Consider the following 144,179-nt stretch of genomic DNA (forward strand, 5'->3'; position numbering starts at 1 on the left):
CCTGACCTTTTGGTGACTAGAAGCTCCTTCCAGAGCTTCACATTTACAACCTTATCTCCTCCTCTGTCTTCTCTCCTTCCTTAAAGAGGTTTGCATATAGATCAGTATCTTAGTTCTTGACAGTTTCCATAACCTACTCTTCTCCAAAGATCTCATTTTCCATTCTGTTCAGTAATCCATTCACTGACCTGAAGCCAATTCTTGGCAAAATCTAGCCTTGGATAATTTCAATGCTCCATTATTTTTTCCCATTTTATTGAGATATAATTGACATACAACTTTGTATTAATTTAAGCGGTACAACATAATGACTTGATAAATGTCTATATTGCAAAATCATCACTACAATAACCTTAGTTAAAATCCATCACCCACATTGTTACACATTTCTCTTTTGTCATGAGAACTTTTAAGATCTACTCTCTTAGCAATGTTCAACTTTTGAATATGCATTACAGTGTTGTTAACTATAGTCATCCTGCTGTATATTACATCCCTAGAACTTATTTATCTTCTAGCTGGAAGCTTGTACCTTATGATTATCTTCACACATTTTCTCCATCCCTTCCCTCCCCTGCCTCTACTTCTGGCAACCATCAGTTTGTTCTCTGTTTCTTAGAGTTTGGTTTCTTTAGATTCCACACATAAGTGAGATCATACAATATTTGTCTTTTTCTCTCTGGCTTATTTCACTTAGCATAATGCCCTCAAGTTTCATTCATGTTATTGTAAATGACAGGATTTCCTTCCTTCTTTTTATGGATGAATAATATCATACGGCGTGTGTGTGTGTGTATATATATATATGTATGTATGTACACATATACGTATATAGTATATGTACATATACATATATGTGTGTAAATAAATATATGTGTATATTTACATATATGTGTATACACACACATATATACATGCACCACATGTCTTTATCCACTCATCTGTCGATGGACACTTAGGTTGTTTCCATGTCTCGGTTATTGTAAATAATGCTGCAGCTAATATGGGGATGCAGATATCTCTTTGAAATACCGGTTTAATTTCCCTTGAAGATATGCCCAAAAGTGGAAATCCTGGATCATATGGTAGCTCTATTTTTAATTTTTTGAGGAAACTCTGTACTGTATTCCATAGTGGCTGTTCCATTTATATTCCCACCAACAGTGTGTAAGAGTTCCCTCTTCTCCCCATCCTTGATAACACTTGTTATCAGTTGTCTTTTTTTAGTTTATTTATTTATTTTAAGAAAGAGAGAGAGCAGGGGTGGGGCAGAGAGAGAAGGAGAGAGAGAAGATCCCAAGTAGGTTCTGTACTGTCAACATGGAGACCCATATGGGGCAAACTGGCGAACTGTTAGATCATGACCTGACCTGAACCAAAATCAAGAGTGGGATGCTTAACCAACTGAGCCACTGAGGTGTGCATATTATCTTTTGGTGACAGCTATTCTAGCAGGTGTGAGGTGGCATCTCATTATGGTCTTGAGTTGTGTTTCCCTGATGATCAGTGATATTGAGCACATTTTCGTGTACCTGTTGGCCATTTGTATATCTCCTTTGGAAAAATGTCTATTCAGTTACTCTGCCCATTTTTAAATTGTATTTTTTTTTGCTATTGAGTTATATGAATTATTTATCTATTTTGGATATTAACCACTTATCAGGCATACAATTTGCAAATATTTTCTCTCATACCATAGGTTGTCTTTTCATTTTGTTGATGGTTTCTTTCTCTGTGCAAAAGCTTTTTAGTTTCACGTAGTCACACTAGTTTATTTTACTTCTGATGTCTTTGCTTTTGGTTTCAAATCCAAAAATCATTCCTAAGACAAATGTTAAGGAGTTTATCACCTATGTTTTTATCTAGAAGTTTTATGGTTTCAAGTCTTATGTTCAAATCTTTATTTTTGTGTATGATGTAAGATAGGGTTCCAGTTTCATTCTTTTTCATGTGTCTCTCCAGTTTTCCCAACATCATTTATTGAAGAGACTATCCTTTCCTCATTGCATATCCTTAGCTAGTTTGTTATAAATTGATTGACCATATATGCATGGGTTTACTTCTGTGCCATTTGTTCCATTAATCAACACATCTGTTTTTACGCCTATACTATGTTGTTTTAATTATGATAGTTTTGTAATATAGTTTGAAATCAGGAAGTGTGATGCTCTCAGTTTTGTTCTTCTTTCTCAAGATTATTTTTTTTTGGTTATTCAGGTCTTTTGTGGCTCCATACAAATTGTCGGATTGTTTTTTCTGGCTTTATTTTAAATGTATAATCACTCCTTTTAAGAGCACTTTAAGTGTGACACAGGAATCAAACTAAATTTCTGTAGTTCAATAGTTTCTGAAATTTTGTTTCAAGACCCTCTTCTCCAAAAATTTATATAATCAAGAGCTTCTACTTATGTGGGTTGTATCTACCAATATTTGTTATATTAGAAATTAAAGTAGAGAACATTTAAAACATTTCTTATATTTAAGAATAAAATAAATCCTTTACACGTTAACATAAATATGTTATGAATAATAATTCTACCTTGCAACAACAAAAAAAGTTGATGAAAAGAGTATTATTTTATACTTTGCAAATCTCTGCAGTGTCTGGCTTAAGAGAAGACAGCTAGATTCCCCTGTCTGCATCTGCACTGAATCTCTTGCACTACCATATGTCATGCTATCTTTTTTTAATGTTTATTTATTTTTGAAACAGAAAGAGACAGAGTGTGAGTGGGGAAGGGGCAGAGAGAGAGAGGGAGACACAGAATCCGAAGCAGGCTCCAGGCTCTGAGCTGTCAGCAGAGCCCAATGTGGGCTCTCATGAGCCATGAGATCATGACCTGAGTGGAAGTCAGACGCCCAACCGACTGAGCCATCCAGGCGCCCCATATGTTATGCTGTCTTTGAAAAATTCCAGTGTATACTGACAAGAGAATGAGAGTGGAAAAGCAAATAATAATATTATTTTTTTAATTCTTTTTAAAATTTATTTTGAGAGAGAGAGAGAGCAGAGGAGGGGCAGAGAGAGAGGGAGTGAGAACCCAAGCAGGCTCCACCTTGTCACTGCAGAGCCTGACGTGGGGCTTGAACTCACAAACCATGAGATCATGACCTGGGCTGAAACCAGGAGTCAGACACTTAACCAACTGAGCCACCCAGGCGCCCCAATGATATTATAGTGAAAATAGTTTTGACCTTCCAGACCCATGTAAAGGCCCTTGTGGGTCTGTAGGAGCCCCCCAGCGACAATTTTAAAACTGCTTCTTTAATCACTCATTTCCTCCCTCAGCTAGATAAGTAAACTATTTTCCACTGTATTCTTTTCTCCTCAAACCTTCAACACCTACTTTCCTCTCTTTGCTCATAATTGACATAAATACAACATAAATACTTGAAAAGTAGAAGCATTGGAAGAGAAGTTCCATACATTCTCACCACTTGCTACCAGCCCACCTTCATCTGTACCTATATACTATACCCAACCCCTATGCCCTACCTTGACTCTGAAGGAGATGCTTCCTCTTTTTTTTTTTTTCTTCAGTGTTTCTCTCTTTTTGCCTCCTCAAGAATATTGCTTCAGCTTCTGCATCATTTTTTACTTCTTTCTTGGGTCATGTCCACCACCATTTTAATTTGTTTCAGAAGATTACATCATAAATGTTGCCCCTTAATTCCACTCCCCATCTCCAGCTATAGTGCCATTTTCCCCCTTTGAAGGCAAACCTTTTGACATAGCTGTCTATGCACCCTATCTCAAGTTCCTCTACTTGCATTCACTCTTGAATGTATTGCTTTCTGACCTTTCTCCCACCATTCCCTATCACTTGTGACAGGACTTGTGAAGAACTCTAGTGGCTTCCATGTTGCTAAATCCTTGGACATTTCTTCGTTTTCACCTTATGCAATGGAGCTGCATTTGACACATTTGATCATAGTTTCATTCTTAAACAATCTTTCTTCACGTAGCTTCTGGGTCAGTATTCTTTCCTAATTTTCTAGTGCTTTACTAGAGGCCCTTCTTAGTCTCCTTGTTGATTCTTTTCATGCCCCTAACCATTAATCATGGAAATGATTCAGGGCTCATTCCTTGGATGTCTTCTCTCTCTGTGCTCTTTTCTTATGTAATCTCGTTCAGGCTCATCATTTTTAAAACCATCCAAGTGTACACGTACTCCCAAATTTACATCTCCACTTGGACCTTTTCACTGAGCTCCATACAGTTATGGCCCACATAATATCTCCATTTAGATATCTAATATGCCTTTTGAACCTTAAGACTGAACTCCTGATTCACTGTTCCTATCTACCCAAACTTATCTCTCCACAATCTTCCCTAACTTTGTAAGTTGTAACTAATCCCTCAAGTTGATCTGGCCAAATAAAATCTTGGAGACTTGCAAACATAAGTCAGATTTTACCACTTCTCAAGCTGCTTCACTGTTTTATCTCCCTCATGAAAAACCTATGTCCTTCCATTAACCTATAAAATCCTACACAAACTGTTCTTGTGCTGACTTTGTGGCCTTTTCTTCTGCCCTTCTTTCTCTGATTCACCCATCTCTGGCCACAATGGACTTCTTTCTGGTGCTTGAATGCCATACTTTAAGCTGAGAGGTCTGGACATATTTCATCAGTAATGGGAAGACACTGCAAAATTTATGCTACAAAACATTTCTTCAAAGAGATCAGTCCCTGTTCTTTTGTTGGAATCTGATCAACCCTGGGAAACTGAGGCAACATCTAAAGCTTGACACAGCGGTTCTGATGACCTAAAACTTCCAATTCCCTTTCAAGAACACTTTTATCTTTCACTGGATTTCAATACCAATTAAATCTGATCTGAGTATTGGGTGGTCACAGTTACACTGACAGAATTGGATTGCAAAGAGTAAAAATACATAAGTGTTTGATGAGTGGTACAGAGAATGAAGGCTGTGGAAATTCATAAAATAAGGATAAATAGGGCTGCCTGAGTGGCTTAGTTGGTTAAGTGTCTGACTTCTGCTCAGGTCATGATCTCATGGTTTGTGAGTTCAAGCCCCACATTGGGCTCTCTGCTGTCAGCATGGAACCCACTTTGGAATCTGTCTTCCTCTCTCTGCACCTCACCTGCTTGCACTTGCGTGCATATGCACTCTCTCCCAAAATTAAATAAATGTTAAAATAAAATTTTAAAAAAAGGATAAATAAATATGGGGTCAGAGAAGTTTTTATGGGGAAGATAGCTCTTTAACTCTATTTTGAATAGTGAGTACTATGTGGATAAGTTAAAATCATCACAGGGATAGGAAGAAGAGGCAGAATTTTTTGAACAGGGCAAGGAGGCAAGATTTAAGAGTAGGGCATCATGAAGGAGCAAATCGACTGAAAAAATGAGCTTACATTAGAAGGTAAAGTGCGTGAGATGTTTATACTCAGCTCCTCTAAATTTAATGAGCTTAGTCCTTCCACATTCTGAAGGGTCTATAAATTCAAATCCACATAATTTCTTTCCACGATAAGATTATGGCGATTTGTGTGTATTTACAGCATCTTGGCCTGATTCTATTTTTTAGAGTAGAACATATTTATTTTCAAAATATTCAAACTTTGAGTTTCAATAGTCATTTTTTTTCTTTTTAAGTGGAGTAGTATTCTTAGTCCCATTAAGTTTAAAGATCAGGAAAATGTTCAGGTAGTACTTTTTCTACAGTGTATCTGATTTGATTTTGAAGCAGAAATCAAATCATATCTGATTACCATTCAACTTGTGGGCAGCACCACTGTTAAGATAAAAAGCCACTGGGGCACATGGCTGGCTTAGTAGGTAGAGCATGTAACTCTTGATCTTGGGGGTTGTAAGTCTGAGCCTTACATTGGATATGGAGACTACTTAAAAATAAAATCTTAAAAAAAAAAAGCCATCAGAGAAATATGTACAAACTCTCAGTCTCTTCCCTAATGCTCTCAGAAATGCACTTTCCAATTCATTGTATCAGACTAAAAAAAATAAATAAGCATTCATGCTCGGAAACAATATGTCAATGACTCAGTATCAGTATCCTTCTCCACCATCCATCAATTTTTGTTCTATGTCAAGTGCCATTTCCATAATCAATCTTTGGCTGTTTGTGTTTGGGACTAAGCACCTTTTGTGCTTTCAAGGTATTGCAAGTAAGTGCAAACCAAAGAGAAAATAGATCGTTCAAGCACCAGCTTTATTTATGCTCTGACACCAATACCCTTGCCTTCATCTTTTTCCATGCACTGGCTGATTTCCCAATATCCACGCAAAAGATAAAAATCTTACTATCACAATAAATGTTGTGCACAATATTGTGCTTTTGATAGCACAATAAAAATTGGTTTCAGGAAGTGAATTTGGCCCATTCTTTGCTACATTATTGCATTTTAAGACACATTTACTAAAAAGGAGAGAAAATTTTCACTTCAGAGTTATTCAGAATGTGTAGCTTTTTCTTTTTTCTTTTCTCTTTTTAAGCACAAAAATGGAACTTCAGATTTGGAGACAATAGTTTTCTTTCTTTTATTTATTCCTTTGAGACAAAACTTTCACACTCTGGACAAGGACAATGTCAATGAACAGAAAAAGTTTAGAAAATTCCATGCAACAGAGAATAGTTTTAATTACTTACCAATGTAATTTCCAAGCTCCTATTACCAGTCATGGTTGTGTTCTTTTCCAACTCTACTAAACACCTACAAAATGAACATTTAAAGATAATTGGTTATTTTGGTATATTGCATTATATTTGAAAGAATGTATACAGATATCCAAAATTCAATAACCCAGAACATTGGCTAACCATTTTATGCTTACATTTTGAAGAAATAAGTTTTTTTTTTTTTTTTTTTTTTTTGTTTTGTTTTGGTTTGGTTTGGTTTTGGGGGGGGGGGGGTTTGGCTAATTTTTTCCCTTTCAACATCCATGTTCACATGCTCAGTTATAGGACTTTCTATTGAAGGATACCTGATAGAGAAAGTCAGGAGGCAGGGTTACTTTTCCCATCCAAGCTAATGTAGCAAGAAGGGACTCAGCTGAACATTAGGAAGAAATTAGCTTAGGGGTCTACCATCACTCTCCTCCATCACTCAGAGCATATTTACACTAATTGTTTGCATAAGAATTTGGGGAGAAACCTATCTTGTTTGGAGGGTTTTTAGTAATGAGAACACTGGACTCTCCATGATTGCTACTATTGTTGCTACAGAGAGAGAGAGGTGATTTGGGATACAGATATCTGAGAGAGATGCGAAACCAATAGGGTCTTAACACCTGAAATGGCGAAAAACAACATTGGAGCATGTGGCAACTTTGTAGCAAGAAAACAGTCCTTTAATAAACGTACCAGTAGAACTGGCAGCACTGACAAAGGGCTCTGATCAAAGGGTTTGTGGGATTATCCTTTGATGAGATGGCCAGAATAGAAAAATATTTCTTGTTTTTGCTAGTTCAACACCCACTCCCCTTTCTTCTGGTAACAGCACCTTGAATTTCCTTTGTAACCACTCCACTGTCAGCTCATGCTGGGACTTCCCTCCTCCCACAGGAGTAGGGATTTAACCCAGGCCCGACAAAACAGAGCACTGTAAAATTTTTTGAATATTGGGGCGCCTGGGTGGCGCAGTCGGTTAAGCGTCCGACTTCAGCCAGGTCACGATCTCGCCGTCCGTGAGTTCGAGCCCCGCGTCGGGCTCTGGGCTGATGGCTCAGAGCCTGGAGCCTGTTTCCGACTCTGTGACTCCCTCTCTCTCCGCCCCTCCCCCGTTCATGCTCTGTCTCTCTCTGTCCCAAAAATAAATAAACGTTGAAAAAAAAAAAATTAAAAAAAAAAAAAAAAAAAAAGAAATTGAGACATACATTCCACAGAATTCATTCTTTTAAAGGCTATAGTTCTTTGATCTTCAGCATATTTACCGAGCTGTGCAACCATCACTAATATCTAGTTCCAGAAGAATTTTATCATCCCCTCACCCCAAAAATACCTCGTACCTATTAGCAGTTGTTCCTCATTCCCATCCACCATCAGCCCTTGACAACCACTAATCTACTTTCTGTCTCCATAGATTTTCCTGTATGGATGTTTCATACAAATGGAATCATATAATATATAATATTTTATATCTATCTTCTTTCACTTAACAGAATATTTTCAAGGCTTATCCATGTTGTAGTATCAATATCTCATTCCTTTTTATGGCTGAATCATATTCCACTATATGGTAATAGTACATTTTGTTCATTCATTTATCAGTTGATGGGCACTCCACTTTTTAAGAAATTATTTATTTTTGAGGGAGGGAGGGAGGGAGGGACAGGGAGAGAGAGAGAGAGAGAGAGAGAGAGAGAGAACATAGCAGGGGAGGGCCAGAGAAGGTGGGGGGCAGGGAGGCACAGAATTCAAAGCAGGCTCCAACCTCTGAGCTGTAAGCCCAGAGTCCAACATGAGGCTCAGACCCTTGAACTGTGACATCATGACCTGAACCAAAGTCAGATGCTTAACCAACTGAGCCACCCAGGCATTCCAATGGGCATTTCACTTTTTAGCTATAAGACTGATGCTATCATGAACATTCATGTACGAGTTTTTATGGGAATATAGCATGTAAATTATGTTGGCTCTATGATTTGAGTTGAATCATTGGCTCATACAATAAAGCCATATTTATGTGCAATAGGGAAAATAATAGCAATTCTCTGAGCAGACTGTAAGAAGCTTCAATCTTATTCTTTTCCTTCCAGTGGTTCCAGACTGCTATTTGCCCACATGATTGTGGTATGTTAGTTTTTGATGTTGGTGTGGAGCTTAGAAGAGAAGGATGGGAATAGGAGAGGTTAAAATACTATAAATCTTACTGTTCTTCCCCTATCGAGAACTTTTTCTTGAATGAATGCTCCCCAGGTGGCTGAAAACTTTTAGCTAATATCCAGAGTTCTGAAAACATTGATTGTGATGATTTCTGCCAGTGTTCTTATTGCTTTTATGAATGATAGGATTTTTGGAAGTCCTTACTCTGCTATTTATAGCTGATATCACTAAGCCTGTAGTTTGTGCAGTGATTGATTCTGTCAAGGCATGAAACTTGATCCGGTCCTAAGAAAAATGACTTGACTTTTGTAAATGCTGAGGGTTTGAGGTCTGAGTATGGTAGTTTTTTGAGGGGCACTGCCCATATCCCCAGGGCCTTGTGGCTTCACTGCAAGTCTGCCAGCTCCTACTAGTGGATATTTACATTTGGTTCCTGCCTAAGGGCTTTATCTAAAGCCATTTAAGTCTGTTCCAGCAGCCTCATGTACCTCAGCCTGGACATTCTTCTCATAAACAACAACCAATACTAGCTGGTGTACAAGGGTCCAATCTTCCTGGTCCTTTAGGTGGTATAACTGTGACATGTATTTTTACATTGTTGCCCTTCAGGGTAGGACTTCAGTTGCCCAAGGTGGCAGTTGATTTATAATGCACTCCCTATTTGTTCCTTTACCTTCCATGTCCTGCTTCCCCAGTTCCTACTGATGTCTCCTGTACCTCTCAGATAAATTACTTGGACTGGAAACTGTTTTTCAAAGTCTGTTTTGTGAAAAATTCAACTTAGAGAGATTGTAGGCTAGGAGTCAACTGCAAACAACCTATTCTATAATAAGAAAGCTGACCTGGGAAGAAGCCATCCAGGCGTAAAGTCTGACAGAGCAGAGTTGAGTTCTGGTGACAATTTTTAAAAAATATTTATTTATTTTTGAGATAGAGAACTAGTGGGGGAGGAGCAGAGAGCGAGGAAGACAGGGGATCTGAAGAAGGCTCTGCACTGACAGAAGAGAACCCAATTCAAGGCTTGAACCCATGTGAAAGCATGACCTGAGCTCTAGTCAGACAACTAACCGACTGAGCCACCCAGGTGCCCACTGGTGACAATGTTTAAATGTCCCTTTAAGTCCTGATTCTGTGGACCTTTAGTTATGTGGGCCAAAATATTCCCTTTTTTGTTTCAAATGAATTTCAGTTAGGTTTCTTTCTTTCTTCGTCTTCTTCTTCTTTTTTTTTTTTTTTTTTTTTTTTTTTTTGCCTTTTTTGCCTCTGGAATAATTCTGCATAACATAGTATTTTATTATTGACTATGGGCTTAAGGAAAAACCCCACAATAATGGATTGAAATAAGCAAAGTTAAGTTTATGAAACCAGTTAACAGCACCTTGACAGAGCCTTAGTAATTTCTTACAGTCAAAGATACTTATAAGGTTTAGGATTTAAGCTCTAGTCATTTAAATCAGGCCTTTAATGGTAAGTAACTGTGACTGGGACAGAAACCTGACATAATTGCTTAAGATTGGTGACACAGCATGGCAAGCATCTTGAAGCAAGCCTTGATAAGTAAACTGCTTGCTTGAAAATCAAGCTATTTGCCTAGTTGAGCAATCCATCATCCTATGAGAACTGTTTGCCCAGATGAGCAAACTGTTTGTTCAGATAAATGGACAGGGAAGAATATCCTGAAGCAAACAGTGAAGTTATTTATCAGCTTAAAATCTTCCAGTAATAAACAGTTAAGTCTTACTGACACAGGTGTTCTCGATACTTAAGCAATGTGATACAGGTGGTATGAGTTCTTATAAAGAGTAGGATTTGTCGCCATGGGGACAGTCAGTGACATTGAAGGAATTCTAGGCAAGGGAGAAAAAACAACATAAAGGTACTAAAGAATGGACAAAATATTAACAATGCTGGAGTGAAGTAACTAGGAAATTAGCTACAAAAGGGTATTTAGGTGAGATGTATAGAACCAGGAACCAGAACTTTGTCCTCTTAGAAATGGGGAGCCTTTGAAAGTTATGAAACACCTTACTACTGAAAAGTGTTTCTGTTTGGATTTTTTGTTTGTTTTGTTTTGTTTTACTAGGAAATCTTGGTTTTTAAGTGGTCACACAATATAATGTACCATCAACTGAGGAATTTGTAATTTCAAACTTCTGCTGGCTATTTAAATCTTTTTCATATTTTAATACCAAGCCCTATGCCTTGAATGTTGATTGGAACATGAGAGCTAAATTATTATCTGTAAAGAATGATAGCAGGGAGTGAGACCATAAGCATCTTGGCTTCCATCTTTGCATATTGTGGAGCCAGAGGAAGGGCATTATTTATTCATTGTGCAGGTGAGGAAGAGACAGTCCAAAGTTTCACTTAACATTTGTCAAACAGCACTGCTTATGATTTATGGCGAAAGCTCTTATAGTCACTAATAACCTCTTATTCAGATTCTGAGAAAACCTAGCATGAACATAATAGCAGCTAATATTCTTAGACTAATCACAAGCGTCACATTTAGACCAATATGGATTCTTATCCTGACTCTGACACTTAATGGAAAGATGACTGTGGGCAAGTTAGCATCCTTGTCCCTCTGTTACCTTATGCAACTCGTAGGGAAAGATAATACTACCTACCACATGAATGTGATTTGAAAATCAAATGAAGGCAAAAAAATAGACTGAAAGAGTTTGGCATAACGTTGGAAAGCATTAAAGATTGGTTTTGTTTCTGCCTTTTTCCTTGAGTAGGCTTCTCTGAAAATATGCACAAGGAAAGGGAAATAAAAGTCCAGGCCAATTCGTAATGGAGAAAATGGCCGACTTCCAAGCCTTCTATGCTCTGGCTTCCCACACCCATGTATTTGTTTCAACTGTAAATCTGCTTTCAGAATCTTCATATGAGCACCACAAATAAAGTTCAGAAATTAGGATTTCTTCTCCCGGGGAGAGCTGCCCCTTAAGGAAAGCTTTTACCTCAAAGGGAATGACTATAATTCAACATTTGAGCATTAGTCAGAGGAAGCCCTCTAGGAACTCATTCCATGGTTGTAACTCTTGCAATATGGGTAGGTCTGAGGAATTCGGGGGCTAAAATGGAGAGAACAGTCAGTGAACTAGAAATTAGGAGATACAAGCTCTGCTACTTTCTACAGACACGTAACTATGTGTCACAACTTCTTGCAATCTCAATTTCTTCATCCATGAATGGGAGACTTTGCAAGTTCATCTAAGGATTACAAGACACAAGGCTGAAGGAAGCACTTTTAAAATTCTAAAAAATATATATTAATATGAATTTCAATAATTCTTCATATTATTTCCCTCAAGATACTTGAAGAAATACCAAATAAAAGCAATCAAAATATGAGGCAGCAGCAGTCAGGCTGGTAGGTGATCTCAGAGACGGTTATTACAGATTCATTTTACCACAGACAGTATGAAATTAACTAGAGACTATAATGGTGGCAGAGAAAATCTTGGAAATTTCTAAGTGTGCAGTGCAGGAGACTACACCAATGGAGAGCACCAGGCAAGAAGGAAGACCTCTTGATTTTTTTTTCATATATTCTGTACAATGTGGAAGGGCAAAATTGAAACTTTACTCTCAATCTTGGTTCCTTAGGAAAGATGTTGTATTCTATCATTAAGCAAGCCTTTACTGAGCACCTGATGTATGCAAAGATGTTAGTTGTCCTTTATGGAAAGACATCTATATGCCAGAGATCCTATAATGCTCTTAATATCTTCAAATAATTGTCTGAGTCAATCCTTATAACAGTGTATATGGTTAGGATTAATATACCTATTTTTTAAAAAGTTTATTTGTTTTGAGAGAGAGAGAGAGAGAGAGAGAGAGAATGACAACAGGAGAGGAGCAGAGAGAGAGAGAGAGAGAGAGAGAATCTCAAGCAGGCTCAGCACTGGCAGCTCAATGCTGAACATCGAACTCGAACCCACGAACCGTGAGATCATGACCTGAATTGAAACCAAGAGGTGGACATTTAACCAACTGAGCCAACCAGGCACCCCTATTAATATACCCTTTTAAACATATTCAGGAAGCTGAGATTCAGAGAGATAAAGTAACTTAACAAAGACAGATCCTTGGTAGTTTTTGGCAGAAATCAGGTTCAAATCTCGGTCTGCACCATTCTAGAGGCTATGCCCTCAAACAGAATGCTCTGCTGATACTCAGTTTTCTTTGAGAGTCTTTACTCTTCTTCATGGTTTAATTAAACTCTATAAACTTCTCTAAAATAAACAAAGGGAGAAATTTATTTCACTTCAATTTTTGAAATAAACTTGCTTCATCCAGCATTTTATGGACCACAATGGGAATGAAAATGGGACAAAAAGACAATTGAAAATTCCCACCTGGAAAGTTCAAAGGCATTTTTATTTTACATTAACTCATGAACAATAGAAATTTAAACATTCTGCTTTACATTAAAAAATAATAGAGTCAGATAATAGATGTTCAGAATGTTTTCTTTGTGCTTTAGTGAGAGAATCTTTGATGTTTCTTTCAGTCAGGCATATTCCACTGAAGTATTACGAAATATATCTATCACTTAGCTTTGAAAAAAAAAAGCTGAAAAAAAGGTGTCACTTCTGTGATTCCAAGTTTACATGGGAAGAAATGCATGAAAATGCCAGAGAGTTGTTGGCTATGTGAGACAGGGAAAAAGTCATAAACATCAGTAAATGGGAGACAGAAAGTGGGTCTTTTTGTTCAAAACTCTATCATCAATTGCACTTAGATACTCAGATGTTGAACTGGAAAACCTATAAAACTAAAACTCTTCAAGTCTAGAAATTACTACTTGCAATGTCATCAAAAAACTTTATCGTGTGTGCAGTTACACATAGAAAGAAAACTTACAAGTCCCTTAAAATTCTGGATAACCGTAGATCTTAAAGTTGGTTCCTTAAAATTCTTATTCAAAATGAATATTATGAAGGAAAGGACTTCGTATCTTGGACAAAGATAGTTGTAGAGGCCTATACATATTTCCCATAATGTCAACATGTTACACAGGCAGGTAGCATACCTCTTTACCTGGCCTTCTATTTATTTGACAACGTTTTCATCACAGCAGAGGATCTCCAATGGTACAGAAGTGTTTGTATCCCAGCAGCAGGCAAAAGCCAGGGGCTGTGTGCCAAAGCTGTAAATGCATGTATTCTGTGGTGTAGCTGAGAGATAGCTGCCTCTAGGAGTATGTCATGAGGAATTCTAAGGATGATGAGGCCAGCCTCTACCCTGCATGGATCCACAGCAGGTAAGCACTACAATGAATGCGGCTGGCTGCCATCCCTAAGAGATATTTGCAGTTAAAGCTGAGTTTTTTAATATTGTTGCAGTGGAAGGAGTTTATGTATCATATCCATAGCAGGAGAGGAGCAGAAGTCCGTAAGTCTCATTGGGATGGCTGGCTTTCACTCACATGTGACTAAAAACACAAGAACCATTTTTAATCTGTCAAATTAGCTAGGTTGTAGAATTTTCAGGAAAAAAGGTGACAACAATTCTAGAGGATAATTTTAGCAAAACATATCAAAAGCCTTAAAATGTTCGTATGTTTTCTCAGGAAAATTTTAATCCTAGGAATTAATTTTAAGGAGGCTGTGTTCAAACATGGTCTAAAGAGGGTGCCTGAAGGGTCAGTCAGTTGAGCATCTGACTTCAGCTCAGGTCATGATCTCACGGTTCATGGGTTCAAGCCGTGCTTTGCTGCTGTCAGCACAGAGCCTGCTTCGGATTCTCTGTTCCCCATTCTCTCTCTGCACCTCCCCTGCTCATGCTCTCTCTCAAAAATAAATAAACATTTATTTTTAAAAAATGGTCTAAAGAATGGCTGTTCATGCCATCATTTGTCATAAGAATAAAATCAGAACCAATATACTTCCTATATAAATAATTGGTTACCATATGTCAATAAAAGGCAAAAGGGAATACTATTTAGTTATTTTTGTACATTATATGTACATTGTACATTATAATATTAAACATTTGAGGGTCACAAACCATTTTTTAGAGTCAGATGAATACCATAGGCCCTTTCCTGTTCTAAAACGTAAATGAATTGACCTAAATTTATACCCAGAGTTTGGCATAAAATGCCAGAAAGTTCATAGATCTCCCACAGTACATGTAGGGATACAAAGTTAAAAATCCAACATGAATTGCCACTGGATTATAAAATATTCATAATTCATTAAGTTTAAGAAATCATAATATGTAATATATATGCAGCATGATTCCTTTGTAATTTAAATATATAAATATATATATATATATATATATATATATATATATATACATACACACAAGAATGTTATATTATTATGATCCCTAAAATATCCTATTCAACAGCATAGGCCTCCTCCTGCCCACCATTAAGGGACAGAAATCACATCTTAACATTTGATTTATTTCCTCAGAAGTTCAATTTTTCCTTTTTATTGGTTTGTTAAAACCAATAAAAATGCTCAATTACCTATGAATTAAATCAAAAAGAAAAAAAAAGAGCTTTATGGAGCATGTGGGTGGCTCAGTCAGTTAAGCATCTGACTTTGGCTCAGGTCACGATCTTGTGGTTCATGAGAGCCCCGTGTTGGGCTCTGTGCTGACAGCTCAGAGCCTGGAGGCTGCTTTGGATTCTGTGTCTCCCTCTCTCTCTGCCCCTCCCCCACTCATGTTGTCTGTCTCTCTCTCTCTCTCAAAAATAAATAAACATTAAAAACAGAGAGCTTTATTACTTTTCACTAAAGAGCATATATTCCAACAGAAATATATAAAGTATATAAATATATAGGTAGTATATAAATACATAAAGTAATGATTCAGTTTGGCCATTTTTTGTGTTTCTATGTGTGTGTGTGTGTGTGTGTGTGTGTGTGTGTGTGTACACGGGTGTGTGCGATTTAAACTTCTTAAATGCAATCAGTAAAAACCAACTCTAGCTAATTTATGCAGAAGAGGCAAATTATTACATGAAATGAGCTAGACAATAGCCTCTGGAATGACGACAGTATAAAGAATATGAAACCACTTTGCAGCAAAACAAAAAACAAAACAAAACAAAACAAAAAACCACATCAACCAAAAAACTATAACTTATAAAAAATTATAAAAATAACAGTAATATTAATAACTATTTAATACTTAAAATTTTTCCCGATTATGCAGCAAATGAATACACGTTTATTAAAAAAATCTATATAGTCTTATAAAAATAGTAAGAGTCTCTGACTCTTGAGCCATGATTCACTTTCCCACTGCAATTCAGCATGATGAAAGTTCCACTCGAGGTAGGTCAGGCCAAGAAAATGGGGCTCTCACTTCCCAAAGTTTCCACTCAAGGACTGTGGGAACTCCTTCAGAGAGACAAGTTACCATCTTTTCATATTTCCCCAAGCTCCATGTTGCAAAGGCCAAATTCCAGGTTTATGCAACTGAGAAGTCAGGAACTCCTTTCCCCACATGGCCCTCATTTATAGGGCAGAGGCTTTGTGCCAAGTATGACAGGCTGAGAATACTGTGTTGCCATTGAACCCACTGTATGGCACTTGTAGGGTTGGGGTAGGAAAAGGCAATATAAGAAGACCAGACTTTAAAAATTGATACTAGTGACTATGAAGGGCATTTTATAGTAATAAAAAGGGTCAATTTATTAGGAAGTTACAGTTTTTGGAAACATAAATACATCTAATAACAGAGCTCCAAAATATATGAAGCAATATCTGACAGAACTAAAGGGAGAAATGGATAATGTAATAATGGTTGGAGACTTCAATAATCTAATTTTAATAATTGTTATAATAAGTATGTGGAAGACCAAAACGAAATAGATGATTTGAACATTATAAACTCACTAGATTAACACACATATATAGAACATTCTAGTCAAGAAGCATAATACAAATTCTTCTCAAGTACACATGAAACATTCTCTAGAATACATCATTTGCTAGGCCATAAAACAGGCTTAGTAAAATTAAAAAGGTTGAAATCATACAAAGTACTGTCTCCAATCACAATGGAATGAAATCAGAAATAATGGAAATACCTCTAGGAAGTACACAAATGTGCAAATTAAGCAACATACTTCTAAATAATCAATGGATCAGATAAGAAATCATAAACTAAATTTAAAAACACTCCAAAATGCAGGTGATTGGAGGGCTCAGTTAGTTGAGCATCTGACTCTTGATTTTGGCTCAGGTCATAATATAGGGTTGTGGGATTGAGCCCTGTGTTGAGCTCTGCACTGAATGTGCAGCCTGCTTAGGATTCTCTCTCTCTCTCTCTCTGTCTCTGTCTCTCTCTCCCTTCCTCCCTCCCTTCCAGTCACCTACATGCTCTCTCTCTCAAATAAATAAATAAATAAATAAATAAATAAATAAATAAATAAAAATGAATGAAAGTTAAGATACAACATATTAAAACTTATGGGGTACAGTGAAAAGGGTATACTGAGTAAAATATAAGATCTCAAATCAAAAACATATATTCATTAAGAATTCTTTAAAAAGTTCAGAAGATTGTAATACCAAAGTCTTATCAGCTGAGGCATTATTTTTCCCCCTCTTTTACTAATCAGTATATTGTAAATATTTTAAACAATGAAATAGCTTTTTTAATAGGAAACTATTTTAATGATTTTTAAATGATTACTGGGGTGCCTGGGTGGCTTAGTCAGTTAAGTGTCTGACTCTTGGTTTCAGTTCAGGTTGTATGATGTCACAGTTTTGTGAGTTTGAGCCCCACATCGGGCTCTGTGCTGATAGTGCAGAGCCTGCTTGGGATTCTCTGTCTCTGTCTGTCTGTCTGTCTCTCTTTCTCTGCCCCTCCCCCATGCATGCTATCTCTATCTCTCTGAAAATAAATAAATTTTAAAAATTTAATGATCACCACAGTCATCTTTAATCATTGCTTTGTATTTTTATAACGTTTAATTCTTCCATCTGGTTGGTAGGAATATCCTACTTGGACACAATAGACACTCCTCCAATAGCTTTTTTGTTGTTGTTGTTAATTAAATTTCCAATATCATTTCATGGCATTTTGGAAATGATTGTCTTTTCACCTATGCATCTATGACAGTCTCACACATAACCGTATCTGTCATTCCCAGTTCAATCACATACTTGTAAATCTTCCACGGACAGTGTGGTCTATTTCTAATGAAAGCCTCTAGCTTAGAATAAGAAGCATCCAACTGAGGCACTTTCAAAGCTTTCTTTCATTGAAATTGCTGAGGAAGCTTTAAGCACCCTGCTGCCCAAATGACTTAGTGAAATTAATGATCCAAAATGAAAGTTAAAACCTCTATCGTCCTTTCTGGAAACAAAATCAGCACACAAAGAGCTGAGGGAAAGCATGCCAGGGAGGTCTCACTATCAAGTCAGGGGTACCAGTGCTTTTCTAAGGAGCCAATAAATCAACATAATTTCAGATCCCCAGGGTTCATTGAAAAGAGCAATTATGTTAGTCAAAATAATAAGGTGGAGGCTGGGATCCGAATCATATGCCAAGTGTTATGAGAATGTATGTGTTGAGGAACCAGGACAGCAGTATAATTTTTTCCAAATGAGATGTGATTTTGTGGTAAGGTTAAAAGCCCAGGCAGGGCAGTTTAACAAATGTGGGTTCATATCTGAACACTTAAGAGTTGTATGACCTTGGAAACTGTTATACTGAAACCATTTATATGAAAACAGGATAAAACAATTAGACGATTTTCTGCCCAAACCAGGAAGATAAATGTCTTGTATATGTCTATAATTTTCCTCCACAGGAAAATGGAACAATGAACTCACATAATTTAATAAATATAATTAACTTTCAAGAGGCTCCTTTCTGTGAGTTATTCATGTATTAATTATTTAACAAATATTTACCAAGCACCTACCACGTGCCTGGTACTCCAAAGGTTTGCATGCATGTGATAGCAGAATGAGGAGACGTGGGGAGGAGAATGTGCATGAAGATGCCTGCTTTCAAATTGCTCATATTATTGGGGAAAAGGGAAAATGAAGAATCGCTCTAAAAATGCACATGACAATATCATATCCATATATATTACTTATGTTCTACCATTCTAATTTAAGAGTTTGGGGAGGCTACAAGAGTGTCTGATTTAGTCTCTGAATTGATTTAACACATTAAGACTTCTAGTAAATATTTCAGCCATATGATCATTGAGGTCTTGCCTAATCCAAAGATTTTAAAATAATATGACTTAATATATCAGTCATATCAATAAAAGTGAATAGGCTTAAGTTATCTAGTAAAAGAAAAATTTTCAACTTGAAGGAAACAAAGATCCAAATATAATCTGCATACTTGAGAAACACCTAAAAAATAATTCAGAAAGGGTAAAAAATAAAAGCCTGGGCAAAGGTATACTAGGCAAATGGAAACAATAAGACAGCATTCCTCCACTGATTTCAAAATCGAATTTACATTAAGAAGTATCAAATTTAACAAAGGACACTTATGAATGCTAAAAACCACAATCCAGAATGAGTATATAATGGTTATGAATATCTGTACCAAAAAAAAAATGATAGGAACTCTATAATGCAAAGTCTGTAGGACATAGGAGAATACATAGATAAAAATATGCTAATAATAGAATAGTTTTAAGATGCCATTCTGTACAAAACAGATCAAGTGCCCACAAATTAAACAAGAATATGGAAGATCTAAACAATATGGTGAATAAAGGCAATCTTATGGCTGTATATGGAACTGGGAATCCCGATAATAGAGAATACACTTCAAAAACACTTGGAACAAAAATTAGTCATATGGGGGCGCATGGGTGGCTCAGTTGTTTAAGCATCCGACTTTGACTCAGGTCATCATCTCACGTTCGTGGGTACGAGTCCTGTGTCAGGCTCTGCACTGACAGTGTGGAGCCTGCTTAGGATTCTCTCCCTGCCCCTCTCTGCCCTTCCCCCACTTGTGCGCACTCCCTCTCAAATAAATAAACTTAAAAAAATTAGTCATATGAAGGGCACAAAATACATTAGTAAGTTCTATAAAGTAGAAATACTACACATTGGTCACAATGTAATAAGACTAGAAACTCATAGCACTATAAAAACAAAAGAAAATGCTTCAACCTAAAAATTAAAAAGGCATGTAATAAATCTTGGCTGGAAGGGAAAATAAGAAACAAAATTATAGAATTTTTGAAACCGAATAATGACAAGAATCAATGGGACATGTTTTAAATGATCAAAGAAAAAATTAAAAAAACAAATTCAATAACCAGTGAATTAAGTGAAAATAGTGAAGTTGGCCCCAACTAAAATACTAGGGAAAAAAGAGAATAATGCAGCCCCCCCCCACCAAAAAAAATAGAAATAAGCATGTGATTAAATTAAAAGCAAAAATTAAGGTGGAACATAGAAAAATCAATAGACGTAATTTAATAAATCAAAATCTTGTTTTTTGATGAACAAAGAAGACAAACTACTAGTCAATCCAAGGAAAAAGCAAGCTCAACATACAAACTAAGAAGTGACAAGGAGAAAAGAAAGATTGAAACAGAAGGAATATGTAAAATCATGAGACTATATAGATCATTGAGATCACAGCAGAGATGGAAGAGCTTAACCACATCAATTCCCATTGAAGAAACAGTGTTTTAAGAACAACAAATAGAGATCCAAAGCATAGGAGACTGTTAAAAACTGAGAACAAACTGAGGGTTGATGGGGGGTGGGAGGGAGGGGAGGGTGGGTGATGGGTATTGAGGAGGGCACCTTTTGGGATGAGCACTGGGTGTTGTATGGAAACCAATTTGACAATAAATTTCATATATTGAAAAAAAAAAAAAAAGAACAACAAATAAACTCAGGCCTGGATAGTATCACAGTTGGATTCTACCAATCTCCAAACACTGCATAGTCCCAATGATACATAAATTGCTCCAGAACTTTAGAAAACAAAGGATGCTTTCAAATTCCTTTTTTAAACCTTAATTCCTAAACTTGATAAAAATTGCAGAAAGAAGGAAAATTATACACTGATATCACATATAAAAACAAGGGGTGCCTGCATGGCTCACTTGGTTAAGCGTCCAACTCTTGATTTCTGCTCAGGTCATGATCTCACCATTTGTGAGATCCAGCCCTGTATTGGGCACCAAGATGAGAACAGGGAGCTTGCTTGGGATTCTCTCTTTCTCTGTCTCTCTCTCTCTCTGCCCCTCCCCCACTCTCTGTCTCTCAAAGTAAATAAACTTAAAAAATAAAGAAAACACTTTTAATAGAACCCAACATGACAAGAATAATATAATACCCCATGATCAAGTAAGATTTATTAGAAGAATGTGTTATTTGTTCAGTATTTTGAAACCTATTATGATATATATTAATCATATATTAATAGATCTAAGTAGAAAATGGATATGATTATGTCCATATATATTAAAAGTCTTTTTTATTTATTTTTATTTTTTTAGAGAGAGTGCAAGCGGCAGGGGACAGAGGGAGAGAGAGGATCCCAAGCAGGCTCCGCACCCACCGTGAGGTGGGGCTAAATCCCAGGAGCCCAGGATCATGACTTGAGCTGAAATCAAGAGTCGAACTCTCAACTGACTGAGTCACTCAGGCATCCTGAAAATCTTTTGAAAAACACAACTTCATTTGTAATTTTACAACCCCCAGGATATCAGAATTGGCTATTTCAAGGACATTGGGAGTTATTCTGAACATAATGGGAAACCAATGGAGAATACTTAAACAAGGCAATAACATGATCTGATTTATGCTTCAAAGATACCACTCTGGCTTCAGTACACGAAATAGAACATAGGAGGGGCAAGAGTAGAAGGAAGGCCAGTAGCTGCTTCAGTCAATTCCTGAAGTCTTGACCAGAACCGTAAAAGGAATCAACATTCCAGGGAAGGAGAAGAAACAGGTGACTCTTCCAGAAACAGCCTTAAGAAAAGTCCCAACCTATTTTTTAGGCCCCAGGTTGCAAAGAAAGGCCACCACAAATCCTAGAGAGGTTAGTTAAACATTGTGAGATATTTTACAAAAAGTTTCTTTTATATAAAGGTACAGTTAACCCTTGAACAAAACAGGTTTGAACTGTGTGGCTCCATTTGTACACTGATTTTTTTCTTAAATAAATACAGTACAGTACCATAAATATATTTTCTCTTCCTTGTGGTTTTCTTTTCTCTAGTTTATTTTATTGTAAGAGTACTATATGTAATACATATACAAATATGTATAAACTATTTATGTTGTTGATAAGGCCTTTGGTCTTAGGCTCTTAGTGAAGTTTGGGGGGAGTCAAAGTTGTGTGTGTATTTTCAACTGCACAGGGGTTGACGCCCCTAATCTCTGCATTGTACAAGGGTCAATGGTAGTTATTGCATGAGTCTTGCATCAGACAGTTCAAATCAGCATATAAATTATATAGATTTTCTAGGAGAGAACCCTCACAATTGTGTTAAATGTAAACACAAAAAATGGTTCTTTTCATTCAGTTGCTATTTAACCGTTTGTAAGTGTTAGTGTGGCTAGCCACAATGGCATTTTATTGATTTACATTTAAAATTTTTTTTTTTAATTTTTTAATGTTTATTTATTTTTGAGAGAGAGACAGAGACAGGGCATGAGCGGGGAGGAGCAGAGAGGGAGGGAGACACAGAATCCGAAACAGGCCCCAGGCTCTGAGCTGTCAGCACAAAGCCTGATGCAGGGATTGAACTCACAAACCATGAGATCATGACCTGAGCTGAAGCTGGATTCTCAACTGACGGAGCCACCCAGGCGCCCTTGATTTACATTTGAATTACACATTGCATGGCTGAAAGTTAATGTGATGATGATTATCCATTGAGTAAATATTGGGAAATAATTGGAAGTTGAGTCTCTTGGGTAGTGGCAGTCAGGGAAAAGGGATCATTCTTTCCAGTTTAAATGGTAAAGTCGCCATACAGTATGAAAATTGTGTGAGAATTTGTTAGTAACCACATACATCAGGGCTTATTCATGTTTCCAACAGAAGTCCTAAGCTGCAGGCTAGAACTTGACATGCAAGCGCATCTGAAAGAAAAGATTTGACTAAGTGGTCATGAAGACTGAGGTGTTTTAGGGTAAACCTTGAAAACTATGGTTTTTGGTGCAAATGTAAATGGGATCGATTCCTTGATTTCTCTTTCTGTTGCTTCATGTTGGTGTATAGGAATGCAGATGACTTCTGGGCATTGATTTTATATACTGCCACTTTACTAAGAATAAATCTAATCAAAGAGGTGAAAAATCTATCCACTGAAAACTACAGAAAGCTTATGAAAGACATTGAAGAAGATACACAAAAAATGGAAAGATATTCCATGTTCCTGGATAGGAAAAACAAATATTGTTAAAATGTCAATACTCCCAAAGCAATCTACATATTCAGTGCAATCCCTATCAAAATAACACCAGCATTCTTCACAGAGCTAGAACAAACAATCCTAAAATTTGTATGGAATCAGAAAAGACCCCGAAGAGCCAAAGCAATCTTGAAAAAGAAAAATGAAACTGGGAGGCATCACAATCCCGGACTTTAAGCTGTATTACAAAGGTGTAATCATCAAGACAGCAGGGTACTGGCACAAGAACAGACACTCAGATCAATGGAATGGAACAGAGAACCCAGAAATGGACCCACAAACATATGGCCAACCAATCTTTGACAAAGCAGGAAAGAATATCCAATAGAATAAAGACAGTCTCTTCAGCAAGTGGCGCTGGGAAAACTGGACAGCGACATGCAGAAGAATGAACCTGGACTACTTTCTTATACCACACACAAAAATAAACTCAAAATGGATGAAACACCAAAATGTAAGACAGGAAGCCTTCAAAATCCTCAAGGAGAAAGCAGGCAAAACCTCTTTGACTTTGGCTGCAGCAATTTATTACTCAACACGTCTCTGGAGGCAAGGGAAACAAAAGCAAATAAAAATAAAAAGCTTCTGCACAGTGAAGGAAACAATCAGCAAAACTAAAAGGCAACTGACAGAATGGGAGAAGATATTTGCAAATGACATATCAGATAAAGGGTTAGTATCCAAAATCTATAAAGAACTTCTCAAACTTAACACCCAAAAAACAAATAATCCAGTGAAGAAACAGGCAAAAGACATGCATAGACACTTCTCCAAAGAAGACATCCAGATGGCCAACCGATGCATGAAAAAATGCTCAATATCACTCATCATCAGGGAAATACAAATCAAAACCACAATGAGATACTACCTTACACCTGTCAGAATGGCTAACATGAACAACTCAGGCAACAACAGATGTTGGCGAGGATGAGGAGAAAGAGGATCTCTTTTGCATTGTTGGTGGCAATGCAAGCTGGTGCAGCCACTCTGGAAAACAGTATGGAGGTTCCTTAAAAAATTAAAAATAGAACTACCCGAAGACCCAGCAGTTGCACTACTAGGTATTTATCCAAGGGATACAAGGATGCTGTTTCAAAGGGGGCACATGCACTGCAATGTTTCTAGCAGCATTATCAACAATAGCCAAAGTATGGAAAGAGCGAAAATGTTCATCGATGGATGAATGGATAAAGAAGATGTGCTATACACACATACACACACACACACACACACACACACACTCACACACACAGTGGAGTATTACTTGGCAATAAAAAAGACTGAAATCTTGTCATTTGCAACTACGTGGATGGAACTAGAGGGTATTATGCTAAGTGAAGTAAGTCAGAGAAAGACAAATATCATATGAGTTCACTCATATGAGGACTTTAAGATACAAAGCAGATGAACATAAGGGAAAGGAAGCAAAAATAATATAAAAACAGGGAGGGGGACAAAAACATAAGAGACTCTTAAATATGGAGAACAAACAGAAGGTTTCTGGAGGGGTTGTGGGAGGGGGGATGGGCTAAATGGTTAAGGGGCATTAAGGAATCTACTCCTGAAATCATCGTGCGCTATATGCTAACTTAACTCAAAAGAAATAAGTAAACTTAAAAATTAAAAAAAAAAGAAAAGCCTTTGTAATTAGAGATGTCATGTCCCTCACCTTTTTTACTGATAGTTTTATGTCACTTGGACTTTGTATGTGGCTCATATTGTTAAGCTCATTGTATGTATGTTTATTTAAAAAATCTGTACAAATGGCCCTCAACCCTGCTTCAAAGGGACATTTTCCCTTTTGACTGAAATTCTGCTCCCCTCCCCTCAGAAGAGGCTGAGAAAGACCCATTCTCTTCTTCTTTCAGCTGTTGCACAAACCCAACATTGTTTTTATCTTAAGATGGAATCATGATGCTCGTTCACTTAAAATCCTGCAAAATTACTCAGCTATTACAGAATAAAGTTCATGCTTTTCAGCATTGTTTGCAAAATCCCAAACCTCATAGTACCTTACCTCCCTGAAATTTTCCCTCTGCCCTTCCCCAGCTCTGTATTTTGGGTCCCCTTTCCCCTTCTTACCTAGAAGAGCATTCTCTTATTTCCCTGTTTGGTGACCTTCTATTCATCCATCAAAACTCAACTCAACTGTTTTTGCCTTTGCCCCAAATTCTCTGGCATAGACATTACTTGTATCAGTAGCCCTTGGTCCCATCTTTTCATTACAGAGTTTATAATATTATTTATTTGTTGTTTGTATGTTTGTTTTTACCCAATATAGGGAGATGCTGGTGATAGGAATTAAGTTTTCATTTTCCAGGGTTTGTGTGTGTGTGTGTGTGTGTGTGTGTGTGTGTGTGTGTGTGTGTTTAATCAAGAAATATTTATTGCATGTCTGTAGCAAAGCAATCCATGAAGTGATAGTGACATAGATGGGAAAAAGCAATGTTAAAGCAGAGATGATCCCTCTGACAAGATGGTTCTTGAAACAAGATCTGAAGGATGAGAAGGAGCCAGCCAGTGAGGCTCTGTGAGAGGACAGAGAAGGGGACATGGTCTGATACAGAAGGAAAGTTGGCAGGTTTGAAAACAGGAGGCCAATGAGACCGGGGCAGAGCAATGCACAGGGAAAATGGCAGCATGAACCAAATTCATGTCTGTTTCCATAGACTTTATACTGAAACTGACAGAATTCATCAAAAGTAATTTTCTGAATAAATATTGTATTGAAAATTAAATTTAAAAAAACTTTAATGTGTATTCAGTTTTGAGACAGAGAGGAAGAGAGAGAGCATGAGTGGGGGAGGGGCAGAGAGAGAGGGGGACACAGAATCCAAACCAGGCTCTATACTCTGAGCTGTCAGTATAAAGCCCCACGCAGGGCTCAAACCCACAAACTGTGAGGTCATGACCTGAGCCAAAGTGGGATGCTTAACTGACTGAGCCACCCAGGTGCCCCTGAATATCAAATTTTAGTTAACCGAGTTGTTTAGAATAAAATCATTTAAGAAATGATGGGGTGCTTACCACTATCAGATCATACCTTTCATCACAAAGGGGGAAAAAAATCAGGCCTGGCCAGACCTGGAGTCTTAAATTCTAAGAGAAATATCCCATGAAATCTTTCTGAGAAACTAAGCAAGAAAGTGGACAATGTTTCAACGTAGTTCTGCTAAAGATAAATGCTTATCATGGTTGCTTCTTATGCTGATCCTTAATTAAAACTCAAGGCATATTAAATCACTGGTCAGTGATGTATTAGAAATCAATTTAATAAAGCCCAGATATATAGCTTTCTATTTATCTGACTTGATCTAAGGACAAGTCTTAGAAAATCTAGAAGTGTGGTTTTCAAATCAGGCAAGACCTAATATTCTGGGAAGGTACCCAGGGGGTCCCAAAGCACTGTGGGCCCAGCTGATGGCCAGTGGCACAACCCTGAATTTTGCTTCTACCTGAGTAAGATCAATTCTCCTTTTATCCATCTGTATATGAGCTTTCTGCAAAAGAGTCATTTGAAGAAAGGGCTTCACTACCAACAAAAGTTAGAAAACTATTGGTCTAGAGAAATATTTAGTTACTGCCTGAACTATATTATCTCTTCAAGCCATGTTAACACCTACCACATGCTTCTCCTGAACCCACTATGAAAGGCCAGTACAAACACAAACCTTAAAAGCCTTATTTCTGAACCTTGTTCCTTCACTTTTCATTATGTGTAATTCCAACCTGTTAGTGACTTTTGTGATACAGCCAGAACATTTAATGTCTCATTTCTGTCTTGTCTTGCCCTTTGGACTCTGTATTTTTCACTGGCTATAACCTTTGACCTTGACTCTTCTCCATAGCTATTTGCTTTTCTCCAAATTATACTGCTTTGGATTACCTCTTCTAAATGCTTTCATCCTTTCAGTTTAGCGGTGCAACCTGTCTAACCCTGGCATAACCCACAGAGAGGGTGTTTCCACTAAGCCCAGCCCAAGCCTCCACTGAGAATGGCCAAAAAGAGTCACTCCGAATGAGATAGGATGTGCTGAAATGCCAATTTTCTACTTGACCCTCACTAGAATTTACTCTTTCCTTGATCCCTTCCTTTCCCCTTTTCGCTTTTTTGTCATTGTTCACTACGAGGTCATGTGTGCCCAGTTACTGCACACCCCCATCAGTAAAAGAAGGCACAAGCTCCATCTGTGAGATACTGAACAATCACCAGATACAACACATCCATCATCTCTGTATCATCCCTATTTTGTTTTTGAATGAATGACATGGCATGATGTTTGTGAAAACAACGTAGAAAGCAACAAATTGCCACACAAATGTGAGATATAACCATGTTTTTAGCTATCGACTTAAATTCCAAATGATTTTCCTTTTTTAAATTTTATTAATTTTATTATTATTATTTTATTATTATTATTATTATTATTATTATTATTATTATTATGGAGAGAGAGACACAGTGAGAGTGGGGGAGGGGCAGAGAGAGCCAGAGACAGAATCTGAAGCAGGCTCCAGGCTCTGAACTGTCAGCGCAGAGCCCGACATGGTGCTTGAACTCACAGACTGCGAGATCACGACCTGAGCCCAAGTTGGATGCCCAACCAACTGAGCCACCCAGGCGCCCCCAAATGATTTTCCTTTATAGGTGCATTTTATAGCTGTTTTCAGCCCCTTTTCCCTCTGAAGACACAGATAATATTTCTAAGCCCATATTTCTTTTGAAGTTTGGAGCAAACTCCCTGAGTCTCCCACTCTTTAATCACCACCTTTATGCATCCTACTGCACAAATAGATTGTTCACTACACCAATTTCTGCATTTGTGTGAACAGGCCAAGTATGTTAACAGTATTAATGAGATCAGTTCAGTCAACATGCTTATGCCCAGGGTACAGCTAGCACTGCCTAAGAGAAGCCATGTTAGGAAAAAATATTGGAGGGAAGAACCGTAATCCCTTATTAGAGTCAAGTTATCTCGAACACTTTCTTTTATCTAGAAGTCTGACTCATTCAGGAAATTATTCTAATTTTACCTTTATTTGCTAATCTTGTTTTTTGAATGTTTACTTGGCTAACCTCCTTCAACTATAAGTGAAAACCTTTATTTAAAAGTCTACCACTTATTAGAATAATAATGACAATAGTAATAGTGAAAAAACAAGGACAGTTACATTTATTTGGGGCTTGCTATATGATATAAGCAATTGGATGCCAATTTTACAAATAAGGGAATTGATATTTAAAGAAGTTAAGCCACAGCAAAATTTAGAGAGCTGCTTGGTGTTTAACTGTATAGGAAAACAAAAGAAAGCAAATGCTCCATGTCAATACAAAATATATAGTCATAAAATAGCACAGCATTATTAGAGAGTGGTTATGACCTTCTATAAAATGTGTTCTTTGGGATAACAAAGTGGAACATTTAGGGGTAAGTTCAGATTTAGAGAAGTCTAAATAAAGCTTATAAGATTTAGAGTCCCTAAGAAAAATAATATAAAAGTATAAAGAAAAAATTAAATATGGAAGCAAATACTTATTTAGAAAAATAAAAAAGAAATTAATTTTGTAAAAATATGACAAATATGAAAAAGATCACAGAAACATAAATATAACATTTTGTTTTATTTAGCAATTTTTATTATCTCATATATGAGTTTGTTCATTTATTATTTGATTATTTATATACTCACTGATTACCTCTTGACAAAACAGTGGTTTTATTTTTTAAAGTTTTATTTATTTTATTTTTGAGAGAGAGAGAGAGAAAGAGAGAGAGAGAGCGTGCACGCATAGGAGAAGGAGGGGCAGAGAGAGATGGAGAAAGAATACCAAGCAGGCTCTGCACTGTCAGCCCAGAGTCCGATGTGGGGCTCAAACTCATGAACCATCAGATCATGACTTGAGCTGAAATCAAGAGTTGGACACTTAACTGACTGAGCCACCCAGGTGCCCCAAGATAACAATGGTTTTATAATATCATTTTCTACAGACAGTAGTAAGTAGAATATTGCTAAAAAAAGTTTGGCCTTAAGCATGATTGAGCAGAAAAAAAATAATAATTTAAAAACATTTATTTCAGCTTTATGATTTGTTTTTAGTTGTGTTGTATAAGTGTTTGCAAATTTTGGTCAAATTGGGGAACTGTTGGTCAAGTATCTTTCATACATGAGCTGACATATTTCAAAGCATATCAAGTCTTCTTTACTTAAAGTGACAGATCTTAAATATTCTTTTAGTTGTTGACCCTCATTAGAAGGTTTGTTGTCAAGAGGAGCCTGCGTGGCTCAGACTGTTGAGTGTCCGACTTTGGCTCAGGTCATCATCTCAGTTTGTGAGTTTGAGCCCCGCATTGGGCTCTGTGCTGACAGCTTAGAGCCTGCTTGGGATTCTGTGTCTCCCTCCTCTCTGCTCCTCCCCCTCTCATTCTCTGCCTCTCTCTCTCCTTCAAAAATAAATAACAAAAACATTTTAAAAAATTAAAAAAAAAACAGAAGGTTTGTTGTCGAAGTCCTTATGTCATATTCCTGTGTGAGCTAGCAGAGTGAGTGGTAAGAATGCACCTGGAAGCTATTGTTTTCCTGGGATGATGTGGAATAACTATGCCAGATGACTATAAGCCATGTACATATATCACACCAAGTCCCAAATAAATGGACCCTCAATTCAACTTCCACTTTACTGTTTCTAAACATGCTCATAGATCTTTCCATCCCATCCAGTATAAGAAAGGGGAAGTTGGGGTGAAAAGAGACAACAGTCTTAACCTATTGCATTGAAATATTGTATTTTAAAATTTTTTATGGAAGTATATAACCCTATGGGCATATCACAAAGGTCTCTAGGGTCTTGGAAGGGGCAAGTGGGAGACCCTGATGTTTTACTTCTTTAGCTTCATAACTCCACTGCTGGGGAGAAGAATGAAAGCCAAAGAAGATATGAAATAGTGCGTATCTTTGAACTTTGAGACAAGAACTGCTTACCCATATTCTAATTGACTGTTGCTCTAATTTCATCACATCCAGCCTCATTATACTTAAAAAATTTTCACGATGAACAACTGTGTATTTGAATGACAGCCAAATGAGAAGAAACCTTACCCTTTAGCAAATCTAGCTGCCCAATTTCATAGGCTGAGAAGATGCAAAAATGTCAGTCTATGATCTATATCCCATTTTCTTATGATTATCTCTAGAGCTTGTAAAAATCTCTGTACTTTTTACAGTTTAATACTATCTAGGTTCCATTACACATTGATTTATTTGAACAAAATCTATTACAAAATAATGCTTGGTGATTACTGCTTTTATAAGCCTAATTTTAACCTATTTTATTTGGTTCAGTACCTTCCCAAATGTACTGAATGGAATGAATTAAATTTTCTCTTCTTACTTTCACCTTGCCCCAAGTTAAAGTAAATAATAAGATAGTATTGAAAAAGTACTTGACCCTGTGGTACCCAAAATTCTAAAATGACTCTCAAGATGTCTGCCCCTCTGTGTCCATGCAATATATAACCCTCTCTGCTTGAATGTAGGCAGAACCTGTGAATATGAGCAGATATCACTCCCCTGATTAGGCTGTGTTATGTGGTAAAGGTGAAGTGATTTTGTAGATGCATTTAAGGCCCCTAATTTATTAATAGTAAATTAATCAAAAGAGTTTATAATGGGTGGGCCTATCCTAATTAGGTGAGTCCATTAAAGAATGGTTCAGAGGTCAGAGATGGAAGTCAAAATGATAAGAACCATCACAGATTCTCTCCTGCCAGCCTTGAAGAAGCAATATTCCATGTTGTGGAGAAAATAACATTTCAGGAAATGGTGGGCAGGCCTAGGAGCCAAAGACCTCATTTCTACAACCACTATGAACTAAATTCTGCCAACAACCAGTGAATTTATAAGGGAATACCAAATTTCCTATGAAGAATACCACAGCCTCAGACAACACCATGATTTGAGCCTAGTGAGACCCTGAGCAGAAGTCTGTGCCCTGACTTCTGACCCACAGAAAACTGTGAAAGAATAATTCATTATGGATATTCATTATTCACTGCCATAATTCATCATGCAGCAATAGAAAACTGATACAATCTAATTTAACCTAAAAGGTAACAAGGTAAGCCAATATACTAGTAGATTAAACTCCCTAAAAGTAATTAATATTTATTACCCTTGATTTATGAATAAAGTATCTCTTGGGGGTTCAGTATCTTCCCATCTGTGGAATGCGAATGCAAGGAAGAATCTTATGCTTCAGCAATGGCTGCTAGACTTTTGGCTTTTATGGACCCATAAAAATTTCAGAAAATTATTTTGAAGAACCAATTATAATTTTTAAATTCCTATTTTACTAAGTATACAACTATTAAACTGATGTGAAAAATAAAGACTATTGTAATACAAATGGTAATGATGACTTTTATGTCTCCACTTCAGTAGGCAACAGTCTGCATTTATTCAATCAAGCTGCTGCAGTAGAAGTTTTTGTAGGCATGATTAAGGTCCACAATCAGTTAACTTTAAGTAAGAAAGATTATCCTACATAATCTGGGTGGTCTTGATTCAATCAGTGGAAAGGCCTTGCCTCATGAGCACATTTCCTGAGCAAGAAGAAATTCCATCATGAATAGCAACTTCAGCTCATCCCAGAGTTCTAGCCTGCCCTTCCTGACAGCCTGCCCTAGAGATTTCAGACTTGCCTTGACAGTCTCCACAGTCCCTTAAATGAGTATCTTGCAAAATATCTTTTAATACGTACTCCTACTGATTCTGTCTGTCTGATAGAATCCTGACTGGTATGCAAATATAAAGTAATAAAATAATAAAATAATAATAAATGTAAAGTTAGTATGACCTCTTACACCACAGATATTTTTATTCATTTCTTCATGACTTGCCATTGAGATGGGGTTAGCCTCAGCATTCAATGGTTTCATAAACTGCTTTGAACTTTGAACTTCATTTCAAGGACCCATAATCATCAGAATAAAAAAATGAAACCATGAAATATCTTTTACTTTGTCTAGCTGGCAAATAAGTAAGCTGAATCGGAAAGTTATATGAGTACCCAAGGTTCTATATTGTAGAAAAGAGAAGGAAGAAGGACAAAGGTGGGAAGAAAAGGAAGGAAAGCATTATCCAGCTGCCTGATGACTCCATCTTCTGAATTAATCTTGAGAGGCTGCATCAAGTATTTATTTCATTCTGTGAGTCACAGTTATATCAAGCTCTACTCCTGGTTTAAACAGAGAAGAACAAGATTCACAATGATGAGAATAACAATATTCTATAGTGAGGTTCTGCAGCTATTAGAATTGCAATAAGCAATACCCTTCTCCACTTTCAGGAAGTGTCTGTTCTGCTGTTTGCTTAAATTACACACATTACTTTCAAAAGCTGGGGTTGACTTTTGAAGAATCTGCATTACAAAAATACTATTCAGAGGAAGTACTGTGCTTTCTTAACAATTACATTAGTCCTCTATAAGTACTTTACGGAGTACATGAGAGAGGAATATCTTGTTTAGAAGCATAACATTTTATTGACACCTCTATATTCTTAGAACACTTTAGTTGAAGAGTTGGTAAGCTAGATTTCCTGGTCAGTACCTTGTCAATGGTTTTAGAGCTATATAGAGGTTCTTAAACTGCACTGAAATCCTTTAGGCCATGAATGCTTGGTTCTGCTCAAGTAATGTTTATTGGACATCTTACAATCCACACAGGCAACTTGAAAACAAATAATTGCAATAAAGTTGATGGGGGCAGTAATATGGGACCTAGAAGTTGTGAATTCCTGAGGATCATAGGGTAACAACAATAACAACACAAACAAATGTCCAAGTCAGTATCTATCCATTGAAACTTAGACACTGTTTTTATACATCTGAAGTCAAAAGAAAACAAAAGAGACTTTAGCAAGCTCTTTTCAAAATTGTTCTTCTTGACTGAGTTTAATGTAGATCACAGAAATCCTGTTTCACCACTGTCCAGAAAGACGGAGGTGTTTTAATGTTTTTACTTTCCAGAATCATATTCTTATTATATTTGTGGGAAATAGCACCCTTAGACATTTATCACCATCTCGATTTTCTGGATCCCAAAACAAGATCTCACTTTTGTGGATCTGAATTTATTGGACTACTAAAATTTTAAATGTAAAATCAGTTATTGAAAATTTTCAATAAGATATAGATTCCTAATTGGTGCAGCCGCTCTGGAAAGCAGTGTGGAGGTTCCTCAGAAAATTAAAAATAGACCTACCCTATGACCCAGCAATAGCACTGCTAGGAATTTATCCAAGGGATACAGGAGTACTGATGCATAGGAGCACTTACTTGTACCCCAATGTTCATAGCAGCACTCTCAACAATAGCCAAATTATGGAAAGAGCCTAAATGTCCATCAACTGATGAATGGATAAAGAAATTGTGGTATATATACACAATGGAATACTACGTGGCAATGAGAAAAAATGAAATATGGCCTTTTGTAGCAACGTGGATGGAACTGGAGAGTGTAATGCTAAGTGAAATAAGCCATACAGAGAAAGACAGATACCATATGGTTTCACTCTTATGTGGATCCCGAGAAACTTAACAGGAACCCATGGGGGAGGGGAAGGAAAAAAAAAAAAAAAGAGGTTAGAGTGGGAGAGAGCCAAAGCATAAGAGACTGTTAAAAACTGAGAACAAACTGAGGGTTGATGGGGGGTGGGAGGGAGGGGAGGGTGGGTGATGGGTATTGAGGAGGGCACCTTTTGGGATGAGCACTGGGTGTTGTATGGAAACCAATTTGTCAATAAATTTCATATAAAAAAAAATCTCAAAAAAAAAAAAAGATATAGATTCCTGTCCAGCCCATAAGAAACTATAACGAAGAAGGTCAAAGAAAACCAGCTAGAGTTCTTTGAAACAATTAGACGAATGATAAATACAAAAGTAAAGTCTCTAAGTAGATATCCTTCCATCAGAAACAACTAAAAAAAAAGTGGGAAAAATATATGAAGCTACATTTTAAAGTATTGGACCACAGGAGCACCTGGGTGGCTCAGCTGGTTAAGTGCTCAACTCTTGGTTTCTGCTCAGGTCACAATCTTGTGGTTCATGAGTTTGAGCCCCACATTGCGCTCTGCGGTAACAGCACAGGATTTTCTGTCTCTCCTCCTCTGCTCTCACTCTTTTTCTCAAAAATAAATAAATAATATTTTTAAAAATCATTAAAAAAATAAAAAAATAATAAAATATTGGACAACATCACAGGGATGCTTGGGAGAAGGAAATCACACAGAGTTAGATCTACTTCCAAAATGCTGAAGAGGGCAGTGAGTCCAAACAGAGAGCACAGTAGTCTCATTAAACTGTATAAACAAATATATGCAGATTTTACAAGATTAGGTAACATAGAAGAGAATTTTTGTGCATAAAATAAGTTCTATAAACTTGTATGGCAGTGACTTTGAGGTTTTGGCCAAATATTAAGCTGAGTGTTGATACAGTGAAACTCTGCACGGTATGGCAGAGAACAGCTACTGGGAGGTATGAACTGAATAGAGCCAATGGAGGTGACACAGCACTGGAATCAGCCAGAGTGGAGAGAGTGGAAAGACCTAATTTGAGACTCCAGACATTATTTTGTTGATACCCTAGCAAGGCCACACCTTAGAAGTAATGCAATGCTAGCATTAGAATAAGGGCTCTTCTGGATCAGTCCTACAAAGATTCAAACCAGGGTTCAGTGGTATTAAGCTGATTCTCCAACATATTAGTGGGTTGCCAGAGCAAAACTCAGCATTCTCTAAGGCGAAAAAAAAATTCGCCTCTTTCAACACTGTAATACTCATTATGGCCATTACAAAGTTAAAATTTACCAGACATGCTCAGAAACGGGAAAATGTGACCCACACCAGGAGAACAAACAATCAACAGTAACATGCAGCAATAGCACAGTCATTGGAATTAACAAGAAGAGGACCTGAAAGAATCTATTTCATTCATACACATACATACATACACACATACATACACTTAAGTACTTACATAAACTCCCAATGAAAAAAGAAATGGGAAAATCTCATCTAAGAAATAGAAACTACAGAAAAGAGACAAATGGAATTTCCAGAACTGAAAAATAGAATAGAATGAAAAAAAAAAAATCCACCAAAAGAGCTTTTTAGCAGATTAGACACTGCAAAGCAAAAGATGAGTGAATATGGACACGTGTTAAAAGAAACCATCCAAACTATCATACAGAGAGTAGCAAATGTTTTAGCTAAGCTGCTGCTGTAAATATCTCATGCTATACACCTCATATGTGGGGACCAATGGATAGGTTGGCACAGAGGTAAGAAGGGCCCCAATTCACTGCTGTGGACCCATGGCTGCCCTCCATGGCTGGAGCAGCTCCCACCCCATCCCTGTGACTACAGATTTATCTGTACTGACTTATCCTGTAATCACAGATTTTCCTGAACTTAAGTGAACCGGTTGGTGTGGTAGCTGGAGCAGGAGTTGGCTGCAGGCTGGGCTGTCTCTGTGGCAGATGCTGGCTGTAGGACTATCAGCATGTCTTTGGCTTCTCAAATGTCCACATTAGCACCTCAACAGTCCCGGTTGCCACTACAAACACCTTGTCAATGCCCTCCCCTCTCATCAGACTGCAGTCAGCATGGATGATGTTGAGAGATTTCAGTAGAATAGTCATTAGAGTTTGAGTCCTAGGCAGGGGCCAAAGTGAGGGGGAAAAGAATCAAAGAACTAATAATAAGTAGAACTGGAGGAGGGGGGGGAACCTCATGATGTTGAAAACTTTAATTCCAGCAGATAATGTCTTGGCTTAAAGGAGCCACTTTTAAGGTATTAGACATGTTGTCCTCCAGATCTGTCTTGAAATTAGAAAATATGGGCTTGCCTTTGATATCAGTAAGTCAAGATAAACTAAATGCAAAGCCAGGGGCTTGGCCAGAGAGTGGAGTAAGTAACAATCAAGACAGAGGCTCTGAAAATTGAGAAAATAGACCCTATGTCACATGAAGTCCTGAGAAGAAAGCCAGAGTTTGAATGTATTTTCTTAGAATAACACACAAGATGGGGGCAAATGAGATTCAGAGTTTGGGTAGTAAAGCTGAGGTGAGTTTTCTGAACTTAAAGGGAAGTACGAACTCCAGCATAAGAATCAGCCATGTAGTGACCAGAGATCCAGGCCACAGAGAGCTGAAAAACCCAAATGTATGGACAAGGACCTAGATTGAGGCTGCACTGAGATACAAGCAGGAACAAAGAAAAGAGTTTGGAATAGAGCAGTGGATTCTCAACATTCGTTTTTTAAAACAATAAAACCTTTTTATGTAGGATGAAATAGTATAAGAAAGAGATGAAGGTTCTAGTTGAAGTTGAAGGCCCGTGTTCCAGGAGACACATAACTCTGCCCTTCAGCTTCCATTATACTTTTTCTAGGAAATTTTAATCATTTCCACAGAAATGTAGTATTTCAAGGAATGCAATTTTGAAATCCACTGGACCAAGAAAGTGATGGTACCATTTTAGAATCTGGAACTTGAGGAGAGATAAAGTCATCAACTTCAGTGTGGAAGAAAGGGCAAGGGTTTTGGAGTCTGATAGACGAAGTTTTGTTTTATTCTATTCTATTCTATTCTAGAATATTCTATTCTAGAATATTCTATTCTAGAATATTCTATTCTAGAATATTCTATTCTAGAATATTCTATTTTATATAATTTTATTTTAATGTCTATTTATTTTTGAGGGAGAGACAGAGGGCGAGCAGGGGAAGGACAGAGAGAGAGAGAGGAGACAGAGAATCTGAAGCAGGCTCCAGGCTCTGAGCTGTCAGCACCGAGCCAGATGCAGGGCTCGTACCCATGAACCATGAGATCATGACCTGAGCTGAAGTCGGATGCTTAACCAACCGAGCCACCTAGGTGCCCCATAGACAAAGTTTTAAAATCAAGTTCTTGAGGTGCCCAGGTGGCTCAGCTGGTTAAGTGTCCAACTCTTGATTTCAGCTCACAGTTGTGAGATGGAGCCCTAAGTTGGCTCTGCACAGAGCGTGGAGCTGGAGCCTGCTTGGGATTTTCTCTCCTCTCTCTCTTCCCCTTCCCTACCCATTCTCTCTCTCTCTCTCTCTCTCTCTCTCTCTCTCTCTCTCTCTCTTTCTCAAAACAAATACAAAATAAATAAATAAATAAATAAATAAATAAATAAATAAATAAATTCTCTCTCTTTCTCTCTCTCTCAAAATAAATAAATAAATAATAAATAAATAAATAAATAAAATCAAGTTCTAAAGCTGAGCAACCTTGGGAAAGAGGCTGCTCCCTGGCTGGGCTGCAGGTTTCTGCACTTTGGCTCCTGGTAAAGGGTCCAGAAGCACTCTTAAGTGCTCTTCTAGACACAAAATGAGGACTTCATTATATTTCTCCCAGGAGCACCTTGGTGGGTCAGTTGGTTAAGCATCTGACTTTGCTCAAGTCACGATCTCACAGTTCACAAGTTGGAGTCCTGTGTCGGGCTCTGTGCTGATGGCTCAGAGCCTGAAGCCTGCTTTAGATGCTCTCTCTCTCTCTGCCCTTCCCCTGCTTGCTCTCTCTCTCTCTCTCTCTCTCTCTCTCTCAAATATAAGTAAACATTAAACAAAAATCATTTCTCCCAACTGCTTTTTCCAATTTTATCCCTTCTGCTTCCTATTACTTGGAGCTAATCAGTTAATACAACCTAGCAGACAGTCTCTGTTGTTAAAGTTGGCGCTCATACTGATTGGATGTCCTGTGTCATAGTGATTTTAAATATTTTGAATATTGTTCCAGCCAACAGTGGATTAATGACTGCCATATGCTGAGTACATATGCTATGTCAGGCATTGTGCTAACGTGATACACATGTAAACTCAGATCATCCTCATATTCACCTTCATAAGAAAGAATGGATATTATCACCATTTTATAGATGAGGAAACTTTAGTTGGATCCTTCCCCAGAGTCTTATAGCTAAGAAGTGACAGTACTAGAATTTAATCCCAAATCTTTCATATTTCAAATTCTTTGGTCTCTTCATTAAACCATATTCACTCACTTAGCATAGACATTGCATACTGAAGAAGCCCTAAAACAAATTAAAATAAAATAAAGTGGCCTATTTTCTAGTATTCTATTTCTAGTATACTATTTCTAGTATTCAGGAAAAAAGCTGGCTGCCAAATATATAGTGACTATCCAAGAAAATTGGAAAGAGATAAGCAAAAACTGTACAAGTATGGCAAGATTTTTTTTTCACTAATTCAAATAGGCTTAAAATACAAACAGTGTCAAACTCTTAACTAGAGCAGTTAGAAAAGGTCTTGGTAATTTGTTGATTTAACTAGCTTTTGCAACATTAAGTTGGATGAAGATACAGACCCTATCTAAAATCACAAGGGAGTCCAAGAGAGATCTATAGTTTTAGATATTGGCTTAGTGACTAGGGTATAATTATTTTTTGTGTCTGTGGGTTCATAGAGCATTGGTTTTATGGCTAGTAGCTTATCTGCCTTTGAGCTACAGAGACTTTATTTTTTTAATTGTGTGTCCAAATACATTTTATGGTGAAATGATCTCCTATCAAAATGTCTGCAAGTTATTTTCTTTCTCTTGATGGCTAAGGATAAGGATGAGCATAATCGAGAGCAAAAAGGAACATTAACCATTACAGATTTTCTGCTTAGCTGAAGGAGAAGATGATCTTTACTTTTGTTTATTTGTTTGTTATTGAAAGAAGTATAACCGTCTTTCTATAGCTGAACTTTATAGAAAAGACTCCATCCCTGGATAGCACCTGTTATTCTTTCACACTTAAATGGGCATCTTAAAGGACTCAAATATTTGTGTTGGGGATATGAAATAAGCTGCTTTCATTAACTTGAACCCCTGATTTCTTTGGTCCAGGCCAGAGAAGCCTAGCATCATTTTATAAAGGCTATAGGATCAGTGTATTTGGTCAAATGCACTGAGTTTGGTAAACTGGATTAACGTTCTTTATAATTGACAAAGGTCCTGTTACATCAGCACATCACAAATATTACTAGATTCCCCTTTTTTGAATTAGTATCTACCCACACCCAGACTGGCAGAATTCTGCAACAGTTTTCCTCTCAACTGAAATCTTACTTCCGAATCAACAAAGGAAACTCCTCTGGATTTTGGAGGTCTCAAAGATGGCAGCAGATGTAATCCTTTTAGCTCACACATGGGCCTAATTCCTCTTGCTTATCCAGTTTATTTTGTGTCCCACCTCCAAATTCTTTTTTGTGCTCTTGCAGCATTCAGAAGGAAAAAGAAAAAGACAGAAAATCCTCTTTGGAAAAATATATGAGTTCCTGTATTTACGACAGGGATAAATACTTGTTAGATTATCACATAAAGTAGCAAGACATCCTAGGGAAACCAGAGTTCAAAGAAACTTCTCACTCCACCCACTGAGCTATTCAAAGGAATCCTGCTAAGTTATTTGTAAGAGAAAGAACATCCTCATGACTTAGCATGTTTCAACATAGACTCAGGAAAAAATCTGCAAGCCATATGTTGCTGTTTATCCAAGATGACAAGAATGGCTTTCCCGTTTATTTCTGTCTTTAGTTCTTAAATCCTTTGCTCAGCTCTTTCAGTTCAGGCAATACAGGGAAATGCTAACACACTTAGCTTCCCAAACTAGAGTGTTCTAGTGGTGACCTTTATTTTTGTACTGATTGATTTTTATGTGTATAATTTCAAAAAGCTGGAATGCTCTTGATGAATCCATATTCCTAAACAAATTAAAATTGGCATTCCCATAATAAGAGGTCTTTATTAGTGAAATTCTGCTTGTCACAGAAATAACTGATGTTCATAATGATGACTTAGGGCTTTCAAAGATTTCCAAGTGTCATCTGAATCATCAAAAAATTAAATTATGTTCCAGAGAGATGCACCTAACTGTTCCACTATTAAACTTTTAATCTGTTATCTCTCTACACCATACGATTATACTTAATTACATTTTAAATTTAATTTACTAGGGAATTCCCTTCCATGATCATCCCATACAACAGTAAGTGTACTGAATTGAATTTAAGCTATGTTTGACATAGTCTAGGTGGTAAAGAGGGACTAATACTTCTTAAAAACCTACTATATTTGTAAACCTGGTGTTTTAAAAATACATATTATAATTTAGAATAGTTTTAAATTTATACAAAAGTTGTGAGTATAGTACACAGAGCTCCCATATGCCCTACATCCAGGTTCCCTTATTATTAACATTTTATTTTAGTATGGGTCATTGGTCACAGTTAATGAATCAATATTGATACGTTATTATTAGTAGAGTCCATGGTTTACATTAGGGTTCACCTGTTGTACAGTTCTATGGGTTTTGATAAGTGTATAATGTCAAGCACTCATCATTATAGAATAATGCAGAATACTTTCATTGTTGTAAATCTCCCTTATGCTTCCCTTGCTTGGTATTCTATGAACTTCCTGGATCTGTAATTTGTTTCTGTAATTAATTTTCTAAAGCTCTCATCCAGTATTACTTCAAATATTTCTTCTCCTCATTTTTTCTGGTATTCCAATTATGCTTATGCTACACCTTTTGATAGTGTCCACATTTCTTACTGCTCTGTTGTTTTTATTTTTATTTTTTCTCTTTACACTCCAATCTGGGAAGTTTCTGTTAACCTATCTTTGAGCTGAAGGATTCCTTCCTAGGCTGTATCCAGTCTACTGAAGAGCCCATCAAAGGCATTCTTCATTTCTGCTATATTGCTTTTTATTTCTAGTATTACCTATTGATTCTTTGGGTTTTCACCTCTCTGCTTACATTATTCTCATCTATTCTTACATATTGCTTGCTTTTTTTCATTAGCGCTCTTACCAGATTAATCATAATTGTCTAAAATTTCCTGTCTGATAATTCCAACATCTGGATCATATGTAACTTTGGTTCTAATGATTGCTTTGTCTCTTCAAACGTTGTCGTCATCGTTGTCATCATCTCCTTCTTCTTCTTCTTCTTCTTTTTCTTCTTCTTCTTCTTCTTCTTCTTCTTCTTCTTCTTCTTCTTCTTTCCTCTTCCTCTTTCTCCTCTTCTTTCTCTTCCTCTTCTTCCCTCCCTCCTTGCTTCCTCTACCCCACTTCTTCTTTTTTTCCTTCCCCTTCTTCTTCTTCCCATTTGATATGTCTTATAATTTTTTGTGAAAAGCCAAACTATTGTACTGGGTAATAGAAATTGAGGTAAATACATTTTCAGTGTGAGGATTTAGTTAATCTGCCTAGGGGTTAGGCTGTGTTTAATGTATTCTGCAGCCATAGGTGCCAATGGCTTCAAAGTCCTCTTGTATTCATTCATCATTCATTCATTCATTCATTTTTTCATTCATCTTCCTTCCTGACTTTCAGTTTCCCTAAGTATTCCCTCTCAGAGACATTCCATGAAATGCATCTTCTCAGCTAAAGTCCACTATTGCTTTACTGGAGATTTCTTGGCATGGTGCTAAAGTATAGGGCAGAAGGAACTTTCTATAGTCTCGCAATTAAATCTCAGTCTTTTGGTGGCTCTGTATTTTGTTACTGTGATTTCACAAATATTCCTTCAGCAACACAGCCTTTTACCTTCTGCTTCCTACTCCTTCCCTGGCTGCAGTATTGCCAAACTCCTTCTATGAAGTCCTGACCATTGTTGAAAATGTATTTTTCCCTCTCTCGGATGGACCAGGGAGGCTGGAGGGGACTGGAGTGAGAGGAATTACATTTCCTCAGCTGAGATAAGGCTCTGGCAAAATCCTTTCTGCTAGAGAGTAGGTATTTGCTATGGAAAAAACTCTGGATGTATTTACAATAATTACTCTTCTTTTCCCTCTGACAGAGCCACTTGGGGGTCTCTCTTGTTTTCTCAGATCATCACCCTGGGAACCTAATGGGGTTCTTGGAGGTAATGCCTATGAATGTGTAGGAGCTTCCCTAAGGCTTCAGCCACCCAGAGATTCTCACCCACAGACTAGTCTACAATTCATCAAAATTCAAATTTCAGTTTTCCTATCCACTTATAGCCTCAGTGGTTTTGTTTTGGGTAAGAAAATCTCAGCTGTGTCTCTCTGGGTGTACCTATCTCTCCAGAGTTTGTAATGAAACTTTTGTCCAGCAGCCTCAGTTCTCTGATGGGTACAAGAAAAGTCACTGATTTTCAGTGTATCCAACTTTTTCTCATTGTAAAGATTTGGAGTGATGGCTTTCAAGAGCGTTTCATGTTGGAACTAAAACTAGACAACAGTATTTAAACAATATATTACTATAGTTAAACTTCACATCAGTACTAAGACATAGGGAACTAATGTTTTTTAAATTTTAATTCAGTATAGGGAAGTAATTTGACAGATACTATCTATAAGACAGAAGAGGAGTCAGGAGTAAATTCAAATCCAAAACCTTCTGTCATCCCATTACCACATGCTGCTTTGGCACATTTCACGTACTGCTCCTTATGATTCACAATAACAGCAATGGGAACATGAAGCATTGATGTGAATTCAGAAGGCAGTAGCTTAGGTGGGCATCTCAGATCTGCAATTATTTTCAAGCTGAAAAATAATTTGATCCAGTAACTATTATTCAAGGAAAGGTCAAATCATTTTCTACCATACTCAGTGATGGATATTATAGCTCAATAGCTCTCACACGGCAAGTTTGTAATGTGGTCATTGACCTTGTACATTGGCACCTGCATTATAAAAGAGTAAATTTACTCAATAACTGAAAACTCGCAAACACTGCAATAGGTCAACACCATATATCTCATAGCCATTCAAAGGCCAATAAAAGCAAATGCTATGGCATTTGAGGGCTTGGGGCGGAGAGCAAAATAGCTATCAAAATGAAATACTGATTCTCCAGGTAAATTTTAAAAACATTCCATTAGTTCCCATATACACAAAAACACACACTACTATTATTATTTATAGTCACCAATTTTAGGGATTTTTTGTCTGTATTATTTATAAATTTCACAAAACATGCAAAACTAGAGATTTTCAAATACTCTTTGGAAATAAGAAAAGCAGAGAGGTAAAGTATGCCTGAGTCATAAATTTTAAGTATCAGAGCCAAATTGAGCCCAGATTCATTATTAGCAAAGCCCATCTTCCTTCTACCAAACTAAGCTGTGAAGAAATTGATTGTCATGTGTTTTATGTGGGAGGACTGCACAAGCAGAGTTTACAGAAAGGGAAGACTGACTAATCTTCCCAAAATGATGATCTACATACATTCTAACTCCTTTCACTGGCACTCTTCAGCTAGATTTTCTCTGAGGAATGTCGTGTAGACAATGACAATAGTCAGCTCCTGACTTTGGTGAGAACAAATGCACAGGTAGCCTGCAACAAAGACGAGTTCACCACCCTGGAAATGCCAGGGAGTATTCAGGAATTCCCTGGGAGTGCATTTTTGTCATTTGTGGCAATGAATATTCTATTTTCTCATGCATATGTGGGCTTGCAGAACAAAGTGTGGTCCTTAGTCACTTCGGAAATTCTTTTTATTCACACAATAAACCAGGACCTCTTTTTGTTCAGTTCTTTGTATGTTCAAGGCTGAGTCAATAATGGTTTCAAATGTCTAATTATATATATTTTAGTTTATATTAAGCTGTTCTCCCATACAAATCATGACCAATTGATCATAAAAAAAGTTTTACTGGTCCTACATATATGTATGATTCCCTTAGTTTAAATTCAACTTTAAATAAATACTTTATTATTGTTGTTTTATTAATATAATTATTATTTATTATGTTTCATTTAACATTTTTATTTAAAATTGTTTCTTATTTATCTAGTAATACTAATTATTATGATTACATAATCTCCACTAAGTTGTGAAATTTCTAGCCCACTGTACATGCTTAAAGAAGATTCAAAGCAAGAAGATTTGTGAGTAGAGGGAACTGATGTCTGCCTGCACAATCTCATGTTTAATGTCACTGTCATTAGGAAGTTACCTATCTAAAAATGTGTCTTACAAGCCTGGTTCATTATGGGTTTTCTAACATTAGAGGTTTGGTACTTTGGTTCATTAAGAATTTACAGTCTGAAGATTTAAGAATACTTTTGTATTTAGTAGGCTCTTAATATTTAAAGTATTTCAATTAGTGCAAAGGAGTGGAGATTATAATGAACATATAGTTAAGACATGAAAATGAATGTATTATAAGGTAGCAGGTGATTTATACCTTTTTAATCTCTGTTTTTTTTTTTTAAATCACTTGGATATCTCTATGATATCATTTCAGGTTTAGGAGACATTAACAAAGTGGGGCACCTGGGTGGCTCAGTCAGTTAAGCGGCTGACTTCGGCTCAGGTCATGATCTAACGATCCGTGAGTTCAAGCCCTGCGTCAGGTCCTGTGCTGACAGCTCAGAGCCTGGAGCCTGTTTCAGATTCCGTGTCTCCCTCTCTCTCTGCCCCTCCCCCGTTCATGCTCTGTCTCTCTCTGTCTCAAAAATAAATAAACATTAAAAAAAAAAGTATATTAAGGAGACATTAACAATGTAGTTTGTAAATTCACTTTCCATCTAAGAGGACTGCCTTGTAGTAATTGGAATAGGATACTAAAATATATGTCATGATATAGATATGATCTAAGGGCCACTTACCCATAAGGAAAAATAAAGTAATTATATTTGGGAAGACTAGAACTGAGTGATGTGTGAAGGAAATTAGATTTCATTTGGGCTTTGATGAGAAGATAGTGGGAAGCATAGTAAATACCGTGTGTAAGTGGAATAGAATGCACTGGCTTTCGTTTAATCCTTCCCCACTTGGGTGCATCACTTTACTTTTCTAAGGCTTAATTTTCTATTTATATAAAGGGAGAATTAGGGAAAATTGGTACCAAAAATAGGTTCACGGTTGCTACCACTGTTCCTTCTGTTTCCCTGACAGTTAGTACTAATTAAGTATACCACTCTTCACAGATAAGCATAGATAAAGCCTCAAAATCCTATCCAAAATAGCAAGTGAATATAGATAATCTTATGGAATCTACAAAAAAAATGCTAGAAATAACAAGAAAATTTAGCAAAGCTGTAGGATATAAAAATCAATATACAAAAATCAATTGTATTTCCATATTCTAGCAATGAAACACTGGAATGTGAAATTAAAGATACAGTAGGCTATCTCAGAATAACTCTACATGCTTTACATCCTAACCTGTGCGTAGTATGGCCGGACTTTAGTTTTAACCATTTTACAAATATATAGCTGTATATTGTTGTGATTTTAACTCGTATTTCTCTAATGAATAATGACATTTATCATCTTTTTATGTATGCATCCATATATCTTGTTTGATGAAGTCTCTGTTGAGACCTCTTGCCCATTTTTATTAGGTCTTTATATTATTGAGTTTTGAGAATTCTTTGTATATTCTGGATACAAGTTTTTTTTATCATATATATGATTTGCAAATATTTTCTTCTAAGATGTGGCTTACATTTTCATTTCCTTAAGACTTATTTTGAAATCAGATGTTATTATATTTTGGAGTCAAAGTTATCATTTTTTTTTAAATTTTTTTTTTCAACGTTTATTTATTTTTGGGACAGAGAGAGACAGAGCATGAACGGGGGAGGGGCAGAGAGAGAGGGAGACACAGAATCAGAAACAGGCTCCAGGCTCCGAGCCATCAGCCCAGAGCCTGACGCGGGGCTCGAACTCACGGACCGCGAGATCGTGACCTGGCTGAAGTCGGACGCTTAACCGACTGCGCCACCCAGGCGCCCCTCAACTTATTTAATATATTTTATAGACGATGCTTTTGATGTCAAAAGAAAGACAATTTTGCCTAACCCAATATCACAAAATGTTCTCCCATCTTTTCTTCTAGAAGTGTTAATTTTAGGTTTATGATTTGGTGTTTTTTGCTAACTTTTGAATATGGCCTGAGGTATAAAATGCCATTTTTTTTCCATATGAATGTCCACATTTTCCAGTACCACTTGTTGAAAACGTTATCTTTTCCCACAGAATGAATGACCTTTACAACTTTACCAAAACCCAATTGACCATATATTTATGGGTCTGCTTCTGAATTATATCCTGTTCCACTGACCAAAGTAACTTTTTAAAACATTTTTTAAGTTTATTTATTTATTTTGAGAGAGACAGAGACAGCATGAGTGGGGGAGGGGCAGAGAATGAGGGAGAGAGAGTATCCCAAGCAGGTTCTGCACTGCCAGCATAGAACCCAATGCAGGGCTCAAACTCATGAACTGGCCAGATCATGACCTGATCTGAAACCAAGAGTCAGATGTTTAACCCGCTGATCTACCCAGATACCCCCACCACTGATCAAAGTGTCTTAATGCCAGTTGCCTACTACCTTGATTACTCTAACTTCTTTACACATGTCCTAATCAATGCTTAATTGAATAGCCAAGGAAGACCGTGTAAAGATCTCTGGAATTCTCTTCTCTCTGGCACTATGTTCTATGACTTCTTACTACCTTGGCTTCCACATACTCTTAATTCCATCCTCTTAGCTCACTGAGCACAGTGGACTCTGCTTAAGCTCCCCTCTCTGCACTATGACCTGTAAACTATGTCCAGGCGTGAGTTATGGAAAATTTCCCTCAGTTGTTTCCTGTATCTCAGGGACTACTGTCCTTTATTGCCTGATGTCAAGGAACCCGAGAGACAACTTTTCATATCTTTTTTCAGTTTTTAGGTTATTTCAAGGAGGAGGGTAAATCTAGTATCTATTACTCCGTGTTGGCCAGAAGTGGAAGTTTTTCGTATTATTGAACATTCCTACATTAAATGACTGCCGAATATGAAAATTCTTAGTGAGAGAAAGTAGAGACTTGAAAAATTAAAGGAAGAAAGAATCTTCCAGAAAGGGAAGATCCTGAGCTAGAAATAAGCTTCTGCATTTAGAAATCTGGTGTTGCTGAAACGGAATCAACGAGGGGAGACTAGTAAGGGATACTTTTATAGAAGTGAGAAAGGTAAAGGTGATTTGGACACTCTAAGAACTTTGGATAGTTTTCTAATCATCTTGCCATATTATGGTCCTGATCAGAGGAATGGTCCGATTGTACATACATTTTTAAAAGATCATCTTAAGTGTTGCTTAGGGAATTTTAACTCTAGGAGGCAAGAGTAGGAATAAGCAAGAGATTCAGGAAATACAATAATCCAAGTGAGAGAAGACAGTGGATTTGATTAGTGTGTTAGCAGTGGAAGCGATAAGTAGTGGTCAGATTCATAACATAGTTTACAGATAAATGCTACAAGAATTTTTAATGGTTTGGAAGGTAGGAATGAGGAAAATAAATAAAGCAAAGCAATTCCTGGGTTTTGAGATGTAGCAACAGTGCCATTTATTCAAATTAAGTTTAGGGGAGAAGCCACTTTAGTGGCAGAGTAAATAATGAGTTTAATTTTGGACTTGCTCAATTAGACAGAAAGGATAGTCTTCCTAAAATTAATGTTACATTGTAGCAATGAAAACTCACCTCATTTAACAAGCTGTTTCTGATGGCCTCCTCTCTCTATTATTACCTTACATCCATAGGAGTTGACGCTGAGATTTAGTCTCCTGAAGCACGACACACCATAATCCTCCACCATATTCTTTTTTACTATTCATTATGTAGTTCTTGGTACTTTCACCCTGTAAGACAAGTCCCATATTACCTCCTTGAGAAAAGAAGCTCTTTGAAGGAATGGTAGTCAGCATTATTCTTGTCAGATAATAAAACTGTACAATCACTTCCACCAAAGCCCCAGTGTGTGAAATTAGGCTTTGTTATAAGTAAGAAAACCTGATTTCCTTAAAGAAATCCATTGGAATCCCAGAAACAAAGACAGAAATAACCAGCATCTCCTGTGTGCAAGGTTTCAGCATGCATTTGGCCCTTATTCTAATGCAACTCTGAAACTGAGTATAAATTGTACTCATCTTGATGAAACTGGACAATTCAAGGGTAGACTTCTTCTTTATTACCTTTTTCTCCTATACTAGATACTTAATAAGCTGGAAATAAGAGCTTAGTAATTAAAGGATATAAGAGAAGATTCTGGAAAATAGTAAGAAGAATTTGTTACTGCCCAGCACTGATGACAGATTTGATAGTCAAATATTAATAATAGCAATAATAATTATAACATTCTACATTGTGGTATTTTGTGCATTTCTATCACATTTACACCAGTCATCATATTCTATCATTCCAGAACAGATGGTCTTGTTTGCTGGATATTTTCACCTTAAATTCTCTTAAATAAATTTCTCTTAACTTTTGTTAAGAATAAAAATGTCCTAAAATGACAATGACTACTGAAGACCACTCAATGACTTTAAACTGAGGAAAAAATGAAATATCACTTAAATTAGTGCAACTTTAGGATTCTGAAGTAGAATATAGACCAGATATGGTAATTCCAGGCTAGATCTCAATAAGCTGTTAAGGAGTTAAAGTTACTTGTCATAAGATGAATTTGTTTGAGGGGCGCCTGGGTGGCGCAGTCAGTTAAGCGTCCGACTTCAGCCAGGTCACGATCTCGCGGTCCGTGAGTTCGAGCCCCGCGTCGGGCTCTGGGCTGATGGCTCAGAGCCTGGAGCCTGTTTCAATTCTGTGTCTCCCTCTCTCTCTGCCCCTCCCCCGTTCATGCTCTGTCTCTCTCTGTCCCAAAAATAAATAAACGTTGAAAAAAAATATTTAAAAAAAAAAAAAAAGATGAATTTGTTTGACATGATTTAGTGATGTGATGCAGGCATCCAGATGGCTCAGGAAAATATTTTCTTTATTTATGTGTCCAGCATCATGGAGCATAGAGTTAGTTTGTTATCTGAAGTGTCAGCCCTCCTAACTCGGACGTTATTTTTCCTGCTTATATTCCTCCACATCTGTATCCACTAATCACCATCATTATTAATCTCATGGTTTCCAATTCAATGCTTGAATAGAGAGTATGGATGGCTTCAGTACTGTTTCCCATTGTGTATTTGTGGTGGGTGGTGTTGGTAGACTAATTATGAAATTGCTTTGCCTATCAGTATCAAAAGGAGCTTATGTCTATATTAGTCTGACTAAAGACATTTTTCTTGTTGTACAGTTGAATTGAGAATACTTTGTTTTGTCTAAATGAGTAGGACTTTACACAAAAAGCACAGAGTTAAGATCAAAGAAAAAGAAACTTTAATATTGCTTCTCATTCTCCATAGATTTAATGATTTGAAAGGTATGAATTTCTCACCCAAATTAAAGGATTAACAGCTTCTCACATTCTAGGATATTAAAATGGCTTTAAGGATGAGAGGCCAAGATAGCAGAATAATATGGAAGATTTTTTTGCAACATTCATCCCTGAAATGCAGCCAAATCAACACTAAACCATCCTGCACACCTAGAAAACTGATTTGAGGATTAACACAACAATCTGCACAACTTGAACCACAGAATTCAGTAGGTACACATCGTACAGAGGTGAACTGGGGAAGAGAGAAGCCACGGAGGGTACGGAGCTGTTTTTGCTTATGGAGAATGTATGGAGATGGGGGGAGAGTATGGGAAACCCTGCCCCCTGCCCAAGAGCAGTTGGAGAGAAAGTGGAAAAGTGGAAACAGCCACAGGGACTGAACTAAAAAGAGAAAAAGAAGAAAGGAGAGGGTTTAAATTCCATTAAGACTCTATAAACAGGTGGAGCGCAGGTCTGAAAATCCACAGCTCAACACTTGGTGGTGCTCTGGTGAGAAGGGCGAATCCCCAGGAGCAGAGTGAGGTCCAGGGATCCTTGGGCCACATGGGGAGAGGCAGATTCCCTGGTGGGAGGACATTTGGTAGAGGCTGTGCAGCACCCCCACAGGCAAAGGTGCCAGTAGACCCAGGAGAGCAACTACATTTGCTGGTGCTAGAACAAAAATGTTAAGGGGGGAGCCTGGAGACAGATGTGTGTTGTTATTTTCCATAATCCCTGAAATGCTGCTGCTACATGATCGTGTGAACTTCTTCTGGGGTGGGGTGGCACCTAGCTGCAGTCTCTGGGCATTGTCAGCAGCATAGCCCTGCGAACATTCCTGGGTACGGGTGGGCACTCAGCCATTTCTCAGTGAGACCCTCCCCCAGAAGGTCTGAGTGGGTCAAAGTGCATTCCCTCAGAAGTGAGAGGTTGGGAAACACAACTGCATCTGAAATAAAACTCAGGATGGAGATGCTGCCTGGCATCCTGACGGCTTGGTCATGGACAGTGTAAAGGCAGGGAGTGGATGAAAGCCAGGGACAAAGGACAGGTGCAGGATTGCTGATAGGGGAGTTCCAATACTACAGACTGGGTAGCTGGGTGACACCACTTTCACTCCTCCCATGCATGTGCATACACACCTACAGGGGCCACAATAATCCACCCCAGTAAGCTAAGCAGCACCATCTAGTGGAGAATGGAGCCGGACCTAACATATATTCAGAACACTTCATCCTAAAGCAGCAGAATACACATTCTTCTCCAGTGCACATGGAACATTCTCCAGAATAGATCACATACTGGGACACACATCAGCCCTCAACAGGTACAAAAAGATCAAGATCATACCGTGCATATTTTCAGACCACAATGCTATGAAACTTGGAATCAACCATAAGAAAAAAATGTGGAAAGGTAACAAATACTTGGAGACTAAAGAACATCCTACTAAAGAATGAATGGGCTAATGAAGAAGCTAAAGAGGAGATTAAAAAGTAAATGGAAGCCAATAAAAATGATAACATCACAGCCCAAAACCTCTGGGATGCAGCAAAGGCGGTCATAAGAGGGAGGTATATAGCTATCCAGGCCTTCCTAAAGAAGGAAGAAAGATCTCAGATACACAACTTAACCTTACACCTTAAGGAGCTGGAAAAAGCACAGCAAATGCATCCCAAAACCAGCAAAAGACAGGAAATAATAAAGATTAGAGAAGAAATCAATGGTATCTAAACCAAAAAACAAAACAAAACAAAACAGTAGAACAGCTCAAAGAAACCATAAGCTGGTTCTATGAAAGAATTAACAAAATTGATAAACCCCTAACCAGTTTGATCAAAAAGAAAAAGGAAAGGACCCAAATAAATAAATAAATAAATAAATAAATAAAATCAAGAATGAAAGAGGAGAGATCACAACCTACGCAGCAGAAATAAAAACAATAATAAGAGAATATTATGAGCAATTATACGCCAATAAAATGGGCAATATAGAAGAAATGGACAAATTCCTAGAAACATATACCCTACCAAAACTGAAACAGGAAGAAGTAGAAAAATTTGAACAGACCCATAACCAGTAAGGAAATCAAATTAGTAATCAAAAATCTCCCAAAAAACAAGAGCCCAGGGCCAGATGGTTTCCCAGGAGAATTCTACCAAACATTTAAAGATGAGTTAAAACCTATTCTCTTGAAGCTGTTCCAAAAAATAGAAATGGAAGACAAACTTCCAAATTCTTTCTATGAAGCCAGTATTACCTGGACTCCAAAACCAGACAAAGACCCCACAAAAAAGGAGAACTATAGACCTGTCTTCCTGATGAACATGGATGCAAAGTCCTCAACAAGATATTAGCAACCAGATCCAACAATACATTAAAGAATTATTCACCATGACCAAGTGGGATTTATACTGGGATGCAGGGCTGGTTCAATATCCACAAAACAATCAATGTTTTTCATCACATCAACAAAAGCAAGGACAAGAACCCCATGATCCTTTCAATAGATGCAGAGAAAGCATTTGACAAAATACAGCATCCTTTCTTGATAAAAACCCTCACGAAAGTAGGGATAGAAGGAGCATACCTCGAGATCATAAAAGCCATATATGAAAGTCTCAATGCTAATACCATCCTCAATGGGGAAAAAAAGAGCTTTCCCCGTAAGGTCAAGAACAAGACAGGGATGTCCACTCCTGCCACTGCTATTCAACATAGTATTGGAAGTCTTAGCCTCAGCAATCGGACAACACAAAGAAATATAAGGCATCCAAATTGGCCAGTAGGAGGTCAAACTTTCATTCTTTGCAGATGACATGATACTCTATATGGAAAACCAAAAAGATTCCACCAAAAAACTGCTAGAATTGATTCATGAATTCAGCAAGTTGCAAGATATAAAATCAACACACAGAAATTGGTTGCATTCCTATACAACAACAATGAAGCGACAGAAAGAGAAATCAAGGAATCGATCCCATTTACAGTTGCACAAAAAACCATAAAATACCTAGGAATAAATATAACCAAAGAGGTGAAAAATCTATACACTGATAACTACAGAAAACTTATGAAAGACATTGAAGAAGACACACACATACAAAAAGGAAAAATATTCCATGTTCCTGGATAGGAGGAAAAAATATTGTTAAAATGCCAAAACTACCCAAAGCAATCTACATATTCAAGGTGATCTCTATCAAAATAACACCAGCATTCTTCACAGAGCTAGAACAAACAATCCTAAAATTTGTATGGAATCAGAAAAGAACCCGAATAGCCAAATCAATCTTGAAAAAGAAAACCAAAGCTGGAGGCATCACAATGCCGACTTTAAGCTGTGTTACAAAGCTGTAATCATCAAGACAGTACAGTACTGGCACAAGAACAGACACTCAGATCAGTGGAATGGAACAGAGAACCCAGAAATGGACCCACAAATGTATGGCCAACTAATCTTTGATAAAGCAGGAAAGAATATCCAATAGAAAAAAGACAGTCTCTTCAGCAAGTGATGGTGGGGAAACTGGAGAGTGACAAGCAGAAAAATGAACCTGGACCGCTTTCTTACACCACACACTAAAATGAACTCAAAATGGATGAAAGACCTAAATGTAAGACCATCAAAATCCTCGAGGAGAAAGCAGGCAAAAACCTCTTTAACCTTGGTTGCAGCAACTTCTTACTCAACACATCTCCAGAGGCAAGGGAAACAAAAGTAAAAATGAACCATTGGGACCTCATCAAAATAAAAAGCTTCTGCACAGAGAAGGAAACAACCAGCAAAACTAAAAGGCAACCAACAGAATGGGGGAAGATATTTGCAAATGACATATCAGATAGAAGGTTAGTATCCAAAATCTATAGAGAACTTACCAAACTCAACACCCAAAAAACAAACAATCTAGTGAAGAAATATGCAAAAGACATGCATAGATACTTCGCCAAAGAAGACATCCAGATGGCCAACCAACACATGAAAAAATGCTCAACATCACTCATCATCAGGGAAATACAAATCAAAACCACAATGAGATACCACCTCACACCTGTCAGAATGGCTAACTGAACAACTCAGGCAACAACAGATGTTGGCGACGATGTGGAGAAAGAGGATCTCTTTTTCACTGCTGGTGGGAATGCAAACTGGTGCAGCCACTCTGGAAAACAGTATGGAGGTTCCTCAAAAAGTTAAAAATAGAACTACCTTATGACCCAGCAATTGCACTACTAGATATTTAGCCAAGGGATACAGGTATGCTGTTTTGAAGGGGTACATGCACCCCATGTTTATAGCAGCATTATCAACAATAGCCAAAGTATGGAACGAGCTCAAATGTGCAGCAATGGATGAATGGATAAAGAAGATGTGGTACATATATATACAATGGAGTATTACTCGGCAATCAGAAAGAATGAAGTCTTGTCATTTGAACTAAGTGCATGGAACTAGAGGGTATTATGGTAAACGAAATTAGTTAGAGAAAGACAAATATCATATGACTTCACTCATATGAGGAATTTAAGAAACAAAACATATGAACATAGGGGAAGGGAAGCAAAAATAATACAACAGGAAGAGGGACAAAACATAAGGGGCTCTTAAATATGGAGAACAAACAGAGGGTTGCTGGAGGGGTTGTGGGAAGGCGATGGGCTAAATGGGTAAGGGGCATTAAGGAATCTACTCCTAAAATCATTGTTGTACTGTATGCTAACTAACTGGGATATAAATTTAAAAATAAATTAATTAAAAAATAAAAACATTGGCTTTACATGATGCTGCTAAGAAAGGGACATGTTTCAGGAAGCAAGTGCCCATGTTCAAGGTGGATTTATGCATTTCCCTCACTTTGACTCAATCTATATTTGGAAGATACCATGACATTATTTTGGGTCTACCATGATTTTTGATGGCCATACACCTAGAGACTCTATTTATCTACTTTTAATTCTAGGCTAGGCTTGCTCCTTCTTTAATCTGTTCCATCTTGCTGTGAGTACAGAGTTGTGCTACTCTGGTTCAGAGAAAAACTGTAAAATATGGCATCTGATGGCTATTGTGATTAACTCCCAACACTCATTATACCTTGACAGTAATTGGTCTATGGATAAAGATGTTCATGTGACACATTTATGACCAGTGAAGCATGAAGGAAAGTCACTGAGGTGGGAGTTAGTCTGAGGAAAGTCTTCCCACTCCCAAAAGAAAGTCACAGGAAGAGACTATCCTTCTCCTTCACCTACATGTTGTTCTCTCTGAATATATTTCTATAAGTGCCGAAGCCATCTTGCTATACAGGTTGAGGAGGAAACCTGCCAAAGAAGGAAGACTAAAAATGTAGAAAGAATATGGATCTTTAATATCCTGCTGATCCACTGATGACACCATTTTGGAGCCCCACACTAATTCTCGTATTCCAATTATGAGATGATACATTTCTTTATTGTTTTCTCGCATTTGGAAGAGGATTATTGTTGATGAGGACAAAAGAATCTTAACTGATACATGATGAGGGGCCATTTCATCATGGGTCCTTTCATGATGAAGTCTATGGTTTCTAAGAGATGTCTTAATAGTAAAGCATCAGAGGAACAGTAGGTTTTCTTCATCCCCATTTATGGAATGTTATCAATTCCTAAAATTAATTTCTAATATGCCTGGGACCCATGTAGCTTTTTCCTATGATACCAACAGTTATATTCTTCTGAAAGTCAAAGTCTGAATCTTTAGATTTGAAATAAGGAAATGCTATCAAATGGAACTTTCAGGGAATACCCTAAAGAATTATACCTAAGCTCACTTGTTTCTGGTTTTGAAAATACCAGTCAGTATTTAAAAAAAGGAAGTCATGACATTTTATTAATAGATTAGGTCTCTAAGAGTTTTTGAATAAACTGAAGAATGGCTGTGAAAAAGAGAATTTAGATCAATTCCTTAGTGTCTAACACTTTCTGGATGCAGCTTTCCTTATATCTATCTCAGCTTGCTAGACCTCAGGGGAACCCTGCTGAAAACCTACTTACCAAAATAGAAATTAGGACATTCTAATCATCCTCAGGATCAAAATGAAAAAGAGGAAATGGTGGGAGATTGGGAGGCTTATGTTTTCATTTTTAGTTTCTAACTAACAGATCAGTTTGTTTTCTTTTTAATAGATACAATTATTGATAAAAATATAATTTTTCCTTTTTATGGGATGCTTTATTACATTGCTTAATAGAGCTTTAATGTCTTATATATGGCACTTAGTATGTGACTCTTCTAGTAATTTGAAAAGTACACCATAAGATGTACATCTTGAGATGTTATATGGTACATCATATATCACATCATTGGAGTAAGAAAGCTGAATTCTCATCATTTTTCTATGTGATATGGGGCAAGCCAGCTTCTGTGAATATCATTTCTCTCATCTCAAAAGAAATTGTTGTAAGGATCATATATGATATTGTAGGAATAAAAACATTTTCTAAGTTATATATATATAAAAGGAACTGTAACTCTAGCACAATGGTAGGTTTGGCTGAAATACAAGAAGCTTGTTAATGCATAAAACAAATACATTGTCTGTTTTATAAAATAGAGCACTGTATAGGAAATAAGCAAAATACAGTAATCAGAAGTGATACACAGGAGGGAGCTATCGACTCAGTCTGAGGGATAGTAGGGAATTCCTCAAGAACTTAATGCCTGAGCTGGATTTGGAAGTCATCTTTCAGAGTTAACCTTTTCCTCATTTAGAGAATAGGATGCCATGTATAAAATCATGGAGATTACAAAGAGCATGTTATTGTGCAGGAAATAAGTCAGAGTAGCCCAAATCTAGCAGTCCTAGGGGTTGGAGGTGGGGTGGGGATGGGGTTAGGGTTTAGTGTAGATTGTGATGAAGTGTGAACCTGAATGGGACCAAACCAGAGGGCGCATTATGTGTTGGTAAGGGATGTGGGTATACTCTGAAGATCTGATTCATCATCAGAATGACTAGGGGACTTTGGAAGGTATTATTATTGGCCTCATCCCAGACCTTCTGAATTGGAATCTTGGCTGGGGGATGGAGTGGGTGGTGAGACTCAGAGCTGCATCTCTACAACCCTGCTATCAGTTAGGTTTCAGAACCACTGACCTGAATGAAAGGAAGCCACTAGAGGAATGTGAGCAGGAAAATGACATGGTCAGATTTGCATTTTAAAAAATGACTTAAGCAGATATGTTAGGCATGGCAGGAGAGGAGTCCAACCCAGGGGATAGAATTCAGGGCATGACAAAAACCTGGGAGCCAGATAAGAGGATTGAGAGCAGCAAAGCAGCTGGCAGGAGGATGCTGACTGGGCTGACAGAGGGGGTGGAGAGAGGAGGAGGAGATGAACTTAGTGGTACAATAGCCTGTGTAAAACAAGGAAAGCCCTGTGGCCAAGAATAAGAATGTGACTTTTCCCTAGAAAGAGATGGGGGGCCCTGGAGCATTTTGAGCAAGACAGTGACATGATCCATTGCTTGGAAACTGATTTTGACCTGACTGCAGGGAGTCTCATCAATGAGGGCACCTTAGCAAAGGGTTCTTGGCTCGAGGCAAATGTTTGTTTAGCACAGGGGCCCTTGGGCAGAGAGTTGGAATAGCTGGTTCTTGACATCTCTGTCAGAACTCCAGTTTCCAGAGCATGTTTAGCAATTCAGATGAATAAAGACAGGGAAAAAGGAAACAGGAAGGTCTGATTTACAGGAAATTATTAAAGAAAACCAAAGACAAATACTCCAGGGTAAGTAAAAGAAAGGAAAATCTCAATGCCAAAAAACCAGCCAGGTTTTCACTCGGAGAAAATGAATAATGTCCTATGATCACTGAATGTAGTCAAACAAACAAAAGAACTCTGCTGTATGTGTTGATAATTGGTTGCAGTTAACTGTAAACCTTTGGATTTATTATAAAAGCCCCAGTTTTAAGTATTCAGCATTGTGGCCATGTGCCCATCACTGTCTCCTGTTTTTGGGGGGAAATGTACTTAACATAATTCTAATCCCAGCTTTGTTTCTAGTTTTACTTGGCCTTGTGTAAATCATTTAAATCCCAAGTTTATTATAGTGAACAAAATTGGATTTGCAATTAGATAGATCTCTTTTTTTAAATTAAAGTATCATTAACATACAGTGCTATATTTGTTTCAGGTGTACAATGTAGTGATTCAACAATCCTATACAACATACAATGCTCATCATGGTAAGTGTACTCTTAATCCCCTTCACCCGTTTCTCCCATCCCTCCGCACACCTCCCTTCTGGTAACCATTAGTTTGCTCTTCATAGTCAAGAGTCTGGCTTTTTTGTTTGTCACAAACATGGAAGCTTCATGAATTTTCATGTCATCCTTGTGCAGGGGCCGTGCCAATCTCTGTGTCGTTCCAATTTTAGCATTTGGCATAGGTGCTGCCGAAGTGAGCACAACAGATCTCTATTTTTGTCCCAAGTTCTTTCAATGTTTTTTTAAACTTTTAAATCCTAATTTCCACTTCTATTTTATAAGGTTATTATGAGGGTCAAAGAAGGTAAGTTTAGGTAATATACCAGAACAGTACGAATATACCAGAATAGTGCCAGACCCATAGTAAGCCCTCTGTAAAAGCTGATTGCCCCATTTTCCAACTGCTTTTCCTCATCTTGAAGCTGGAGAGATAGGGGAGAAGAGCAGAAGTGGCAAGCATGTGGCCCCCAAGCTGCAATTTTCATTTCTTGCCTTCATGGAAAACATTCTATTTGATCATAGCCTTCTTTGTTTTGAAACCAAAAGGAACCTCAAAATCCTCCCAACACAGAACCTTGAGCTGAAGCTACTAGCTGCATAGATGAGAGATTTGAGATGAGACCAATTTGTTACCCCTGGCCTGGGTAATCTCTAAGGTTGTAGCTGAGACACCATGAGCCCACAAAAAATGGAACCCAATTTCCAAAATCATATAATTGAGTGGAAAGCAAAATTTTTCAAAGCTGAGAAGATACAAGGATATTCTATAAGATACAGAATGGAATAGATTGCTGATGGAGGCTTTTAGGAAACCTGAGGGTTGGGATGATATTGGAATTGGTCTTTGTGGTAGACAGAATTAAGATCCCACGAAGTTGCTGGTCTCAATCCCTGGAATCTGTGAATGTACTACCTCACATGACAAAATGGACTTTGGGTTGTGATTTAAGGATCTTGAAGTGGGAAGATTGTTCTGGATTATCTGGGTGAAGCCACTATATTAACAAGGGTCTTTACAAGAGAGAGAAGGGTAGGTAGGCAGGAGGATCAGAGTCAGAGGAGGTGTAGGGATGGAAGCAGGAGTGGGAGATACAGCCAGTCAAGCAATGCAAGCAGCTTCCAAAAGCTGGAAAAGGCAAGGAACCGACTCTGCCTCGAGCCTCCAGAAGGAACGCAGCCCTGCTGACACCTTGATTTTAGTCTTATAAGACCCATTTCCAGACTTCTGACTACTAGTACTATAAAATAATAAATGTTTGTTGTTGTAAGGCATTAAATTCATGGTCATTTGCTACAATAGCACTAGGAAACTAATACAGGCCTTTAAAGAAGGTCTTGGAGAGACAATAAAGAGGGATAATTTGGGTGAGTACTAGATGATGAGCAGAGGCTTCAATGTGAGAATAAGCAAAGTATACACTGGGAATCAGGGATCCTGACTGGTTTGAGGAGGGTGGATATGCTGTTGATGAGAAGGAACACAGGTCAGGTGTTAAGCCCTTGCACAGGTCTGATAGCCTGAATTTGAATCCTACTTCTGATGATTTCTAAGTAACCTTGGTTCAGTTACTTAACTTCTCTGGCATTACAATGTTATCTATAAATGTAAGAATAACAATATTGCCTATTTCATTGAGTTAATGAGATCGTAGATGTTAAAATGTCTAAAACTAAATAGTGCTCCATAATGGGAAGTGCTATTTTTTTATGAATAGAAGAAGACAAGGGTGAATTGCTACTTTATTAGGAAAAAACTCTGATTACTAGAGTGAAATTAGGAAACTTTACTTCCTAGACATTGGGTGACTATCAGAAGATCTTGAAAAGGAAACTACCTTAAAAATACAAAAAGACTCCTGTGGTAAATTAACAAAGACAAAAGACAGGAAAACCATCCATGTAAGGGAAAGTTTGAAGGAGAGATAGAGGCTGCTCTTCACAGAAATATAGGAAAAATTAGGCATATATTGCCCAAGCATGTTGGCTGACTCCAATGCCTTCTTATAGGAGTAGAATGTTGTAGAAACATCCCTAGCCTGGTAGTCAAGAGAAAAAGGTTCTTACTCGGGCTGTGTCAGCCACTCATTACCACTTTGAACAAGCCGCTGATGTATATGGTTTTGGGTCCCCTCTGGTGAACTCAGTCTTCATGGCTCAGCATTTGCTGAGACTGTACTATTTCCAAGTAATACTTCTCTTGGGCTTATTTTTTCTGTGAGCCTGAGGTCAAATGATTTATCTTCAGGAAACTGCAAGGATAAAAAAGCCATCCTAAAAAGCAAATTAATTCTAATTGCTATGAATCTCAGTAACTATTTGAACCCTGCACTTACCAAATAATTAGATATTTTTACAGAGATGTGAAGAGTAGCTACAAGACATTCAAAAGGTATAAATCATGTAAAAATTGTGTTTTGTATGCAATTAGATTGTTTCTATCTATGCTAATCATCTCCTGTGTGGCATCTTTGGGACAGGGCCTTTGCCTCAAACAAGCCAGGGAAAGAGGACAGCTTTTCCCCCATATATTACTATTCAACTAGGATTGCATAGCAATGTATCCAAACCATAAATGTGTTTCGTGGCCATGAATTATTAGTTCAATAGAATTATTCTTATCAAGGAGAAAATCTCTAATAAAAATTGCCAAATAACATGTGAAAAACAGCAAAATGTAAAAAAAAATTACTTAGAATAGTTTTAAGTCAAAATATTTTCTAATAATAAGTGAGAACAGAATGCTTCCTGCCTTTAGCCAGTAACACAGGGCCTAATCTACACTTTAGTACAGAGGGAGATGCTGACAGTAATTTGAAGAAAAGTGCTATAATCAATAGTCAAGAGTCAACAGTTAGGACACCCTTGATGCTAAACGAAGCTATTTAAACCCCTTATTTTTAGAAAAGTAAATAAATAATACAGCAATGGAAAGGGAAGTCTGTAGACATTCAGAGCTGTTATTTACATTGTCCAGGCATCAATGGATCCCCCAGCATTCTGAAACCACCTTGCTTTAGTATCTAAATAAAAGAAGCCCAGACCCCAATCTCACAAAATTTGAGAAGTCCAATGCTTTGCCAGGTGCCTGAGATTTCCTAGAGTAGGGAGGATGCAGTATTTAGCACCCCAAGGATTGGTCCAGCTTCTAGCTCAGTTTTGACCTCTCTCAGATGGACCCTGATACTCTGCCAAGATTCAAAGCTGCTCCAGATCTCAATTTGGTCTGCTTTGCTCCAAAACTTAAGCATACTGCCCCTCTCCCCCACTGCATTTTCTCCATATTAGCTACATAAGTGGTCTAAGCAAAGTTAATGGAAGATTGAGGGAAAGTAAAGCAGAATTACAGAACCAATCAGAAAATACCTTAAAAGTGAACATCAGCCTTCTGTGAGGCTAAAGTTTGCAGTCACCAAACTCTGGAGGCTATAGCTTCTCACCATGTTGCTGAGGCCTCACTTTGCCCTCTCTCAGAAGAGAGCTCTGTCTTCAGATCTCTTCTATGATGCCCAGAAACAGTGCTTCTGTTTTCTTCATTCATAAAAGGGCAACTTAAAAGTCCCAGTATTTCATTGTACAAAGCCTTTTGACTCTTCTAAACAAATTTGCAAGAGCTGCCATTACATTGTAAACATGCCCGGGTAATGACTTGCCTCAAACTAAAGTGCCATCTAATTGAGGCTCCAGACTTAGCACAAAGCAAACAGCAGCACGGAGGTCAGGTATTTAGGACATGGCTCTAGGGTTAGGTGCATAGGCACGAGTTTACCTGGACTGTGTGCTGGGTGTGGGGGCTGGTGAGTAGGAAGCAGGAGGGGAGTGGATGTCAAAACTCTATTCTGTCTCTGAAGAGACACTGGAAATGCCAGGTCTTTTTTCTTGTTGCTGTTGCTTTCATTCTCCTCCTCCACCCCCTCTTCCCCTTCCACTCCTCCATCCTCCTCCTAGCCTTCCTTTCTTCTTTCTCTTCTTCCTTCTATTCCTCTTTTCTATCTCTTCTTATATTAACTTTGAGAAAATCAATCTTAAAATGGATAATTTATTTTACTAAAAAAAATCCAGAATTTCTAACCTGTCTTCAAAACTCTCTGTAATAAGGCCCAGCCTGCCTTACTTCCCAATTAACCCCTTGTGTAGCCTGTGTTTTAGCAAAATGGAATCATTTACAGATCCCTGACCTGTCCCCACAGTGGAAGCCCTGCTCATTCTATTTATACCAGCATAGGATTCTCCATGGTGAGATTGTCCAGAATCAACTGATTGATCGATTGATCTATCTATCTAGAGAGAGAGAGAGATGATTAGATAGATGAGAATTGGGTTCATGCCATTATGGAGGATGAGAAGTACCAAGATCTGCCTCTGCAAACTGGAGACCTGGGAAAGATGGTGGTATAATTCAGTCTGAGTATGAAGGCCTCAGAGAACCAGAAGAGCTTATGACATAAATTCCATTTGGAGGGCAGGAAAAAAGGAGATAGATTTCCTGGTTCAATTGGTAAGGCGGGGGGGGGGGGGAATAAAAGAGATAAAACCCTCTTTCTCCACTCTGTTCTATTCAGACCCTCAATTTTTAGGATAGGGCCCATCCATCACCCATGTTGGGGAGGGCAATCTACTTTACCCAATCCACCAGTTCAAATGCTAATCTCATCCAGAAACACCCTCACAGGTACACCCATAAACAATGTTTAATCTGGGCACCTATAGCCACTCTGGTTGATACTTAATCATCATAACACCAATTCCATAGTTTAAAACCCAGCCCACTCTTGAAGGTTCGGTTTAACATTGTATTTGTCATTACTCAAGTGTAGATAATATTCCTACCCTGACCACCTTTCAGACTCCCATGAGGCTCTGCCTCCAAAATACGATGTGAATACCTTTAATCTGCTTTCTAATTCTGCTACTTTGAGTCAGATTATGGAATCAGAAAGAGCTTATTTGAATTCTGGCCCTGCTTCTTCTTAGTATGTATGTATGTATGTATGTATGTATTTATGTATGTATTTATTTTACCTTGGGCAGACTATTTTAGCACTTTGTGCCTCATTTTGTTCATCTGTAAATAGGAATAAAATAATACCTCAAGAATTGTTGCAGGGATAAAATAAAAGAATGTACATACGTTCCTTAGCACAGTACCTGGCACACAAAAAAAAGCTTCATAAGCATTAGCTATGCAGCACTATTTCCTAACATTTGAATAAGGCTCCATGGTTTAAAAACACACTTTTGGGGGCACCCGGATGGCTCAATCAGTTAAGCATCCGACTTCGGCTCAGGTCATGTTCTCATGGTTCGTGAGTTCGAGCTCCGTGTCAGGCTCTGTGCTGACAGCTCTGAGCCTGGAGCCTGCTTTGGATTCTGTGTCCCCTTCTCTCTCTTCCCCTCCCCCGCTCACTCTCTGTCTCCCTCTCTCTCAAAAATAGGTAAACATTAAAAACAAAAACAAACAAAAATTCCAAAAACACTCTGCTGCATTGGTTAGCCCAAATACCCTATGAAATATGTAGAGCAAATTTTTATGCATATTTTACAAATAGAGAAATAGGGTTTTAAAGAAAATGAGCAACTTTAACTGGATTATAGCAAAAATTAAAGGCCAAGCCGACTGTCACCTTCATCTATTTTTGACCCTGCATTCAGTTTCCAATAAACTGCATTTGCCTGAGCAGGACCTTTGTTCTTTAAGGAGCCTCTGTTACAGAAATGTTCTAGAAATAGCGAGTGTGGGCTGCATGGACCCCTTTGCCACTCTTCAGGAGACTAAAATAGGGGTGGGAGGAAGAAAGAAAGGTTTCATCTTGGGTTGTAAATTCCCCAGGGGAGAAATAATTGAAGAACTGTTTATGATAGAAAACTATAATTAGGAGTAATGGGATGAAATTAAGGAGAGGGAAACAACAAGTTTATAATAAGGTTTCAGTATGAGGTATTCAAATTTAATTGTGTTTTTTAAGTAATGTCAGACTCCCAGATGCTGTAGCGATGAAGACTGTATACAAATGGGTACATAAATAAATGACTTTATAATCCACACAATCAAACTGGTGTGCCTTATAAACCAAGAGCCATTTTGCAATTGCACATTTAGAATTGGCACAGCTATATGCAAAAAGGAAAAAAAAATCTTTTATTGGGCTGAGAATTTGATTGTTTCCTATGTCTTATAACCTTACAACTTACTAAGAGGAGCAGAGAAATCCCTCCTCCTTTACAAAAAACCAAACCAAACAACAAAAAAAAAAACAACCCACACTCTTTGGCTTATTAGATTTGCATATGTTGTGATCCATTTTTGAGTTGAAGCATCACACACTAGGTTAATTTATCCAAAAGAATGTTACAATCAACCACTTCAAGTGTACTTTTCTGATCCTCAGAGGCCATAGGAGTGAAGGGGAAAAATATTCATACTAATTTTTACATCTCCCACCTTGCTATAGAGACACAGTTAATAAAGTCATTCAGAACTAGTGCTACAGGAAATGTGGGAACTTGAAGAGTTTGCCCTGCTTTTCTGTTATTGGCTTCTCTGTGGAATCAAATTATTTGGAGTTCTTTGCTTTAAGGTCATTATTTTTCATTAGACAAGCTGCTGCTGTTATCCAAAAGTTAATAGCGAGAATATGTCTGGCTGACACAACAAATACAGCCATAGTTCCACAGTTATTAATGCCAGTAACAATTTAGGATACAATAAATGACTTTGGGCTGTGGCATTTACTACTCAGACAATAGCAGGAACTTGTTGCTGATCTGTCTTCTGAAAAGAGAACACACACACAGGCTCATGCATGCATATGCTGAACCCATAATAGCCACTTGCTGATGGCTACCCAAATACATCATGGCAACTAAATGGAATTTTATAAGTATAGGGTGTCAAAGTGTGATTCACGATAGAAGAAGAGAAATTATGATACAAAGCATGAGTCTGGGAATTTGGAGGGCTTAAGGCAGCATTGACAATCCTATTACACTCCTCCAGATGGTAAGGACATACATAAAGACCTCACTAAAATGTCTGCAGAATTCTTTCTGCCTGAATATTTCCAGTGGGAAATGTGTGACTGGTCGGTCACTGGTTCTAATGCTAACGCGGGTTGACTCTAGGCTAGCCCTGGCCCCATATACAGTAACAGGATTTTACTTTTCTTAGAGATTTATGAGATGCATTGGCATGGTAAAGTCTCCATGGAGCTCTATAATACATGGACACAACATTTCTCAAGGTTATTTGTGCACTGAAGTCTTTCTGTTTGAATTACTAATTAACATTTTGCATACCAGCATTTAATGAATATTAGTTCGGAAACAAGGTCTTAATCCCCCTGTCCCTTTATATACATGGACACACATGGGGAATTGTCATGATTCAATAGAAACAAGGCTGCTCCCCGTAACTCTCGTACTGATGAAATTCAAATGCTCAAATGGTTGGAGAACTATAGCCACCTAAGAACCTTTCTGCTTTGCATTCTTCCTCTGAACTCCCAATCTGGAGAGTTTGCTAAACTTACTTGGGTTTGTTGGGTTTCTCTTCTTGTTCTGTCCCAGAAAAACTTCTATTATTCAATTAATTTCCAAACTTCACAATCATTGGAGCAGTTTTTCCCCTCAAGAGCCCCCCCACACACATTATCATTTCAAAAGGGCAACTAATACGACGGATACAAAGCTTCTTGAAAGAAGCAGTCATTGCTGTATTACTGAAGTCTAACTCAGTGCCTGTCACAAGGTCATGGCTTACTGATTGTGACTCATTAAATGAAAACCACCAGGGCTTTTGACAAATTCCTTAAGTTGGCTAGAATAGGATCTGCAGACATTCTGACAATGTTTTCAAGGCTTATCTCTGTTCTTCCAATTCCTAATTTGTGGGGGATAAGCTTAGGAATCCCCTGGACTTACACCAATGGGTTAACAAGGCATAAAGAAATACAAAGTCATAAAATGCTCACACCCGAGTTTGGGTAAACCAGATTGGCATTCCAAGAATGGGGGGGGGCGCAAAGACACCCCGAGAATAGGGAAACACAAAGGTGCCAGGATTAGGGAAATGCAAAGGCACCCCAAAATAGAGAGGGGGTGCAGAGCCCCCAAAGTAGAGAGGGAGAGGCAAAGGCCTAAAATAGAAAAGGTGATGGGGCGCCTGGGTGGCGCAGTCGGTTAAGCGTCCGACTTCAGCCAGGTCACGATCTCGCGGTCCGTGAGTTCGAGCCCCGCGTCGGGCTCTGGGCTGATGGCTCGGAGCCTGGAGCCTGTTTCCGATTCTGTGTCTCCCTCTCTCTCTGCCCCTCCCCCGTTCATGCTCTGTCTCTCTCTGTCCCAAAAATAGATGAACGTTAAAAAAAAAAAAATTAAAAAAATAAAAAATAAAAAATAAAATAAAATAAAATAGAAAAGGTGCAAAGGTGCCCAGTACATAGATATGTGAAATAAAGAAGATCATATATTCAGGGTGAAAGCACCCCAAATTTAGTACTATAGCAGAAAGCTGCTTTCATAGGAGAATAGGGCCAGGTTAGGTAAACTGGTGAATTGGGCTATGGAGCACTGGGCTGCAGAAAAAGCAGCCCTGAGCGGAGATGGTTAACAAAAGAAAAGGTGTCTTGTTAACCCTGAGGTTATTCCCCCTATCTGTCTCATCCTCTAGGCGGGCAAAGATAAACAGGCACGGTGCCTCTTGTCTGCTGTTAACAACCATCTACCCATCCGCCTGGCACCTGGATTTTGTTTTATATTGACCCAAACCCCAAACACTGTATATCTTTAAAAAAAACCCTTTTCCCTCATGTCCACAAGTTAATGTTCAGTTTCTTTGTCTCTTTGTACATGCCCATCACGTTTGTAAGCCTCTGATCTGAATAAAAATGGGGCAAGGACCCTTATTTGGGGCTCTTGTCATTTTCCCAAACATTAGCCATCTCTCACTTTAATCCTGCATCTGTCCGCTCTTTTGCTGGCCAAAAGAGAACTTTAGACCTAGAGTCTACGACACTAATTGCTTCCTGCTCACCATCAATAAGCATTTATTCAGCAACCACATAAACAGAGAAGTGTTTCACAGGGCAAGTTTAATTGACTTATTCCCTGCCCTTTGAGAGCAGACAGTCTCAATTTCTTTTCCTCATAAGAGTACATAACTTAATTTAGTTACTAAAATGTGACAAATTGCTATCATAGGTTATATACCTTTTCATATTCAGTAATTTGTCTTTCTCCCACCCTGTCGGGTTCCCAGAGAGATCAGCACTTATTCGATTCTGACTAAATATATCCATAAACCAGATTGTTCAAAGCGCGGATTAGCTGCTTTCATTTTCTGGTTAAGTAAAGGTTGCACTCCAATATCCTGGCCTCCTTCCTTTGAGACTGGATGGCTTCCTGAGTCATCATCCTACTGCATGAGCTCTGTGCTGTGTTAGAGATGGGGAATCATGACTCATAGGAGGTCAGGGGTGAGAGGATCTTAGGAATTGTCTAGGACTTGCTGTAATATTAATGGTAACACTCTCACTACCTTTGCATAAGCTTGTTAAATTGAGAAGTATATTCTCATCAATTCAACTAGCCTGTGAGACTGGCAGAAAATAAACACAGGGAAACAGTGATTTGTTCAAGATCACATAACACCAGGATTTGGCACAGATCTTTTGCCTCTGAGTCTAGCAGAATTTTTTTTCTCTATTGTCTGAAGAGGAAGAAGATGGAGAGGAAAAGGGGAGGGAGGACTTAAGAGGAGGAAAGATAAAAGAGAAGTTCTTGACTCAAAGTGTGTGCTTAACAAATATTTTTGAATGAATGATAATAATTTTTATATGCATATAAACTCTTTGTGCTTTAGTTTCCTCCTATTTAAAATGGATAATATTCTCTCCCACATGTTGTTGTGAAGATAAAGTGAATTGATACCCCAAAATTAACATATGTGTATGTGGGCATATATACATACATATCTTATAATAGTGCTCAGTGTATAGAAAGTACTTAGATAATATCAATCATTATTAAATGCATAGAACTATGCAAGTTACAAAAATTTTGAAAATATTATAATTAATCTTCAAAGTAACTCTTTGAAATCTGTGATTATATCTTCATTTTATAGATCAGCAAACTGAAACACGAAGAGTTCAAGTGACAGTATCCAGGCGGTGATACCTGGGTATGTGCCCACCCCACAGATACCTCCTTCAACTAGTCACAAATGAAAGTGAAGATCTTACAGCATAAATGGATGTGTCCATGATCACACAGTTGATCTAGGTGTAGGATGCTAGGCTACATGTGTGATGAACCCAGGATACACCCTGGATATTGCAAACATCCTGTCTCTATCCTAACTGTCAGCATGCTATCTTGAAATGTGTCTCTTTCTCTTGATGAGAATAGTTCAGAAAGAAAAAAAATAATAATAATTTGCTAAGCAAATGATCTAGTTAATTGAGGTCTAGCTAAGATTTTACTCTCTATACCTTCATACTAGAACATTCTATAAACACTGACTACAAGGTAGAGAGATACACTGGGAAGGAACAGGTTAACCAGCCTGAATCTTCACTGCATTTGTAACTCAATCATTGGTTAAAAACAGGGAGCTCCCTCACCTCTAATCTTGACCTTTGTTTGTTTTTCCTTTTTCTCCTCTGTTTTGTTACTTACAAAAATACAAATATACCTTCTCAAGTCAATTAGATCACCACCCAAGCTAATTCTCACCAAGGGGGAACACAAAGAAGCTAGCTGAAGCACAAGCTTCAATTAGGCCACAGCAGATGACATATCTCCTGCACATTTTGTCTTGGATGGATTGATCAGGCGTGCTATGCTGAGTATTGTCTCATTTCCTTTAGGTAGGAAAGCACTTCCCAGAGATTACCTGGCAGTCTGCTCATTGGTTAACATCTTCACTAAATCAGCCATAGTGTGATCACAGTGTCATTACTGGAAATTAGAAAGGACTGACATAAATGTTGACCCCACTGTTTACTTACTACATCTTTCTCCCTTGAAGAAGTCGCCTTAAAGCTTTTGAGTCTCAGTTTCCCTATCCAGAAACTGGGATAATAATATTTACCTCTGGGGTTGGCTGGATAATGAAAAAAAAAAAAACAAACTCATGCATTAATTATACTTCATCAGTCTAAAATCCTGTTATTCACAGTTATCATGTGAATAGGTATTGAGTGTGGAATTACTGTTTTTGATTGTAAGGTATTTGGCATAAGTTAAATCTAGTTCCTCACTTTTAAAATCCTCAGAGAATGAACTACCCTAATGAACGATGCTGCCAAAGGCCAGTGACTTCTGTCTCAAGGTCTGAGAGGAGCGGTGTGTTAAAGGATTTAGGGAGACTCCATTTAACCTTGCAATAAGATGAAAACCAAGCTCTCCCAAGTTGGTTCTTAGCCTTGTCAACATCTCTGCCTTTGTCTCTCTGTTAATTTTGTCCTGCTGGCCTGGACTTATACTACAAGGCATTTAGCTGTGTTAATTAAAAATACCAGCCAAGCAAGATGCGTAAGTATGTTTCTGCCAAAGGAAGTCTCCAGTTTTAAACAGCCAGATTGATTTAAGAGTTTTTAACCAACTGCTCTATAAATTTCCTAGCCAACAGCTTGGTGTTGTGGAACAATAAGTGGGGACTGGAAGCCCAGTGGTTTGCAGGCTGTCTGTCATATGAAGGAGCCACATAGAAAAGAGTGAGAATAAATCCTATCCTCAGGGAAGTGGGAGATAGTCTGGAAGAAGACTATTGGACAATGAAGGGGAATTAAGAATGTTACTTCAGATCCAGGTATAGAACAATTAGCTGCTGTAACTTAACAGTGGTGAGAACTTTGGAAGGTACTGGAGCAGTACTAAGTAGATTGCAAAGTTTCAGTGGATGAGGCTAGCTGTTGGACACATAGAAATGAGGACGCTGCTTGGCAGTAAGAGTGTTTGCTTATAAAAGTTAGGTTTATGGGCTATTGGAAAAACAATAAAAGACGGGACCCTGTGGTTTTTGATCTGGAGGAAACAAACCACTTCAATGACCACCAGAGCAATTGGCCAGTCCGTACAGTGTCCCATGGTCCAGATGGCGGGCCACGGTGAGAGTGTCAACCATGACCAAGGCACATGCCGAGGCTTTGGGAAGCAGATGGTAACTTTGTGGCTCCAAACAATCTGTCCATAGCAAAACAATATCCAATGAGTGGATGACAAGGAACCAGAATCTAGTCTCTTTCCCCCTGACCCCCCAGTGGGGTAACTTTAGGCACTGTGTCAGGGTCTCAGCAGAGCTAGACTGGATTTAAAGATGCCTGTAAATGTTCTGAAACATTTTGAGATTTTCTCTTTGTGTCTTAGAATCGTAATCTAGATTTGGCCTACTTTTTCAACACTTGAAATGAAGACATGTAGTCTGACACTAATATATTGATCAGCCTTTATTGGGCACCAGAAGCACCTAGGAAGTTCATTAAAATACATACACCCAGGTCTTAATACAGAATTATTGAATGAAAATGCCAGGAGCGGAGCCAAGTGTATGTATGTTTAAGAAGCACCAGAGGTGATTTTGATATTTACCCAAGGTTGAGAAGTATGGTACTTATAGGTATTACTCTTTACACAATGATGTGAGGAGAATGCAGTGCAGCACGTCCACATGTCCTTGCATTTCAAGCGTCCTAGCTTTAACACTGATTACTTAAGGGACTTGGGCCAATTACTTAAGCTTTTTAAATCCTCAGATTCCTCAGATGAAAGTGGGGGCAATGATAGTAACTCCACGTAACACTGATATAAAGATTATTAAATTAGTTTACATATGTTGAAACTATTTGCTAATACAGTATTAGTCCTTTGTTCTCTCTAGGGCACAGTCACAATGCAAATATCTGTGAGAGATGTGAAATGTTAAAAAGAGGCACAATACAATAGTGGAAAGAATAAAGGCAGACTCTGGATCCAAGTTCCCACTCTACTACTCTCTCTTCTTAGGTAAGAAATTGAAATGCTGACCGTTAGTTCTTCATTGGTAAATTGGTCTCATAAACTAAAAAGTGATCCAAATCTTGTCTGATTTTGAATGTCCCAACCTAAGAATGCTTTCACATTTCTAAAGCATTGTTAAAAAAAAGAAAAATACAAAGAAATAAATTATGTGACAGACTACATATGGCCTGCAAAGTCTAATATATTTGCTGTGTTTTATATCTGTGTTTTTAAAGAAAACATTTGCTGATCCCTGGTCATAGTGCTGCATTTTTTCAAGCTTTAATATGCAGGTAAATCATCTGGAGATTTCTTAAAGATGCAGGTTCTTATTTAGTAAGTCTGGGGTTGCGTCCGGGAGTCTGCATTTTTAACAAGCTAGTAGGTGATGCTGATGCTACTTACTCAGGGCCACATGTTGAGTAGCAAGGGTCTGGCTAATCTGAATTAATTGGTATGTGGTAGGCCTGGACTTTTCTTATGTTTACAAACCTTACCAGGTGATGATAACATGATTATAATGTGCAGCCAGGGCCTAGAGCCACTGGTTTTAGGATCATGTGAGCAAAATTCGTCCAATTAGCTATCATCTTAGAAAACAGAATAAAGTTTCTGGAAATGTGATTCAAGACAGGTGAGTTCTCCTGGTAGCAAGAAAGACAGTGGCAGATAAAAGGAAGAGGTTTGACTATTAATAGCCTGTGCATAAAATGCCACTGTTTAGTTTCTGAATTTTTATGGGCCAGAAATTTTGTCTGGTTCCTTATCTGTTCCTTTTTTTTAAAGTTATTTTATTTTAATTATTTTGAGAGAGATACAGAATGAGCAGGGGAGGGGCAGAGAGAGAGGGAGAGACAGAATCCCAAGCAGGCTCCACACTGTCAGCACAGAGCCTGACACAGGGCTCAAACTCGAGAACTGGGAGATCATGACCTGAGCCGAGATCAACAGTCCGAGGCTTAACCAACTGAGCCACCCAGGCACTCCTCCTTATTTTAATAGCCTTGGTTCTTGTTTTCCTCCTCCTGCAACCTCTTTCTCCTCTTCCTCCTCCTTCTCCTTTTCCTCTTCCTTTTCCTCCTCCTCTTCCTCTTCCACCTCCTTCTCATCCTTCTTCCTCCTCTTCCTCCTCTTGCTATGGTGTCTGCATGTGTTTTTTTTGCATTGTCTGACCATGCTGAACTTGAATTCTCACTCACTTAAATTGAACAACGATCAGCCCCACTTCTGTTGGACTTAATTCATGGCCCTGACCCCAAATTGAAAATGTGTATTGATAGAATCTTAAGTGTAATAGCTGGAAAAGAATTCTGAAGATGATAGGTTAGTAGTAAGATGCAAAACAATCTTTACTCCCATTTCTATCTTGCCTTCCCACTCTCCCTCTCCTACAGGCACACAGCATTAAGACATAAAACAAACTAACATAATTAGCATTTAACTGTAAGAACTGAAGGATTATTATGCCTCTACTATCCATCAAATAAATGAAAATATTGACAGTGAAAATAAAAACCCACCTTCTGCTTCAGTACACAAGAGAAAAGCAAAAAAAAAAAAAAAGGATAGCTCTGATGCATAACATATTTATATCTTTGCCAAAGTTTTTCAAGTGTAAGTTGCCACAGTAGGTGAAAACTGTTTGGAGCTGCTGACAGTTTTACAGAAGTGGGACTATTCTGGAGTTTGGTAATATTAGGCATTTACTTTTATGGCCCTTTGATTGGCCAAGTTAAGGCTGACATGAAACTTAATGTCACCAGTCTAAGAAGTTGAAAATAGTGGTAAAGATCAGAGAAACAGAGCCATAAACGTTCACTGTGGTGAGCAGAAAGGAACATAATATAATAGAGATCAGCCTTGGGCAGCAAAAAGGGAGATGCCAGGGTGTTAGCAAGAAGAGAAAACATTTCATTTCGAGCCCAAACCCTGAGAGCCATGTTTGACTCAACCACTGTCAGCTGAGGCCAGTAACCAGTGCACAGTTGGAGACAGTGGGATTGTGAAGCAAACAGATCAGAGGCCCAGGCCTCCTAAAGCCAGCTTCTAATTTATGGCCAGCAAACACTTTATTTTATGTATGTGTTAATTTATACATGCCACAAACCATGTTGAAACTCCAGAAAATGTTTATCATTGGCCATAGATTGTCTTTTGTCATCATGAGACAAAGATGATGGCATCTGTCTACTTCCTGAAAGATTATGTTTGTAAATAAAGTGATGGTCCCAGCCCATGTATAGGGTACTCAAAGGCCATTCCAAAGTAACCCTGAACCATTCGCATGCTTTGAAATGGGTCTATTGTCAACACAAATGTAATGTGATGTTTTGTCAACAAAGATGTGATGCATGACTTATAAGTTAAAAAAAAGAAGAAAAAAACAGTAAATCTCCCCAAACTAAGTTTGAGATATTTGGGTTTAGAGAATTTAACTTACGGTTTAGAAAAGAAAAAAAAAATCAGAATGGATTTTGGAAAGCTCTGGTGTTTTTGTTGTTTTGTTCTTTTCTTTTTTTGCTTTTAATCTTGATAACAGAATCAGCAAAAATCAAATTTTGAGTACTCCTAAATTTGGCTTCATAGTTGGACAGGAGTCACTGATCATTTTTTTTTTTAAGTTTATTTATTTTGAGAGAGAGAGAACAAGCAGGTGAGGGTCAGACAGAAGGAGAGACAGAATCCTAAGCAGGCTTCACACTGTCAACACAGAGCCCAATGCGAGGCTCAGACTTGTGAACTGTGAGATCATGACCTGAGCCGAGATCAAGAGTTGATCACTTAACCACCTAAGCCACCAGGCGACCCTGATCATTTTTTAGTTAAGTGTGTGCACATTTGTAAAAAAACACAGTGAGCACATATGTTTGTGCTGTGTCCAAAGTTAAAATGTGCCTTTAGTGAATCATAAGGGATCAGAGAAGTTATATGCACTTTTCAGGGGCACAATAAGCAGAATCAGAACATTAACTAAGAAAAAATTCCACTTATAGGGGCGACTGAGTGGCTCAGTCAGTTAAGCATCTGACTTGGGCTCAGGTCATGATCTCTCTTGGTTTGTGATCTCTCTCCCTTGGTTTGTGAGTTTGAGCTCCACATCAGGCTCTGTGCTAACAGCTCAGAGCCTGGAGGCTGCTTTGGATTCTATGTCTCCCTCTCTCTCTCTGCCCCCCCCCCCATTTGCACTCTCTCTCTCTCTCTCTCTCTCTAAAAGATAAATAAACATTGAAAATACTTAAATTTTTTTTAATTTTACATTTATTTATTTTTGAGAGACAGAGCATGAGCAGGGGAGGGGCAAAGAGAGAGGGAAACACAGAATCAGAAGCAGGCTCCAGGCTCTGAGATGTCAGCAGAGAGCCCAACACAGGGCTCAAACCCACAAACCATGAGATCATGACCTGAGCCAAAGTTGGACGCCTAACAGACTGAGACACCCAGGCGCCCCAAAAATATTTTTTAAAAAAAGATTAAAAAAAAACTCCACTTATGAAGATTACAGAGAACTGAGAATACACACTGTCCCTTCCCATGAAATCTTTCATATGGAATCTTTGTGAACTTTAATATGGGAACATGACATGTTCCTCATTGTACTATGCTGAAATTTAAAATGGATTTCCCTGTTTCCTGGCTTGAAAAACACATCTCATTTTAAGCTATTTTAATTGAATATAGCATATACTCTCATTGGGCTCTGCCTGGCTACGGCCAGAGTGAAATTTGGGGAAGGCAGTGGGTCCTGATCAATATCCGTGGAGGTGCCTCTTTCACATTCAGGAAGTCTACTGGCCAATGAACCTAGCTGCCCGGATAACAACTCCAATCAGCAGGAAGGGCTGGGAGGAGACAATTTCAGCTGTCTACAGGTGTGCTGTCAGAGGAACAGGATGAGAGCACAATGCTATACTGGATCCAGGTAAGGAAGAAAAAAAAAATGTGCCTCTTATGGCAGCAAATACAAACTTTTGTTATCTAACCCCCCTGAGCTTCCATTTTTTTCCTTTATAAAATAGGGATAATGATAACATCTTCCTCATAGATGCATTATGACAATGAAATGAGCTAGTATATGCCAAGGAAGCAGAACAGTTAAGTGCTACATAACGTACTAATATAGCACTCATAAAATACTTGGCCATTGCAAAATGGGTTATCAAATAATTATCACCTCCCCTTCTATAGTTACTTCTTCCTCTAGGATGAAATAAAGCAAACAACTTGAAGAAAGTAGACACAATTCTTCTATTGCCATGTTCCCAATTGTAATTTATCCCAAGTCACAGAATTAGTGATTGGAACAAGAACTTGAATCTAGGTCTATCAACATCCATAGCCCAAGACTGTTCTTTGAAATTTTTATCTGCCTGCACTTTGGTATTTCATTAGAACTGAACCAGTGAACAGTGTTTGTAGCAAGGTTTAGCTGGCATACAAGCCGCTGACAGAGTCAGAATAACTCACAAGCCCAGTTTAGCAGACATCCCCTGCAGTTCCATGCAGCTTAAGTTGTCATGGTTAGAAGCCTGTCCTAACCACCCCAGTCAGTGAAAATGTTCTGAGAAGAGAAGAGCTAAACCCCGTGTAACACTGCAGTCTCAAAGAGGGTGGCAAATAAAGCAGCTCATTAGAAATTGTTCAAAAACCTTAATCTTGTCTAAATTGAAACCAATCTGTTCATCGTGGGCATCAAATCTAATGAGATATTTAGGGGTGACTAGTCCAATGCAAAAGTTTTCCCTCATGCCTCCCACTGTGGTAAATCCCACAGTGATGCCCTATAAAAGGATGTGTTTGACAGCAGGTGTGACACAGCTGAGGCACCTGCTGAACACACCTGTACCAGCTCAGCAGGATTTGTGTGTGATGTGTCTGTACAAAGGTTGTAACTTAGGGATGAACAGAGACACCCCTAGATGATCTAGTGACACTCTAGCCAAGAGAGAAAATGTCAATTTAGAAAAAAATGGTGACCAACAGGTTGAAGGTAAAGGTCTTCCTCCACATTGGGTCATATGACTCTTGTGTTTATAAATCTAGACTTTTTTCTAGGAGAGAGTTGACAAGGCAGTGAACATATAAGCTAAGAGGTCTGGGTATGCTTGAGATACTAGAGAGAAAGAGATAAAAGCACTATGTAGCCATAAGCAGAGGTAGTGTCGTGGTGCACTAGGAAGAACATTTGAATTGAAGGGACTAACTGGTTCTGTCCATGCTTCAAGGCATGGATAACCAATAATGCACTCCTAAGCCTAAACACTCTCTCCATAACGGGAAAATAACACTAGGTTTGTGAGTGCGGTTAACAAGGTTTTCAGCATAAAGTTGCCCGGAAACTGTGTGTGGAAGCAATCAACCCACTTAACATTTAATACAGGTGTTGTTACATGGTATTTCATGCAAATTTGGTATGTTAACACTGTTTGGTGGCAAAAATATTTGTCCTCCATTTCAGATATTCCCAAGAACTCCGAGAAAATAAAATTTACTGCTGCTTGGTAATATTCCAGAAAACTAATTACCCAAGAGAGTGTTTATGAAAGATGGCATATATTGTTGTTCTTCACTTGCTTTTGCAAATGTGAGCCTTCTGCTTGTAGTGTTCTTCAACCTCTGTGCCTTCATACATGCCATTCCCTGGGTGGAGGGGCTCAATTGCCCTTGGCTCTAGATTGTCTAGAAAATACTCACTTATCTTTTAAGACTTAGCTCAATTGTCACTTTTACTATGAAACCTTTTATGACTGTCCTTTGCAAAGTGGGTCAAGGCTTTGCTCCACTAATGTGGAGCCATCATGACATTGTGGGTACTCCATCACATTTATCATTTAAATACCTAGTCCCCTCCCGTTCCCCCCCCCCACCACCAGGAGATTCGTTACTCCTTCCTGGTGTGACAGAAATGTCTTTAAAAATTTTTAATCTACAATACCTAGGATAACTCCTGGAACTTAGATCTTATTAGTTGTCTATGGAAAGAAGAGAGAGAGGGAAAGAGGAAATATCGTTATCCAGCAAGGGAAGGGAATTGCATTAATGCTGGAAAATAAAAATATTATGGGGAAGGAGAAAGAGCTTAAGACATAAAGTCAGAGCACATGGGCTTAAATTCCACTTTTCCCACTCACTGTCTGTGACTTCGGGCCAAAGGTTAACCCTCAGTCTTAGTAAAATTACAAGGATGCTAAAATTAAATGAAATAATATTTCATGAAAGCATGTATATACTATACATGAAAGCATAGGATACATGTTAGTTCCTCAAAGATTGAATTATTGATATTGGTTGAATAAATTATAAACTAATTACCTTTTAAAATTCTGAGCCAAATAAAGTACACTTGGCAAAAACTCTGACTTCAGAATTTCTGTGTATCAAGATAATTTTCTTGTAAACAACAATTTATCTTTGTTCTGCTAAAGTGATGGCAACAGCAAATTTTCTCGTTGATAGAATGCCTTCCAAACAGCTAATGTGGTATACTGACTTTTCCTGCCAGAATTAATTTTAGGGGGTGAGACATTTTTTTAAGTCTCTTTAGTCCATGAAAGTGCATTGTCCTCAAAAAAAAATCCCTAGGCTCAGAAGTAAAGCAGAAGCCCGTAGTCAAGCAATTAATGATAAAAATAGAAAACTGATCAGAAGCACAATGAATTGTGTTTGCAGAGCGCCTTCCCACACAGCAGAAACCCATTTCATCCTTGGCTATAATGGGCATCTTGAGGAGGGTCCCATTTTTGTCAAACTACTCTTAGAGTGTGTTTTCTAAAGACTCCTGTGGTCCATCAACTGTGCTTGCAAAAGAAGCTTCCCCTTCCCCCTTTCTTTTCACATATTGCTTCTAGTACCCATGCCAGGAAGCTGGCAGAAAAGGAGAGCAGGAAAACAAGATATACGTTTAATAGATAATTTGGTCCCACATAACTGTGGGACCTGCCACTTAATACCTCTGACCCTCAACTTTAGTTTCAATCTATTTAACCTCTTCCTGTTCCTTTATACCTTCACACTGCATGCTCTGCTTCTTGCTGTCTACATCTGTTAACAGTATTCTCTCTCTCTCGCTCTCTCTCTCTTTCTGGTGTTCTTTGTTCTCCTCATTCTCACCCATCCTTTAAGACCCTTTCCAAGCTTCACCTTCACTACGGAGCCTCTCCTGATGACCATGACCTTCATCTTATACTTCCTCCCTAAAACCTTGTCCTCAGTTTACATACATACCTAACAGTCAATGCCATAATCAAGCCAATCTTCTTCTTTTATCATTCTTACTATGCCCTGCCCTTCCATTTCATAGTAAGCCTGTTGTGGCTTCTCCTGTTCTTTATGCTATTTGTGAACTCTAAGAAAAATAAATTCAATTTCAGCACGTGCATAGACATTCAGAAAATGATTGATTTTTCACTGATTGGAGAATCTTCTATCACTTACCTCTGAAGGATTAATAACAATCTTTGACCAGAGGTAGACCTCATATGGATACATGTATACTACATACATATATAAGTTTGCCATTGGAAGAGCAAAGCACAGATTATAGAACGTCTATGTTTAAATCTAAATTCTTTCATTTACTAGATTTGTGGCCTTGAAAAATTACTGTTGACCTTGGTTTTCTTGTCTTAAATGAGAAAATAATACCTGCAAAAAAGCCATTTCCATCCCTGTAAAATGAAGATAATAATAGTACCTATTTCATAAGTTTAAGGGTGAGGACTTAATGAGAAATGGAATAAAATAAAGATTTCAGAGTTGTGTTGGGCAAACAGTGGGTGTTCAATAATTTTGTTATTGACATTATTATTATGGTAAATAAGTGTGTAATATGACTAAACCACCTAACCTACTATTTGGCACATGATAGACCCTTACTAATTGGTAATTCCCCATGTCCTGCTTTCTTCTTATGGTGTTCCCTTTCCTTCTAAAATTTGAGAACTCCAGCAGATTTTCACAGTTAATTTGTGAGTGACCTTACAGTTAATCATTCCACATCATTTTCTCAGCAGGAAAAGAGCTGATGCATTTTGACCTTTCTTTATAAGCTGAAGACTAATTCTATAATACTGGGGAAAGATGGCATACCAAATGAGGTCCATCCATTTGTTCTATAATGTGATGGAAGAACGAACACCAGACATCATTCTAGTACTGGGAGCATAGCAGTGAATGAGACAAACAAATATCCTATATGTATTAAGTTTACATTTTAGTAGGTGAGAAAGACAGTAATCAAATAATCAGAAGAAGAATTTCAGATATTGACAAACATAATGAAAAAGAGCAAAAGGGAATGTTGTGTCCTTGTGTGACTAGAGAGAGTAAACAAGATATGGTGATCATAGAAGCCCCTTCTGGTAAAGTGACTTTGAACCTGAATGATGAGATGAATACATACATGCAAAAACCTAAGAAAATAATGACTCAGAAGGAGGGAACAGCAGTGCAAAAACCCAGAGGCAAGAAAAAGGGTTTAGCTCAACATTATTGGTATCATGATAAATTGACAAGGAACAAGTCAAAGATGACAATGATTGCACTCCATGGATATGTAAGTTTAGGGTATTTTTTTCATCAAGCGTTGAGTTCTGGCTATGAACCTGCTCCTAGCCAAGGAATATGTTAGTTCATGCTGTGCATTTTGCAAGCTCACCATTTATGGCATGATACCAAATTATTTCTATTAGAGAGGTGAACATCAAGCCCTTCTTTTTATAGCCAATTTTCTCCTCTAGGAGAGAATGCTATAAGCCCTCATTTTCTTATTCAGCAAAATTCCCCGCCCAAGACCTTATTTTCTGAATCACATCAATAATCATTTTTCTGTGATGGCTCATCATATTTGGAATCTAATTCAGTGATGTTTTTATAGCAGATTAAACTCTTCACTCTGCTGTATCTTAGCTATAATATGTCAACAGTTTTGTCTACATTAATAACCTCCAAAGCAGAGGTGCCATAATTAAGCATCTTGTTTTGACAGAATTGTTACAGTACTGCTACTTAGAAGGAGAAAAAAAAAGTAGGGAGTAAAAAGCAATTTATTTTCCTAATGTTTAATGTTTCTGTGTGGAGTAGATGCTAAATACCTGTATAATCGATGCTCTGCAAATAAGTGGATTGGAATTGCTTGTTGTAATATTTTATGTTATCAGTACAAAGTGGCACTTATAAAATCATGATGCAATTAATTTGCCATCTGGAAAATAATAGAGCCTTGTTCAAAGCCAAGTTCTAAAAAAATATTAGTGAAAATTGTAGCTATGTAACATTGATTGATTTGCTAGCACATGGATGAAGAATTCAGTTAAAACAAAAGTTATGGATAACATACTATGGTTAAGCTATTCCATCAGATACTGTAAGGGATTAAGAAAAAAAGAATTAACTATAGATCCTTCTTACTGTGGAGCCCAGTGTATAGAAGATGTAAGATATAAACCTGAAGACTATCAACTATTGACAAGAAAGTGATTTCTTATAAGAAAGGTTAAAATAAAATATTATGATAGTTTAGAGTCAAGCTTGATTAGGTTTCCTAGAAAACACTGCATTTGAACAGAAAATTTATTGGACAACTTTTTTGGTTCATCATAAACAGAAGTATAGAGGCAGTAAGATACAATGAAGAATGGAGTACTCGAAGTAATTCTTTAGGACTATGTTGAAGAATCCATTTGTAGGATAATGTGAAATAAGTGTGGAAAAGAGGGTAGAATTTTTAGATAAGGACCTGTTAGGTGAACAAAAAGAGAGATGTGTATCCAGCCTCTTGGTTTGCAGTCTATAAACCTCCCCAGGTGGTGGCATTATTCTGACAAATTTGCTTTCCTTTTTTCTTCCTTCCTCCCTTCCTTCCTTCCTTCCTTCCTTTCTTCCTTCTTTCCTTCCTTCCTTCCTTCCCTCCCTCCCTCCCTCCCTCCCTCATCCTTCCTTCCCTTCCTTTCTTAGACTCATTCCTTTGATATAAACATTTTGTTCCACCTAGGAACAAAAGTGTTAAGTAATATATGAGACAAACATCCTCCTTGGTGATGGTGCCTCATGTTGCTTATCATTATTCATATCCTAGTGAGAAATAGAGAAAAATACTTAATCATAAAATAATTAAATCTATAGCATTGTAAGTTATGACAAACATTATTAAGGAAACAAAAAAAGGGGGGAAATAGTAAGCATTACCTGCCTTAGAAGGGATAGTTGAGAAAAGTTTTTCTATTTGGCATTTAAGCTAAGACTTTTTAAAAATAAGAAGATGCTAGCTTTTTAAAGAGAAGCGAGGGAATTTCCAAGAAGAGAGAATATAGTCCCTGAGCATGGTAAGGATGTAGACTGTTCAGGTTGTGGAAGAAAACAGAAATGGTTGGAAAGATGTCAACAGGGAAAGAGGAAGGCAGGGGCCATATTATGTGATACTTTAAATTGGGTTCTAAATGCAATGGGAAATCAGTCACTGGTGAATTATTACATGGACTGCTCAGCTGCTATAAGAAAAGTGAGGTTAAGAGTGAAATTAGGGAGACCAGCTAAAAGGCTGTAGTCCAAACAAGAGATGTAGTGTACTATAGTGTATTTAGTGTATGATTTTCAGCAGTGATGGCAAAGTTGATTGAGAGAAATGGAGAGATATTAGATATTTTGGAAATAAAGTCAGCACATGATGATGGGTTGATGTGTGGAGAGAAGAAAAAGGAAGATCAACCAGTTTTGCTGGGTTGCCCATTGGTCATCTTATTTCACAGCTATGTAATTTCTTTTTTTTTTAATTTTTTTAACGTTTTATTTATTTTTGAGACAGGGAGAGACAGAGCATGAACAAGGGAGGGTCAGAGAGAGGGAGACACAGAATCCGAAACAGGCTCCAGGCTCTGAGCTGTCAGCACAGAGCCCGACGCGGGGCTTGAACTCACGGACCGTGAGATCATGACCTGAGCCGAAGTCGGCTGCTTAACCAACTGAGCCACCCAGGCTCCCCAATGTAATTTCAGTTAATTAAATGCTTTTGTTTGAATTATATGAGTAAGAACAAAAAAAGTATTATGAGATATTTAGAAGAGTCCATTATGTTTTTTCTGTATATAGTTTGCCAACACTTCCTACTGTTTTAGATTTGTGATCACATATATAATATGAAAATAGTATTAACACATTTATTCTACTAATTACAAAAAAAAGAACACCTATAAAACAAATTTCAATAAAGTTACTTCATGCTTAAATTGTATTTCAGGAGGGATTGGTGCCAAATACTCTAAAGAGTTCTTAAATGAATGTATTATAGAGACACAGGTTTTATCATGATTTAGTCTGGAAAAGTTGGCACATTCAGCTGACTCTCGTGCCTTTGGTCAAATATCAGAATGTCCAATGATGTAGCATTAGAGATATTTTTAGATTGCATATTGGGATTAGCTGTCTTTATAGGCAAAATGGATAGGCTGGGTAAACATAATTAGAAACCAGAGAGTGGACTTTTCTAAAGTCATTAAACTCTGAGGACGTGAGAAAAATGAAGAGAACATGAGACTTACACTAGTTAAGAATCAAGAGTGTCCCCTGTAGCTATTAATAGAAACCCTGAGAGCAATTGTGAAAAGAGACACATCAGTAAAATGAAAATGACTGTTGACAATCACACCCAGACTATAATTGTAATTTGTATAAACTGGTCAGTGTTGTGGACTTAGTATTGATCTTGGAACTGTGAAATCCAAACACTCACAAATAATTGTGCTGACTGTTTCTTAAAATCCAAATTTTGGAGTTTGAAAATCGCCAATAATTAATTAATCAATCAATTAATTAATATAATCTATTGTCAAGTTAGCTAACATACAGTGTATACAGTGTGCTCTTGGTTTTGAGGGTAGATTCCTATGACTCATCACTTATATACAACACCCAGTTTTCATCTCAACAAATGCTCTCCTCAGTGCCCATCACTCATTTTCCCCTCTCCTCAGTGCCCATCACTCACTTTCCTCCCTCCCTTGTTCTCTGTATGTAAGAGTCTCTTATGGTTTGCCTCCCTCTCTATTTGAAACTATTTTCCCCCCTTCCTTTCCCCCATGTTCTTCTGTTAAGCTTCTCAAGTTCCACATATGGAAAATCTCCAATAATTTTAAACATCCATACTATGTGAAACTGTGAGTGCCTCTTAGTTTTACATATTTTCATATCTATGATCCCAAATAAAATGTGTACCACCAATGTCTACCTGTGAGAAGTCTAATAAGAGAGAAAGCAGATTTCTTGCTCATATTTCCAAATTTGAAGAGGCAGTACAGAAATATTGAGCACTACTAATTATATAACATAGTAGAAATTAAGGAATATTGATAAGTATGATTCAATCATAGGACAGCAATAACAAAATAAAATCAAAAAACTGACTTTGAAATATGAAGCTGAAAAACCCCTAATTTCCAATAAAATTGTATATCAAATCATGTTTTGAGTTCTAGAGCAAGTATTTTTAATCTCTGAGTGAAGAGTTCATCACAGAAAAGTTTATCAGAACTTTCAGGATTGATTTTGAGAAACTATGTTCCTATGATTTAGAATGAATAAACTTATATTAAAAAATTAGACCATGTTGCTCTGAATAATATCAAGTGAGAGGCCAAAACAAATATTAATCAATACAGGGAAGAAGCATCAGTCAGAATACACTCATAAAATCATGTTAACCAGGCATTATTTGTGCAAATTATCTAGATAAATATAGAACTTCTGATTTTAAAAGTACACACTTGATGAGCAATGAATCCAAGTCATTTGGGAATAGCTCGTTATAATCCACAGCTAGTTAATACAGAAATTTGCCACAGTCTGAATTTTACTTGTTTTATATGTGTGTGTGTGTGTGTGTGTGTGTGTGTATAATTTTAATGTTTATTTATTATTGAGAGACAGAGAGAGAGAGACAGAGCATGAGCATGGGAGGGGCAGAGGGAGGAGGAGACACAGAATCCAAAGCAGGCTCCAGGCTCTGAGCTGTCAGCACAGAGCCCGACATGGGGCTTGAACTCACGAACCATGAGATCATGACCTGAGCCAAAGTCAGATGCTTAACAGACTGAGCCACCCAGGTGCCCCACGTAACATATTTTTTAAGATACTTTCCAAAAGTATAAAACCAAAACCATAGATATCATGCAAGTACAAGTAAAATTTGATCCCAAATATCTCCTGTTTTCAGAGTCAGACGTTCTCTACTCAATGGGCCAGCTCTTTGTGTTTTTTCATTCATCCACTGATGTAGGTAGGATCACGTTTCTAAACTCTCCACTTATTTATTGTTATTTGCCTGGAAACCCTGAATAGAAGACATTTGCAAACAAACTACCAACTTGTGGAGAGTCACCACACAGACACCTTTGTCACCTTCAGACCATGTACAGGTAGGTGCATAAAGAGACGCCACCCACATCTTAGTCACTACTTTTTCATTTCCATTCACACTTTTATAAGATCAGTCCTGTGACACAGCATTCAGAGTGAAATATTTATCAATGTTACTAACAATGCAATATTAATAAAATGAAAGAGAACAATCATTGCACCAAGAGAAAGATAGACCACCTTCCCTGGCCTCAGCTGTGGTATGACTTAGGCCTCAGGTTCTGGGCTAAAACCATGACCTCTAGCCCAACTCCAACCTTCTTACCCATACGGCAATCTGCATTCAATGCCCTCAATTTCTTCTTAGAAAATACCACAATGGGCATGTTTCAAATAAGTGATTTTATTTCTAAACCTTGTACTCACCAGCACCCTCTTCTCAAGGATGGAGTACCCGAGGGCTGAGGGTTCTGCTTACGTTGCCTTTAGAGGCAATGGTCCTGAGAATGTAGAAGCTTTTTTATTTCCACCCAGGCTCCCACAACTCCCTTCTCATCAGCCTCCAGACAATTCTTGTCATCAGTGCTCAAAGTGTGAGAGGATGTGCAAAGCATAATCTCAAATGATGGTTTTTAGAAAGGAAACAAATAAACAAAAAAGAATTCTAGGATTCAATGAGATTGAAAAATGCTACATACTATAGTTCCTACTTCCCACTTTGGAAATCCTTTATACATTTTAGTCTACTGGAGTTATGTGAAATTCTACAATAGAGAAACTTTGAACTTTAAATACCCCATCTTTTCCAAAGCCACTCATCTAAGAATCCTCTTTATTTTGGGAATACCTACCAACATCCTTATGGATCTAGAATTCTGGAAAGTATGCTTTGGAAAGTGTTGTTACATCATTTGTTATTAATTTTTTATCTAATTAATTTTTAAATCACTATGCTTTACCTGAAGGCTGCTCACCAATACTTCCCTTTATTCTTTCAGGTCCATGTGGGGATTTTTACTTTCCCTTCCATTTTAACTTAGGCATAGTCATATGACTGCTAAAATTTGTGAAATATGATCAGAAATGTGTCATTTTCAGGCAGAAGCATTTAATTCCTGGTATGAGTCCATCCAGAGTGCTCCCAACCATGCTATGAAGAAGTCATTATCATTCCTATATTGTGAATGACAAAACTAATTTTCAGAGGAGGCTAGGACAGGATTCTAATTTGTGTATCACAAATCCCATGCTTTTTCTGCCACACCTTGCTGCCTGAAGTTGACATTCATATCACACTAAGACGCACCTATCATCTTCCAAAATGAAATGTTATTTTTTTAATGAACTTATTTTTGCATTCATTATTCATGTGGAATTCAGCACCACTACTCCGCCTAAAGTTATGGTTTCATTAGTATAAGTGGCTCAAGTTGAAAGCAATGTTACTTATTTTCCCACAAAAACTGATATCTATGCGTTTCTTCCTTTGAGTTAATGTAAATATGATGAAATCTAATATTCTCCAATATTATTAAAGTTGCTCAAACCATGCTAATTAATAGGGTGGAAGACCTCAAGATATCTCCTTTCTCTTTTAGAGCATTATATGAATAGCCAGGGATTTGGATTCCTGTTTTCCCCTCTAGTTTTCTTTCAGTGTTTGGGAAAGTCATTAAACTCTTTAAGTTGTAATATCCTCATTTCTAAGATAAGGATAGTCATATCTGCTTTACAAGCCTCATGGATTATTTTTTACTTATACACTCATGAAAGTTAAATGAGGTTACAAAATTTTTTGTTTGTTTGTTTGCAAAGACGTTTTATTTTTATTTTTTTTTTATGAAATTTATTGACAAATTGGTTTCCATACAACACCCAGTGCTCATCCCAAAAGGTGCCCTCCTCAATACCCATCACCCACCCTCCCCTCCCTCCCACCCCCCATCAACCCTCAGTTTGTTCTCAGTTTTTAACAGTCTCTTATGCTTTGGCTCTCTCCCACTCTAACCTCTTTTTTTTTTTTTTTCCTTCCCCTCCCCCATGGGTTCCTGTTAAGTTTCTCTGGATCCACATAAGAGTGAAACCATATGGTATCTGTCTTTCTCTGTATGGCTTATTTCACTTAGCATCACACTCTCCAGTTCCATCCACGTTGCTACAAAGGGCCATATTTCATTTTTTCTCATTGCCACATAGTACTCCATTGTGTATATATACCACAATTTCTTTATCCATTCATCAGTTGATGGACATTTAGGCTCTTTCCATAATTTGGCTATTGTTGAGAGTGCTGCTATGAACATTGGGGTACAAGTGCCCCTATGCATCAGTACTCCTGTATCCCTTGGATAAATTCCTAGCAGTGCTATTGCTGGGTCATAGGGTAGGTCTATTTTTAATTTTCTGAGGAACCTCCACACTGCTTTCCAGAGCGGCTGCACCAATTTGCATTCCCACCAACAGTGCAAGAGGGTTCCCGTTTCTCCACATCCTCTCCAGCATCTATAGTCTCCTGATTTGTTCATTTTGGCCACTCTGACTGGCGTGAGGTGATACCTGAGTGTGGTTTTGATTTGTATTTCCCTGATAAGGAGCGACGCTGAACATCTTTTCATGTGCCTGTTGGCCATCTGGATGTCTTCTTTAGAGAAGTGTCTATTCATGTTTTCTGCCCATTTCTTCACTGGGTTATTTGTTTCTCGGGTGTGGAGTTTGGTGAGCTCTTTATAGATTTTAGATACTAGCCCTTTGTCCGATATGTCATTTGCAAATATCTTTTCCCGTTCCGTTGGTTGCCTTTTAGTTTTGTTGGTTGTTTCCTTTGCTGTGCAGAAGCTTTTTATCTTCATAAGGTCCCAGTAATTCACTTTTGCTTTTAATTCCCTTGCCTTTGGGGATGTGTCGAGTAAGAGATTGCTACGGCTGAGGTCAGAGAGATCTTTTCCTGCTTTCTCCTCTAAGGTTTTGATGGTTTCCTGTCTCACATTTAGGTCCTTTATCCATTTTGAGTTTATTTTTGTAAATGGTGTGAGAAAGTGGTCTAGTTTCAACCTTCTGCATGTTGCTGTCCAGTTCTCCCAGCACCATTTGTTAAAGAGGCTGTCTTTTTTCCATTGGATGTTCTTTCCTGCTTTGTCAAAGATGAGTTGGCCATATGTTTGTGGGTCTAGTTCTGGGGTTTCTATTCTATTCCATTGGTCTGTGTGTCTGTTTTTGTGCCAATACCATGCTGTCTTGATGATGACAGCTTTGTAGTAGAGGCTAAAGTCTGGGATTGTGATGCCTCCTGCTTTGGTCTTCTTCTTCAAAATTCCTTTGGCTATTCGGGGCCTTTTGTGGTTCCATATGAATTTTAGGATTGCTTGTTCTAATTTCGAGAAGAATGCTGGTGCAATTTTGATTGGGATTGCATTGAATGTGTAGATAGCTTTGGGTAGTATTGACATTTTGACAATATTTATTTTTCCAATCCATGAGCAGGGAATGTCTTTCCATTTCTTTAAGTCTTCTTCAATTACCTTCATAAGCTTTCTATAGTTTTCAGCATACAGATCCTTTACATCTTTGGTTAGATTTATTCCTAGGTATTTTATGCTTCTTGGTGCAATTGTGAATGGGATCAGTTTCTTTATTTGTCTTTCTGTTGCTTCATTATTAGTGTATAAGAATGCAACTGATTTCTGGACATTGATTTTGTATCCTGCAACTTTGCTGAATTCATGTATCAGTTCTAGCAGACTTTTGGTGGAGTCTATCGGATTTTCCATGGATAATATCATGTCATCTGCAAAAAGCGAAAGCTTGACTTCATCTTTGCCAATTTGGATGCCTTTGATTTCCTTTTGTTGTCTGAATGCTGATGCTAGAACTTCCAGCACTATGTTAAACAACAGCGGTGAGAGTGGGCATCCCTGTCGTGTTCCTGATCTCAGGGAAAAAGCTCTCAGTTTTTCCCCATTGAGGATGATGTTAGCTGTGGGCTTTTCATAAATGGCTTTTATGATCTTTAAGTATGTTCCTTCTATCCCGACTTTCTCAAGGGTTTTTATTAAGAAAGGGTGCTGGATTTTGTCAAAGGCCTTTTCTGCATCGATTGACAGGATCATATGGTTCTTCTCTTTTTTTTTGTTAATGTGATGGATCACGTTGATTGATTTGCGAATGTTGAACCAGCCCTGCATCCCAGGAATGAATCCCACTTGATCATGGTGAATAATTCTTTTTATATGCTGTTGAATTCGATTTGCTAGTATCTTATTGAGAATTTTTGCATCCATATTCATCAGGGATATTGGCCTGTAGTTCTCTTTTTTTACTGGGTCTCTGTCTGGTTTAGGAATCAAAGTAATACTGGCTTCATAGAATGAGTCTGGAAGTTTTCCTTCCCTTTCTATTTCTTGGAATAGCTTGAGAAGGATAGGTATTATCTCTGCTTTAAATGTCTGGTAGAACTCCCCTGGGAAGCCATCTGGTCCTGGACTCTTATTTGTTGGGAGATTTTTGATAACCGATTCAATTTCTTCGCTGGTTATGGGTCTGTTCAAGCTTTCTATTTCCTCCTGATTGAGTTTTGGAAGAGTGTGGGTGTTCAGGAATGTGTCCATTTCTTCCAGGTTGTCCAATTTGTTGGCATATAATTTTTCATAGTATTCCCTGATAATTGTTTGTATCTCTGAGGGATTGGTTGTAATCATTCCATTTTCATTCATGATTTTATCTATTTGGGTCATCTCCCTTTTCTTTTTGAGAAGCCTGGCTAGAGGTTTGTCAATTTTGTTTATTTTTTCAAAAAACCAACTCTTGGTTTCGTTGATCTGCTCTACAGTTTTTTTAGATTCTATATTGTTTATTTCTGCTCTGATCTTTATTATTTCTCTTCTTCTGCTGGGTTTAGGCTGCCTTTGCTGTTCTGCTTCTATTTCCTTTAGGTGTGCTGTTAGATTTTGTATTTGGGATTTTTCTTGTTTCTTGAGATAGGCCTGGATTGCAATGTATTTTCCTCTCAGGACTGCCTTCGCTGCGTCCCAAAGCGTTTGGATTGTTGTATTTTCATTTTCGTTTGTTTCCATATATTTTTTGATTTCTTCTCTAATTGCCTGGTTGACCCACTCATTCGTTAGTAGGGTGTTCTTTAACCTCCACGCTTTTGGAGGTTTTCCAGACTTTTTCCTGTGGTTGATTTCAAGCTTCATAGCATTGTGGTCTGAAAGTATGCATGGTATAATTTCAATTCTTGTAAACTTATGAAGGGCTGTTTTGTGACCCAGTATATGATCTATCTTGGAGAATGTTCCATGTGCACTCGAGAAGAAAGTATATTCTGTTGCTTTGGGATGCAGAGTTCTAAATATATCTGTCAAGTCCATCTGATCCAATGTCTCATTCAGGGCCCTTGTTTCTTTATTGACTGTGTGTCTAGATGATCTATCCATTTCTGTAAGTGGGGTGTTAAAGTCCCCTGCAATTACCACATTCTTATCAATAAGGTTGCTTCTGTTTATGAGTAATTGTTTTATATACTTGGGGGCTCCGGTATTCGGCGCATAGACATTTATAATTGTTAGCTCTTCCTGATGGATAGACCCTGTAACTATTATATAATGTCCTTCTTCATCTCTTGTTACAGCCTTTAATTTAAAGTCTAGTTTGTCTGATATAAGTATGGCTACTCCAGCTTTCTTTTGGCTTCCAGTAGCATGATAAATAGTTCTCCATCCCCTCACTCTGAATCTAAAGGTGTCCTCAGGTCTAAAATGAGTCTCTTGTAGACAGCAAATAGATGGGTCTTGTTTTTTTATCCATTCTGATACCCTATGTCTTTTGGTTGGCGCATTTAATCCGTTTCCATTCAGTGTTATTATAGAAAGATACGGGTTTAGAGTCATTGTGATGTCTGCATGTTTTATGCTTGTAGTGATGTCTCTGGTACTTTGTCTCACAGGGTCCCCCTTAGGATCTCTTGTAGGGCTGGTTTAGTGGTGACAAATTCCTTCAGTTTTTGTTTGTTTGGGAAGACCTTTATCTCTCCTTCTATTCTAAATGACAGACTTGCTGGATAAAGGATTCTCGGCTGCATATTTTTGCTGTCTAGCACCCTGAAAATCTCGTGCCAATTCTTTCTGGCCTGCCAAGTTTCAAAAGAGAGATCAGTCACGAGTCTTATAGGTCTCCCTTTATATGTGAGGGCACGTTTACCCCTTGCTGCTTTCAGAATTTTCTCTTTATCCTTGTATTTTGCCAGTTTCACTATGATATGTCGTGCAGAAGATCGATTCAAGTTACGTCTGAAGGGAGTTCTCTGTGCCTCTTGGATTTCAATGCCTTTTTCCTTCCCCAGTTCAGGGAAGTTCTCAGCTATTATTTCTTCAAGTACCCCTTCAGCACCTTTCCCTCTCTCTTCCTCCTCTGGAATACCAATTATGCGTATATTATTTCTTTTTAGTGTATCACTTAGTTCTCTAATTTTCCCCTCATACTCCTGGATTTTTTTATCTCTCTTTTTCTCAGCTTCCTCTTTTTCCATAACTTTATCTTCTAGTTCACCTATTCTCTCCTCTGCCTCTTCCATCCGAGCTGTGGTGGTTTGCATTTTGTTTTGCATTTCCTTTAAAGCGTTTTTCAGCTCCTCGTGACTGTTCCTTAGTCCCTTGATCTCTGTAGCAAGAGATTCTCTGCTGTCCTGTATACTGTTTTCCAGCCCAGCGATTAATTTTATGACTATTATTCTAAATTCACTTTCTGTTATATTATTTAAATCCTTTTTGATCAGCTCATTAGCTGTTGTTATTTCCTGGAGATTCTTCTGAGGGGAATTCTTCCGCTTGGTCATTTTGGATAGTCCCTGGTGTGGTGAGGACCTGCAGGGCACTTCCCCTGTGCTGTGGTGTATAACTGGAGTTGGTGGGCGGGGCCACAGTCAGTCCTGATGTCTGCCCCCAGCCCACCGCTGGGGCCACAGTCAGACTGGTGTGTGCCTTCTCTTCCCCTCTCCTAGGGGTGGGATTCACTGTGGGGTGGCGTGGCCCGTCTGGGCTACTTGCACACTGCCAGGCTTGTGATGCTGGGGATCTGGCATATTAGCTGGGGTGGGAAGGCAAGGTGCACGGCGGGAGGGGGGGCAGGCTTAGCTCGCTTCTCCTTAGGTGATCCACTTCAGGAGGGGCCCTGTGGCAGCCGGAGGGAGTCAGATCCGCTGCCGGAGGTTTGGCTCCGCAGAAGCACAGAGTTGGGTGTTTGCGCGGAGCGAGCAATTTCCCTGGCCGGAACCGGTTCCCTTTGGGATTTTGGCTGGGGGATGGGCGGGGGAGATGGCGCTGGCGAGCGCCTTTGTTCCCCGCCAAACTGAGCTCTGTCGTCCGGGGGCTCCGCAGCTCACCCTCCCTTTGTCCTCCAGCCTTCCCGCTTTCCGAGCAGAGCTGTTAACTTATGACCTCCCAGACGCTAAGTCGCGCTTGCTGTCGGAACACAGTCCGTCAGGCCCCTCCGCTTTTGCAAGCCGGACTCGGGGGCTCTGCTTGGCTGGCGAGCCGCCCCTCCGCCCCGGCTCCCTCCCGCCAGTCCGTGGAGCGCGCACCGCCTCGCCGCCCTTCCTACCCTCTTCCGTGGGCCTCTCGTCTGCACTTGGGTCCGGTGACTCCGTTCTGCTAATCCTCTGGCGGTTTTCTGGGTTATTTAGGCAGGTGTAGGTGGAATCTAAGTGATCAGCAGGACGCGCGGTGAGCCCAGTGTCCTCCTACGCCGCCATCTTCCTGCGCCTCCGAGGTTACAAAATTTTTTAAAAAAACAGTCACCACCATTTTATATCAAAAAAGACATTGGAAATGCTCAATATTGTTATTATTTTCTTCCAACTCACTTTGTTCCTTTATATTATTTTCATGCGAAAACACTTATCATAAGCATTTTCCTTCTCTTCTACAAAATGACCAAAAAAAAAAATGAAAATTGCCCATCATTTCCAATAACACTTTACTCATATCCTAAACTCTGAATGGTAGATAAACTCTGCTACTCATTTCTCATGCCTGAATCCTACTAATCAAGCACTGCTGGTAAAGTCCATGTAACAAAATAGATTTGAGTGATAAAATGTGTAAACATCACTCTCAGTTGAGTCTTTAACACTATACCCCAAATGTACCATTTCTCTTACATTCTCCTCAAACATTTTAAACATTATCATTTCTCCTAACACTCTGCTATCCCCACTGAAACCGTACAACCACACATACATATATGCCTGTGACCAGCAGATAACCTCATTTTGACTTTCCAGAGGAAATTTTTTTTTTCAGCATAAATGTGTTGAGTGCCTATTAAACACCAGGCATTGCTCTAGGTATGGGAATATAGTGACTGAATAGACATATGATATCTCTGGTTTCCTACTCTTAGGATCTAAAGCAAAAGACAGAGAATAAACATGTGAGCAGATTTCAGATAAATATGTGGATGACTAGATTAAGTAATAGAAGAATAGACAGATATAGATTGACTAGTATGATAAATTCAGGTAGTGATATTATAAAGAAAATAAAACAAGGTAATAAGATAGTGACATTTTGTATTGATCATAAAAAATGATCAATAAAAGCCCTTCTGAGGAGGAGTCAACTGAGCAATGAGGCAGAGGATACTGGTTACTTATCCCAATATCAGTTCTCTTCTTAGCTACAGGACTTCAACTTAGTGGCCACCAAGGAAAAATAATACATTTTCTGTACTCTCCTACAGCTAGGTGTCACTATATGACCAAGTTGCAGCCAGTGAGAGCTAAGAAGTGCCTTGTGTTCCTAGTTCTTACAAGGGTGGGGATGAACCCTTCTTTTCTGCTTCCTCTATCCTATCTCCTAGATTTTGCTGTAATTGTAATGGAAAGATATTGGTGATATAGGGGGGGAAGTCTGGGAATCTGCCCAGATTTGCACTTGAGAAAGAACATTGGCTGCTCTCTAGAGAATGGACTATGGGGAACAGTTTGGAAGCAAGGTAACTGGTTAGGACACTATTACAATTACCCAAGGGCAAGATGATGGCAAGTAGAACAGCTACAGAGGAGATGGCAAAAGTGGTCATATTTTGAACATTTTTTTTTTTGGAGAGAAGCCAACAAGATTTGCTACTAGCTGATGTGGAGAGTAGAAAACGACAAAGAGTAGCCAGGCCAGCTGGGTGAATTGTGGTGCCATTTACTAAAACAATAAAGACTGGAGGCAAAGCCAGTCTGAGGGAGAGGAGAAAAGGACCAAAGTTCCATTTAGATGGGCACGTGAAGCCTGGTGTGTCTATTAGACATCCAAATGGGGATGTTCAGAAGATATTTGAACACATGAATCTGGAGTTGTAGGGGGTAAAATGACACCAGAAATATAAATCAGAGAGCTCTCAATATACAGGTAGCAGTTAAGATAAGTTTTACATGAAATTATTTGAAGAAAGAGTACAGATTGAGAAGGACAAAAGAATCTTTTAGAGTCCAAGGAGAGTGAGGGAAGCTAACAAAGAAACCTGAGAAGAAGAAATCTATCAAGTATAGGAGGGAAATCAGGAAGACGTAGAATCACAGAGTTAGGAAAGAAAAGATATCAAACGCTGCTGGGAGGCTGAAAAGAAGGAAAAAAGAGAACTCATCATGGGTTTGGAAAGATGGAGATCCTAACCTTGGTAACAGCTATTCCAGTTAAAAGGTGGGAACATTCTTGGAGTGGAGAACTGAGGAGAGAAATAGATGGGTCTTCTGTAAAGAAGGGCAAGGAAATTCAGCAGTAGAGAGATCAGAGTTACAAATAGATAATTGTCTTTTGTTTGTGTTTTGTATATTCTTGTATTTTTTAAGATAGGGAGATATTTTTTTTTAATGCTGCCTCTAGTCCAGTTGGAATAATCCATCTGATGATGCACGTGAAGATATGTTAGAGAAGAAGACATCTAAAACACAAATGTCAAGTTGGCTTTAGATCCATGAGGGTAGGCAGGATCATCTTTGTTACTGCTAATCATTGAATTCTCAGTGCCTACATAGTGCTTAAGACATTGTGGGTGCTTAATAATTATTTGTTAAATAAATGAGTGAATTAATGAATGTTATGTTCAATAGTTCAGTATGTTAGCGTATTTCATCACAAAAATCTTTAAATAAGGTCACTGTATTCCCTATTTAAAATATTTTGGGGGTGCCAACAGTCACTTAATAAAGTAAAAAGAAATGCGGCACCTGGGTGGTTCAGTCAGTTTAGCATCCGACTCTTGGTTTCAGCTCAGGTCATGATTTCAGTTTCATGAAATGGAGCTCTGCATTGGGATTCTCTGTCTCCTTCTTTCTCTGCCCCTTTTCTGCTCTCGCTGTCTCTGTCTCTCTCAAAATACATAAAGAACTTAAAAAAATTATTTTTAAAAGTAAAAAAAATCCTGAAATTGGCACAGGGGCACATAATGGCTGGTCTCTGCTGTTTCTCTAGCCTCAGTTCTCTGACACCTGCTTCCATCCAACATTTACACTGCAGGGAACAGCTAGTTCTACAAGTATAGCACATTGTTTCCTGCCTTGGTGCCTTCACCACATGTGTTCTTTGTACTCACAAAAACTTCCCCTCATTAACACCCTGAGTTTAGCTACCACCTTGCTATTCTTTAAGAATATACTTCTTTCTGAGCTAGAGCTTCGCAGTGCTCCCAAAGTAACTGTGCAAAACTCTTATAAATAATTATCATGTTAAATTGAATTTGTTTATTAACTTGTTTGTTTCCATCATTAAAATTAAGCTATAAAGTAAATATGCTTTTTATCTCTGAATAACCAGAACCTATCTCAAGACATTTAATTAGTGCTATTAAGTGAATAAGTGATATCTATGGTATCCTAGTGTTGGCCATGTTTTTTAATCAACTGAAGATGTTTATTCCTTAAACATGTTCAACAATTGGAAGTGTCTATGTTGAAATCTTCCTTGGTTTTCTTGCTGCTATCTGATGAAAAATTCAGACACTTAATGGACCCCCAATCTTAAAAGAACTTACGAAGTGAGCAAGGTAATATAAAATAGCATGGCATCACCACGAGTTAGTGTAGATATTGCAAATACCAGGGTTTCCACTTACCATGTCTTTATTCTTGGGCAAATATCCTTAATTAATCACCGTAGTCCTACTGAGACCAGACATGGCCTTAGAAGCTTTTGCAACATAGGTTTTTTTAGGCAGTAAGTATGAGAATTAGCATAAGAAATTTTATTATCTATCTATTGAGTAATGCCCTCAATAAATGAAACAAAGTCAAAGTCAACTTTGATGATGGAGGGAGATTAATACACTAAGGCCAACTGAGAGTATGGTGTGTACTCTAGGAAAAGAGCAGCTAGCTTCATGGCACCAGGTAGCTTCTAAAAGGAAGTAGCTTAGAAGATGGGAGAGAAACCAAGGATGAGTTTAGGATTTTTTAAAAATGGTTTATTATGGTTCAGTAGTTTCTTATAAAGACAAGGAATTTTCTCCATCCCACCATCAATCCCGTGTATGTTAATGCAACTTTTACCCATATGGTGAACCATAGGGTAGTTCATATACAAAAAAAAAACCAGAGTGATTGTAAAGGATCTGAAATCTGGTGTTCATAAATATAGGTAAAAAATTATCTGGACAAGATACCACCTTAGCATAACTCTGAGATTTTAATGCCAGATAGTACTATTGTATTCTAAAGGCTGTGAATTTCTTAAAGGCAAGAACCTCGGTTTAAATATCTCTCAATCGCTTGGCGCATGGGTCTGACACATGATTGGCACCTAATATGCACTGATTCTAGGACTTCCTAGAAAAATATAGTTTCTTAATCTCCACAGAAGTCCTCCTGACCACTTAGGGAATATTGGTCCCATAAGCTCTCCCAAAAGGAACAAACTAAAGAACAAGCTTCAGACAACCAAGAACAATTGGACAAACTATGGTGTAAAGTCCAGGACTGAAATTTCAAATAAGAATAATTAGAGAAGATAAGAGTGGTAAAATAGTTTGTAAATGTCATATGTTCTGGCAATACAGATGTAACATAATTTACAAAAATGGAAGAGGATGAAAGTGCAAAGGAGAATATATTTGCTGATGGCCTCATTGGTATTAACTCACAAGACAAATGAAATAACAAAAGTTTAAGCATCTATAAGAGTGCAAAGATAACTTTAACATAATACTTGTTTTTAAAATATTTTTTTATGTTTACTTTTATTTTTCAGACAGAGAAAGAGACGGAGCACAAGTGGAGAAGGGACAGAGAGAAGGAGACACAGAATCCAAAGCAGGCTCCAGGCTCTGAGCTATCAGCACAGAGCCCAATGTAGGGCTCGAAACCACGGAATGCAAGATCATGACCTGAGCTGAAGTTGGACACTCAACCGACTAAGCCACCCAGGCACCCCATAATACTTGTTTTTAAAATTGAGTAATGGAAGAGAGGGAGAGGAAGAGAGGAGAAAATCTTTATTATTTATTGTAGGTACCTGATAATTTCTAGAAAAGGCAGCATCAAAGACAGTATATAAAGAAAGGTATTGGTCTAATAGAAACCACTAGAACAAAAGAATAAATTATCCTAAAAAACAAAATAATACCAATAAAAACATTTTTGAAAATGGCAATGTAGTGAAATGTTTAGTGTGTGTATGTATATTAATAAATTACATAAAACCATACAACATAAATTAGAATTTCTAGTTTATCAATAAATATATGTACTTGACTTCATTGTGAGAAAGAAAAAAGTGTTTAGACCGGCTAACAAATCCATATTCAACTGTTTACTGAATATAAGAGACACACCCAATACCAAGTGACTCAAAGAGTTAATGGGATAGGTAAAGATGCACCAGGCAGATGCAAAGGAAAAGAAAAAATAAGTTATAATTTTAATATCAGATAAGGCAGAATTCAACCAGACAATGGCACTTTATAATCTAAAGGTTACAACCAAAAATAAAGGTAAGCAATTAATTGTGTACTAAAAAAAATTGTGTACAAATATGAATTAGAAATAGAATAAATTTTCATTACTGTTTTCCCCAAAATATGTATTTCCTAGTTCTCACAACAGGAAAAGTTTAAAAATAAAGAAAGTTCAGGAACAAGGAGCTCATCTCATGCCCAGATTGTGAAGCCCAGAGCTCCAGAGGTAATGGCTGGTTCGAGATTTGGGGAAGCATACAGATACTTGGTAAGTCTGGGATATCTGTTGTGTCAGAAAGCGAGGAAATCATCCAAGACTTAGGGGTTATGTCAAAGGACCCACTGTCCAACATGCAGGGAACAAAGATGCAAAGAGACACAATTTAAGCATCAGAAAGAGTAGACTCAAACTCATTGTGTATATAAAAATCTGTAAATTCATGATGATATGTGAGAGAAAGAGAGAGACAGAGTACCATACCTCTTCCAAATCACTGGTTATATTAGAAGTAACAGGCCCCAAATCCCTTCTCTAAACATTGAACAATCATGCTTTTCCTATAGGAATTTTATTTCAGGCCACCCAAATCACCTTATTATGTGAAAGGATATTATTCTTTACTTAAAAAAAAAAAATTCAACTTCTAATGCAATCATTGGTTCTCTCAATGATTATTGGGGGCAAGAACCATCACATGATCCGCAGAGGGTGAAAAGAACAAAAGAAGGATGAGGCAATCACAATGCAAATGCATGAGTAAACCAGCATCACTGGAAGGGAGATGGGCAAATATTTTGTGTCTCTTGATGTGATGAATATAAGACATACAACAGTATCTATGAAATATTTTTACCAAAATGGTTGTACCTGATTCTAATGGAAGGTCAGTCTCTAGAACTTACTTTCAGTTTATAAGGAAAAACAATAGAAGCAAAAAACCAGTTGTAGAACGTTCTTCAGATCAACTGACATGGGTTTTGTTTGCTTGCTTGTTTGTTTTTAAACAAATCAATAGTGTGAAAAAATAAATAAAATACAAAGAAGTCCTACTATTCCAGCATTCAAGAGGCTCAGTTTCCTAACAATCATATGTAATAGTAGACTCAAGTCGGATCATAGTTTATACACTCTGCCTGTAAGAAAACAAGAAAGAAGTTTTGATTACAGTCAGGTGATAGAGGGTACCAAGGATAAACGTTAATTTTGTTTGGTGTGATTACAGCACTATGGTTATGTAAGAAAATGCCCATGGATGTCATAGATCTATATTGAAGTCTATAGGTTGAAATAACATGATGTCTGGGACCTGTTTTAAAATGCTTCAAGAAGAAAAAAGAGAATGAAAAGAGACAGATGACACAAGTGGGACAAAACCCAGATAGATGAATTGGTGGGTTTGGAAATGTCTTTGTCGGCTTCTCATATCATTAGCTCTATTTTGAGAATACTTGAAAATTTTTCGAATAGCTCTTATGAAATGAAAAGAACAAAAAGGAAGAAGTACTCATTTGTTTAATAAAATATGAGAATAAGAAAAGATGTAAAGCTTCCCTGGAAACATAAAGATCCAATTAGGAGCAGGAAACAATGGCTAATTTGTTTTCAAAAATAAAACAAGTACATAGCACATCAAGCCATTTGTTATGAACCTTACTCAAATTGTATTGCACCTGCTAACCTTTGTAAATAGGATTTTTCTTTAAATGTACCCTGAGGCAATTTGTATTTATTATCCTATTTATGGCTAAAACCAAGGAAACCAAATTCTAGTGAGAAAAAAAAATCCATTTCCTTTCCACCTGAGCCTAGCATAAGGGAGATTGGTAGCTTTCCTTTTCTCTGCACTTTTCCTTTTGTAATAAAGCATTGAAGTTTATTTGTTAGCAAGGCCTGTTCTGTGGTCAAGAAAGCTCCCGGGAGATTTGGGCATTTAATGCCAGCAAATGGAATCGCGGATGTTGAAGTTGATCTTGCATTTGACTCGTAAGAAATACTGAGCCCAAAATCCCACAACATTCTAGAGAAGTCTGGTGGTGTAGTGTATCTTTCTGTCTATTCACAATCAAACGTAAATCACAGGATTAGCTTACCTGGCAACTAGCAATAGGGTGGAGAGTTTCAAAGAAATCAGAAAGATCATCTAAGCAATCCAATGCCAGTCATCTCTGCAGTTCTGTTACAACCCATGAGGACAGCACAAAGGACTTGTCCCTAAGTGAAACTGCAGTCAGGGTTACTTGTCTTCTAGCATCCACTAAACTCTTTGGTTCCTGTCTTTCCACCTTGATGCTGCCTTCTTCCTATTTGTCCAAATTTTACTTTTTCAGACCTTTTGGTCTACAGCAGTCATAAAGTGATAAGCATATTCACTATAAGGAACCATAACTTCATAGAAAAACTTTCCCAGGACTTTTGACATTTAAAAAGCACTAATAACTTGATCCAAAAGGGTATGTAAATCTATTAGAGGAATCTGAGCAACTAGCTAGCACATAATAGAAGCAGAAAAGAGGAAAATGGGCAACCCCCACCCAGTGATGGTAATAATTAATAGTGATTGAGCACAGGCTATGTGGCAATTCTTTACATGCACAATTCATTTAATCCTCACAGCAAACCTGTGAAGTAGGTGCTATTATTATCACCGAATTATAGGAAACTGAGGCACAGAGAAGTAAAGCAATATGCATGGCCACACAGCAAGTCAATGAGAGAGCAATGTCTGTCATTGGAGTTGGACTCAGTCTGACTCCAAACTAGTGACTGATATAAGCCAGGCAATGGGCTACACACTTTGCATTACATACAGATTCCCCTGGTCTCTGTGACTTACTTGTTTTCATTTGTTTATTTATTTAGTGACTTCACTGAATTAATTTTGTGAAAGCTGTTTCCCCGCAGTGTGAAGAAGCCTCTGATGTTTCTGCTTAGAATTGTTTTCCTTGTTTGTATCTCTTAGCATGGCTTCCTGGGGTTTGCTCCTGGGTCAGCAAAAGCCACATATTGGTCAAAGGTTATGCTGAAACCCTACTAGTCAGTTACATTTTTGTTCATTACCTTTTGATATGTGTTTGTGGCTTGGAGACCACTTTCACAATTTAGAACATTTATAATTTTGCCTCATATTCATCCAGGGACTAAGAAGTTTTGTCTCCAGTCACTCCTAGAGAGGGCTCAGCCTGGACCTGCATGTGGTCTTCCAGATCACTAGGGTTGAGGGTGACTACTTTTTAAAAAAAAAATTTTTAATATTTATTTATTTTTTAAGGAGAGAGAAAGGCAGAGCATGAGCAGGGGAGCGACAGAGAGAGAAGGGAAACACAGAATCTGAAGCAGGCTCCAGGCTCTGAGCTATCAGCACAGAGCCCATTGTGGGGCTCAAACTCACGAGCTGTGAGATCATGGCCTGAGCTGAAGTCGGACACTTAACCAACTGAGCCACTCAGGCATACCAAGGGTGACTATTTTTTTTCAATGTTTATTTATTTTTGAAGGAGAGAGAGACAGAGCATGAGCAGTGAAGGGGCAGAGAGAGAGGGAGACACAGAATCCAAAGCAGGCTGCAGTCTCTGAGCTGTCAGCACAGAGCCCAATGCAGGGCTCAAACCCACGAACTGTGAGATCATGACCTGAGCTGAAGTCGGACGCTCAACCGACTGAGCCACCCAGGTGCCCCAAGGGTGACTATTTTTAAGCCTGGCTTCCTAGACATTGCCCCTGGTTGAATATCATAACGTTCACTCAGTGTTTGGTCAGATGTTTTGTTTAAGCCCCTTGCCAGAAGTCTTTCCCCTCTTAGCTGATTGTTCTGTGTGTTGCTTAGGGAATTTGTTCATGTCTGTCCCCATTCCATTCTGACTTTTCTTGAGTGGAAGCAGCTTAGTGCATGTGCACACCCTATCAGACCCTCAGGGATGAGTGTGATCTCACTAGGGGGTGCTCTTCTTGGCTCTTTCTTTCTGTTAAACTATGGTTGGTCTTCTATTTCCACATGCTGTGCTAGGATCATGGAACTACCAGCTGCTTCTTAATTGCTTGGCAACAAAATCTGCATTGCTTTCAATAATGTCTTTAAGGCATGACCCTCTCCCCACCCCCCATGCTTTGTCCCAAATAATGTCGGTCCCTCAGTCAGAGCTGGGAACTCAAAGCTGGGAGAAGCAGTCTGCATCTCCTGGAATGTCGCCCTTGCTTTACCAGTGCCAGGGAACATAAAAGTCCTTGCTCTTCTATGTTTGCCCTTCCCAGCATGAAACATTCTGGCTGGATATTCTCCCCAGAGGGGAATATCTGTAAATCACGTTCAAAGATAAGGTAGAAATTAAGGTCACCAGTCTTAAAAGTCTCTAATGATGTTCCCCAACATAAGTTTATGGAGAAAGTTGTACAGACTAAGTTAGCTTAACACCAAACAAGATGCCCTACATAATCCAGAGCAAGAGATGCAAGCAAATTGTGAGATTTTCTCTACTGCCTTCAGATAAATCGGACCTGCCATCTATCTAATAGGTGTGACTGATATTGTGATTTTTTAATCAAGGTACCGTATTTCGAGAGAACATATGGTATAGTGGAATGGACACATTCAAGCCAAAGCCAGAAGGCCCAAATTCTAAAATCACCTTACTTTTGTTAGGTCTTTTAAAACCTTCACATGTGACAAGACAAGAATCATGTAACCTAGGGTCACTAATACGGTTGTTTGTATATCTGCTTTGAAAAAAAGATGAGATGCCAAACTTGGGTTATTGGGTTTGTTTGTTTGCTTCCTTGCTTGTTTGACATCATACTGCCCTTTGGATAGCCTCACAAAGACCAAAAGAAAAGACACTAAGTCCATGTCCTGTTATGTGGCACAGCAAAAGAGAACTAAGGGGCGAGGCAGAAGCCTGACACTGGAAGGAAATGCAGATAGGCTTTTCTAGAGCAGCTCTGGCAGATTTTGCATGCATCCTATAAGAAGTCTCTAGTGCTCTACAGCTGACAGTAGCAGGCTGGCTTCACTGGAACCCAGAGTGTGGTGTTGAAGCAGCATAATTTGGATCAACCCAGTGGCCAAAGGCAGAGCTGCACAGAGACTATGGGAACCACTATTTGTGGCAGTAAGTAGTCTACCATATAGTATTGGTCAAAGGTTTCCATTCCAAACTTAGTTGGGAAAGTGTGAAGAGAAAACATTTTTTATCAAGACTCTATTTCCTTACTAGGAAGAAAAAGTAAAAAGAAATCTTAGCAGATGTAGGGAATTTACAAATAAGCTAGGTAGGGACTTAACATAAAAAGAGAGGCCCCGAGTTCTCAAATGGAATGTATTAACAGAAGGGAAAAAATAAAAAAAATAAAAGCCAATCATTGTCTTCATTTTCACTGCTCAAATGAAATCATTGCCAGGCTAAATATACAAATGGACAGCGACTGGACTATACATAAAAACAGTACTCTCCCCCATGACCTGCCGCAATCAGCCTGAGAAGCCAACATACTTTCTGTAATAACCAGCTCAGGATCAAGCTGTTATCTCTAGGAACCGGTTCAAGAAGCCAGACAACAATGTCTGAATAATCAGCCCCAATTGATTAATAACTCACAGTCTCCCAATTTTTTTGCCCCAGTTCCAAATTCAGACCAACTGGAGAAAACCAAATATGCAACCCTAACCAATCACATAGGATGCCCTGCTTCTTCTTAGCTTGCCTGCAGCTTCCCCATGCCAACGGCCTCCTGTGGCGCACACCTAGCCCTTTCCCTTTCTGTGACTATACAGCTTTCTCACTCTTCTGCCTGCATTGGAGTCTCTGCCAAACACAGATGATGGTGGCTGACTCCTTGCTAGAGCAAGCTTTGAATAAATAACTGTTGCTTGTTCTAATTTGAGTGGTCTTTGTTCATTTTATACCATGTATTCAAATGCTTCATAAACTCAAAAATGATATTAACAAATGTTATTATGGTCATCACTGTGGTTCTTACTTCTCAAATTGGGAAACACAGAACTAGAAAAGACATTTAAAAATGTCTCAGTCTTGATTATTCCTTCAAATGAACACTTGATGGGTGCTGCAAAGCCCAAACCAGCTGTCCCTTCCTTGCCCTTTACTTCAGGCCTTCACATGCCCCCACGCAATTACTGATCTAGACAAACTCCCTTATTATTCAAATGAGAAAAATGAGATTCAGAAAGAAATAACTTGCCTAGAGTCACAGAGCTAGTCAGTAGTCAGAACACTTCTTGTCTTCCAGTTCCCTATCAAAGAGAATCTATGTTCACACCGTATCAATGCATTTCAATATTGAGCAAGCTGTGTTCTCTGCCAGGTTAACAGAACTGCAGGACTTCACAAGCTCTCCAGTTTGAACAAAGACAGAGAGAGAAAGGAATAGAACAAAAATATAACATTATGAAAAATTTTTAAATGCATCCACTCATTTCTGTCAGGTTTTTTAGAAAACAATATTAGAGTAGGTGGACGGAGCTCACCTTGCTTCTTTCCCCTGAAAAGTAGTAAGCACTCACCTTTCCTGCAATTAAAAAGAGGAAAAGAGAGGGAAGAGGAAAAAAAGGCAAATCATGGGAAAGGAGAGAAAATCTGTGGAGAAAGCCTGTCAAGAAGTAGCCTTGTCTGGGTGATGGTGGATATGTTGACTTGATGACGTGCTGATATGTGCATGGTACTTGAGGGACTAAGAGAGAGGAAAAACTGAGGGATGACCCAGAATAGCAATGCCCATTAAGTAGTGTTGATGGATTCGAGCATAAATTGACTGAGGAGAAGTGCTTGCATAGAGAGTTCATGCAGAGGCTCTGAATGGATTTCTAATTGGATTAAAGGGATATGACTAGGCAACCCACATCATGTTGGTCATTATGCTCCTCATCACAGTCCATATTTCCCCAGAGGGAAAAAGGAGTCAGGTGGGAAATTGAGGAAAATGCAAGTCAAGGCAGAATCTTCTCTTCTTGGATATGCTTCTGGCTCCCTTTGTGCCACTTTGTGTAGATTTAAGACACAATTACAATTTTGATGAGAGAGTTATTTCATTGGACTATGGAGTTCATATTTTATGTTTAGCCTTTAAATGATGTATCTTTTCTAAATGAGGGGTTATGAATGGGAACCAGACGTATTCATGTTATGCCAGGCTGGGTTTTCTAAGGCAATTACCCATTATTGTTGGGATGCTTCATAGTTAATAACTCTCAAAGAGTAGCCTATAATTGAGCCTCTGGATGGCAGTAATTCACATGCATCTTTTCAGTGAGATTTATAGATTTCGTTTCCCTTCTCAATTTAATAAACCTGTAAGGCTTAATCCTTTTTTTCCCCTACTCCATTGGTGAGATAGTTATGGTTTCATTTTATAGGCTCTTTTTAATCTAGATTCCTCCTGCTCCCAGTGTTAGGGGAACTCATAGAATTCTATGAGGGCAAAACTGGAAATAAAAACAAACAAACAAACAAAAAACTAAAAATCATCTACTTTGATCTCATTTCATTTTGTAAGAAAATTCATATCATATTAAGTGATTAGGGTAAAGCCACAGAAATAGTTTGTGTCATTTCATGAACTAAGCTTCATGTAACCATATAACCTCATTCTATTCAACTAAGAGATCTAGTTATCCCCCTAATGGAAAATGACATTATAAGTTAACTGGCAAAAATATGTGTTTGTTGTGGCTAGGAATTTCATTTGGTGTCAATCTGGCACATGTCTTGTCGAAATTGTGACAAAATTAAAACAAACACAGGCAAATCAGCCCTATGAGAAAAAAAGAAAAATTGATTTCCTAATCAGGTTAGGCACATATAATTTAGGTGGTAATTGACCAATAAATGGTAGGCATTGTTTTTAGACCAATTATAGAAGTCCCTTGCAAGGAAGGAAAATAGCTGAATTTTTCACTTGCAAAGATGGCCCATAAATCTTCTTATGTGTCGGCGTGTAGCATAGCCACTGTAAATTACGAACATATAATATTTTCCCAGAGAAATGCGTGTGTGTATGTGTGTGTCCATGTGCTTCCTCTTAAGTTGTTTTAGATATAGAATAACAAATGTCAATCTGGTTTTGACCAAAGACATTGTTTATCCAATTGTGTGGTTAGTCCTTGGCTGAGAATATTTACTAAGCACCTATAATATGTAAAGTGGCACTAGATTAGTCATAGAACAACCAGTGTTTAGAGAAAACAAAACAGGGAGCCTGGGTGGCTCAGTCGGTTAAGCGCCCAACTCTTGATTTTGGCTCTCAGGTCATGATCTCACGGTTTGTGAGATTGAGCCCTGCTTCAGGCTCCAGACTGACAGTGCAGTGCCTGTTTGGGATTCTCTCTCCTCTCTCTCTGCCCCTCCCCTGCTCACACTAGCTCTTCCTTTCTCTCTCTCCCTCTCTCAAAATAAATAAATAAACTGAAAAAAATAAATTACAGAAAAAAGAAAAATAACAAAACAAAAACCAGTAATCTCATTACAGAGCCTCCAGAAAGAGTATCTGGATATTATTATTTAAGGAAACTACACACACACACACACACACACACACACACACACACACACACAAATCAGTGTTCCTAAAGGGGGGTGCATGTTGGAATAGGGGACTACAGACAAAGACTGAGATTCCCAGGCTTCTCCTTCAGAGATTCTTAGTAGGTTTGGGGCGAAACCTGAGAATCTCTATTTTTCCAGGTCCCTTTGATGACTCTCATGCAGTTAATCCACATTTCCATGATCTGGAATCACTACATAAAATACTATTCTACTTCTGAGAATCAAACGTAATTCAGCAAGAGATTATAGTTAGTACCTATTAAGCATATTTTACAGCCTTTTATATGAGAGTGAGGACTTTCTAATATTATTTCCTTTAATTGCCCTAAATAGTCCTGATAAATGGGTATTATCTGAATTTTCTTAATGAAAGAACTGAACCTCAAATAAGTTAAATAAACAGTTCCATATCTTAAACTCAAGACTCTAAATCCCCTGCTCTTTACACAGTATCATGCTTCCTCCTCCTTGCTACAAGTCTCTTTGAGGTCTACTCTTGGCCTATTTATTCAATTAATATTTATAGGATATCTGTTAAGGACTGGCCACTGGAACTTAGCTATTTTTTATGGACTTTTCTCTCTGAGAGCTCTTTTGCTTAAATAAAAATAAAAAGGCAATTGCCCATTTTAAATTGTAACTTAACGATTCTCCCCATGAAGAGCTAGACTGGTATTTAAGCAAAGAGGGCTGGCAGTCACCAATGACAGTTGTGGAGCAGTTAACATCAACACATCTCCTCCATGATATTTAATCTCTCTTGCATTCAATCTGGCATGAACAATCAGATGATCTATGTAAGGCAATGTGAGATTTTGCATTAATCACCAATAGGAAAGGAACATGGAACAAACAACTGGGCTCAGAATCAGAATATCTACTTACTGCCCTAGTTCTGCAAATAACTAGCTCTTGCTTAAACTCTGTGCATGATATTCTTCATATGTCACACAAGAAAATTGAGCATATGTTCTAATGCTAATCATCTATGAATAGCGTGGCCTAGAAAATATTTCTACCACTCCTTACCCAGCCCATTTTTTCCTACAAAATCACATGCAGGCACACATTCAACTCAAGAAAGAGAGTGTTGGCTCCCTGACACCTCATTTTAATAGTCCGCCTTCTGTAGATGGAATAATCAATGCTTTTACTCCAGAAGCAATTGCATTTCAGCAACATGAGAGCACCTTGCTGGGTGGAGGCTCTTTGAACAAATGAATATTAAAAAGTCAACAGTTGGAATCTTTGATGGTAGACATTTGAGGGGTCAGTTGGACTAAACCCTGGAATACTTTTTAGAAAGCTGTGTTCACCTGGTTAGTTGCTGAATCTGTTCTCTTTAGTCAAGGCTTTAATGACTATGTGCTCCATTAACATGAAACTCTGTAGGCAGCTGAGTGAGATTTGAAGGAGAATGGGTCAGGCCACACGTTTATTCAGATGCAAAGACAAAGCTTTTGAATCTCAGGTAGTTGGCACTGACCCAAAACTGCTATTGCCTTACAGCTACTGGCAGCCATTTCAAAACTTACAAAAACCCAAATTCTAGAATTCCCTTTGACACAAACCAGCTGTGTGACCTAGAGCAACACACTCCCCCATTCTTAGCCTTTGTTTCCCCCCTGGTTGAGTGTGTATCATGAATGAGAGCAGGGGTCATGTTATTCTTTTAAAAAATTTTTTTAATGTTTTTATTTATTTTTGAGACAGAGAGAGAGACAGAGCATGAGCAGGGGAGGGGCAGAGAGAGAGGGAGACACAGAATCTGAAGCAGGCTCCAGGCTCTGAGCAGTCAGCACAGAGCCTGACACGGGGCTCGAACCCATTCACTGTGAGATCATGACCTGAGCTGAAGTCGGACACTTAACTGACTGAGCCACCCAGGCGCCCTAAGGGGTCATGTTATTCTTGCTCACCATTAAATCCTCAGCATCTAACTATAATAGATAGATAGATAGATAGATAGATAGAGATAGAGATGGAGATGATACAGATATAGATAAGTATCAACATCTAACTTATAATAAAAACTAAGTTTGTATTTGTTGACTTAATGAAAGGAGCTAGATTTGATGTCCTCTAGGGCCCAATTAGTTCCAGCAATCTATCAATCTATGCCTGTATCCTTTCTGGCACAAATTGACCTCCACTTAGGTCCTTGCTCTCGGTCACTTCATTTATGCTCTATATTGATAGCTCAGGCAAGAGCTACCCTCTTGGGTCAGTCCCTTCCTCCCTTGTCTGACATCTCATTACTACACCTGAAGCCATCTCTAGCTTAAATCCATTCTGGTATCAACCCACCTCCTTTTAAGCCTGACCCTGTGCACTCTCATGCGTCTTTCACATTTGTGTTTTGCCTGTATCTTCATTTCCATTCTCCTGATGCTTTCTCTTTATATAGATCACTACAGAGTGAATTTGGACTGACTTAAAAAGTCAGTACTAAGCGTGACACCAAAGAAAAAATGATATTGCTTCTACATGTGCTATGAAGCTCCTGAGAAGAGAGAGATTAATAGCAAAAACTATTTCTAGAAATTTGGAGACGCTGAACACACAGATATACAAAATTAAATAGCAGTTTCTTCCTAAGGTATGAGGGTAGATGAGGTAACCATGTTTCAATAAAAACTTCACATTCAGCATACCACCAACTCTCACTTCCGGAAAAAATATCAGTGATCTTGCCCAACCTGTATACTCCACTGATGAGATACTGATTCAAATTATCTGTCTTGTCCTTCCCACAAGGAGTGTAAGAGGTGGTAGGCTATTTATTTATTTATTTATTTATTTATTCATTTATTCATTTATTGGTTTTTCAGTGGCCTAACCCTCTGAGATCAGGTCATTTTTCTCAGGACTTCCGTTTGATCTAAATATAAGAGTTTTTTTTAATGTATCCCATTGCCCTTTGAGGAACTAGTGTTTCACCGAAAATGTAATTGCTTCAGGGAACTGACAACTAATTATCCCAAAGCAAAAAGAAAGCTAGGCATTTAGATAATGAAATGTCAATCAGTGTAATAGAAGTGTCACTTACTTAATACTTGACTGTGTTTGAAAGGAATGCATGTTATTTGCAGACACATTCATGTATCTCTGCAGCCAGAAACACTATGGGTGCACACATACTGTGGGTCTCTTCATACTTAAAGATACAGCACCAATAACATAGCTACAAAGACTGAGGTGGAAAATAGTGTGTGTGTGTGTGTGTGTGTGTGTGTGTGTGTGTCAACTTGCAGGATTCTGTCAAATGCTGGCCTACTTGACCTAACCCTGTGAAGTCTGTATCTACAGCTGCATTTCTGCATTCTGCAGGATGTTTTTATTCAGGTGAGCTGCAGTGCCCTTGACATTGAACAGTGCCAGAAATCTAACACAAGACCATCAGCAAGGATTTTGAATGTGTGAAAGGAAAATTTTTCCATGAATATTTATGGGAAACCCTGCTCTGCATGAGTGAAAATGGTAACGACGTGCTGTTGATAATCAAGTTGGTTTGTTATTTGTACGTAATAACTTAGAAATGGGGGAGGGAAGGAGGAAGCCCTACACTTTATTAAATAATCCAGACATTGGATTATTTAAATGTTGTGTTTTGTATGCCTTGGCTCCTTCCATTTTCCATCATACTGGGATCAGATTTTCATTTCATTATAACCCCATGTCTGAGTGGCTTCACTCTCCAGAACAAAGACAAACTTTCTTCGCTGGATACAGATCACATTTCAGAAGTAATTTTTTAAACTAAGTGTCATTGGGGCACCTGCGTGGCTCAGTTGGTTAAGCAACTAGCTCTTGGCTTCAGTTCAGGTCATGATCTCATGGTTCGTGGGTTCGGGACCCACTTCGGTCTCTGCGCAGACAGTGCTCATATGCACACACTGTCCCTCTCTCTCTCTCTCAAAATTAATATGTAAACTTTAAAAAAAAAAACTATTAAAAAATCTAACTGTCATAATTAACAAAATCTAGTGTCATGTAGCTTCAATTTGCCTTTTAAGGTCCCCTTTCTGATACTCAGGTGATAATGACCAATTGGCAGTTCTGATCATGATAAAGTAGATATAAGGATGTTTATTAGTTTCCTGGGGCTGCCATAACAAATTGTGGCAAACCAGTGGCTTAAAACAACAGAAATTTCTTGGAATGCCTGAGTGGCTCTTGGGCGTCCGACTTCGGCTCAGGTCATGATCTCATGGTTTATGGGTTTGAGCCCAGTGTTGTGCTCTGGGCTGACGGCTCAGAGCCGGAAGCCTGCTTCCGATGCTGTGTCTCCCTCTCTCTCTGCTCCTCCCTGCTCTCACTCTGACTCTCTCTCTCTCTCTCAAAGTAAATAAACATTAAAAAAAAAAATAAAAACAAAGCAAAAAAAGAAACAAATTTCTCGCCTCACATTTCTGGAAGCAAAAAGTGCAAAATCAAGGGTTGGGAGGACCACACTCCCTCAGGAGGCTGTTGGGGAGAATCTTTCCTCCATTCTTATAGCTTCTGGTGACTCCAGGTATTCCTTGGCTGTGACTGCAAAAATCCAATCAATGGCTTTATTTTCACAAAGCTTCCTCCCATGTGTCCATGTCATCTCCTCATCTGTCTCTCTTAAGGACATGAGTCATTGGATTTAGGGCCTGCCTGGCCCTAGGATGGTCTCATCTCGATTCTTCATTTAATCATATCTGCAAAAACTGTTTTTCCAAATAGAGCCACATCCATGGGCTCTGGAGGTTATGACGTGGAGCTATCTTCTCAGTAAGGACCACCGTTTGATCCATTATAGTATCACAACTATTGCCTTTTATGACTAAAATGCTTGTATTGCCCAAGACAGGCAGGTTGATCAACAACTACAAAATCTGAGTCTATTTAATCTTGAGGTCCTGCTTCAGATAACTTGTAGACTTTTATTTTTTTATTTTTTCCAAGGTTTATTTATTTTTGGGACAGAGAGAGACAGAGCATGAACGGGGGAGGGGCAGAGAGAGAGGGAGACACAGAATCGGAAACAGGATCCAGGCTCCGAGCCATCAGCCCAGAGCCTGACGCGGGGCTCGAACTCACGGACCGCGAGATCGTGACCTGGCTGAAGTCGGACGCTTAACCGACTGCGCCACCCAGGCGCCCCAAGACTTTTAAAGCAGTACCCAAGCCCTTGCTCTACAGACCTATGGGTAACTTTTGTATGAAGTTATGTGAAGCCATTAAAATAGTTACAACTATTATTAATATATTGAAATAGTATAAATGGGATGAAAGCAGAATTAATATTATCTGACTGCCACATGGGGAAGAAACAAAAAACAAATGGGTACTGAAGAAGAAGTGGAAGAAAAATACAACAGTTAGCAGTGGTATGTACCGTGTATTTTCATGAACTTCTGTGTGGTGTAGGTCATGCATTGCACAATTAACTAAGGATAAATTTTTATATTTGTATTTTTTCTGTATTTACATTAAAAAATAATGTGTTTAGGGCCGTCTGCCTGGCTCAATTGGAAGAGTGTGTGACTCTTGATCTTAGGGTCATGAGTTTCAGCCCCACACTGGGTGTAGAGATTACTTAAAAAAATTTAAAAAAGACCTTAAAAAATAATGTGTTTTCTTCATAGAGAGATAGACACAGTTAAAAGGAAAACTCAGAAAACATGGAATTGTAGAGCGAGTCAGGGCAAAGCTTAGGTAGTTTCTAGCTCTGGTTCCCTCCTTTTTTTTTCTTTTTTTTTTTTTAATTTTTTAATGTTTTTTTTTTTAATTTGTTTTTGAGAGAGAGAAAGAGACAGAGAGACAGAGAGAAAGAGAGACAGAGTGCAGGCAGGGGAGGGATAGAGAGAGGGGGAGACACAGAACTTGAAGCAGGCTCCAGGCTCTGAGCTGTCAGCACAGAGCCTGATGCGGGGCTCAAACTCACAAACTGTGAGGTCATGACCTGAGCCAAAGTCGGACGCTCAACGAACAAAGCCACCCAGGTGACCCATGTTTCCCTCCTTTCTATAACATCCCTTGCAGAAGGACAATCTATGTCTACATCTACTTGGAAACATCTGGTAACAAAGACTTTCTTCCTTTACAAACTACCTCCTTCTGGTACTGAATGTCACTAATAGTGTAAAAATTCTCCTGAATTGTGCTCAACTGATAATTGCATTGGAAAATCTTTCTTGCAACTTTTCCATTTATTATGGATGAAAAATGTATGGGACTAAGACCCAGGAAAGAAATTAAGGCTAAGCTTCACCACTAAGCAGTAACATGATGTTCAATTTGCCTCTCTGTCTCACCATCTATGAAAAAAGGAGTCTAAATGGTCTCTATGGTTCTTTTTGTTTCACACATCCCCTAAAATTCCTGAGTACTGAGGAAATAGTTCTCTACTCTATCTACATGACTTTGATCAAATTATATAATCATTCTAAGTTTCAACTCAGAGTCATCTACATAACAATATGATTTAAAGCAAAAAAGAACCACATACCTTAATATGAAGAATATAGTGTTTAACTGCAGAGATTCTAAGGCCAGACTGCTGAGTTCAAGTTCTAGCTCCATTTTCTGGCTGTGTGATATTAGGAAAATCACTCAACCTTTCTGTGCTTCTGTTTCTTCATCTAGGGGAAAAAAAAAAAAGGATACAGTAACAGTTCTTGTCTCACAGAGTTTTGAGAATTAAATGAGTTGATACATGGAAAGCTCTTAGAAGAGTCCTTGCTACCTAGAGAGTGTGCAATGTAAGTGCTGCCATGATTATTCATAAATCCTGAAACTGGTTGAAAACTATGTATTCACATATTGCTTTTCCTTTTTCTATCTAATTATGTGGCATTGGTAATTTGTTCCCTGCTTTGGAAAGTTTGATTCATAGCAAAGAAAACAAAATATCTGTCACTGACAATTTTTGTTATGGATTCATACTCTAACCATAGTATTTTTCAAAATTAAACATTATTTCATTTTGCTTACATTAATAGAAAATGTGGGGGAAAATCTTTTTGTTTTTAATGTTTATTTATTTTTGAGAGAGAGACAGACAGAGAGAGAGTGCGAGTGGGGGAGGGGCAGAGAGAAAGATAGGGAGACCTAGAATCTGAAACAGGCTCCAGGCTCTGAGCTGTCAGCACAGAGAGCAACATGGGGCTCGAACTCACAAAACAGTGAGATCATGACCTGAGTTGAAGTCAGATCCTTAACCGACTGAGCCACCCAGGCACCCAGAAAAATAAAAAGCTTTTGATTGGGAAAGCCATCACATATATAAAGACAGGCTTTTTATCGTACAGCTTCAGTTGAGACGTATAGTAAGAATTATACACTTTTTACTTATATAGTTAGATTTATATATGCCATTTTACTTTTGTTTCCTGTGTCTCATATCATTTTTTTGTTTTTTCTATTTCTCTTTTGTGGCTTGCTTTTGCATTAAGTGAGTATTTTCTAGTGTAATGTTTATATTCCTTTAATAATATTTTTACTATATATATTTTAGTTATTTTCTTAGCGGTTGCTGTAGGGCTTACCCCATAAATCTAAACTTACCAGACTCTGGATTTATGCTAAATTAATCCCAGTGAGATATAGAAACATTATACCTTTATAGATCTACTCCCTCTTACCCTTTTCATGCTATTATTATTATATACATTGTATCTATTTATGTTGCAAACTCAACAATACATTGCTATAATCATCACTTTACTTAAGTATGGTGTCCTAGAAAATCTAAGAGAAGGGAGAGCAAGCAGGTATTTGTAACATTTGTTATATTACTCTTATTACCTATCATTTCTGGTTCTATTCATTTATTTCTGCAGACCTGAATTTTCTTAGTCCAGTAGAGCTTTGCTCCCATCCACCTCCTTTGTGCTATAAGTCATAACCTGAGTTGCTTCTTTAAGTACGTTTTTTTTTAATTATTTGAACACATTTATAATGGCCGTTTTGAAATCTGTTCATTTCAACATCTGGACCTTCTCAAAGGTTTCTGTTACTTGTTCTTTTCCCCTCTAGGTATGAATCACTTTTCTGTTTCTTTGTATGCCTTGTAATTTTTTGGTTGAAAAGTGGACATTTTGGATAACATATTGCAGCAACTCTGGATATTGATTCCCACCCAATGCTCACTTTCCCCACCCCTGACTCTGAAGCTTGCCATTGCTGTTTGCTAGCTTATTTGTTCAGTGACAGCCTAGACTGTTTTAGCTTAGTCTACTTCCCTCACAACATTAGCCCTCCCTTATTCCTCAGGATACAGTGTTGGTGTGTTTGCTCTGAGCTACCCTTGGCTGCCATTTTCCCTGATCATAGGCAGCTGTTAGGCTCCAATTGCTGGTTGATTCTTTATTGTTTTTGACAATTCTCTGGGTCATAAATTACTGTTCAGTCTGATTCAATTAAATGTAGGCTCCTTTGGAAGGGTTGAGGTCACTATTTGAGGTTTACTCTGAACCCTCAAGGGCTTGTTTCAGCTGCCTCTTTCCCTGGCTCTCTTTAGCAAACTAGTTGGCCTATGGTTTACCTTACACTTCTCATGGAACTGTGGGCCTCCTCTTAACTGCTTACCACCCAAGTCTACATTTTTTCTCCCGATTTCCTTGAGGCTTGAATTTGAGAAGAGCTTTTTGGAGCTCTCTGTTCTCAAGGCCTAGCTATAATCCTGGGAAGAATCTCTGAGTCCAGGTGATGGGGGTAGGGACACTGGCCTACTTCTCTCTAAATGGCATTCCTGCTTTAGAGGCAGTGTTCAACTCCAGAATCCCAGGGGAAGAAGTTCCTGGAAATGCTGTTTTTTAATTTTAATTAATTAATTAATTAATTTTTTTTTTTGAGAAAGAGAGGGAGAGCACAAGTGGGGGAGGAGCAGAGAGAGAGAGAGAGAGAGAGAGAGAGAGAGAGAATGCCAAGCAGGCTCCATGCTTTCAGCATAGAGCCCAACACGGGGCTCAATCCCATGAACTGTGAGATCATGACCTGAGCTGAAATCAAGAGCCAGATGCTTAACCCACTGAGACACCCAGGTGCCCCCCACAAATGCTGTTTTAATTAGAATGTAGTAGATACTCCATTGGCTGCTCAACATCTGAACACAATTCCTTAAACTATGGAATCTTCCATTTCTGGTGTCTTGGTAAGAAGCAAGGCCCTCACTGCTCACTTATAGTAGCTGAAAGCTAGGGCTTGGGTGTGTGACTTGGTCTTATTTAATTGGTCTAATTTAACTTATACCACAAAGGAGGTGGATGGGAGCAAAGCTCTACTGGACTAAGAAAATTCAGATCTGCAGAAATAAATGAATAGAACCAGAAATGATAGGTAATAAGAGTAATATAACAAATGTTACAAATAACCTGCTTGCTCTCCCTTCTCTTAGATTTTCTAGGACACCATACTTTATAGCAATGTATTGTTGAATTTGCAACATAAATAGATACAATGTATATAATAATAATAGCATGAAAAGGGTAAGAGGGAGTAGATCTATAAAGGTATAATGTTTCTATATCTCACTGGAACACTTGGAGTAAATGGCACACAGAAGAAAAGACAATTGAAAATTTAGTTCACTGCTAGTGGTATCATGGGTCCAGTGGTATTAGTCAGTACTAGCTCTGGCCCTCAATGCTGGCACTCAATCTCCAACAGAAGCTGCAGTGATACTTTAAGTAGGTGGTTCCAATGATGATATTTTTGTTGGTGTTCTGGCCACCTATTTGGTCTTTGGCCATATTACTAAGGCTCATCTTCTTCTCCTTCCCTTACCTTTTGTGATCTCCATCATATTTTTCCTATTAATTCCATCCCTGTTTCCATTAACCAAAGACAGTTTCTGTTGTTTGCAACCAAGAACCAAGATGTATACAACAGGGATTGTGAATGTCCCTCAAGGAAAACCATTTGCCATGGCTACAAATTTTGAAGTTCTAGTTTGACACTTGAAATACTAATGACGGAAGAAGAACTAAACAGGAAAAGTGTCTCACAGCTGGAGAGAACAGTGCTTGTTGCTCAGACATAGGAGATGCTGAGAAAGTAAAAAGAAAGAGAAAGCTCAGATGGAAGGGAGGAGCATCGCTTCCAGCACCTGGCGATCCCTTAATTTAGCCCTTGCTCATTTATAGCATAAAAAAACACACATTCTGCTCAAAGAAGTCTCTTTTGGTTCCATCAGTTACTCTTTCAAAACATGAAAACAAAAGGTCCAGGAAATTATTTAAGAATAACTTTTTCCTCCTCTAAATATATATACTTGCAAAAAGCAAATATGCAAGAAAATAATGTCATGGTGATTTTTGCAAGCAGTAACTCATAAATGACTTTGAAATATTCAAGAAAAGGTATAAATTCAATGCTCTAGCTACACATCGAGACTGCTTATGTGCTTTAAGCCCAACCCCCAAATATGGAAAGTAAATGACTAAATATTACTGAGAGCCCAGGACACATGATGGGTTCGAACATAAAACAGAATCCCACAGCATAGCCAGGAAACAAGTGGCTCCTTTGCAGGAAAATTCCTTTCAACAAAAATCCTAGGCCTGATTAAAATGTTTCCCAAGTTCAAAGACAGGAGAGATAGATGGGGCTGCGCACTGTAGATATGGACAACTTATCAGAACCGTTACCATTCTGTTTGGAAGCATTAAGCCAAGTGCAGAAAAACTCTGCCTCATCTCTCATGATGATTTGCTATATTTATCTGGTAGGCAAATGTTTTTTGGATTAAAGTTGCTTCACAACCAGAAGATTTATCTTAAATGCCATTTCAGAGAAGGCAATTTTTAACTTCCCAATGTTTCAGATAAATAAAAATGATTTCTAATTCTTGTAATATGCATTTTAACTTCTTGACATGTCTTTACATCCATTACATTACATTCCAGCCTCAAAATAACCTGTGAGGTAGTTAGGGATGGAAAGGAGAAGATAATGTACTTACTGAGTGCCTATGACATACCAGGTAACATATATTTTATGTAATTTCATCCTCACTGAAGCTCATTTATTATCTTTAATTTATATATGAACACTGAGAGAGGCTAAGTGGTTGCTCTAGTTCATTCAGATCACCTGACTTAGGTCACCTGACTTCCAAGTCTATGCCACTTTCCTCAAATTGTTGTGGTGCCTCCTGGTCTACCTAACAGAAAAATAAAGTCTTGTGCCCCATGTTTTTCTGTGCTCCCATTGATAGAATGGCTTTGCCTCTGAGTGGATAACTATGGAAAATGGATTCCACCCACAGAATAAACAACTAGACTGGGAAATCAAAGAGACAAAGTCTGAGCGACAAAGATAATGGAAGACACTACACGGAGGATATTTCAAATCCCATTAAAGAAGGTGTGATAAGGCCAAGTAAGTCCAATCAGGCTGTTGGGCTTTTCCTGGCACCCCCTAAATAGGAGAGACTCTAGAACCAAAATTACAAATACTCCTGATTAGTGACCTTGGGCAAGTTACTTAGACTTTCTAGGTGTCAATGTCCTTATTTACAAAATCTTCTCCAAATTAACTCACTGATTTGCAGTCTGAGGTATAAGAGGACCTGAGAGAGTTAGGAGGCCTGGAAATTAGGAATATGGGTGGCACAAGAACTGACAAGAATGTGAAATCTCTGAAGCTCTCTCACCTCTCTGCTTGAAGCCTGTTCTTGCCACGTAATATTCCTTTTCGTCTCTATTCCAGGTGTCCATCCAGTTCCTCTCTCACTAATCCCAGGAATGGATTATGGATGTACACCCCAACTCACTAAGACTTTTGCTGGGAAGCTTCCAGGGATTGGAACACCTAGGGAGTTTAGGGAAGGATAGAGAAATTATGTGTCTACGCAAGTTTGAGGTGCAAATCTTCCCATCGATATCTGGGTTTTATCAAGGTACTCCCAGTGAACAATAAGACTAGAATTAAATGAATTTTGCTCCCTTCATTTGTTCCTTGCCACTGCCTCACTAATTCCCCAAGGGAAGCCTAACAATTTGGCCTTCTGTTGTGATTCCTATCTGAGAAACCCAGAGATAAAATGAAATATAGACCTTAAATATCATATTTAACTGTTAATCCAAGGTCACTGGATAATGCTTAGAAATTACAAAAACCAAGAAAGAGTTACCAAAGATCTGATACAAGTACAAAACGTAATGTAGACATATATAGGTATGCATGTGTGTGTGCATGTGTGCATATATATCCATAATATACCAAAACTGAGAAAGCCCCTCTCCACCAAACAACTTGACCCAGGTTGATAAATCATTACATACACATGCTTTGTTGCTGCAAAATATCTAAACATACACTCATTCCAGCTCTGTGACTAGACTTCACTGTGACCTTGTGCAAAACTTATCACCTCTCCAGGTGTCACATTCCTCATCTACAAAATGAAGAGCTTGAACTAATTTATTTCTGAAATAGTTGATAGCTCCTCAAATCTGAAAATAACTTCTTCTCTGTTACTCAAGCCCATATTATTTCCAAACGAAAAATCAAATGCTGCTCTTTTCCTCACTACTAAACAAATTATCTTTATGTTCAATAAGTGAGAGAAGTACAGAAAATACATAAATTTAGGACTGTGTTTTTTTTTAACTATCCAAAAGATTCTTAAGTTATATTCACTGAACTCCACAGGTGTAGCAACAATTTATAAATAAATGGTATGTATTTTTGTATAAGACAAATACCTTCACCTCAGAAGTTTATTCTCTGCAGGTTTCCCAGGTCATAGGATCTGAAGATTGAGCAACGTATACTATCCGGAACAATTCTTTACATGGAAGTTCAATTCCAGGCAATCAAGGCTTGAACTCAGGCTTCTATATTAAAAAGAGCAGCTCTCAGGGAGTATACCACTTCAGGCTGTCGGACTTGATTCTGAAAAAAGAGTGCAAAGTAATTGTCCACTGTGAAGTATGCACTTGAAAACATGTCCCCATCATTGTTGTCCTTATTTAACTCTTTCTTTGTATATAATTCTATATATCATAAGCACCCTGGGTTTGGTTTTGTTGCTATATTTATAACAATCCTTTTTAAGGCCCATGGAAGGGACCTCACTGACCCTTCCAATAATACAACTATGTTGTGGGCTTTGAGTCTCCTTTTTGCTTTACAGGAAGTCACTGGTGATAAATTTCAGAAGAGGATGTAAGAGTTTCTCCTCTAATCCTTCCATGGTCCAGCTGTGCGTTTTTCACATGAGAAGAATGAGAAACCTCTCCTGATCCTAACACAACCCACCTGTTCATGATAAAATCCCAGGGGCATTAGAAACTGTTCATTTTTCTGCTCAAAATATTTCCAGTACTTGAATCATCTCCATTTCAGTGTTCTAAGCAAATTCCACACTACTTGGATAAGTATACATTTCCAAGGGAAGTACCTAGAAAACTAACTTGTTTCAATGTATAAACTCTGATATTAAAAAGTCACTAAAGGGGCGCCTGGGTGGCGCAGTCGGTTAAGCGTCCGACTTCGGCCAGGTCACGATCTCGCGGTCCGGGAGTTCGAGCCCCGCGTCAGGCTCTGGGCTGATGGCTCGGAGCCTGGAGCCTGTTTCCGATTCTGTGTCTCCCTCTCTCTCTGCCCCTCCCCCGTTCATGCTCTGTCTCTCTCTGTCCCAAAAATAAATAAACGTTGAGAAAAAAAAAAAATTTTAAAAAAGTCACTAAAAAGTCAAACAATGTTCTAAGCAAATTCCACACTACTTCATCTGTGACTTGTTTCAGTGTGTGAACTATGATATTAAAAAACCACTTAGGGGCGCCTGGGTGGCACAGTCGGTTGAGCGTCTGAGTTCAGCCAGGTCACGATCTCATGGTCCGTGAGTTCGAGCCCCGCGTCGGGCTCTGGGCTGATGGCTCAGAGCCTGGAGCCTGTTTCCGATTCTGTGTCTCCCTCTCTCTCTGCCCCTCCCCCGTTCATGCTCTGTCTCTCTCTGTCCCAAAAATAAATAAACGTTGAAAAAAAAATTAAAAAAAAAATAAAAAATAAATTAAAAAAAATAAAAAACCACTTAGGGACACCTGGGTGGCTCAGTCTGTTAAGCATCCAACTTCGGCTTAGGTCATGATCTCAAGGTTCACAAATTTGATCCTCACATTGGACTCTGTGCTGACAGCTCAGAGCCTGGAGCCTGCTTCAGATTCTGAGTCTCCCTCTCTGTCTGCCCCTCCCCTACACATGCTCTGTCTGTCTGTTTGTCTCTCTCTCTCAAAAATAAATAAACATTTAAAAAATCATTTAAAAATCATATTGCCTTATCATTACATATTGTTTACTGTTGATAAAAGAAACAATGGCTTATTGTTTTTAGCCCATTAAGACAACACAAAGTTCACAGAAATGAACTTTAATAGAATGTGTGTTTGTTGTGCATATTAAGAATCAAACTCATAAAAATACAGGAGTTGGAAAATTTGGGTTCAAGCGTTTGATCAGTTGCCATTCACCAAATCACCCAGTCCCTCTAGAACACTGTTCCCTCATCCATAAAAGGAAGGGAATTTGGGAATTCTAAGTACTCTTCAGTTCAGACTCACTAGGATTTTTCTTCAAATCCATTGGTCTATTCACATGACAAGTTAGGTCTTCTGGACAGTTTTAAAAGGGAAAAAGAAGTACATTGAAAGATTCTAATATAAAAGGAAGAATAAAACGGTAACACAGGACACTACAAAATGATAGCAAAAGAGACAGAGGCAATTCACTCACTTCGGGAAAATAGCAAGAGAAGAAGTGAAGTAGAAATGCATCAGGGGTTGGCAATACTTGTTAAAACTAAGCAACAGGATTCCAGTTGGAGGGTGGGCAACATTTTGGGACAGATGACATGGTAGAGGGAAATGTTCACAATATATAAGCTCAGAGATGGTGATTTGAGGACCTTGAACAGATGAGCCAAATGTGCAAGAGTGTGCTACAGAAGAGGGCAGTTTTGCATCTATAGAAAAATGCATTTCAACACCTCTTTTCTTCCCCCTTCCCCAACACACCCAGCTTGGAGATTCTAATATTCTCTCTGAACAAAGGATAACTCCTGAGATCAGAGGCATCTTAAGCCCCAGAAAGTTTATCATGAAGTCTCTCTAGCCTTGACAAAACTCACCTGGATTCAAGAATTCATTTCTCAGGAGGCTGGTCAATGGGTCAGAGTAGAATAATCCAGAAGTTAAGATTTTTTTCCTTCTTAAAGACCCATACAATCATAGTGGCTCTCTAAAAAGCAGAAACTCTGAGCTCTAGTGGGATATGCTCTGAAAAGCAACTGTGCACTATGTTCCTTGGTCTTCCAGATTGACTTATAACTTCCAAACATGGTTTTAATAGCTGAATCCCAACTATTGTTAATGGAGAGGGATTCCAATAGCAATGTTATGGAATGGATCAAGCATAGAAAATGTTCTGAAATGCAGGGGTTTGGATGGAGTTTTAATTCACATTCGACAATCCCAATTTTAATTCTGGGTTTTCTCCAAGCCACTTATCTCCAGTACATGAAACTTCTAAAATGAAGACCTACGGAAACTTTCTACTAGGACATATTAGAAAGAAAAAATGACATCATGAGGATTTAAATATGGAAAAGACATTTTAAAGCTTGGTGCTATTAGACCAACCAGCTATCATCATCTGTTACATTGCTGAGAGCTGTAGCACGGTCTAGAGGATGAGAAATAGAATGAGGCAAGTAGAAGCCTTTGTTCCAATTCCACCTGTTATTAGCTCACTGAGCTCTTTCTTACAAGTTGAGCTGGTTTCAGCTACCATTTTTAAAGTTTAATTATTAAAAGAATTAGTAGACTTCTAGCTTCACAGAAGATGTATATGGAATAAGTTGATGTTTAAAAAGTATATTGAGGGGCATCTGGGTGGCTCAGTTGGTTAAGCCTCCAACTTCAGCTCAGGACATGATCTGGTAGTTCGTGGCTTCGAGCCCCGCATTGGGCTCTGTGCTGACAGCTCCGAGCCAGAAATTGCTTCGAGTTCTGTGTCTCCCTCTCTTTCTGCACCTCCCCCACTTGCCACTCTCTCTCTCTCTCTCTCTCTCTCTCTCTTTCTCTCTCTCTCTCTCTCTCAAAAATGAATAAACATTAAACATTTTTTTAAATTAAAAAATAAAAAGTATATTGAAAATATGTAATGTTCTTTTGTTTTAAAAGTTACTGTAGGATAATGTATTTCAATCTGAGGAATTTACACATTTTTACAAGTACTTCTTTTGGAGGCTTAAAATCTCCCTTCCTGTCAGGAAGATGGAAATAAAGTATACTTCACGTTTTTAGGTGATGTGGCTAAATGTAGTTTCTCTTTATTGTTGTTTAAGCAAGCTCTATCTATACTCTGGTTCAAAAATTCACAATCTATAGGAAACAAACTCCAGAAAACAGAGTTGTATCTATTTTAAAAGCAAGAAAAGATAAACAGCAACTCCAAATGTTCCATAAAAGCACACTATTTCAAGAGACTCATTCATCTCACAAATATTTTGGGTTGTAAGCAAAAGTAATCTTGTTCTCTAGTAATTTCTACATGTATCATAGAATTGAAAAACCGTTTAGACCAGAGAAAATCTTATTCAGCCACTTCCACATGGTGTGCATTCCTCCAAAGAACCACATCTCCTTGCCCAAACCTTCCAATCCAGGATAACAAGCCATGTGTTCATGCAGGTCACAATCATTTATATAGAAAAATATATCTAGAAATAAATCTTACTCAATCTCTTAAGACCTCTGGGCACAAATAAAATGTCCCTTGCTTGGACTATTCTACCTCTTCTGTACAGAACTTGAGCCATTAAGACCCTTTCTACCACTGCATCCCAAGTCCATGCCAAGCTTATGTTTCCTTTCATGGATAGAGGGCAGTTCAATAAATAGAGACACAACAAGAGTAGGGAGAGTAATCATTCTATCTAGGAAATCATTGAATTGGACAAGACTCCCTGAAACTCCAATGGGAAACAACTAATTTTCCTCCTTGCATGATATGTTTATATTCATTCACTCTTTCATTTAATAAATGTTTACTGAAAACCTACTATGTGTTAGACTCTGTCTTAGGCTTTAGTGGTACAACATTGGCAAAGATATTTCCCTCACTTGATAGAGTTTATGGTCATCCAGTTTGGCAAAAAGAAAACTAAATAGTCCAAGTGCAATTCGGTATGATACATGCTGTGTTAGGTTGGCCTTTTTGACATTACGATCTTAGTGCTGGGCTTGACATATGTGGCCATCTTATGTTGAGGTATGTTCCTTCTATACTCAGTTTTTTGAGAGTTTTTTTTTTATCATGAATGGATATTGTATTTTGTTAAATTTTGTTTTGCACCTATTAAGATGGTCATATGAGTTTCCCTCCATTTTAATAATGTGATATATCACACTTATCAACTGGCATAGTTGAACCATCATTGCATAAGGAATAAATCCCACTTGATCATAGTATATGATCATTCAAGACACTGTTGAATTTGTGCTAATATTTTATTGAGGATCTTTGCTTCTATGTTCATTAGTAATATGGCTCATAATTTTCTTTCCTTGTAGTGTCCTTGTTTGGCTTTTGGCATCAAGGCAATGCTGGCCTTGTAAAATGAACTGGGAAGTGTTCCCTCTTCTATTTTTTTTTAAGGTTTATTTATTTATTTAGAAAGAAAGAGACTGTGAGCAAGGGAGGTGCAAAGAGAGAGGGAGAGAGAGAATCCCAAGCAGGGTCTGCACTTTCAGCACAGAGCCCAATGCAGGGATCTACCCCATGAACCATGAGATCATGACCTGAGCTGAAATCAGGAGTCAGATGCTTGACTGACTGAGCCACCCAGGTGCTCCCCCCAACTCATCTATTTTTTAAAACAGTTTAGGAAGGGTTGATATAAATTTTTCTTGAGATGTTTGGTAGAATTCATCAATGAAGCTATTTAGTTCTGGTTTTTGTTTATTAGGAGGTTTTTTTTTTTTTTTCAACGTTTTTATTTTATTTTTGGGACAGAGAGAGACAGAGCATGAACGGGGGAGGGGCAGACAGAGAGGGAGACACAGAATCGGAAACAGGCTCCAGGCTCTGAGCCATCAGCCCAGAGCCCGACGCGGGGCTCGAACTCACGGACCGCGAGATCGTGACCTGGCTGAAGTCGGACGCTTAACCGACTGCGCCACCCAGGCGCCCCTATTAGGAGGTTTTGATTACTGCTTCAATCTCCCAATATGCAGAAGCCATTCAGGTGGTCTCTGGCTATGTCTAAAAGGATGTTGCTCCATGCGTAGCTGTCCATTCACTGTATACATGGGAGGAGGGAAGTTCAGTAGGCTCTGATGTTGACATTTGGGTCCCTACTCTCTCCATTCTCTACATGACCTCAGTCCTTTAGGACAGTGTAAGAAACGTTAAGTTTGGGTCTGCTTTAAAGAGAGTATATACATTTTACTGAATGCCAGAATTCAGAGTTATTAAAACCAGACAAGCATATCTAGACAGCAAATTATATGCATACAGGGTCACTTGACATGCACTCAGGGAGAGCTAGATTCTTGCCCTAACTTGATTATGATATTGTGATAAACGGCTACTCATGCTTTAAATAATGATTAAGGTCTCTTTTGCTCCTAATCTTTTTTGAATTTTCAAATATTATACTTTCAAATACAAATAACTTTATGTATTGCCTACCAGTTTTAGAAATGTTCAGAGAGTGGAAAAATCTTGCTTTGTTTAATTGAAAGTAAGCCAACGTAGTACATAGGTCAGCCTGAGAGCTTTCTGCATGAAGTTTAAGATTTCAAATTGCTCTGTGGCACTGCAGGTGTATTTATGGGTACAGAGCTACTCCTAGCCAAATGTCTGAGCAGTTTCTATAAGGGACCTTTGTCTACTTCCTGTATCTATTCTCCATCTGTTTCCACCTCATTATTCTCCTGTAGATACTGTGGGTCTAGATGGAGAGTGCTCAGAAACCTACATATAAGTCTCCTAGACTCTCAGCAGACATCATCTGATCTGGGTGAACTTTACATGAATCTTAAATCATTGTATAAGGGTTAAAAGGTTATTTATTTATTTATTTATTTATTTATTTATTTATTTATATTATTTTTTTCATGAAGTATAGTTGACCCACAATGTGACATTGTATGCATTGTATTCAGGTGTTCAACATAGTAACTCAACATCTCTATACCTTATGCTCTGCTCACCACTAGTTAACTACCATCTGTCACCACACAACATTGTTACTATACCACAGACTATATTCCTCATGCTGTATCTTTTATTCCTGTGACTTATTCATTCCATAACTGGAAGCCTATATCTCCCACTTCCTATGAGGGACTTTTAAAATCACTTTTTCTACTCTGGTTACAAAATTTTTTTTAGTTTGTTATAAAAGTGACCTCAGGGCTTGGGTGCTAATGTATACTGAGCAGTTACTAATGGCCTTTCATCTTCCCAGGTACTTTACATGTTAACTCATGTGATTTAACATAACTCTATAATTACTTTTATTATCTTCCCATTATCTACCTAACACATGAGGAAAACAGTTGGGGTAGAGAGACATTAGGTAACTGGCCCAAAGTACACTCCCAGAAACTATAGATCAGAATTCAAACTTAAGTTATCTGATTCCACCAACTGGAAGCTAAACCACTATACACATTGTCTCTCCAGGGTGAAGTAAGGGCCATTTCAATCTTTGGTCTCCTTATGCTGAAGATACGTCATGCTTTGTGAAGCAATTTTGTGTTTACAACGCATTCTCATGTTTTACCTTCTTTAGAACTGACACAAACCATTTGAGGTTATTGGGACAGGTATTCAGTTCTACATTTCAGAGAAATAACTGGGTCTTTGAAGGAATGACTTACCCAGTGTCTGGGGAGGTAAGACCACTGTATGTCAACTGACTTATTTACTAATAGGAACTCCTTTCCCTACCACATAGCATATTTTTACTACCTAAGTAAATGAGAATAAAAATACTTTCTAAGGGCCTATGGTTTGCTTAAAGACATGACTAGATGTCAGCACCTCGATGTGGGGAAATGCAACTCAAAACTATACAAAACTATCGCGAATTCAGAAGAACAAATACTATCAATGGCAAACGTGGACTCTAAACTTGGGTTAATCACATCATTTAAGCCCTAAATGAGAAGTCATACTCATGAAATCAAGGAGTTGACACTATAACAAATTAGGATGTACAACAACATAAACAAGAGGCAGGAGGCTGTGCACCGAATATATTAAACGTATACCAACCCAGGCTAGGTCATTCAAAGTCATATAATTGCAAATGCTTGTCATAAATGGTATCATAAGGCTTGAACCACTCCAGGCTGGGTCTCCTGTGTAGCTAAGAATCATAACCCTATAAAAGTTAACTGGCTCAGGTAACTGAATGAGGGAAATGCTGTTTCCTAGAAGCATCTGAATATTCCAGGAAAGGAAGTTGACATAATGTGGGAGGAAATGACTAAAGCCAGCAGTCAGCAATACCTGGATTCCAATTTCTGCTTTAGCATTGATTTGTGATGATGTCTTCTGCAAGCCATTTGACCTCTCTAGGATTACTTGACCACCTGGAGAATAAACACCCCCTGCTTGTTTCAATGGCTTAATGTGACAGTCATATGAGAAAGGTGTGAAAGAAATTAAAAAGCACAGATTTGACTTATGAATAAATGGAGTTAAGCAATCTAAGCAATAAAAGGACTTGCCTTTAGATGGACCAACAATGTAGCATATATCTGGGAAGAAACATTTACTAACGATGTATAATGTATTAGGCACTTCTTATAATCCCCGAATAGTATGCTACTTATCGGTTTGCTGATCAGAAAATTCAGGCTCCAGAAGGTTCGATACCTATCTCAGAATCACACAGCTGGTAAATTGTAACACAGGAATTCAAATCTAGGTGTTCCTACCACAAAAGGCAGTGGAAAAGCAAATATCAGAGATAAAGGAGGACAACTTGAAAATTATAGCATCATGATAGACAAGGAGGAAAGATAAGCGTCCAAAGAGGAAAGAATTTGATGTTTGAGGCCTGTTACGGTCACTTGAAATCTTTAAGGCACAATTGCTATAAGTGTTAGGTTGTTATAGAATTCATATTTCAAGACAGCTGAGGCCGTCTGTTCATATTCTAAATAAACTATTTTCCTTTGTTCCTTCCCAGTGAGAAGCCATGTTCTTTTCCCTAAAGCTCACCACCTTTATTATAATAGGGACCTGTGAAAAGATCAAATGGGTAGATCAGGGTGAATTTTTGTGCATTCTCAGGAAAACCTTCTCTAAGAAGTTGTCCAGTGGAAAAAGGATGAGTCACTCCATGTGTATTTTTCTTTTCTTCTTCCTCTTCCTCCTCCTTTATCCCCTTCTTCCTCCTCTTTCTCCTCCTCTTTGTTTTTCTCCATCATCATCATCATCATCATCATCATCATCATCATCACCTTCATCACATGAAAGCTATAAAAACCCCTCCATCCTTGAATAAGTCAGGCTTTGTCACTGCAGGGCCCCATATATAAAACAAGACTGTGAGATCAGGTGTCTCTTATCTCCTTCCAAAACTTAACAGCTCTAAATTTTGAGAACTGTCAGATAAATTATAATGAGCTCACGCTGTATAAGACGGAGGGCAAAGAATGTAACTTAAATCACAATCCTTGCCCTCCAGGAGTTTAGAAAGTAGAGACTATCTGGAAAGGCTGGGATTCACAACAAAAATTAATTGAAAAATATCACTAGGAAATACTGAAATCTTATTGTTATATATAATATTTAATAATGTTTATCTTTGGCAGGTTAACTAGGGTTATTTGTCTCTTCCTTTTATCAGATTACCCTTTACTCCCTTACCCCTACTCCAAATACTTCTTCATTTGCACTTTCCAAAATTATAGCCATGATTCAAACTTCAAGTTTCAAATACCACTTCCATCAAAAGGCCTTCTTCCCTCTACTAGAGAGAATCTCACCCTCCTTTTTTTTTTTAAGTTTATTTATTTATTTTGAGAGAGAGAGGGCACTAGCAGGGGGAGGGGCAGAGAGAATCCAAAGCAGGCTCTGTGCCATCAGCTCAGGCCCAGCTCAGGGCTCGAACCCATGAACCTTGAGATCATGACCTGAGCCAAAACCATGAGCCCCACACTTAACAGACTTAGACCCCCAGGCACTCCTCACCCTCCTTCTAATTCCAGCTCTGCTTCCCAATTCACCTGTGCAACATCAGAGTCTAGAGGCACCCTAGATGTCTTCTATTTGGGGGGATCCTAATTTTGAAGTCTGGCTCAACCAGTGATCATCTAGCCAACCTCTTTAAGCCTTTGTTTCCTCTCCAGTAAAGTAGGTCTGATGATAATCTCTTCTACACAAAGCTGTTGTGCAGATTAAATGCAGTAACCTGTGAATGTGCCTAGCAGAGATTCAGTGAATGTGTCTGAATCCTTCCCTGTCAAGTACTTTATTCAGCTTTCTACTCCAGTCGTTTGCAAATCTGTTTTATCTCCTTGGGGACAGTAAAATCTGAGAACAGGAAACTCCTCTCACCCACGCCCCTTCCCTCAACCCAATACCTAGCACAGGTTCTCAGAGCTTATGTGTATATTTATTAAATTGGTGTCAGTCTGTACAAGCTGTCTCCTAGAGCCCGCTACGAATGTTCAGCATGTATACTTCAACATTAACAGGGGCAGTGTGGAAAGCTGTCTTTCATTTTCTTCCCACTCCCCAACCCTCACTCCTAACCCGCCTGGCGTTGGAGAGGACGCTGCAGTTAGAATCATTTCACCATAAGAAAATCATCAATTTTCTAATGAGAGCCCTTGTCCTTAAATATCCAGCCTCTGGCACAATCCCTAAGGGAGAGAATGCATTCCCGTGATGCACTGGGCCAATTTGCGAGCCCTGCCTTGGTGAGCACAGACTCTCCCCTGACCTGGAAGTCAATCAGCAAGAGCCCTGAATTATGAAGCATGACTGCTCACCACTGCATCGTCTCTAGCTGACAAACCGGCTCCTGTCATTGAAGGTCACCCAGCTACGGAGCCTTGCAGAGAATCCGTCACCTTCATACCTCTCCTCTCCCTCTTCTCCATTCTGGGATCCCCCCTAACCCTTTCCTTTTCATTAGACCCTTGCCACTTCCCGAGGATTTGGCAGTTTCCATGGCATCCGACCTACCAGGCTGTAAATACCTGACTAAAACACAAAATGTGTTTATAGGACTTCTGATGGCTCCTCATCTAAACCATAAATATGAAATGCATTTTGACATTTTTCAGAAAACACACCATCTCCCAGATTCAATTGGCAGCACAAATTTACTCCCCACAAGACAGCACCAAAATCTCAACTTTGCAGTTTTCAGTTAAGCCCACACATGCAGCTGCATTGTGCTTATAAAAATGGAACCTTATTAAGTCACATACCCTGAGTGGCCATGCCTTAAAATGATTATTTCCAAGCTGTAAAAAATTTGGTGGTATCTGAGCATCATAAACAGCTAAAATGGTAGCGTTTGAGACTCTGATGTTCAAGATTCTTTTCAGTCGCAGCCTCAGTAAAAGCAGGCAGCTCAGATTGGGGCAGATTTCTGCTACCTACATGATATGTGTCACTTGGGAAGTCAATGCTTCTCAGTTTCCTCAGAAGAGTAAATAAGCAAGAAATACTAAAACTACTGACTAGAATTATTTGTGACATTAACATGTATAGTATGTGTATGTGTGTATGTATTTATCACTTAGCCTAGTACTTGGCATTTATTAGCACTCAATGAAGGATGTCAGTTAAAAAAAAAAAACTCTTATATCCATTACAAGATAGAAATATTAAAGTCAAAATGGTTACCAAGCTCTTGGAAATATTGTCTTACTCTGGTTGAACTACCTGGACTTAGAGAATCATCTAAAATATTTGATTCACTTCCCTTGAGGAAAAGGATTCCTCATCCTTTTCATTTTGTTGATTTTGTTTGTCCTCCATCCACTAGGTGCTGTGATCAGGCCGGGATTAACTAGTGTTTTCTAGGAACAATGCTTCAGGCATTTAGGAGTGACTGTGTAACATAACTGTTTAGGTGTCGCTGTCTCCTGCTGGCAGGTAAGCTCTCAAGGGCAGGGCCTATGTCATTTTCTTTCTTTATTCTCACTACCTATTGGTGTTGAACAGAAGTCCGCAGACTAATTGTCAGTGTCAAGCTAGCACTCAGCTGAAACCTCTTGGAGACTGCTTTTCCCCTTCCTAGAGGCGTTAACTATTGTTTATCTCATAGATGGAAAAGGCTGTCAAGACCCTCGGCTTCCTGCCAGGTGCCTTGTTTATATGCTTTGTCTCATTTAATGTTCACAATTATTATGAGGTAGCCGCCCTGTTATTCTTAATTCTTTTTAAGTTTATTCATTTATTTTGAGAGAGAGAATGAGTGGGGTAGGGGCAGAGAGAGAGGGAGAGAGAATTACAAGCAGGCTCCGCACTGTCAGCACAGAGTCCAACGTGGGGCTGGAACTCACGAGTCATGAGATCATGAACTGAACCAAGATCAGGAGTGAGACATTAACTGACTGAGCCACCCAGGCGCCCTGACACCCCTGTTATTCTGATAGCACAGATGAGAGAATTTAGGCTTACAGGGATTAAATAAGTCTGTACAGTTAAGTGACTGAGCCTGGATCCCAAACCAGATCTTACTGAGCACAAAGTACACCGATGAATAAAATACCCACTCACAACAAGTATTGACCTCTATAACAAGGTTGAACAATCACCATGTAGGGTTGTCAGTGGATTTTATTCTGGTATTTCAAGTTTTTTTAGGCATCTTATCCCAGATCAGACCAAGCGACTCCCCTTGAAAGTTGGAGAGCTCAAAACCATCTATATTTACTATTACAACCATCTCATATGACCAAAGATTCACAGAATCAAACCTGACCCTTTTGTTCTCAGAGATCAAGTCTCAGTATTAAAATTTATAGTATCAGTATAACTGCCCTGAATGGAGCTTCCTGATATGCGACAGGGCATGCTCCCCATCTCACACATCCTTACAGGCCAGAGGTTTCCAGAGGCAGAGCTCCTATGCAAAATGTTGGTATATTATTTCTCCATTTTTCTGTGGCTTAGCTAAAAGAAGGAAGTCCGTGACACAGACATGCCAGTTTAGAAATGGGACAAGCAAATCTCAGTGGATAGGAACATATGACCTCTGCTAGAGGGTAAATGTCTACTGTCACCTAGAACACATCCAGGGGCCCCCAACTCCAGCACAAGTCCCTTCCAACTTTAAGGAACTCCAAGAGATCTCTAGAGATGTGTCTAAGACTTCTTCTATACTTGGTCCTGCCGAAGGCCTAGTTTATATGAATGCCCAGGTGAAAATACATGAAACAAGTTTAACTTATTTTTAGATAACCCAGAAATCAAAGTCAATGGGGAGCCAAGAAAGGTTTGAGGACAGCAGAGTCATTTACCTTGTATTGACAGAAGAGCATCTTTTCTGAAATCTATACTTGGAAGTTGACAGACAATTTCTTTCTAACAGAAATCAATCCTGTCCCTTCGGCCCCTCTTCTTCACATGCCCTCAGTCAATGCACATCTTCTGTCCTCAAATGAGCCTGGCTAATTGATTCTCTGAACATCAGGAGTGACTTTCTCAGAAGGTTTCCTCCTAACCTTTTTGGCTGTTTCTAATCCTATTACCAGCCTCCCATCACACAACATTAATGCAGTTGTATCTGATTTCATCTTTTGCCAATACTCGACAGAATGCAGCAGCTTATTAGTGACTTTTATGTCATGTGGTTTTAGCAAAATTGAATTCTAATGAGATGTGATTGGGTGGAAAATTATAGCAATAGGGTGTCTGCCTTCTATAATTGCAGCATAGGCTTTAGTTTGCAACAATGGGGGTACCAGGATTTCTGTTACTTAATGTTGATTTTCAAGGCACAGAAAGGTATTTACAATTATGCAGCAGATGATTAAGTGGCTTTCACTGGTGGACTGGTGGACAGCCTTGCAAATGATAGAGATGGTTAAGGAAAGCAGAAAGATTACAGTTGCGTTGTCTCATCTGAAGCCTCATTTATTACCACACCCCCACCTCTAAAAGGAGTGGAAATACAGGATAGGATAGGATAGGATAGGATATGCAGATAGGATGCAGGATCATAGCAACAATGGTAGTCTTATCTAAAACAAATTATTAAATGAGACAGATTCTTTATTAACTAGTCAGGAGCCACATGATTAAACAGCTTTACTTGCCATTGAATCCCAAGCAGAAATCAATGTACATTATACAGTTGCAGCAGCTGAGATTGCAAAAGTCCCAAGGACACCACGTAGACTGTGATTTACTAGAATATTTCATCACTGTAATGGTCACGAGATGGAGTGCAGGTTGTCCATGGAGTATAACTTATATCCTGTTCATTTTTGTACATGTTAGAAAAGCTACTTGCATAAACTCCCCAATTGTAGTATTCCTGTTGCAAAATCCAAAGTGTCCAACTGGAAAGGACTATCTTTATGTTCAGAGCATTTTTAAGAAAGAGACGTTGCTTTATGGAGACTTAAACATTGTCATGTCAGTGTAGATGGTGCTACCCAGTGAGTATGGCACAGTTGTGACAAAACCATGACTGGAGTTGTTAAATGCAGTGCTGGGTATTCCCTGTGCCTCCACCCAGCATAACAAGGACAGACAAGAGACTGTCCCTTATGCTTTCACACAATTCAAACAACCAACTTGTTCCTGTATGCAAACTTGGTGAATTTATATAAGTAATTATCCTTCTAATCAAAGATTTAGAGAAAGAGGGGCACATGGGTGGCTCAGTCGCTTAAGTGTCTGACTCTTGATCTTAGCTCAGTTCTTGACCGTGGGGTTGTGAATTCAAGCCCCACATTAGGCTCTGAGGTGGGTATGAAGCCTATTCAAAAAACAAGATAAAATTTAGGGCAAGATAAAATATTTTAAAAGAAGGAAAAATATAAACTTAAACTGTAATGTTCAGCACCCAAAGGATTTCCTTCTGATTATCAGTAAGTAAATGTGACATGATTTAATTACTTGCAAAATGTCTACATCTACAAAGGATTTTAAGTGGCTTACAATAAAAGCCAGGCACAATCAAAGTTTTAGTTATCTATCGCTGGGTGTCAAACTACCCCAAGATTTAATGGCATAAAATACAACCATTTTATTCACAATTGTATGTATCAGGATCTTGGGAATAAAACCATAGGATGGCTTATCTCTACTTCCAAATGATGGGGCCATATATCTAAAGATTTGGGTTATCTAGGGTTGCCCTGAGTCTTCTCCATGACACATGGGCTCGGGAAGGAACGTCCAAAGTGGTTTCTTCATTCATATGTCTGGCACTGTTGCTATGACTAGAACAGCTGAAGCTGGCTCAGTCTCTCTCTCTCTCTCTCTCTCTCTCTCTCTCTCTCTCTCTCTCTCTCCATGGATTCTCCCCAGGCAGTTTCCTCACAGTATACCAATCTTTGGGTAGTCAGACTTCTTACATGGTGCTAGCTTTCCTCTGTCATCCAAGAGGCCTGGGCAAAAACTGGGAAACGTCAAGTCCCAGAGCATGACTTCCATCACATTCTAGTGGTCAAACAAGTTGCGAAGGCCAGTCTTGACTCAAGGAGAGAAATTCGACAATATTTCCCAATAGAAGGAATAGCACAGAATATGCAGCCATCTGAATGACACCAAAGGCATGCGGTAAGTGCAACAATGATCATTTTAAAGTGAAAAGAGCTACACAATTGAGGGAACAGGTAATTATACTAAAAACCTAGGCTAGGGGCATCTAGGTGGCTCAGTCAGTTAAGCGCCAGACTCTTGATTTTGGCTCAGGTCATGATCTCGCGGTTCATGAGTTTGAGCTCTGCATCGGGCTCTACGCAGAGCCTTCTTGGGATTCTCTCTCCCCTCTCTCTCTGTCCCTAGCCTGCTCACACACTCTCTCTCTCTCTCAAAATAAATAAATAAACTTAAAAAATTTTTTTAAATAAATAAAAAATGAGGCTAATGACACATCCAGCTATGACCATAGAATTTAAAACCAAGCTTCCTTAGTGATCAAGGCAAAAAGGAAAGAAAGAAGTGTAGTGTTCATTAACTATTTCAAAAAATCATGCTCAGTTTTTTCAATTATTTTCTAAATAATAAAATAATAGCCAACAAACATACAGCATGAAATAGGTTTCTTTCTACCTAACCCTCCTTTTCTGCCTCAATAACACAGTTCACTCCCATGGTGATAGTCATTCTGATAGGAAACTAACTGATTAGAATGAAGCCTGAGATTAACAAGGGTAGAAGAAGGGAAAGGAGGTGAATGGAGACAAACACAAAGAAAAGGAAAGACAGGAGAAAAGCAGAGGGAAGGGATTCATATTTTGTCTTACTCTGCCTTGTAGAGTTTCACCAGGTCACAAGCTCCAATGTCTACAAGGTCCAGCAAGTACCTACAATATCTGAATCACGTTAAGTATAAGAAAGCAGAAAGAAGTGGAGTCCCTGTCAAATGGAAAGTGCATGCCATGTCTAAAAGCATCAAATTATTTTTTATTAAGTTGATTATATGCACTGTACTGCCAAACATACCCATGTCTGTGACAGACTTCAGGCTGCTACTGACTGCCAGGTTTCATTTCTTGACTTTGCTTCCATGGAGAAATTCTGAGTTCACAGGCTGAAAATTCAGACTGCTGGATTTCCTATGTCCTTCCTAGTAGAGAGACCCTCCAGTATGACATTGAAGGACTGATCACACGCATTTGCAGAAGTGATCTCTCTCAGTCCCTGGTTTCCTATAATCTGGGACCTATCACCTCCAGAAAAACTGACTGAGGAAGAAATGACAGGAGAGATTTTTATTGCTCATTATGGATAAAATAATAAACTAAGCCAGGCTACTGCCCAATACCTACTCTTGCTCAAATTCTGTCTTAAAACTGAGAAATACATTGGTATATTCTGTAAGGCAAAACACTACTCTGCCATTTATCTCGGATTGCTACTCTCTAGACATCGAATGTTCTAAAAGCCAAGAAAAGACTCTAGTGTGTTCTTTATTATAGAAATATAGAGAATGTTAGCACTATTCAAGTTCTGACCAAAAGTTTTCTTTCCTTGTCTCCCTCCACCTTTTAATGGGCTGCCATTAATACCAGTAAATGCCCCCAAAGTAGCCCTCTTTCCTTTTAATTGAAAAATTTCCCTAAAAAGTATAATTCTTAATAAATAAAAACGTGTTGCTTTCTATAATTCCGATTTCTGATGTCTCTTATTTTAAGAATTATACAGTAGAGGCTTGATAGTGTTTCCATTTATGTGAATTCCCCTTAGGCTAATAAAATCTTTGATTTTTAGCTGAGCATATGGCTAACCCATTTTTCTGTTGGTAGTCTCTTCATATTTCATCACTCTATCTTTTCCAGTTGTGAGAGAGTCAAACCCAAGTACTTATATCTCTGTCCCCATGGCTCTCCTTTCAATGTGTCATATCACCATGCAGTGTGCTTTTTTCACTAACATGTGTCACATTCATTTGTGTCTTAGTGTCCCAAACAGATTTCTTCAAAAGTTGATTAATAGTAATAGACAATAATAGAAGAATATTAAGTCTCCCAGCAAAGAAAGCTACAGTTCAATGGGATCCTTTGAATATCCTTTGAATAACCTTTAGTATATCCAAAGTTAACTAATGGTAGATTTTTCAGATACCACTCAGGCCAAATGGGTTTGGGAAAAAGTCCACACACCTAGTGGGTCATTTTGAAACACCTAACTCAAATGTCACTAGGTGTTAGACTCTGCTGAGATAGAAAAAGCTCAGTTGAGTTCCACAAATGATGTAGATTCTTAATAGTTTGGACCCTTAATGTTTTCTTTGATGGCCAGTTTGTTCTGACTCCTTGATTGGAGAAAATTAGGTGAGTTAGAAGAAATAGAAATTGTTACTCCCTTTAGATTGGGGTGATTATCATGAATAATGAGGTGAACTTTCTAGCAAAATGGCCCTGAGTTTTCCATTCATCTATATACCCATCAGCTCCTATACTCCATAGAAAAAAGATCTTAGTTTCTCTCTATTAACACATTTCATCATTCACCGTAATTGCAGACATAGATATTTGTAGATTAATTTAACTGAACAAAAGATACATTTGATACAAAGATACACAAACATACAAAGACAGTCTAAAAAATAGTTTTGAGAGAAAATGAAGAATTCATTTTATTGTAAAATAAAGAAAATTTATTATAGGCGGGGGCATTCCAAATCTTTTGGTTTCATGAATACTCCATCTTCATGATAATAGACAGCTGTGCTCTTAAGAACTTCTAAGAATCCGCTAACTTTGGTCAGAGCTGGAGTTATTAAAGGTAGAGAACAGAGAAAACAGACTCTCTCCTTCTGAGTGGGCATTTTCAGTATGGAATTATGGCAAGCTTTTTCATCAACCCTTAAACTGACATCCCACAGTAATGGAATTTGTCATCTTCTACTCCTTGACGCAAAGAGCCCAGAATGAAAAGGACTTGTCCTTCATTGTTAAGTACTGGACAATTTTCTCCTTTCAGGATCTTATGTGAAAAGTCTGTCATTCCTATTGATATTAATTTTCTTCTAATAGAAAATGTCTTTCCTCTGCAAATTATTTTAAAGGTACTCCAACATGCACCCAAATGGGCAATACCTCTGGGTGACCAAAGAGGATAGAGCGAAGTAGAGGTCTTTTTCATGAAGGTTCCAGGTGTAAATAAAAGCAGGGACCACAAGCAATTGTGTGTCTCTTGGAAACATGGGATTATATGGCCATTTAAAAACTTAAGCTTAATGGGGTTTCACAGGAATCACCAAAGCCTTCCATTCCTTCTGGGTGAAAGAAAGAAGCCCAGGTGTACATTAGGACAATCCTGACAAAGGCTCTGAAGGCTACTGGCATTTCAGGTTGCCACGTAAGAAAGGGAATGGTGCTGCAGCCCCAGCGTTATGAGACCTTGCTAAGACTTGCTAAGACTTCATAAAGGTCTGTAACTACTCTCTGTTTGTTATTTTCATTACCACCCTGGCTTATTTCTGGAAAATTGTTAAAGGAGCAGGACTTGGGTAGCCTGTAACTCCTTACAGCTAGACTTATGAGGATCAGTTCTCCAAAGGACAGAGTAGTGGTGGCCACTAAAATAAGGAAAAATAACATAAACTAGCTGCATCTCTTTGCCTCACAAGGAAGAGGCAGTGGAAATGGCCTGAGCATCGGTGGAAGAGGTTTAGTATTCATAAGGTCCTCGTGGTCCTTCTGTATTCATAACTCCCTACTGTAATTGCAAGCACAGTGTCAACTGTAATAGAAAAAAATTATGACCATTAGAATAGCAGCTTCACAGAATTAATATTTTACATTATTAATTAAATATTATTCCATCCTTAAGCCTAAGGTCTCAGAGCATTTGTCTCATGAGAAAAGAATAAATGAGATGTCATTTGTATCTATTATTTTTGAAATGTCTTTTTTGTAAAGTTTTAAGAGTGAGGCATGATTTGAGAAGGGAAAATGTTTAACAGTTTTAGTTTTCTGACTCTGTTTATAAACAAGACTTACTTGGGAGGGGCAAACATACAAAGATTAAACAAAAAAGGCTGTTTCCGAAAGTAGACATTGCTCAGTGTTGCAGGTTCCTCTTTGTACACAACCCAAAACAGGGCTCTGAACTCCACTTGAGATAAGTATATTCAAAATAGTGAAGAATAGTCACTGATATATAAACATTTTTTTTATCAGGAGAAAATTATAGATTTATTAATCCAAAGAGAAGAGCAAAAATAGTTCTTACTGACTTATGAGAGAATAAGAATATATAAAGAGAATATAAACAATGAGAAAAACAGAGACAGAGAGATGGAGGAAAGAAGGGAGAGAGAGACAATGATATTGAAAAAACACTAAAACTCAACCATTGAATTACAAGGTATCAGTGCACCAATATTATCACTAGATTTATCATAACACAAAAAAATACACTCCTAGTAATTCTTGTGGTACTTAATCTTCTATCATTAAAAATCTTTTACTGGGGCACCTGGCTGGCTCATTTGGTTAAGCATCCGACTGAATATGCACAACACATGGTATAGTGCATACAAAGAAATATGCACACCACATGGACTTCAGCTCAGGTTATGATCTCATGGTTTGTGAGTTCGAGTCCTGCATCAGGCTCTGTGGTAGTGGCACGGAGCCTGCTTGGGATTCTTTCTGTCTCTCCTTCTATCTCCGCCCGCCGCCGCCCCCCCCCCCTTGCACTGTCTCTGTCTCTCCCAAATAATAACTAAGTAAAATTTTAAAAAATCTCTTACTTGGCACTCTTTAACCTGGTGATAGTTATATACTATGTTAAAAAACCATTCTATAGGGCATTTGGCAACATATAACGAATGCCTAAAAACCCAACAAATTTCATTCATTCTAGGAATTGTTTTCCCTAAAGAAATATGCATACCACATAAGCACATTTTATAAAATGAACAGATGTAAATGACCTGAAGTTCTGATAATAGGACATGGGCTAAATGAACTATAATATATCCTCAGGATTGAATACTCCATAGCCATTTAATATGGGTTATAGAAGATTATTTAATCATACAAATATAGCCACAATAAATTGAATGAATGGTATGGCTATTCCATAGCACTAGAGCTCCATGTAAAGCATGAAGAGTCTAGAAGTCATATAGCAATGCACTGGAAGAAGGAAATACAACTGTGCTGAAGGAAACCTGAAACTATTGACAGTGTGTTGCAATGATTTCTACCAAGTCGCAAGGCAACTATTTGCTCAAAAGACCAGAGGAATGAAAACGTGTGAAATTTTGATGTGTTCATTCATTATTCAGTAATTTATTCACCTATTCACTTGGCTATCATTTCTTAAATGCCTACCACCTGCTGAGCACGGGGCTAGGTACTGAGGTATGACTGCAAGAGAGGAGGCTGGATAAGCATGCTGAAAACGACTCCAGAAGAGCCCTTGCATTTGTACACCTCGTGGAGGATGCTAGGTAGTCTCGTAGGTGAGAGGATGTCATCTGTGAATTTTGAGCAGGGAAATGACAAGGCCCAATGTTAACATTAGGCCATTTTGGCAGCAGTGGGGAGGTGGATCACAGTAGGACGGGACTAAAGTATGGACGTGGTGACTAGACTTTGGGAGCAATCCAGTGAAAGCCATGGAGAATCAGAACTAAGGCAGTTGCCCATAAAATGGAAAATAGGGAACAGATATAAAAAGTATTTGGGAATTAAAATTGAACATGGAGATTGACTGTATATACGCAAAAAAGAAATGGATACAATTTGGGTTAAATCCCATGTTTTTGGCTTGAGTAGAGGATAATGCCATTTAGCAAAATAGGTTGGCTAGCACTCTATGGCACTTTGTACTTTCTCAGTGTGCCAAAATATAGAAATATATTCAGATGCTCCCATGACAAAACTTATATACAATAAGTTTTGTGTATATATTATATGTATATAAGCTTGTTCATAGGAGCTTTATCAATAGTGATAAACTGGTTCCAGTCCTCTCCATGGACATCTTTGGCATTCATTAAACTGTGAATAGTTTCCCTGGTGCAGCCACTCTGGAAAACAGTATGGAGATTCCTCAAAAAGTTAAAAATAGAACTACCCTATAATCCAGCAGTTGAACTACTAGATATTTACCCAAAGGGTAAAAAAATACAGATTTGAAAGGGTACATGCACCTTGATGTTTATAGCAGCATTATCAACAATAACCATTGTTGCTGCTATATATAGCCATATAATGCTGCTATAACTATGAAAAGAGCCCAAGTGTCCATCTACTGATGAATGAATAAAGAAGATATGGTATATGTATATATAATGGAATATTATTCAGCCATCAAAAAGAATGAAATCTTGCCATTTGCAATGACATGGATGGAGACAGAATGCATTATGCTAAGTGAAATAAGTCAGTCAGAGAAAGATAAACACCTTATTATTTCACTTATATGTGGAAATTAGGAAACAAAACAGATAAACATATGGGAAAGGGTTAGGGGGAAAGATAGAGAAGCAAACCATAAGAAACTCTTAATGACAGGGAACAAATTGAGGGTTGATGGAGGGAAGAAGGTGGGGGATTGGCTAAATGGGTGATGGGTATTAAGGAGGGCACTTGTGATGAGCACCAGGTGTTGTATGTAAGTGATGAATCACTAAATTCTACTACTGAAATCAATATTACACTCTATGTTAACAAACTAGAATTTAAGTAAAAATTTGGAGGAAAAAACAACTATGATTTCCTTTAATAAAGTGAGACATTTGAAGTTTGAAAAACTTTGAAGCTTGAAATTCTGAAATTTCTGAAGAAACTATAAATGTTGATAATAAAAATGAAAATGTGTGGAGCACTGATAATGGATCTAGCTCTGGGCTAAGAATTTTATACATACTACATCATTCACTTATCAAGGCCAACACTATTAGGTAGGTATTTCACTTTACAGATGGTAAAATAAAGCTCTGGGAGATTGTCACTTGCTCAGAATTATACAACTAACATAGCCAGAATTTAAATGAAGGTTATGTGGATCCTGAGAAACTTAACAGGAACCCATGGGGGAGGGGAAGGAAAAAAAAAAAAAGAGGTTAGAGTGGGAGAGACCCAAAGCATAAGAGACTGTTAAAAACTGAGAACAAACTGAGGGTTGATGGGGGGTGGGAGGGAGGGGAGGGTGGGTGATGGGTATTGAGGAGGGCACCTTTTGGGATGAGCACTGGGTGTTGTATGGAAACCAATTTGTCAATAAATTTCATATATATAAAAAAAATAAAATAAAATAAATGAAGGTTATCAATATTTTAACCTGTATATCTCAACTACATTGATTACTTTTTGACATTTCGAACATTCTGAGAAAACACATCTTTCTGAAAACATTATACATGAGCTTTAGAGATCCAAGTGGCAACATGGTCTGATAGAAAGATCACTGGACTGAGGGTTGGGAGTCTAAACTCCTTGTTTGGACTTGCTGTGTGACATTGACCAAGTCCCTTATCAGCTCTGGGTTTCACTTACTTTGTTTGAAAACTAAGCAAATTGAATTGAAATAGATGTCACTGCCAAGATGTTTTTATTTGTGACATAAGAAATTTGAAATTTCTTCATTTACATGGGATAAGATTACAAAGCATAAAATAGTTCTATATACACATGGAATCTGCTGATTTCAGACATGGAAATGTTATGCAGTTTGGGCATAGGAAGTAAAGAGAATGGCCTCTGCTACGCATGTTTGTGAATTGGCCAACACATATTAACTACTTAGATGTACTCTCAGCCTTCTCAGAATCCCTTCCTTTGTTCATTACTGCATCTTTGTGATGTGAGACCTCAGGTTAAAATAAAGCAGGGGGAACATAACTAAATATAACATAACATAACATAACATAACATAACATAACATAACATAACATAACATAAAACATAACATAACAGCAGGGGGCTCTGACAAATTGCTTTGGGGTCAGAGCTAAACATGGTCTCACCCTTATCAAAAGGATTTAAAGTGATTTGGTGAATTAGGTATGACTTGACTTTATTAACCATTTCTGGTTAATAAAGCTATAGAAAGCACCCCTGGTACATCTACCTTGAAGTCTATTTGCTTCTAACAATTTGGACTAGTGCCCCATCAGACAGAAGAGAGATTGACTGGCTTACAACATAGTTTAGTATTTCAAATCTTAACATTGAAATAACTTGTCAAAGACATCTACTCCAATGCTTTCTAAATGATGATCCACAGATATTCAAGCATGACAAATGTGTCATTGGTCCAAAGCAAAATGAGAAAAATAAGGACATTGCAGTAAATTTTTAACCAAGCTACATTTATTCAATTTAAGGAAATGTCTATTTTCTAAGATTATGTACTTCAAACTTAATATGGAATTTTTTTATTGTATTAAATGGTAATTAAAGGTAAAATTAATTATTGTTATTGTTTTATTTCTATATATACTTACTTGGTAAAATAATACATTCTTAAAACTTTTCCTACTTGGTGAAATCAAATTTTCTGGGAACTGCTGCTTTAATCTAATCAACGGTTTCTTCCATTCAGTGTCTGAAACCCTCTCTAGTCCTTTGATCAGACACCTAACCTAACTTGAACTCCACTGGAGATGAGAAAGTCAATACTCATAAACAACTCCACTCCATTTTTGGGTGTCCCGGGTGTTTGGCAGGTCTTTGGTATATGGTGCTAAAATATGTTTTCAGTAGTTCCACCAAATAGTAATACTTTTAAAAAGCACATTGTATAAATAATAACATGAAGAGTTACCTTACTTGTACCAACTAGTGAGTAAGAAAGCTGAGGCTAATCTTAGTTCCAATATACTTCAAAGCCCACACTCCTAACAAACATGATAAGCTGCTTTTTGAGTATTCCCTATTGACATCATAAAGAAAAACTCCTCTCTTACATGTGATTATCTTTCACAAATTTAAATTTTTTAATTCTTATTTATTTTTGAGAGAGAGAGAGAGAGAGAGAGCGAGCAGGGGAGGGACAGAGAAAGGGAGACACAGAATCCGAAGCAGGCTCCAGGCTCTGAGCAGTCAGCACAGAGCCCGACCCGGGGCTTAAATTCACAAACCATGAGATCATGACCTGAGCTGAAACCAAGAGTCGGATACTTAATGGACTGAGCCACCCAGGTGCCCCTATCTTTCACAAACTTAAAGGCAATCTTTATGTTTCTCTGAGTATTCTCTTAGCTGAGATGAATATGGACAGTCTCTTAGTTGTTCCTAATATGACATGGTTTCTTCATATCATTTTACCATGAGCATCTCTTAGTAGTCTGCTCGCTTCATTATTTGTAATGGGAGTCAATGTGGGGTTGTAAAAAAATATGGGCTTTGAAAACAGATGCACCTGGGTTTGAGTCCTGCCTCTAGCACTAGTTCTTGACTTATTGACAGCTATCTACTTTATTCATCAGAGTTGGGTATCAGTTTCCTTATCTGCAAGATGGGAATAATATGTCATAGTGGTACTGTGGAAATTAAATAGAAAAATTTAAACCTAAATGGCCTTTGCTAATTCAGTCAGCAGAAAATGAAAACAATGAACAAAAATATGTGTGTTTCTGAACTATAATAGATAAAAGTGATGTAAGAATTAATTTGATATGATTTATTATTTTCCCTGGATCTCTAAGATATCAAATAATGAGAGAAGATAAGTGAAGTTGAAAATTTCCTACTGTTCTGATTTACATCAGCATTCAAGGATTACTTACAATTAACTTTCTATACTTGTCTCTCATTGATCACTTGCTGCATATGCTTTCCTGGAATTGCATTGTTATCCAAGCATGGCAAATTAAACTTCCGATTTCACAATTAAAACCATCAGGCTGACAATGAGACTGTGAGGCTGATTCATTCTGGGTGAGATTCTGGCTCCCAGGCATAAATGAGACTCTCTTTGTTTTCGAGAGTTGCCTGGCAGGCTGGTGCTGGTGGCACAGCCTGGGACTGATCTCGTTCTACAACAATCACCAGGCATCTCCACTCAAGGGATAATGGCCCTTAAGGTACTTAGGACTGAGTCACTCATTTATGACTGTGATGTCCTGATGTCATTCTCTCTTCATTGCCATGAAGGACCAGTTTATCACTCAGATAAAGTATTATTTTTTTAAGAAGACTTCAATTGGCCCCTTATTCTTTAACATAGAATAGATGATAGATGGATGATAAACAGATAGATGGATGGATAGATTTTATAAATTGGTTTTCAGGTTTTTTTCCTTGGACTAATCACACTAAGTCAAACTTTCTATTAAAATACATGTGTGGTGCCCTAATCACACGAAAGTCTTAGCTACAATGCACTTACCTTTGGAATCAGATGTGGGATTAAGTTTTGGCTTCAACATTCATTAGTAGTTATATACCTTGGGTATATAGCTTGTACCTCAGGTATATAACTTAATGATTCTGAGTTCCAATTTTATCACTTGGAAAGTGAAAAACATGTATTCTGCAGGATTGTTTTGAAGATTAGGGGTAATTAATAAAATGCTCAGCTGGTCCTCTGGCCCATAAGAAAAATATAGAGAACTGAGGGTTGCTGGAGGTTAGGTGGATGGGGGGATGGGCTAAGTGAGTGATGGGCATTAAGGAGGGCACCTGTTGGGATGAGCACTGGGTGTTACGTGTAAGTGATGCATCACTGGGTTCTACTCCTGAAACCAATTCTACGTTGTATGTTAACTAACTTGAATTTAAAAAGAAAGAGAGAAAAGAAACACAGTAAATGGTAGCTTTCATGGAAACTGTTTATCTAGACATACACAAATGGTCAGATCATAGTCACTTGAGACATTTTATTAATTTTATGAAGTCATACAACTATCTGGGAAAGAGAAATATGATACCTCAGATTCTTTTAGCAGCTCAATATTTATCACCTCAAAAGCCCCTGTCCTCATTGTGTGTGCCTAAAGGGTCGGAGTTGAATCTG

General features: G+C 38.2%; 1 pseudogene; it reads right to left on the bottom strand.

The window, feature by feature from the left end:
* Positions 1 to 57,822: 57,822 nt before the first annotated feature.
* Positions 57,823 to 57,921, bottom strand: LOC115526580 (annotated as a pseudogene).
* Positions 57,922 to 144,179: the final 86,258 nt, after the last annotated feature.

The sequence above is a fragment of the Lynx canadensis genome, chromosome D1 (genome assembly GCF_007474595.2).
Source record: "Lynx canadensis isolate LIC74 chromosome D1, mLynCan4.pri.v2, whole genome shotgun sequence".
NCBI classification, from domain to species: Eukaryota; Metazoa; Chordata; class Mammalia; order Carnivora; family Felidae; genus Lynx; species Lynx canadensis.